The following is a 143324-nucleotide window of genomic DNA, read 5'->3' on the forward strand; positions in this document are numbered from 1 at the left end:
ATGTTTTTATTGATTTTTAGAGGGAGAGGGAGAGAGAGAAACATGGGTGAGAGAGAAACATACATCAGCTGCCTCCTGCATGTCCCCTACTGGGAATGGAGTGTGCCATCCAGGCATGTGCCCTGATCAGAATCCAACTGGTGGCCTCTTGGTGCACATGTTCATGCTCAACCACTAAGCCACAATAGAGATTTTTAAAAATTCTAAATATATGAGTCTACAAGCTCAAGGCTTTATAGGGGTTAGTGCGACCTATTTGTATTAAATCAGTATTTATTAATGTGATTCTAATTTCTTTCTGGGAAATTTTTGTTGGCTTTTAGAACATTCATTTAAAACAATAAAGAATTAATTTACTCAGATGATTAAATATTAAGACGTGTGATATCAGGCAATAATAAATATTTTAAAAGGCAGGAATGAACTGAAGGTAGATTCTTAGAACAAGAGATGCTGATTTATTTCATATTTATGGACTGTTACTGGATGTAGCACAGACCAAACCTCTGTGCCTCACCATCTTGTCCTCATCTAACTAGAGAATCCCACAACTATAAGCCTGGAAAAGACCTTCCAGAGACCATCTGATTTCCTTTTCTGTCTTCATGAAGGACAAAACCAAAACTCTCCAGACAATTCACTCATGTTCCTCTTGAACACCTTCAAGGATAGACAACCTTTCTTGATCAAAGGAAACCTACAGTATCAAACTACAGTAATGGTTACATGAGTTACCTATGATTTCCTACTAAGGCAATATGCTTTACACATGCAGCATTCCCTCTAATTCTCACAAAAGCCTTATAAATCAGTTATTTATTAATTCTACTTTATAAGAGAAGCCCAGTCCAGAGAAAATTTAGCCAATGTTATATTTTTGGTAAGTGGCTGATCCTGGATTTATACCCAAGTTATTTCTTTCATGAACTCAGCTGCTCATCAAAGGCAGTGTATGTATTTACCTACATAAGGGGAAGTAATAAAATCAGTGAACATAACCCTAAATTTATGTTTCAGGGATTTTCCTTGGACAATGAAAATTAATGATGAAATAATCACAAAAGATACCTGTTATTAAAAGAATATCCCGCCCTGGCCAGTTTGGCTCAGCGGTTAGAGCATCCACCTGCGGTCCGGAGAGACCCGGGTTCGGTTCCCGCTAAGGGCATGTACCTCGGTTGCAGTTTGTCCCCGGCCCTGGTTGGTCGTGCGGGTGGCAGCCACTTGATGTGTCCCTTTCACATCGATGTTTCCCTCTCTCTCCCTCCCACTCTGTACAAAAAATGGAAAAAATGTCCTCGGGTGAGGATTAAAAAAAAAAAAAAAAGAATGTCCCATATCGAGTGATTCAGAACTTCCTATCTGGCCTCTTTTAAAAAATCAAATGTCTCTGTGTGAATAAATTGACTACAAATCCCCCAGACTTCTTTGTCATCAGTATTTCAATCCGTAATTTAGCAAATACACACACACACACACACACACACGCAATTCTTGTAGGGATAAAGTTACAGATCTTTCTTTGGGCTTCAGTTTTACGACTTTCAGATTCTCAGATGTGTGTTTGAGAGACTAAGGAAAAAAATAGCTGAATCACATCTGAAATTAAAAATCTATAATAAAAATGAAGACAATTGGACATTCCATCAGCCTTATAACCTCACCAGCTCTTCTCAAAAGAACCCAACCTACTTCCTTCCACCCCCAACCCCTAAACTGGGTATAAACCCGAAGGCTGGAGGGAGAAGATTCGACAGCTTGGCCCAGGCTTGGCTTTATTCTGAAGCCTCTGGGGGGCCCCCCGGAATCCAAGGATGCCAACCGGTCCCACTGTTGGCTGGGGGAAGTGGGGAGAGCGTCGTTCCCCGGCAAGATCCGGGCCAGGAGGTGAACAGAGCCGGAGTTTGTGAGGGGCCAGAACAGTCAGACGAGGGTCTAGGCTAAGGAAAGAGAACCCACAGACCATTTCCAAGGTTACAGAGGCGTGCAGGGCGCGAGAAGAAGCGCCTCATGCGCAAACTCGCTCACCGGCTCCTGGGTACCGCCAAACCGCACGGACCCGCCGCCAGCCTGCTAAGCGGAAGGCAACGCGGCTCCGAGCCGGGCCCAGGCCAGCGCATGCGCAGCAGCCCCTCCTCCGCTCCCGGCCCCCTCCCCTCCCTCTTCCCGGCGGGTCTGGGGCGGCGGCGGCGGCGGCGCGGTGACGTCAGGGCGTTGGGGCAGCTCCTGTGACAGACGGACCTGGAGCGGCGGGGCGGCGGCGGAGTCTGGCGGCTGAGATAGCGAGTGAGCGAGCGAACGAGTAGCGACCCCGGGGTCTAGGGAGCGAGAAAGAGAAGAAGGGGAGCGCTCGGGCGCGAGCGAGAGAAACCGCGAGCGCCGGGCTTGGGTTCGAGCCCCGGAACGGCTGAGGAGCCCGTCCGCTCCCCTCCCCTCCCCCTCCCCGGGCCCGGGCCCAGCGCGCCATCCTCCCCCTCCCTCCTTCCCTCCCTCCCTCCTTCCTCCCTTCCCTCTCCCCCTCCCCCTCCCCCGCCGGTGGATGGGAGTGAAGGACGGAAGAGGCCCTGCGGAGGCGGCGGTGCAGCGTTCCGGTAAGGCGATGAGGGTCTACGCCCTTGTCTCTGTCTTCTCCACTGCGCTCGGGCGGCTGCGGGCCGAGCCCGGCGGCCTGACGATGTGGCTGCGCCGGTCCCCTCCCTCCCATTCTCCCCTCCCCCTGCCGCCGCCTCCTTCTTCTTCTCTCCTCGTTCTCAAAATGGCGGCCGAGACGGCCGTTGAGTGAGACATACGAGAGGAGGGGGAACAGGCCGGGGAGGGCGCTGCCCTCGTTCCCCCCCTCCCTGGCCGGGGTTCTGGGGTGCCGGGCCGCCGCTGCTCCACCCGCGGCCCTCCCCGGGAAGGGATCGTCCTCCTCCCTCGGTGACTTAGCAAGAAAAGTATTCTTGGGTAGGAAGGGCGTGGAGAGCAGGTCGCTCTCTGATCTTGGAGAAAGGGTTCGGCCCTCGTTTCCCTGGCCACGGAAAGCGAACTCCGCTTTCCCCACGCTACCTGCGGTTGGTGGTTCGGGGACCGGGCCCGGCCCCGCGTTCCCCTCGGCAGCCACAGGCCTTCCAGGAGTCCCGTCCCCCACCTGTCCTTAGGATGGGGTTGACCTGAGGAGGATGACCAACCCCTTCCCTGGCCTCCCTGTGCGGTGGTCCATTTACATCCACGAAGGAGGAGCGGCCGGACCCACCGAGCCATCTGCAGCATCCACCCACTAAATCAGGCAGGATCCCCCCCCCCCGCCTCTGGCTCCTCAAACGGGAGTTGCCTTTTGACGTTGTAACACTGAGCTCCGAGGCCCTCACTGTCCTCCTTCATCTCTCCTCACTCCTTAAGGAAACGCAGAGCCTTCTTCCGTAGCCTCCCGGGTGAGGAATGCTTTTGAGGTGGTGGGCAAATTTTACCTCTACCTCCCTAAGCATACTAGTGGACAGGAGGAGGAGGTTTTTAGCATCTGAGGTAAGAGAGCAAGGTGCCTTGGTTTTATTTGTTGTTCTGCCTTTCTTCAGTGACTTAGCAAGAAACTCCTTGGGAGGAGGGCAGGAGATTTTTATTTGGGGTTGGGATTTGGGTCCAATTTACATCCGTTGGTTAAGAAATTGTGCTTTTTGAAGGGAAGAACCAGATTTGTTGTCTGGTTCTCAATGGGCGATGTCATGCCAAGGTCCCCCCCTTTCCTCAAGAGGCAAAGGGGAAGAATAAAGATATTGCTGTTATTTCGACCGCTGCTTAAACACAATCCTTGAGATTCATAACTCTTTAAAGGCTAAACGAAAAATTTGTGCCATTTTTGGTAATTGTATTTTTGATGGGAGGTGAATTGTTTTGTGTGATTTTCATTTTGAGGTTAGGGTGGAGGAGACAGTGCTTGGGCCTTTCATACCAGTAATGTCATTCCTCCCATTTTGCCACAGTAGTATTTGCTTAAATTTTTGTATTTATTTATTTACAGCAGGGCTTGATTGCTGCAGGGTCCAGTTTCTTAAGCAGGAAAATTTCCTGTTTGTGTATGTCGGTGGGGATATAATGTTGAATATATAAAAAGCTTTTACTTAAATTCTGATTTGGATCTAAGGCATTAGCTAGATTTTAATCTCTCATGGGGGGATCTTTCAGGACACAGTTTTGCAAAAATAATTGGCAGTTGCAAATTACCGTTTTTATTAAAGCAGAAGAGTAATTTGTATATAGGGTGATTTATTCTTCATGTTCTATTATAAAATGATCATTGTTTGAATTGTTCAGAAGGGGAGGATCTAAAACAAGTTTGAAGCTTTTTTTATTTTATTTTTCAGGAAATATTTCTGTATATATTGCTTTTGATGGAGCTAGCCCACTTTTGACACCCCTCCCCCCCTTTTTTAAATGGGCTAATATTTGTGGATGCTATGAACAGCCATTGAGCCTAGGAGACTGGGTGGAGTAAGAGAGCAGAAGCTGTGAAATGCTAGATTTAGATTGCCCTTTCATAGCATTTTGTCTCTTGCTTATGTTTTGTAGGGTTATTTGGTGCTAATTGATGCTACCACAAAGATATTTCTCTGTAAATCTTAAAATCTCATGTTTTTAGTTTCCACCTTTTTTTTGCAAGGTGGGTATTGAATAATTGAGGTAAAAAGCAATGTTCCTGCTCTAAAGCAGGCAGTTATTATCTATATGTATCTGTATATGTACATATAAGACATACACACACATATATATATGATCTCCTTAGTGTTTTTTATTGTTAGTCAAGCAGGTGTAAATTAGAGAATGCCAGAAATATTTGGCAAGAATTAATGGAAATATTTCAGAAATCAAATAATATCACTGCAGATATTTTCTTATACTTTAGTTTGCATTAAAACAGTAAAGCTGTCATTTTCAAAAAGTGAACATCAAAGATGAGTAAAAAAGAATACGTTAATTTGTGCAAAAGGCTCTTGTGTTGTCCCTTGAATGAGTCCTTTCTGTCAGGTTCTACCATAAGAGAGAGTAGGTTACTTTAATGTTTTGTGTCAAGCATTCATATGAATAGGCATCTTCAAAAGAATGTCAAGTTCACGTGGTAACTGTGATTTCGGTGAGCCTTATAACTTATATTTTTATGTTTTTGTTATTTTTAATATTAAAAAGTAGGAGGATTCATATAGTGAGGAATGGCAAATCACTGTTATATGTCTGACATATCCCCATCCCTACTATTTGTAGCTATAAAAGTGCACTAAGAGCAGTGATTTTTTTTTCAGCAGATCATTAGTTGATCAGGAACTTAAAATAATTTGACTTAAGTAAGAGAGCTTTAGTTCCAAATGCGTTTCTGTATATGTTTCTGATACTTGTGGTAGAATCTTTTGCTTAATTTTTAAAATTCTTCATAATCTTATATTCCTAAAACTTTTAATGAAATTGGGATATATTTCATTTTTAGTAGAATAACTTAGTGTCTTTTCCAGATAAAGTAACTCTAGTATATAAAAGATACAGATATGTTTCTGGAAGGGAAAAATTGATATCATAATTTTTGTTTTTTCTAGCTAGAACATCCATGTTTCTATACTTTATTTTTTCAGTGTAAATGTTTCTCTCCAATATATTAAAAATACATATATAAAAAATATACAAAGTGCCCTGGCCGGTTTGGCTCAGCGGTTAGAGCGTCGGCCTGCGGTCCCGAGAGATCCGGGTTCGGTTCCCGCTAAGGGCACGTACCTCAGTTGCAATTTGTCCCCGGCCCTGGTTGGGTTGTGCGGGTGGCAACTACTCGATGTGTCCCTTTCACGTCGATGTTTCTCTCTCTCTCTCCCTCCCACTATATCTGAACAAAATATCAAAAAATGTCCTCGATTGAGGATTTAAAAAAAAAATGTGTGTGTGTGTATACACACACACACAAAGTATATACTGACTGTATATGATTACCTTTTGTTTACATGTGGGTTATGTTATTCTCAACTTAATAAGCCATGGAAACTATGGAAGTTGTCAACATTGGGAAGGAGATGTATAAAACACAAACCCTAAACAAAATATTAGGGCAATCAGAGTGAATTTTCCAATCCTTCCCATTGAGTTCTAAAGCAGTGAATCATGCACCCTTTTGCCAAAGGGATGTGAGACTTGGTTTTAAACTGATCTGTCCATATCTGCTGTGGTTCTAAAAGAGATTTTTTTACTTGCCTCTAAGTCTCTGTTGTGAAAATATTTCATAATAACAGTAACCTGTTTCATGTACATTGAAAAGAGAAATAGTAAAATTTTAAGTGGAAATTCTTTGCCACTGTTCGGTCCTATACAATATAACTGTAATTTTTTTTAACTTAAAAAGTTGCTCGCAGTGGTTGAGCATTGACCCGTGCACCGGTTCAATTTCCAGTCAGGGCACATGCCCAGGTTGTGGGCCACTCCCCAGTGGGGGATGTGCAGGAGGCAACCAGTTGATGTTCTCTCTTTCTCTCCTTTCCTCTCTCTAAATTCAATAAAGAAAAAAAAAGTTGCTCTATTGCCCTGGCCTGTTTGGCTCAGCGGTTAGAGTATCAGCCCTCAGACTGAAGGGTCTCGGGTTCGATTCTCGGTCAAAGGCATGTATGTACCTGGGTTGCAGGTTGGATTCCCCTGCTCTGGACAGCGTCGTGCAGGAGGCAACCAATCCATGTCTCTCACACATCGATGTTGCTCTCTCTCTCTTTTCTTCTCTCACGCCCTACCCCCTTTCCACTTTATCTAAAAATCAGTGGAAGACATCCCCGAGGTGAGGATTTAAAAAATTAACTAATTAATTAAAAATAAAAAGCTTGCGCCCTGGCTGGTTTGGCTCTGTGGTTAAAGCATTGGCCCGTGGACCAATGAATCGCAGGTTCGATTCTGGTCAAGAGTAGTGCCTCGGTTGTGGTTCATCCCTGGCCCTGGTCAGGGTGATGTGGGAGGCAGCCAGTTGATGTGTCTCTTTCACATCAATGTCTCTCCCCCCCCCCCCCCACCTGAGATAAATGGAAAAATATCCTCAGGTGAGGATTAAAAAATAAGTAAATAAATAAAAAGGTTGCTCTAGTTAAAGTAAAACTAATGGTATATAAGTTCTGAAAAGAAAAAGAAAATCTGTTTTGAGGATGCTTAGTTGTAGAAGGCTAAATGTTTTGAGAATGTTTCTCCATAAAGAAAGATGCTGTATTATGTAAGCCTAATAGTTAACTGCAGTGAAGGCTTTTTGTATGGTTTTAGCTTTGTTACTGATTATGACAGGCTGGTCATTTAAATGGAACCTTAATTTAGCTTCTGCTATGGGTATAATTTTAAAACTTGCCATGGCAGTTATAGTCTTAATTGATATTTGTGAAATGTTAGATATAGACATCATAAGAGCTTATTATTTTGATCTTTTGTTTTTTTCCTCTTTAAAATATAGTGGCTTTTGGTTGAAACTTACCTAGTTAGGATTGATGTGTACATTTGTTAAGGATACTTCTGGAAAGATTTCCTCTGAAGGTAATTGTAATTTAACATTGTCATGAACATTTCCCTAGAGCTTTGTAAATATATTTAATGTGGTACTCATTTTCATTTGTTCTGTCAGCTTCTTGTTGAGGTAGGTTGGTATTTTTATGGATGAGACAACCGAAACTCACAGTTTCTTTTCCTAAGGTCATAGGTTAGTAGCTAGAATGAGGTAAATATCACAGGCACTGAACCACTTGGGTATTGCCTTGTATGGTCAAGGAAACATTATTTTTTGTTTTGACAAAATGGACTCTTTATGATTATTTCTATGTTCATTTCTTTTCTAAAATGGTGAAAATTAATGGCATTTATTACCTGCCGTCATTTAAATTGGCATTTTTCTTAAACATATGATCTTACATGAACTATTTTTCCTGCATAAGGTCATAGATATTTCAGTAGGAACTCCCAGAAAGTGCCTAGTGTTGCTTTACAGTAGTAATAAGTAACTAATGACTTGTTGCATGCATACAGTGGTACATAGGTAGTATGAGTAATTAAATATTAATATATTATTCAATATTAAATTAATATTTAAATAGAGTAGTGTTAATTAGTAGGTACTCATTGCATTTGATTGAGTGCAGGGTTATGTGAAAGGAAATGTGCTATCCTATATTTCTTTGTAATAGCTAACTTCCAGTGATCTCTTGGGAATTAAGGTGAAGGGGAGGGGAAAGTGTTTATACTTCCTTTACAGATACTTTAATTTGTCCCAGGGAACAGCATCACACTTCTGACATAGTTACATACAGGTCACAAAATTCTCAACTGTAAAAATCTCAACTGGACAAAATATAACTTGCATTTTATAATTATTTGCTCTTTGCATTTTGATTGAGCTCATAGATGTTGACTAGAATTATTATTTTATTTATTGATTTTATGTATTTATTTATTTATTTTGTTCCTCGCCTGAGGATACTTTTCTATTTATCATCAGATAGAGTGGGAGGGAGGGAGGGAGAAAGAGAGAGAGACAGAGAGGAACATTGATGTGATAGAGCCACATCCACTTGTTACCTCCCGCATGACCCAATCAAGGCCTGGGACACCACAACCGAGGTACATGCCCTTGGCCGGAATCGAACCCCGACTCATTGGTCTGAGGGCTGATGCTCTAACTGCTGAACCAAACTGGCCAGGGCTTATTTATTGATTTTAGAGAGCGAGAGGAAGAGAGAGAGAGACATCAATTTATTGTTTCGCTTATTTATGCATTAATTGGTTGATTCTTGTGTGTCCCCTGACTTTGGATCAAACCTGCAACCCTGGTGTACTGGGACCCTGGTCTATCAGCTGAGCTACCAGCCAGGCCCTTGACATATTATTATTGTTATTATTAGTGTTTTTGAGCCTTTAAATATTGATTTTAGAGAGGGGATGGGAGAGAGAGAAACATAGATGTGAGAGAAACATCAGTGGGTTGCCTCCTGCACGTTTCCCTGACTGGGGATTGAACCCACAACCCTTTGGTGTATGGAAGATGCTCCAACTGATGAAGCCACCTACCCTGGCCAGGGCTTGACAAGAATTACTGATATTTAAGTAAGGCTGTTAAGAAATTTTATGCGAGTTCAGCTGGTGTGGCTCAGTAGATTGAGCGTTGTCCCGTGGACTGAGAGGTCCAGTTTAACTCCCAGTCAGAGCACATGCCTAGGTTTTCGGCTGGATCCCCAGTAGGGGGTGTACAGGAGGCAACTGATCTATGTTTCTCTCTCTCTCTAAAAAATCAGTTAAAAAAAAAAATTTTTTTTTTTAATGTTTAAAAAGAGCCCGGCCAGATATGGCTCAGTGGTTGAGTGTCAACCCATGCATCAAGAGAGGTCTCTGGTTCGGCCCTGGCTGGTTTGGCTCAGCGGTTAGAGTGTCGACCTGCGGTCCTGAGAGACCCGGGTTCGGTTCCCGCTAGGGGCGCGTACCTCGGTTGCCGTTTGTCCCCAGCCCTGGTCGGTCGTGCGGGTGGCAGCCACTCGATGTGTTCCTTTCACATCGATGTTTCTCTCTCTCTCTCTGCTCCTCTCTCTCCCTCCCACTCTACCTGAACACACAAAAAAAATGGGAAAATGTCCTCGGATGAGGATAAAAAAAAAAAAAAAGAGGTCTCTGGTTCAATTTTGGTTCAGGGCACATGCTGGGGTTGTGGGCCCGGTCCCCAGTGGGGGGCATGCAGGAGGCGGCCACTTGATGTTCTCTCTCATCGATGTTTCTATCTCTCCCTCTCTCTCTAAAAATCAATAAAGAAGCCCTGGCCGGTTTGTCTTAACAGTTAGAGCATCGGCCTGTGGTCCAGAGAGACCCGGGTTCGGTTCCCGCTAAGGGCACGTACCTCAGTTGTGGTTTGTCCCTGGCCCTGGTTGGGTCGTGTAGGAGGCAGCTACTCGGTATGTCCCTTTCACGATGTTTCTCTCTCTCTTTTCCTCTTTCTCCCTCCCACTCTATCTGAACAAAAAATGGAAAAATGTCCTCAGGTGAGGATAAAAAAAATAAAAAAAAGTTTTAAGGAATTTATTTTTTTGAAGGCATTATACAAAGTTTTATGTTTCTTAAGATTTCCCACATTGTTGATTAATCTACTTCTTTTTTTTTTTAATTCTTACCTGAGAATTTTTTCATTGATTTTTTTTTTTTTTCTTTTTTAGATAGAGTGGGAGGTAGGGAGAGAGAGAAACATCGACATCAGAGAGACACATCAACTGGTTGCCTCCCCCACAACCCCGACCAGCGCTGGGGATCCAACCTGCAACCCAGGTACGTGCCCTTGACCAGAATCGAACCTGTGACCCTTCGATCTGCTGGCTGATGTTCTAACCACTGAGCAAAACTGGCCAGGGCTTCCTTAGAATCTTAAATATTAATTAATTTAAATAATTCCCCAACTTTTCTAGTTTTTAATAGTTTGGAAAATAAAGATCAGTCTTTGAAGATAAAGTCTTTGAAGAAGCTTATTTAAGTGAATTATACCTCCCATTAGAAATTACTCTGAGGCCCTGGCCGGTTTGGCTCAGCGGTTAGAGCGCCCGCCTGCGGTCCGGAGAGACCTGGGTTTGGTTCCTGCTAAGGGCATGTACCTCGGTTGCAGTTTGTCCCCGGCCCTGGTTGGTCGTGTGGGTGGCAGCCACTCGATGTGTCCCTTTCACATCGATGTTTCTCACTCTCTCTCTCCCTCCCACTCTGTCTGTACAAAAAATGGAAAAATGTCCTCGGGTGAGGATTAAAAAAAAAAAAAAAAAAAAAATTACTCTGAGCCCTGGCCGGTTTGGGTCAGCGGTTAGAGCATCAGCCTGCAGTCCGGAGGGACCCGGGTTTGGTTCCCGCTAAGGGCACGTACCTCGGTTGCGGTTTGGCCCCGGCCCTGGTTGGTTGTGCGGGTGGCGACCACTCGATGTGTCCCTTTCACATCGATGTTTCTCTCTCTCTCTCTTCCTCTCTCTCCCTCCCGCTCTATCTGAACAAAAAGTGGAAAAATGTCCTCGGGTGAGGATGATAAAAAATAAATAAATAAATAAATAAATAAAAAAGAAAGAGATTACTCTGAGAGTAAAGAGGAGTGTTGGGATTTTAGGAAAAAGCTCCCTATATTGTGGCTTGTTTTTAGAGGGAGACTGCTGTGATATAAGAAGCAAAGTAAATAGGGTATCTTACTTATTGTTTCAGCTCTAGTACTGAACATATTTTTTTCTCCTCTTCAAAAAGTTTTAAATACTACAACAGAAAACAATATTTTGATTGATTAGATTTTTATTTTATTTAATTAATTAATTTTTATCCTCACTGGACATTTTTTGCATTTATCTTCAGATAGAGCAGGAGGGAGAGAGGGGTGAAGAGTGAGGGAGAGAAACATCGATGTGAGAGAGAGACATTGACTGGCTGCCACCCACACAACCCCAAGCGGGGCCGGGAACAAGATGCAACCAAGGTACGTGCCATTAGCGGAAACTGAACCTGGGACTCTCTGGTCCACGAGCCAATGCTCTAACCACTGAGCAAAACTGGCCAGGGCAGATTCTTTATTTTATTTTAATTTTTAATCCTCACCCAAGGATATTTTTCCATTTATCTTTAGACAGGGGTAGGAGGGAGTGGGAGAGAGAAAAACAGCGATATGAGAGAGACACATCGACCAGTTGCATCCCGCGCGACTCCAACCAGGCTAGGACAAACCACAACCGAGGTACTTGCCCTTGGCCGGAATCGAGCCCGTGACTAATTGGTTCGTGGGCCGATGCTCTAGCCGCTGAGCCAAACCGGCCAGGGTTAGATGTTTATTTTAAAAACAGAACTGGTAGGCCCATGTCCTGAAGGATACTTATTTTACATTAAGGAGAATTTATGATTTGAGATTAAGGTGGAGGATTGCAGTTATTACAGTTCTGTTCTTTTTTTTTTTTTTTCTTTTTTATCCTTTTTTTTTTTTTTTTGTTCAGATAGTGTGGAAGGGGAAGAGAGGAGAAGAGAGAGAAACATTGATGTGAAAGGGACACATCGAGTGGCTGCCACCTCTTGACCCAACCAGGGCCAGGGACAAACTGCAACCGAGGTACATGCCCTTACCGGGAACCGAACCTGGGTCTCTCGGGACCGCAGGCTGAAGCTCTAACCACTGAGCAAAACCGGCCAGGGCAGTTACTACAGTTCTTTTTATCTTGCTCTTCCATTGTAACACTTGTATAGAGAATCTCATGAGGTTTCTACTTTTAAAAAAATTACCTAACACCATTACATGTTTTTGTTTTTCTTTTAAATTTTTATCAATTTTTCTGGCCAGCAAACATTTATTTAGGTATATTATATCCCAAGTATTGTGCATTTAAACATGATTGTCAGCTCCTACTCTCAAAGATTTTCAATTATAAACATATTTAATATGCAAAGAGAGCATAATGGTGCTGTAATTAAAAAATATAATTGGTGAGGTGGAGGCCCAAATCAAGGAGGTCTTCACAAAGATGTTTAACTTTATTTTAAGTCCTCACCTGAGGGTACTTTTCCATCTATCTTAAGATAGAGTGGCAGGGAGGGAGAGAGGGAAGGAGAAAGAGAGAGAGAAAGAAACATCGACGTGAGAGACGCATCAGTTGGTTGCCTCCTGAACGACCCTGACCAGGGCTGGGGACGAACCGCAACCCAGATACGTGCCCTTGACTGGAATTGAACCCTCGACTCTGGTCCTCGGGCTGACACTCTAACCATGGAGCCAAACTGACAAGGGCTGTTGAACATTTTTAAAGAAATCTTGTTACATAGGGGTTCTAGTATATTTATTTTTAGCCATTCTCAGAAGTACATGTTGGTTGGTGAGAGAAGTACCATGTAATTCAGTGTGACTGAGTGATGGGTGAGTATAGAGGAGTGAGTACATTACCCTCATCTGGCCTATAAAACAGGTGGTATACATGGACCATCTTTATCAGATGTGGATTTTTACCTTTTCAAAAAATGTAAATTTTTAGGCTCTGTTTTAGACATAATGCAGTAGAAATTCCATTGTGGGGACATGTGGGATATCTGCATTTTTTTCTGTTTTTTGAAATGAGGGCACAAGGGATCACTGAGTTGCCATAGAAATGATCCTCTACCAGATATTTACCATGTGCCAATACACATTCATAAGAAAAAAAACTTTACACAAAGATTGTTAGTGACTAAACAGCACCAGTTGTTACTGGCAGAATTAGACTGGAACTTCATTCAGCAACCTTGGTACTTGAGTTCCTCAAAGAAAGAATTCAGAGCCATGGAACTCAAATCAAAGGAGAAAGTTCAGTTAGGAAGTCACAGAGGTAAAAAGAAGTGAGCCAGCTGGGCTGCATGGGCTCAAGAAGCAAGTTACAGAAGCAAAATAAAAAGGGCCCTTGGAGCTTAGGAGAAAGAAAAGGTAAGATAACATGCCTGGGGTAAGAAGAAGGGGGAAAGGTGCTGTGTGCTCCAGAGAGAGAGATCACTGATACCTGCATTTATAATAAGCTCCTGAGTTAATTGTTTTTGAGAACCACTGCTTTTGCCCTTTGAGGTACCAGTGGAGGATTTTAAATTACGTTAAGTGATATCATTAGAATTCTCTTTCAGAAAAGCATTACTAGCATTGTGGAAGATGCAACTGTGGGGTGAATGAAGGCAGATAGACCTGTGAGGAGACTATTTAAATAGCAGTACAGGTTGAAAGAATGGATTTGAGAGAGCTTCGGCTGTTGTGGCTCGGTTGGTTGAGCATTGTCCCTTGCACCAGGAGATTACTGGGTTCTCTTCCTGGTCAGGGCATGTACCCTGATTGCCTGGGTTCACTCCCCGGTAGGGGGCAGCAGGAGGCAGCCTTTTTTTTTTTTTTTTAATCCTCCCGCGAGGACACTTTTTGATATTTTGTTCAGATTGGGGGGGGGGAGAGAAACATCGAGTGGCTGCCACCCACATGACCCAACCAGGGCCGGGGACAAACTGCAACTGAGGTACATGCCCTTAGCGGGAACTGAACCTGGGTCTCTCTGGACCGCAGGCCAACGCTCTAACCGCTGAGCCAAACCGGCCAGGGCAAGAGGCAGCCTATTGATGTTTCTCTCACTCTCTTCCTCCCTCACTCCTCTTCCTACCTTCTCTCTAGAGTCAGTAAAAACACTTTAAAAAATGCATTTGAGAGAGATGCAGTATGTATAAAATTAGTAACTGGTTGGATAAGGGAAGTAAGGGAGACAAGGAATGTGGAAAGCGAGGAACTGAGGTGTGTTCTTTTGCTTTTTGGGGGGGCTGTCAAGTAGATGTGGGTGTTGTGAAAGAACAAGAAAGTTCAGAGAGGACCAAATTAGATGAAAAAAATTTTTTTTGTTTTTGTTTGTGTGTTTTAACAGGATAACCATTAGGTGTATTGGAAACTTGAGTTCTAAAACATTTGGTGTTTTTGTGTTTTATATGTCTACCAGTGTAATAAATAATAGAACATTTTTGCTTATTATTGCTCACTAATTTTGTGAAGCATTTTATAATTCTTTCATCAGAATGTATTCAGTGCACTCTGTTGTAGGAGCTGTATTGAGATACTAGAAGATGCTACAGATGGGACAGACAGCAGTAGAATCAAAGGTCACAAAGTGGGGAGAGGAAGGGCATACATTACAAGATTCTCAGTGTTACTGAAGTGTGAGCAAAGGGGCCTGAATAGAAATGAGTCTTGAAATGTGGGCAAGGACCAGATACTAATAAACAATTTTATAAATTGTGTTAAAGCATGTGGGCTTTGGGAAATCCAGAGAAGGCAGCATTGTGTAGTGATTAAGAGCCCCGCCAATGAAGCCCAGATGCCTGTGTTCAGCTTCCAGCTCTGCTGGTTACATAGCTGTGTTATATAATTTTATATTTACAGTTGACCCTTGAACAATAGGGGTTTGAACTGCTTGAGTCCACTCACATGTGGGCTTTTTTCAATAAATAGATAATTGGCCCTCCATATCCTGGTTTTGCATCTGCGATTGGGAATCCTCAGATGCTGAGGGCCAACTGTGCATTGTTCTATGTCATTTTATGTAAGGGACTTAAAGGGTGCTGGAATCAGTCCCCTGCAGAAACCAAGGGACAACTAAAGTTAACTTTTGGGGTAGTCAAGAATTACACATGGATTTTTGACTGTGGAGGGTCAGCAGCCCTAAACCCTCCTCTTTTTCAAGGGTCAACTTTATATAAGGGCTAGTTGTTTCAATTCTTATAGGTAGCTATGAGGAGTAAATGAACACTTGTGAAACACTTAAAGCAGTGATTAGCATATAGTAAATGCAATATTAATATTTGTTAAATGAAAAAAATAATAGGGAGTCAATGAAGGGTTGTTTAAAGTGGAGAAGTGATATGTTCAGATTGTATTTTAAATAGACTCTGGGTGAGGTTTAGAGAATAGATGTTAACAGACCAAGGCTAGATTTATGGAGACTTGTTGAAATTAGTCCAGCTAAGAGATGATGATGTAAACTATGGTAGGTAGTGGTAAGAATAGAAAGAATAATTAAACAAATATTGAGGAGGTAAACTTGGCAGATCAAGATAATTGATTGGATATAGAGGAAGGAAGGAAGGAAGGAAGGAAGGAAGGAAGGAAGGAAGGAAGGAAGGAAGGAAGGAAGGAAGGGAGTCAAGGTTGATTCCCACATAAAGTATTATTTCTAACATTTTTAAAGTGATATTTTAAAATACTTTGGATCTTAGATGTCCTCTCTATGCCAGTGATATTTGAGGTTTTGGGGGCATATTGTGATGGTTCCATAAAAATGAGAACAGCCTGAAATTTCTCTAAATTTATAGCCCTTTGCTATTTTTTTCTTAGTAGGTGGAGATATATATTTTTTAAGGATATACCATTGTGCAGAAAAGTCTCATTTAGCCCAAGTTCGAAGAGCCAGAAAGCTTGAATAATGATTCTGTGTTGCTTTTATGTTATATCTTTATGTTGAGATTATAATTATGAAGATAGTTACACCATGGTAACACTGTAAAAATTGGAAGTGATTGCTGAATTACTTAATAACATTAAAATTTAATTTTATTATATCCATTTTTTTTTAAGGTATGTTTTTACTGGTTTTTTAGAGAGAGGATGGGAGAGATAGAAACATCCATGTGAGAAACATTGATTGGCTGCCTCCTGCACACCCCCTGCAGAGGATTGAGTCTGCAACCCAGGCATGTGCCCTGACCAGGAATCAAACGGGGACCTTTCTGTCTATGGGATGATGTTCCATCCCCTGAGCCACACTGGCCAGGCTATAACCAGTTTTTTTGTTTTGTTTTTTTAAATACTCACCTGAGGATATCCTTCCATTTCTTTTAGACCGAGTGGGAGGGGGAGAGAAACATTAATGTGAGAGAGATACGTTGATTGGTTGCTTCCCTCACGAGCCCAATCAGGGCCAGGGACCAAACCACAACCAAAGCACATGCCCTTGACCAGTATCGAACCCATGACTCTCTGGTTCTTAGGCTGATGTTCTAACCACTGAGAAAACCGGCCAGGGCTATGTCCAGTTTTTGGTGTTTTTTTAAATCCTCACCCGAGGACATTTTTCTGTTTTTTGTTCAGATAGAGTGGGAAGGAGAGAGAGAGAAAGAGAAACAGAGAGAAACATCGACATGAAAAGGGACACATCGAGTGGTTGCCACCTGCATGACCCAACCAGGGCCGGGGACAAACTGCAACTGAGGTTTGTGCCCCAGCGGGAACTGAACCCAGGTCTCTCTGGACCGCAGGCCAATGCTCTCACCACTGAGCCAAACCGGCCACGGCCCAGTTTTTAATTGTTTGTTCATATATGATAAACTTTGATATCCAGAATATTTCATCACCCGTTTATTCCTTGGATAAAGTTTAGCTCCCCTCCCTATTTCTAGATTTGTCAAATTTTAAGATTTTTTTTGTCATTGAGTTCTATAAAAGGGGAAAAAACTTGATTGAATTTAGAACTTTCTTGAATTTGAATTTTTCTTAGATTCTTAATGAACTAGTTAAATGGGTAGGAAGTTCAGTGTAGTTTTAAAATCTGGATCCTGGATTATAATGGTGTACATTCAGATCTCCCCACTAAAGATGATATTAAATTGAACATTTAATGAATTGGAGTGGACATGGGAGAATGTCATTTCAGATAGAACAGCAGCGTACAAAACTTAAAAAACTTATTTATATGTATGCTCAAAAGTAGTTTGGCAGAGGGATTGTAGGGTACATATGGATATGAGTCTGGCTGATTTGGAAGTAAATTTCGAGAAAAGGCAAGTATTATGATCAGATGTGTATTTTAGATAGTTTATGTGGGTGCCAATGAGTAACATGAATTGGAGTTGAAGGTCATTTAGGAGGGTTTTTAAGGAAGGAATGATTAGTGTTTGAAATACAATAGTGACACGGTTGTTGACTGAAGAAAGATTTGGGAAGTAAAGTTGTGAATGAGTAGTGTGGTGGGGAGAGGGAAGTAGTAGAAGATATTTCAGATTTGTACCTTGAGTGAGTAGGTAGAACTGAGCAACTGGGTGTTACTAGCCATAGCAGAGAATAAGAGGAGGAATTATGTGGGATATTAAATAAAGCAGTCAATTAGTTTTCCTTGAACCACAGTTCTCAAGTCACTTTCTTGTCAAAAACCCATCGCCAGCTTTTTTACTATCTTTAGTGAGCTATGTATATAGAAATGCAAAGGGCATGTTGTTAGAAACGTGGTATTTAACACATTAGTTTGATCTTAAGTGGGCACTTGGATTTAATGTATCCTGGCTTACATTTTCATCCTTTTTCTTTTGTTCTTTTTTTTTTTTTTTTAATCCTCACCTGAGGACAGTTTTCCATTTTTTATTCAGATAGAGTGGGAAGGTGAGAGAGGAAGAGAGAGAGAGAGAGAGAAACATCGATGTGAAAGGGACACATCGAGTGGCCGCCATCCACACAACCCAACCAGGGCCGGGGACAAACTGCAGCCAAGGTACGTGCCCTTAGCGGGCACTGAACCCAGGTCTCTGTGGACCGCAGACTGATGCTCTAACTGCTGAGCCAAACCAGCCAGGGCTCTTTCGTTCTTTTTTTCTTTTTTATCCTCACCCGAGGACATTTTTTTTCCCATTTTTTGTACAGATAGAGTGGGAGGGAGAGAGAGAGAAAGAGAGAGAAACATCGACGTGAAAGGGACACATCGAGTGGCTGGCCACCCGCACAACCAACCAGGGCCCGGGACTAACTGCAACCAAGGTACGCGCCCTCAGCGGGAACCGAACCTGGGTCTCTCTGGACCGCAGGCCGATGCTCTAACCGCTGAGCCAAACCGGCCAGGGCTCTTTCATTCTTTTTTTAAAAATATATTTATTATTATTATTATTATTATTATTTGTTTTAGAGAAAGGAAAGGAGAGAGAAATAGAAACATTGATCGATTGCCTCCTGCATGCCCCCTACTGGAGATTGAGCCTGCAACCCTGGCACATGCCTTGATCGGGAATCGAATTTGGACCTCTCAGTCCATGGGACCATGCTCATTTCATCCTTTTCTTATTGCCTGTCATTTTTACTATGATTCAGCTTTATGAATATATTTTCTGTTCCTTTTCTATCAACCTTTACCACTCCCTCCCTTCTCCTCTCCTCTATGTATCCTCTAGCCTATCTATCCTTTGAATCTGCATACCAGATTCTCTTCTTTTTTTTTTTGCAAACTTCCTTAATTTTTTTCACTTGAAAGAAATTTTTTTCCTCTGAATTTGTAATCTACACAAAAATTTCCCTTGTGTATAGCTTGTATAAAATTGTTCTGATGTATCAAATGAGTTAAAGAGTTAGAACAGTACCTAGGACACAGTAAATAGTCAATACATTTTGGTCATTATTATAGTGACGATGATTAAAATGAGTTGATGATAATAGTAATTGGGCAGTCCACCTTTACTTTGTGTCCTTGTGATGGCAAAACTGATTTGTTCTCTGTCTTTGGACACTAGGAAAGCAGTCTTTTACTTTGCTTATTATGTATGTACAAAGTGCAAAAGGGACCTGCTATGTCATCACCTTCAAGGTGCAATTACTCTTTTATACATCTTCACTATTCCTGAGCTCTATTGAGGAAAGTAAAATGGTAGACAAGCCCTGAACACTGATGATCTCATTAAACTTCACCACCATTTGTGGTAGGTGATAGTATTAGTTTCTTTATAGGCTTATAGGCTTAGAAAGTTTGAAAATTTGCCCAAGGTCACATAGTTTGTAAGTGACCAAGTTGATATTTGAACCTTCACTATTCTAAAATTCTATATAGTAGGACCTCAGAAATGCAGGATTTATTCCTTCAGTGCTTACATACCATGTACATGTTCAGCTTGCTGTCAGAGGACCTATAATGGGATCTATCTAGATTCAGAGAAGTCCTTTTTGTTTTTTCTTTAAAAATTTTTTTTGCATATTTACAGTTTATTTTTATTATGAATATGTCAAAAATGCAGGAAAATGTTCCAGAGTAATCAATGTAACAAAATAATCCACATAGCTACCATCAGAATTGACAGATGTTAATATTTTGTAATAATTTGTGTGTTTGTTTGTTTGTTTGTTTGTTTTAAGAAGACATTTTTCCTGGCCTTGCATAGTTAAATTTTTTTTTTTTTTATCCTCACCCGAGGAAATTTTTCCATTTTTTGTTCAGATAGAGTGGGAGGGAGAGAGAGAGAGAGAAACATCGACGTGAAAGGGACACAGTGAGTGGCTGCCACCCGTACAACCCAACCAGGGCCGGGGACAAACTGCAACCAAAGTACATGCCCTTAGTGGGAACCGAACCTGGGTCTCCCTGGACCGCAGGCTAATGCTCTAACTGCTGAGCCAAACTGGCCAGGGCAGTTAAAAATTTTTTTGAGTCAACATTTAAAAATTAGCTATTTAAGTCTCTATTTTTGAATTATCTTGAAAAATTTGGAGCTCTGGCAACAGTGTGTCCCACCTTTTGCCATAGCTGAGTTACAGCTACCCTCCTTTAGATGGGCATAAGCTCTCTTGGGAAACAAAGCCCTATCACTCTGTTATTTTTATTGATTGCCCTTCCACTGTTGTTTATAATGAAAAAATATTTCTCTGACCTGGCCGGTTTTGCTCAGTGGTTAGAGCGTCGTCTCAAGGACCAGGGAGGCCCGGGTTTGGTTCCCGCTAGGGGGGTGCATGCCTTGGTTGCGGTTTGTCCCTGGCCCTGGTTGGGGTCATGTGGGTGGTGACCACTTGGTGTGTGTCTCTCTCACATTGATGTTTCTCTCTCCATCTTCCTCCCTCTCTTCCTTCCGCTCTATCTCAAGATAGATGCAAGGGTGTCCTCGGGTGAGGATAAAAAAATACATATATTTCTCTATGGATGTTTCTATAAAAATGGAAAAAAGTGCCCTGGCCAGTTTTGCTCAGCGGTTAGAGCGTTTGCCTACGGGCCAGAGAGGCCCGTGTTCCGTTCCTGCTAAGAGCAGATACCTCAGTTGCAGTTTGTCCCCGGCCCTGGTTGGGTCATGCAAGAGACAGCCACTCGATGTGTCCCTTTCACATCGATGTTTCTCTCTCTCTCTCTCTCTCTCCCTCCCACTCTGTCTGAACAAAAAATGTCCTCGGGTGAGGATGAAAAAAAAAAAAAAGGAAAAAAGTATAGCTGAGCAATTGCAATACTCAAGAAAATGTAGAACAGCATGTTTATTTAGAGGTAAAGAATATTGTAATATTAGTATGTGAACAGAATGAGTTCTGTATGGAAAGATTACATCCTTGCCTGCTTTGCTCATTTATATTGCCTGCATTGTTTTCTGCAGTTTGTAATCTCTGCATTTTTGTGCAAGTAGGTATATGTATGAGGGCTGCCATACAGTATAGCTGAATATCAAGAAGATAGGGAGAGAGTTTGTAAGTCATGAAGTTCTGTACAAATGCAAGATATTTTCCTGTTCTTTTAGCTGTTATAAACATCTGTGCTCCAGAAAGGTTTTAAGCAGACAGGTTGAAAACTGTTGTTTTTCCCCCTCACCCAAGGATATTTTCCATTTTATCACCAGATAGAGTGGGAGAGAGGGAGAGAGAGACAGAGAGAAACATCAATGTGATAGAACCACATTGACAGGTTGCCTCCTGGGACAAACCACAGTCAAGATACATGCCCTTGACTGGAATTGAACCCATGACTCATTGGTCCGCAGGCCAACACTCTAACCAGTGATCCAAACCAGCTAGGGTGAAAACTGTTTTAATCTCCTTGGCCATCCTACCTTTCAGCATTGTACCTAAAAACATTTTTTTTAAATTGATTTTTGAGAGAAACATTCAGCATTGTATTTTTTTGTTTGTTTTGTTTTTTGTTAATCCTCACCCGAGGATATTTTTCCATTGATATTTAGATAGAGTAGAAGGGGAAGGAGGGATGAGAGAGAGAGAAAGAGAAACAAACATAGATGTGAGACAGACACATTGATTGGTTGCCTCCTGCATGACCCCAACTGGGGCCAGGTATTGAACCTGCAACCCAGGCATGTGCTCTTGACCGGGAATCAAACCTGAGACCCTTCGTTCCTCGGGCTGACACTCTAACCGCTGAGCAAAACCCGTCGGAGCAGCACTGTATTTTTTTCTTCTTCTTTTTTTTTCAATTGATTTTTGACAGAGAGAGAAATGTTGATTTGTTGTTTCACCTACTTATGCATTCATTGGTTGTTTCTTGTATGTGCCCTGACTGGAGATCAAACTTGGCATATTGGGCAATGCTCTAACCAACTGAACTACCTGGCCAGGGCTCAGCACTGGTTTTAACTACCTTATATACCTTATATAGAGGCTAAAAATGGATGGTCTAGGATACAGATCACAAACATGTTTTGTCTGCTTAGTGATTTTATTTTTAATTGAATTTACTTAAAAAAAAAACCAGTTCTACCACTGTTTTTTTATTGCCAGCTGATTCACACTTTTACTTGCCAACTTATTCTCTGTATTTGATTTGTTACCCTTTAAGGCAGAGGTTCTCAACCTGTGAGTCGCGACCCCTTTGGGGGTCGAACGACCCTTTCACAGGAGTCGCCTAAGACCATCGGAAAACACATATTTCCAATGCCAATTCATAACAGTAGCAAAATTACAGTGATGAAGTAGCAACAAAAATAATTTTGTGGTTGGGAGTCACCACAACACGAGGAACTGTATTAAAGGGTCGCAGCATTAGGAAGGTTGAGAACCACTGCTTTAAGGATATTTATAAAGTTGTATAAACTACAAAATACCACAGATTAAAAGTGAAGAGAGCCCTGGCTGGATTGGCTCAGCGGTTAGAGTGTCAGCCTGTGGTCCGGAAGGACCCAGGTTCGGTTCCCACTAAGGGGCATGTACCTCGGTTGCAGTTTGTCCCTGGCCCTGGTTGGGTCGTGTGGGTAGCGACCACTTGATGTGTCCCTTTTACGTCGATGGTTCTCTCTCTCTCTTCCTCTCTCTCCCTCCTGCTCTATCTGAACAAAGAATTGGAAAAATGTCCTCTGGTGGGGATAAAAAAAAAAAGTGAAGAGAAAGAAGAAACAAAAAGGGTAAGGCTAAAGTGGAATTAGGATGTAGGCCGAATATCACAATATTCTTGCTACAGGTACAGCATAGAATTGACTCAGCTTTCTGTGAGCTAGCAGGAGGAAAAAAACCTGTTAGGTTATTTTTCAGTGTTCCTAAGGTAAAAAGAAACCAGTTCAGAAAGATAGCTGACCACTTGACACTGTCAGACAAGAATTTCTCATAGGGATCCTCATAAAGAGGGATTTATGTAATTATCATTACTCTCATCAGTATCTCTAAGGTGGGTGGATGTCTAGTATTTAACAACATTCAAGACGGGAAGACCAACTACATCACATGAGGGTGAGTTTCAAAGAGTAGGTAGATTGTCCTTCGATGTCTGACTAGTGGATATTAGTTTCCCTCAATCTAGTTCTTGATATGGATTGAAATTAAGCTCTTTGGCAAGTACTTCAAGTGTGGATGGTCTGTACATCAAATACAGACTATTTATATATTTTTTGTGAAAACCTAGTTTTATCCAAATAGAATTTGTAGGTTAAGATTATTACAAAATGATTTTGAATCTGCTACATCCCTGTCTTCTTGTTTGAAGGTGGATAGAGAAAGTATTCTTCCAAAATGATAAAGTCATTGAGAAATAGATTTCAAGAAAAAAGGGGCCACTACGCAATCCAGTTTTACGCTCCTGGAAATCAGTTGCTTCAGTAGAAGACCATTTCTATGCAACAGGACTCACGGTGGTTTTCAGCATAGATTAAATGTAAAGAGGTATTGTTTTTGTCTGTCTGTAGTAGATATAGTCTCTGCCCTCAAGAAACATACTAATATATGACTCTGCCTCTTCTTTCTTCACATTGTGCTCAAGACTCCCCTTTATTTAAAAATGAGTTAAGATTTTTTTCTTCAATTCTGCCAGACTGCAGTTTTTGTTTTTTTTTTATTCCTCACTCAGGGATATTTTTCTATTTATCATCAGATAGAGTTGGGGGGGGGGGAGAAACATCCATGTGATAGAGCCACCTCCATTGGTTGCCTCCCATACGACCCGTCCAGGGTCAGGAATGAACTGCAACTGAGGTACGTGCCCTTGATCGGAATCAAACCCGTGACTCATTGGTCTGAGGGCTGATGCTCTAACCACTTAGCCATACCGGCCAGGGCGAGACTGCAGTTCTTTATCTTATTAACTTTGTTCCTGAATCTCTTGAGTTTACAGTCAAAACCACACTTTAATTTCTTACTGATGTTGGCTTTTTTTTCTTTATTGATATTAAAGAGAGAGGAAGGGAGAAGGAGAGAGAGAGAGAAACATTAATGAGAGAGACATTTGATTGACTGCCTCCTGCATGTCCCCCACGGGGGATTCAGCCTGCAACCTGGGCATGTGCCTTGACTGGGAATTGAACCAGCGCCCTCTTGGTGCATGGGTCGATGCTCAACCACTGAGCCACACCAGCTGGGCGATGATGTTGGCTTTTTGTATTTCTTAGTTTTCCATCCTTAGCCACAACTTCTTAGCAATACAGTAAAATCTTGATATAACGGACTTATTCACATGATGGTAGCTGTCAAAGTCGAAAGTCTGTTGTATAATAAAGTAGGTTTTAAAAGATTGACAAATTAGTTTACCTGTTCTTACTCATATAGACAACATTGTGTACTTAAAATTAAGTATGTATGAAAAGTTGAATTTTACAGAAAAGTATCCTGTATGTATTATTGTAATTTTAAATATATACTAAATAGATCTATTAAATGCATGCATTTACCAGTCATTGGGAGTAAACAAATGTACACAGCTGGAGCGTGGTTTAGCATTCATCAGAACATTGGCCAGCACTGGTTAAAACTGCTGCAGAAAGTCACACCATGCAACAATGGAACCAATTTCCGCTCCACGTGGTGTGATCATGTGCTAATCATTCATCGAACATTGTTTATGAGTGGACGACTCTTGGATTTAAAATGTAGACTATAGTTGTAGATAATGTAATTTTTATGTCAGCGAAATTACTACAGTGTTTTTTCCAACATATGGCCTATTCACTACAATTTGTTAAAAATAACAGTGAAGTAATAACAAAAAAAACCCGTTAATTTAATTACAAGCAAATCCTGGTTGAAAACATTTAAAAATTAACAGGGTGTTAATTTTCACATGACAAAGGGACTGGAAATTTTGTCCATTAAATCTGAAGTCTGTGCCCTAGCCAATTTGGCCCAGTGGTTAGAGCGTCGGCCTGCGGTCCAGAGAGACCCGGATTTGGTTTCTGCTAAGGGCACGTACCTCAGTTGCGGTTTGTCCCCAGGCCTGGATGGGTTGTGCAGGTGGCAACCCTCGATGTGTCCCTTTCACAGCGATGTTTCTCTCTCTCTCTCTCTCTCTCTCTCTCTCTCTCTCCCTCCCTCCCTCCCTCCCTCTCCCTCCCTCCCTCCCTCCCTCCCTCCCTCGCTCCCTCCCTCCCTCCCTCCTACTCTATCTGGACAAGAAATGGAAAAAGGTCCTCAGGTGAGAATTAAAAAAAAAAAATCTGAAGTCTGTTAAATTGAGGTCTGCAAAATTGAGAGTTTACTGTATTGTATTTTCCAACTACTTAAAATATTTTTGTGCCCTGGCTGGTGTGGCTTAGGTGGTTGAGCGTTGTCCCATGCACCAAAAGGTCGCGGGTTTGTTCTATTCCCAGTCAGAGCACATATCCAAGGTTTTGGGTTCTATCCCTGGTTGGGGTGCATATGGGAGGCAATCGATTGGTTTTTCTCAAATCAGTGTTTCTCTCCATCTCCCTTCTTCTCTCTCTAAAATATCAATAAAAACATTTTAAAAAATAGTTTTTTATTTGACTATTTTGTTGTCATGTTCTTTTTTTTTAATTTTTAAACTTTTAAAAAATCCTCACCCGAGGATAGTTTTCCATTTATCTTCAGACAAAGTGGGAGTGAGGAGGAAGAGATCGAGAGAGAGGGAGAGAGAGAGAAACATTGATGTGATAGAAACACATCAACTGGTTGCCTCCCATACCAGGGCTGGGGAACTACCACAACTGAGGTACGTGCTCCTGACCGGAATCAAACCTGAGACTCTCTGGTCCATGGGCTGATGCTCTAACCACTGAGCAACACCGTCCAGGGCTGTTGTCATGTTTTATATTTAACATATTATTTTCTCTTTCTCTGAAACCTGCCTCAAAAAATTGCCAATCGTTTTCATCTTCTTTAGTCTTTCAGTTTAAAAAGCTGACTTGGTTAGTCCTCAGCTCATATTATATTCTGTCACCTTCTTTTCAGTCCCTACCCTCCCACCTCACTCTTAACTAGATTGTACATTCCCTTAGGGGTGGATTACATATCATTTTTATTTTTTTGAAACCTCATAGGCAGAATCTAGCATAATAGTCAATGAATGAATGAAAGGATATATATAGCTTACATATTTTTTTTTCCTGTTTATCCTCATCCAAGGACATTTTTCCATTTTTTGTTCAGATAGAGTGAGAGGGAGAGAGAGGAAGAGATAGAGAGGGAGAAATATCGATATGAAGGGAACACATCGAGTGGCTATCTCCCACACGACCCAACCACAGCCGGGGACAAACTGCAACTGAGGTACGTGCCCTTAGCGGGAACTGAACCCGGTTCTCTCTGGGCTGTAGGCCGACGCTCTAACCACTGAGCAAAACCAGCCAGGGCTATATATAGCTTACATCTTTAACTACATTGTAAGTTTCTTATGAACAAGAACTAAACATTGCTTTTATGTCGCATGTAGCTTTCCATAGGTGAGGCACATAGGTTAACTGTGTTGAGTTATATGGCACACAGCTATGTGTTATTTGGTTTTAATATTGAGTACTTGGTACATCCTCAGTAAATAAATTGGATAATTGACACCGAAAATATAGTTGTTTCACTGGAGGCAAACATTGGTGTGGATTATAGTATAAACTAGAAGTTAGTTCAGTTGAGATACTGCAGGTTTTCCTTGGGTTGCTATAACACCTGGGCAGTTCCTTGGATGTAAACAAGAGATCTGCCTTTAGGACCAAGATCATATTCTAGGGAAAGCCATCTTTCAAGAGTGTCTAGTGAACTGTGTCAAAAAAAAAATTTCAGCCCTGGCCAGGTGGATGAGTTGGTTTAGAGTGTCATTTCTATATGCCAAGGTTTCGGGTTTGATCTTTGGTCAGGGCACACACATACAAGAAGCAACTAATGAACGCATAAATAAGTGGAACAGCAAATCAGCGTTTCTCTCCCCCTTCCTCTCTCTCTCTCAAATAACATTTAAAAGTTTCACTTTTGCATAATTGATATTTGACCATAAAGCTCCCCCCCCCCCAATTAATCTAGATTCTTCCATCCTAGGTTAATCCTCTGTCATCTACTTCCAGCCTCCTCCTGCTTTAATATCTCATGTTATCTCCAAACAATCACCATGAAATAAGCAGTTTTAGAACATTGTCCTAAAGAATTACAGTGATTTCTACCCTGCCGGTTTGGCTCAGCGGTTAGAGCGTTGGCCTGTGGACCAGAGAGTCCCGGGTTCGATTCCCGCTAAGGGCACGTACCTTGGTTGCAGTTTGTCCCCGGCTCTGGTTGGGTCGTGTGGGTGGCAGCCACTCGATGTGTCTCTCTCACATTGATGTTTCTCTCTCTTCCTCCCTCTCTCCCTCCAGCTCTATTTGAAGATAAATGCAAAAATGTCCTCGGGTGAGGATAAAAAAAAAAAGAAAGAAAGAAATACAGTGATTTCTGCCTTGTTATAATTCCTCTGGGCTAACTGTGTTAGTAGTCACCATACCGTATGCTTAAAAAATGCACATAGTGCCTGGCTGGTGTGGCTCAGTGGATTGAGCGTCTTCCCATGGACTGAGAGGTCCCAGTTCTATTCCTAGTCAGGGCATATACCTGGGTTGCAGGCTCGATCCCTGGGGGAGGAAGGGGCATACAAGAGGCAGCCGATCGACGTGTGTCTGTCTCATCAATGTTTCTATCTCTCCCTTCCTCTCTAAAAAAATCAATAAAAAATTATTTTTAAAACTGCACATAGAACAGTTTGTTTTCTATTATTGTCTGTATGCTTGGAAGTATTAGCAAACTCTTCTTGTGTTAAGGCGATGGATTTTTTGTGTGACCTGGTTTGACTTTTAGTATATTAGCTCTACAGAGCTGTTGTTGCATTTGTCTAATTGTCGCTTGAAAATGTAGCATTGGTAGGCAGAAATCAGAATAATGATATGAATGTTGGAGGGTCAAAAGGCCTTTAATTTTTAAAGTTTCAGTGTAAAGTTAAGACAGCCAAATGATTTTTCTACAGGATTTTTAAATTGTTTTACTGTCTCTGATATGTTAATTAGTGTTCGGTTTAAAAAAAAAAAAAAATTACGTATACCCTGGCCAGTTTGGCTCAGCAGACCAAAGAGTTGCAGGTTTGATTCAGGTCAGGCACGTACCTCGGTTGTAATTTGTCCTGGCCCTGGTTGGGGTTATGTGGGTGGCAACAGGTCGATGTGTCTTTTTCACATCGATGTTTCTCTCTCTTCCTCCCTCCCTCCCTCCCACTTTATCTGAAGATAAATGCAAATATGTCCTCAGGTGAGGGTTTTTAAAAAAAGAAAAATTATGTCAAAACCAGCCCCAAGCCCTGGCCGGTTTGGCTCAGCGGTTAGAGCATCAGCCTGCGGTCCACAGAGACCCAGTTTCGGTTCCCGCTGAGGGCATGTACCTTGACTGCAGTTTGTCCCTGGCCCTGGTTGGGTTGTGCGGGTGGTGGCCACTCTATGTGTCCCTTTCACGTCGATGTTTCTCTCTCTCTCTTCCTCTCTCTCCCTCCTGCTCTATCTGAATAAAAAAATGGAAAAATATCCTCGGGTGAGGATAAAAAAAAAAAAAAAAAGAAAAACCCAGCCCCAAACAGCGGGACTTTTATGTTTGCCCATATTTCAGATTTTGATTTTTAGCATTTTTTTGTTTTTTGTTAATCCTTACCTGAGGATATTTTTTTAATTGACTTTTAGATAGATTGGAAGGTTGTGGGGAGAGACAGACATCAATTTGAGATAGACACGTTGACTGGTTGCCTTCTGCACGACACCAACCTGGGTTGGGGATCAAACCTGCAACTCAGGTACGAGCCCTTGACTGGAAATCGAACCCGCCAACACTCGAACCTCTGTGCCAGACTCGCCAGGGCTTTTTTGAATTTTTTATAAAAGAAGATGAGAATAAAGTGATACTGTGCATCTTTAGTTCTAAGAGCACAGTACATTTTTAGTTTTACTATGACGCCTATCCTACTCATTTAAAAACACTAGATGCTATGCTTGCTTCGGCAGCACGTACACTAAAATTGGAACGATATAGAGAAGGTTACCATGCCCTCTGCGCAAAGATGACACGAAAATTCGTGACACATTCCATATTTAAAAAGTAAATAAATAAAATTAAAACACTAGATACTTACTCTGTGTTAATTATCATGATATTTTGTAGAGATATAACAAGGAGTGAATATGTTGCAGCTTTGGAGGACAGTTGTTGAGGAGACACCATCAAGGCAGATAATTACAGTGTAGTGTGAGAATCATTAAATATGTGTATGTACAAAGAACTATGAAATCAGAGGAGGGAGTTACTCTGCTTAATTTTCTTTTTTTTTTTTAATTTTTTTTCTTTATTGATTTTAGAGAGGAAAAGAGAGGGAAGGATAGAAACACCAATGAGAGAGAACATCGATTGGCCGCCTCCTGCATGCCTCCCACTGGGGATTTGGCCCACAACCTGGGTATGTGCCCTGATCAGGAATTGAACCGGTGACCTCTTGGTGCATGGGTCGACGCTCAACCTCTGAGCCACGCTGGCCGGGCTGTTTGCTTATTTTTTTTTATGAAAACTCTATATAAATATCAGTTCTGCTATTTATGCTAGCTGCTGAGAACTTACCTAATGCTGTTTAAATACCATTGATAAGTATTAGGTTGAACCTGTGTAGTTGCTATTATTGGCAGTTTTATATGGCTTACTCCTAATATATTTTGATATGGCAATTAAACAAGAAAATAAAACATTGTTAATATATTTTGCCAATAATGTATGTCAGTTGTTGGGTAATATTTTATTAAAATAAAGCTTTGAATATTGAGTAAATGTGCCATTCGGGGGAAACAATTTGAAAAGTTCAGCTTGGTTTCTCTTTTTAAGAAGCTATATATGAAATAATTTATTAACTATAAATTGCTATGCCTGTATAAGTTATTTATAATTGCCGATTGCTGTGCAAATATAATTATTTGGAAAGTCTTGCTTTCAAAGTTTGATTCCTTACAAACATTTTTTGAGTGCCAAACACTGTTACCTGATACTAGAGCGACAAAGAAATTCAGTTCAGTGTTTGCTCTTAAGGAGGTTAGTCTGGTATTAAAGATAGCGTGTATGTAGTTACAAAGAATGTGGGAGTCAGCACAGGGTAGTCAGTGATTTTTCAAATTTATCTTAGCACTGGAAACTTTTACCCAAAAAAATCTTGCACAGAAACCCAATACCTAAACAGATAAAAAGGGAATCCTGTCTATTTGGCCTCCTCTCTGTCCTCATTCCTGCTCTTTGAAACCACTGAAATGGGAATACAAACAAACCTGGTTTGAATCTGGGTCCTGCCACTGTCTAGCTATTTGACCTTGGATACATGACCTAACCTTAGTGAACTTGTTTCCTCCTCTCTTAAATGAGGATATTAATTTTTTTTTGCTGGGTTTTGGAAGAATTGAACATTGTAGGAGAGGGACCTAGGATGAAATGGCATTTAATAAACACAACTATCAGGATTATATGTACATGACACAGTAAGACTGAAGAAGAGGGTACCTACCTCTGCCAGCGGGGATGTGCTGGCCAGGTAGGACTTCACGCAGGTGGTGATTGGTTGCCTTCAGGCTGCATATTGAAGGGGAATGGAAAATTACAAGACATAAGGGTGAGGGGCATGTAACCCCAAATAAAACATTTTAATAGTGAAGACTTGGGCATGTGGAATGCTACTTCATGATACCTTTCTGGAGATAAATGGCCTCCCCTGCATTCTACGTAGCTTTTCCTTAATGTTCTTTGACTCACACTTTAGTATTAGGCCAGGCCAAGGTGGGAGTCACTACTTACTTTGACTAATTATAAAGGTGTTTTTATCGATTTCTTTTTGGAGAGAGATAGAAACATTCATGTGAGAGAGACATTGATTGGCTGCCTCCTACACCTCCACTACTGGGGATTGAGCTTGCAACCTGGGCATGTGCCCTGACCTCTCTCTCAGTCCCTGGGTTGACACTAAATCCACTGAGCCACACTGGCTGGGCTTACTTTGACTAATTAAATTGACTCGTTACCTAAAGGAAAAAGTACTCTAAACCTGAATTTATAAGCTGTCTTGCTTATAATATAATGAAGCATTTATAGACAAGTCTTTTCTAAGTGCATTTGCATTAGTGTCTTGAAAATTAGGTATCTTTATGCCCTCCTCTAAGGTCTTAGTAGGTGAGTTTTTATTTTTTAAATGCCTAAGATTCAAGATAATGAGACTATTGCTATGGTAAATTGCTAGTGGATATATATATATATATATATATATATTTTTTTTTTAATCCTCACCCGAGGATATTTTTCCATTTTTTGTACAGATAGAATGGGAGGGAGAGAGAGAAAGGGAGAGAGAGTGAGAAACATCGACGTGAAGGGACACATCGAGTGGCTGCCACCCGCACGACCAACCAGGGCCGGGGACAAACTGCAACCGAAGTACGTGCCCTTAGCGGGAACCGAACCCGGGTCTCTCCGGACCGCAGGCCGACGCTCTAACCGCTGAGCCAAACTGGCCAGGGCGCTAGTGGATATATTTACTTTGAACTTTTTTCTTTTTCTTTTTTCTAATCCCCACCCAAGGATATGTTTTTATTGATTTTTAAAGAGAGGGGGAGAGAGAGAAACATTGGTGAGATAGAGAAACATCAGTTGGTTGCCTCCCTTATGAACCCCTACCAAGAATTGAATGCATTAGTTTTGTTGTATCGGATAACTCTCCAGCCAGCTGATCCACCCAGCTAGGACTACTTTGATTTTTTGAGAGAGCTAGAAAGTTTCTACGAAAAGCTAATGAATCATAATTGGCTACTTTTTCTACCTCAACAATGAAAGATCTTTTCTCTTTAAAACAATCACATTTTAGGCGAAACATTTCACTGTGATAGGCTAACACAATGAAGGAGTATTAAGTAAAATGGAAGAGATATAGAAACTATGATTGATATATGTGCTATAATCATATAGCACTTACTATGTACCAGGCACTCTTGTAAGCAGATGTATCAACTCATTTAATTTGACAAACTCTGTGAGGTAGATACTGTTATTAAAGGTAGCCTGTTTAAGATAACTGTCCATTTTAGGGGGATTGCAAACTATAGCTGGCAAGCCAAATCCTGCTTGCTACTTTTTGTACAACCTGTGAGCTAAGAATGAGTTTTACAATTTTAGTGGTTGGAAAAAAGCAAAAGAATAATATTTTGTAAAGTTTTATTTTGTACAGATTTTAATAAAATTTATTTTGTAAAGTAGTTTATAAAATTAAAATGATAAATTATTAATGATTTTTTAAAAATTATATGAAATTCTGCTCTGGCTGTTTTGGCTCAGTGGTTGGAGCATTGGCCTACAGACCAGAGTTGCAGGTTTGATTCTGGTCAAGGGCACATACCTTGGTTGCGGTTTGGTCCCTGACCCTGGTTTGGGTCATGTGGGAGAGGCAACCAGTCAATGTTTCTTTCCCTCTCTCTCCCTCCCTTCCTCCCACTCTATCTGAAGATATATGGGAAAATATCCTCTGTTGGGAATTAAAAATGAAAAAAATTATATGAAATTTGGTCCTGGCCGGTATAACTCGGGTTAGAGCATTGTCCCGTGCACCAAAGGGTTGAGGGTTCTATTCCCTGGTCAGGGCACATACCCAAGTTGCAGGTTCCACCTTGGGTCAGAGAGTGGACAGGAGGCAGCCAATTGATGTTTCTCTCTCACATCAATGTTTCTCTCTTTCTCTTCCTCTCTCTCTAGAATCAATGGAAAAACATATCTTTAGGTGAGGATTAAAAAACAAAATTACATGAAATTCAAATTTCAGTGTCCATAAAGTTTTATTGGAAAAGAGACACACTTGTTACTTTATATATTGTTTTTATTGTTTTCTTGCTACTGAAACTGTAAGTTTGGCAAAACCTGGAATATTTGCTGTCTGGCTTTTTTTTCCCTTAATCCTCACCTGAGGATATTTTTCCACTGACGTTTTTAGATAAATGGGAGGGAGAGAGTGAAAAACATCAATGTGAGAGAAACACATCGATTGGTTGCCTCCCACATGACCCTGACTGGGGCCTGGGATTAAACCCAAGGCTCTGGTCCACAGGCCGATGCTCTGACCACTGGGCAAAACTGGCAGGGTTGCTGTTTGGCTTTTTACAGAAAGCTTGTTCACCCCCTGGTCTAGATACAAAGGAGAAAAGATACAATCAAGATAAAAAGCAACAAAATCAATATACATGTAAAAGGAAGTCTTTATTAGAACATACCAGGAAGGTTAGATAATTATATAATGAACAAGCCAACTATTTTTTTAATTTTTAATTTTTTAATCCTCACCCAAGGATATTTTTTCATTTTTATCATCATCATGATAGAGTGGGAGGGAGGGGGCGAGAGAGGGAAACATCAATGTGAGAGAGACACATTGACTGGCTGCCTCCCGCATGACCTGATCAGGGCCAGGGAGAAATCGCAACCGAGGTACGTGCCCTTGACTGGAATTGAACCCACGACTCATTGGTCTGTGGGCCAGTGCTCTAACCACGGAGCCAAACCGGCCAGGGCCCACATTGATGTTTCTGTCTCTCCTTTCCTCTCTTTCTTTCATTTTTAAATCCTTAACCGAGGACATTTTTGCATTTATCTTCAGATAGAGCAGGAGGGAGAGAGGGAGGAAGAGAGAGAGAGAAACATCAATGTGAGAGAGACACATCGAGTGGCTGCCACCCACACGACCCCAACCAGGGCTGGGGACAAACTGTAACCAAGGTACATGCCCTTAGCGGGAACCAAACCCGGGACTCTCTGGTCCACAGGCCAGTGCTCTAACTGCTGAGCCAATCCGGCCAGGGCCCTTCCTCTCTTTCTTTTAAAAAAAAAAAAAAAATCGATAAAAATATTTAAAAAAATTAAAACTGTTAATAAAAGCTTAGCTACAATGATAAATGCTTACTTATTTCAGAATATTGAATTGATCTCTTTTTCCTGTTAATATATCTCTTTAAGATATACCTGAGGGCCCTGGCCGGTTTGGCTCAGGGGTTATAGTGTCGGCCCATGGACCAGACAGACCCAGGTTCAGTTCCTGCTAAGGGCATGTACCTTGGTTGCAGTTTGTCTCTGGCCCCGGTTGGGGTCATGTGGGTGGCACTCACTCGATGTCTCTCTCTCACGTGGATGCTTCTCTCTTTCTTCTTCCTTCCTTCCCTCTGGCTCTATCTGAAGATAAATGCAAAAATGTCCTTGGGCGAGGATTAAAAATATATATATGTATACCTAAGGAGTTTTGTTAATATTTCTTTGAATTTGAGTGACAGTTTTTGCAATGACCTTTGAAATCTTAAGTATCTTGACCTCACAATTTTACATTTGCCCATGGATCCCAGTTAATATTTTCTGACACTGATCATTTCTTGATTTTTCCTTTGTAATTTTGCTTTTGACCCTTTAGGACTAGCTATAATTTGAGGATGTACATCAGAATCACCTGGAGAAATTTAAAAAATTGAGATACCTCCTCAGAATCTCTGAGGATAAGGTCCTACCTACCATGATTATTTTCAAAAAGTTACTCAGGTGGTTTTCTTTTTCTTTTTTTTTTTTAAATCCTCACCTGAGGATTTTTTTTTTTTTGGATTTATCTCCAGAAGGACAGAGAAACATCCATGTGAGAGAGACACATCGACTGGTCGCCACCTACACAACCCACCAGGGCTGGGGACAAACTACAACCCAGGTATGTGCCTTTAGCGTGAACCGAACCCGGGACTCTCCGGTCCGTGGGCCGATGCTCCAACTGCTGAGCCAAACTGGCCAGGGCTACTCAGGTGGTTTTAATGTATATGTCTAGTTAAGATCCATAGTTACTTCTGTCTTCAACTATTTTAGTAAATCCAGTTTGAAAAATACACATGTTCTCAGAGGTGTTTTTCTTTTCTTTATTTTTTAAAAAATCCTTACCCAAGGATATTTTCCCAGTAATTTGTAGGTAGTGCGGAAGGGAGGGAGGGAGGGAGAGAAACATTGATATTAGAGAGACACTTTGATTGGCTGCTCTCCGCATGACCCCAACTAGGGCCAGTGATCGAACACGCAACCCAGGTACATGCCCTTGACTAGAATCGAACCTAAGACCCTTCGGTCTGTGGGCTGACTCTCTAATCAATGAGCCAAAGTGGCCAGGGCTCAGAGATGTTTTTCAACTTAAAGAAGCATTGCCTGAATGTTTGTAAACTTGTAAAGGTCAGCAGCATCTATTTTGTAAATTTGTTTTTTCCTTTGATGTCACTCAATATAATCTAAGTTGGAAGTTACTTTAGAAAACAAGTAGCCCGGGCCGGTTTTCCTCAGCGGTTAGAGTGTCGGCCTGCGATCCTGAGAGACCGAGGTTCGGTTCCCACTAAGGGCATGAACCTCGGTTGCAGTTTGTCCCCAGCCCTGGCTGGGTCGTGCGGGTGGCAGCTGCTCGATGTGTCCCTTTCACACCAATGTTTCTCTCTCTTCTCTCTCCCTCCCACTCTATCTGAAAAAAAAAAAAAAGGAAAACTGTCCTCAGGTGAGGATAAGAAAAAAACAAGTAGTATAATTTAGCATTCTTCATTTTTATGAGATACTTATTTCACATTATAGGATCCCAGTGAATCTGGAAATAATGGATTTGATAACGTAGAATACAATTTATAGGAAACCCAACATTTTTCGAAGAAACAGTTTACATTCAAGACCATTTTGTTTGTCAGTGTTTTTATTAGGCTGTATGTCTCTGAATCGTTGCTCCTCCCCTGTTACTTTTATTTAAGTGTATTTTGACACTGAGATTTTTTTTCTAAATTTTTTTTATTGATTTTAGAGAGAGAGGAAGGGAGAGGAGAGGAACAGAGAGATAGAAACATCAATGAGAGAGAACATCGATTGGCTACGTCCTGCATGACCCCCACTGGGGATTTGGCCCACAACCTGGGCATGTGTTCTGATCGGGAATCGAACTGATGAGCTCTTGGTGCCATGAATTGATGCTCAACCACTGAGCCACACTGGCTGGGCTACACTGAGATTAAAAGAAAAAACTGACCTATAATTTCTAAAATCACTTTAAAACAACAAATGTTTTTTTTTTTTTCACATTCCCTTGTACTTTTTACAGGCATACAGTTGTGTCACATAAAACACCTGACTTGAGATGGAAAAAAACAAACAAAAAACACTAGAAAGCAATATACAACAATATCTAAGCAACTCAGAATTCAGTCTTTTTTTCCTCCTCACCCGAGGACATTTTTCCATTTTTTGTTCAGGAAGAGTAGGAGGGAGAGAGAGAGAGAGAGAAACATCGACGTGAAAGGGACACATTGAGTGGCTGCCACCTGCATGACCAACCAGGGCCGGGGACAAACTGCAACCAAGGTATGCGCCCTTATTGAGAACCAAACCCGGGTCTCTTGGGACCGCAGGCCGATGCTCTAACCACTGAACCAAACCGGCCAGGGCAGAATTCAGTCTTTGTTACCTTCAGGTGCTCAAAATGGCTTCATGCCCTGGCTGGTTTTCTCAGTGGTTAGAGCGTCGGTCCATGGACCAGAGAGACCCGGGTTCAATTTTGGCCAAGGGAACGTACCTCAGTTGTGGTTCGTTCCCGGCCCTGGTTGGGGTCGCGTGGAAGGCAACTAGTTGATGTGTCTCTCTCACATGATGTTTCTCTCTCCCTCCTAATCTTTCTAAAGATAAATGGAAAAATTTCCTCGGGTGAGGATTAAGAAAGAAAAAGATGGCTTCATGCCCTAAGTCAAAGAAGAGGTGGAAACTTAAAATAAATTAAGAAACAGTCTTTGAGTACCCATCAATGAGCAACTCTACTGGGTTGAAGATTATATCTAGCATGTGTTTGCTGGGTGTGCCATGAGAATGAGGATTCATCCTAATTAATGTCCATAAAGGGAAATCCAAGAAGTGACAGGCCAAGAAAGAAGAAACAAGGACAGAAAATGGAAGAGAGGAAAGATCACCAGTAATGAAATGGTGCTTATAAGTTGTAATGGCAGCCCAGCTGGTGTAGTTCACTGGTTGAGCATAGACCCATGCACTAAAAGGTCGCCGGTTCGATTCCTGGTCAGGGCACATGCCCGGGTCGTGTGCCTGATCCCTGGTGGGGGTCATGCAGGAGGCGGCCAGTCAATGTTTTCTCTCATTGATGTTTTTCTCTCTCCCACTCTATCTGAAGATACATAGAAAAATATCCTCTGGTGAGGATTAAAAAAAAAAGTTGTAATGATAGTGAATGTCAAAAAACTCTTAGTAGAGAGTGATGAAGAAGCAGAGGATAGGATGAGTTCTTAGTTGCCTGTTTTATGCCCTACGGCCTTTGTTCAGGACATCTCTCTTGCAGACTTGTTGATGGGAAGCAGTTTTTTATATTTGATAACCCTCGAAGGTATTAATTTGCCTGCAAGGTATCTAGGGAGTAGAGTTTAAGCAGTATGAGGAATGAAGAGTATTCATTCCAGTAGAGTTTAGTAACAGCCTATTAATAATAAAGGTTGTGCCCTCGTTCGTGTTGTTCAGTGGTTAGAGCTATGGTTGCTCACTGAAGAGTTGCAGGTTTGATCCCCGGCCCTGGTTGGGGAGCATGGGGGAGGCAACAAATCGATGTCTCTCTCTCACATTGATGTTCCTCCTTCCCTTTTCTTTCTTCCCTCCCTCCCTCCCTTCCACTCTCTCTAAATATCAATTAAGAACAAAACATCCTCTAGTGAGGATTAAAAAAAAAAAAGAGCCCTGGCCAGGTCCCTCAGTTGGTTAGAGCACTGTACTGGGTTAGAGCACTGTTCTGATATACAAAGGTTGCAATCCCCATTTAGAGCACATACGTACAAGAATCAACCAATGAATGCATGGATGGGTGGAATAACATGTTTCTCTAGCTCTCTCCCCCGTCCTTTCCTCTCTCTCTCAAATCAGTAAATTAGAGAGAGAGAAGCAAGTGAGTAATCTCCAGTTTTGATTACATTTTGTTCCTTACAACTTGAAACTTCAGGTGAGGTTTACCAAGAATTTGCTGTGTTGATTGTCTAGTAATCCTAAAGATAGTGTTATACCTGCTTACATTCAGAACATTCTTGGAACTGTAATATTCACCGTAGAATAGAAATGTATAGGTTGTAAATTTTTAAAAATCTGTCTAATTCTCTTTTTTGTGACTTTACTATATTCTGCCTCAGTATTCTCTTATGTAATATTTCTGTTCGATTCTTTTATGATTTTCTAAAAAACAGATTATTAGATAGGACCCATTAAGGCATGTGACATGAATAAGTTTTATGTCTCTTTTTTGTTGTATGCTGGTTATCTATACTTTTGTTGTTGTTGTTGCTGTTAATCCTCACCTGAGGACATTTTTTCCATTGATTCTTTTTCAGAGAGATTGGGCGAGAGGGAGTGGGGGAGAAAGAGAGAGAGATTGGTTGCCTCCCTTATGTACCTTCACCAGCACTGGGGATCAAACCTGCAACCCAGGTACATGCTCTTGACTGGGAAATTAACCCAAGATCCTATGGTGTGTGGGCCAGTGCTCCAACCACTGAACCATGCCGGCCAGGGCACCTGTGCTCTTTAAACCTTGGTGTGATTCTTGTAAAACATTATGTAGAGCCAACATAACTGAGAAAGTAGCTTTTATTTACCTTACTTAAATTGAGATCTTAATTCATTAAATTATAGACAAAAATTTTACCATCTTTTAAAAAAGATTAGCTTTTGTTTTCTTCGTTAGATTATTGTATACAAAATCTATATGTAAAGATAATTGGATGAGATGGTAAAAATAGTTGGAAACATCAAGAGGGGTATATTTATAATATGAATAATCATACAGATTAATAAAATATTTTATGTGTCATTAGTGAATTTGAGAAAAATTCTGTTTTTTTGGGATGATTTGCAGAGTATCATGAAGCATACAGTTTATTGGGAAACAACAGATTTTAACTTTTGAAACTTGGCTAGTCTCAGAAGGTACTCAGTATAGACAGTAGCGTCTGCCTTGCCTCATTACTGTATCTGGAGAAATATTTAAATTAGGATTCTGAGCTATAATATGTGCTGTTCAAACAAGATGGATAATCTGACCCTCTTTATTTATTTATTTTTGTTTGTTTTGTTTTATTCCTCACCCGAGGACATTTTTCCATTTTTTGTTCAGATAGAGTGGGGAGGGAGGGAGAGAGAGAGTGAGAAACATCGACGTGAAAGGGACACATCGAGTGGTTGCCACCCGCACGACCCAACCAGGGCTGGGGACAAACTGCAACCGAGGTACATGCCCTTAGCGGGAGCCGAACCCAGGTCTCTCAGGACCTTAGGCTGACGCTCTACCGCTGAGCCAAACTGGCCAGGGCTGACCCTCTTTAAATAAAGCATTGGCTATATGGACCATACTCACTTCGTATTTTTCCTCCTCCGTGCATTGTAACAGACCTCCCCCATACCCTTCTCTCTTTTGTCTTAATTGTAGATGGTATAATTCTAAGCCACCTAGGAGAACTCATTTTCCCACAGGTATCTCCAGTGTATATATAGACAAAAAAGAGGGGAGTGGGGTTCTATGGAAAGTAACCTCACAGGGTGATCTGATCATAAATTCCCAACTGGGCAGTTTTAGTGGGGCAATCACGCCCCAGGCCTATTACTAACTACCTTAGTAAAAGGTTTCTCTTTACCTTAAGAAAGTCCTATTTATTGTTCTTGTGCATCTAGGTTAACACACCTTTGGAATAAGCGTAACCACCCTTAAGAAAGCACATAATTTTGTTAACCGGTAGTCCCATCCTCATCTTGCTTTCTCCCACCCTCATGCAATCTTCCTTACATTCCTTCCTTAGTTCAGTTTTGGTTCAAATAAACTCTTTTGTTTTTTTGTTCTCACCCGAGGACATTTTCTCCATTTTTTGTTCAGATAGAGTGGGAGGGAGGGAGAGAGAGAGAGAGAGAGAAACATCGATGTGAAAAGGACACATCGAATGGTTGCCGCCCGCACGACCCAACCAGGGCCGGGACAAACTGCAACCAAGGCACATGCCCCTAGCGGAAACTGACTCCGAGTCTCTCTGGACTGCAGGCTGTTGCTCTAAACGCTGAGCCAAACCGGCCAGGGCTCAAATAAACTCTTAAAAAAATTCCTTACAGCGTTGGACGTTTTTTACATGTTAATAAACTTCGGTTTTGTTAAAGAAGAAATAAAATATTCTCTCTTCCATTTTTTTCTTGTGGGAGGCAACCAAATTTTTGGTGGTCTTGCTTCAGCAAGGCAGATTAAAAAAAAAAAAGCAAAAACCCAGAATGCTTTCACTTTTGCTAAATGTCCATGATACCAATCTAGATTTAATACCTGATGTAACTGGAGTTTTAATCTAAAAATAAATAAAGCATTGTCAAGAGTCAATTTCATAAGAGCAGGAGCCATTGATAATTTATCCAATTACTGTATAAGTCTTTTTTTTTTTTTTTTTTTTATCCTCACCGAGGACATTTTTCCATTTTTTTGTTAAGATAGAGTGGGAGGGAGAAAGAGGAAGAGAGAGAGAGAGAGAAACATCTATGTGAAAGGGACACATCGAGTGGTTGCCACCCACACAACCAGCCAGGGCCAGGGCCAAACTGCAACCAAGGTACACGCCCTTAGCGGGAACCGAACCCGGGTCTCTCTGGACCGCAGGCTGACACTCTAACCACTGAGCCAAACCGCCAGGGCCAATTACTGTATAAGTCTTTAAGTGGCTCTCTTAAATGCCTACTTCTGCATCTAATAAGTAAATCTGATTATTTCCATTTTTTACATTAATACTTCTCTACTGTTTATGTTTTCCCTCACACACATCCTTTACTTTCTGTATTATTTTTCCCTATTTCATAAATTCCTAGTTGGCAAAGACCAATGTATGAAATAGATTATTAATGAAATATTTTATAAAGGTTGTTTTGATAAGTGTGAAACCTATGTTGACACAGTGAAACCTAAAATGAGAAGAATTTAAATTCATAGGTCACTCACCATCCTGTTGTATAAGATTATTTTTTAATATGATGTTATTTCCTTTATCTTTTCTTTTTCCCATTCTCTTTCTGTGGTAAGGTACATACCCAAGTAGTAAAACATAGTTGTCTAAGAGAGCTGCACTGGTGTAGCAGATAAAGTGGATATCATATTAGAATATAGAATGCTAAAGAATTCTGCATTCCAAAAAACATACTGAACCCTCTGTTTCTAGTGCTTAGGCAACACAGATCTGATCTCTAAAATTAATGTCTGAATATTAACATGCAAATGAATAAATGAGACTCTTCTTGGAAATATGTTTGTAATATATACAGTAGCTTAAAGGGATTATTGAAGGGCTGCCAAAATATATTTTTAAAATGTTAAGTCTTTTCATTCATTATGTTGACTTTGGGAGGATTTATAAACCTTCTTAAAAGGCATGTAATTTTTTGTCTTTATAAGAGCTTCTTTGAGGGAAAATATCTAGGTTTTCATCACATTCTCAAAGGAATTCAGTGGACCCTTCCTCATCCCCCTAAAAAAGGTTAAGAACTCCTCCACCAGGTGGTAAGACAATATTGCTTGGTTCATTTGTACTGTTGGTTATAGATTGTTAATTGCAAAATACTTCAACCTATCTCCTTTGCCCCATTTGGGAATCATTTATTTCTGTTGTCACGTGATATTTTGCAATTACATGTTAAAATATCAAGCTGAAGGTTAACTGGAAAGGGACATTATATTCTTTTCTATTTATTTTTATTTTATTTTTTATCCTCACCCAAGGACATTTTTGCATTTATCTTCAGATACAGAGGGAGGAGAGAGAGAGAGAAACATTGATGTGAGACAGACACCGATTGGTTGCCAACCACACAACCCCAGCCGGGGCTGGGGACAAACTGCAACCAAGGTACATGCCCTTAGCAGGCACCAAACCCCGGTCTCTGGTCCACTAACTGACGCTCTAACCGCTGGGCCAAACCGGCCAGGGCTACATTATATTCTTTTATTTATTTTTTAATCCTCACCCGAGGACATTTTTCCTTTTTTTTGTTCAGATAGAGTGAGATAGAGGGAGAGAGAGAGAGAGAAACATCAATGTGAAAGGGACACATCGAGTGGCTGCCACCTGCACCACCCAACCAGGGCCGGGGACAAACTGCAACGAAGGCACATGCCCTTAGCGGGAACCGAACCCGGCACTCTCTGGTCTGCAGGACGACACTCTAACCACTGAGCCAAACCGACCACGGCTGGTTTGTTTATTTTGCAAATAATTACTTTACAAGTAATTTCTTGAATCCAGATCTAATTAAAGTCTATAAACTACAATAGTTTGAAATGTCACTTTTCTTATAATATGTAGGCTTCCCTTCCAGCTCTTTTTCTTTATTTTCTTGGAATTTATTTTAAGAAATTGGGTAATTTATTTTATAGAGCTTTCATAGTCTGGATATTGCTGGTTATAACCCATGGTGTCCATAACATATTTTTCTGCCCTGTATACTTCGTGCAAATTGATAGTTGGAGCCAGATACTTGAACAGATTCAGATTTGACTTTGTGGCAAGAATATAGGTTGTGTAGAGTTATTCTATCAAAGGGTAGCTATGTCATGTTTAATTGTCTGCCTTTGGTTGATTAGGGGGTGAAAATATTAATATTCTTAACCCCTTTCTTCATTTTCCCTGTGTCCTTTTCCCCTCTACCATTGCCTGGCTCTGCTTATCTTGCTCTGTACATTCTCAATGGGTCAGACTTCGATAATTTCATCTTTAAGCTGATAAGTACTAGCCTTTGTTTCTGTAGGTTAGTTCTCTTCAGAGCTGGCTTGTTTGTACAACTTCCTACTAAAAATCTCACAGGTACCTTGGAGTTAACATATCATATCACCCATTTTCTGTTCATCTTAGTTCTAAGCCAGAAATCTCTGGAAGTTATCCTGAACTCATTGGCTGACCTTTGTCTTTCACTTTCTTGCTGCCCACATCTAGTCACTAACCCTGTAAAATTTTCCTGGTAAATAAATTAATCTAATTCTCTTTATTTACTGCTGTTATGCTACTGTGAATCCCCATCATCTGTCACCTTCATTACTGCAAGCCTCCTATTTGGTCTCTTCCTTTCTAGTCTTTCTCGTCCATTATTATAAAAGACAATTATTAAAAAAAAAAACAACTTATCTAAAGGCTCCCCATAAAGACACATTATAAAGACCTAAACTTGTTTTGTGATCAAGCCCCTGCTAACCTATTCAGCTTCATCCTGAGTCGTCACCCCCTGTGTGGTAATACATGTCATACTTTTCACACTGTTTCAGTTGAGCATTTCTTGGATGACTCTTACAGTAGACTATAAATTCTTGATTGTAGAAGACCAAGTTTTTCCCCTCATTTAATCTGTTGCCTGTCACATACATAGTAAGTGTTTTGAAATGTTTGTTGAATGAATACATTAACTCACGGAGTACACCAGTATACATTCAATGATTTGTTTATATCTTGTTTTTATTGTTATTAGATCATCCCCATATTCCAGTACTGTTATTCATTTATACTGATTTGCTCTTTTTGGCAAGAAGCAGTCTCTCTATAATTAAATTAGACCCTGTAATGTACATAACACTGTGAGTTTTTTTCCTGATTAAAACAAATTTTTGCCATGTTCCTTTTTCACTTTAATTTATATTATTATTAATTCTCTGTCAGTGGATTACCACTATCCCGGTTAATAGAAACCTGTAGACAGGTCAGGTAATCACCACCATAAAATAAGTCTTACCCTACTGTGACCTTGTCAGAGTGTATGAGACCCTAGATTCTTTAACTTGGTGACATTTAAGTCTTAGAAAAGTGCGGCTTAGCCCTGGCCGGTTTGGCTCAGTTGTTAAAACTTCAGCCAGTGGACAAAAGAGTCCCGGGTTTGATTCTGGCCAAGGGCATATACCTCAGTTGTGTTTCATCTCCGGCCCTGGTTGATATAATGCAGGAGATGACCATTCGACATGTCTCTCTCTCACATCGATGTTTCTCTCTCACTCACTCTCTCCCGCCCCTCCACTCTATTTTTATTTTATTTTTTTATCCTCACCCAAGGATATTTTTACATTTATCTCCAGATAGAGCGGGAGGGAGAGAGAGAGGAGGACGGAGAGAGAGAGAGAGAGAGAAACATCGATGTGAGAGAGACACATTGAGTGGTTGCCACCCACACAACCCCAACCGGGGCTGGGGATGAACCACAACCAACGTACATGCTCTTGGCCAGAATCAAACCCAAGACTCTTTGGTACACGGGTCGACACTCTGTTGAGCCATACCAGCCAGGGTCCCTCCACTCTATCTAAAGATAAATGGAAAAAATATTTTTGGGTGAGGATTAAAAAAAAGAAAAAGAAAAGTGAGGCTTAAATAGTTAGGAGTTGTTAAATACCAAAGAGGGATGGTTTTCTGGGTTGTCCATTGTATTTGGTTCTCAGTTCCATATTCATTACTGACAGTCATATTTCTGTGATGTAGACATGGTGGTAGTGGCAGTTTTCAGCTATCATTTTGAGCTAGCTGGCCTCCAGGTTGGAAGAATCATAAAATAAATCCTTGATTATATTTACTAGAATTGCTCAATGGAGAAGGCTCTCCATTAAAATGGCAGCTACCATTGGGAACACCTGAGCACTCACTCTTTTATGCAGGGCTTGTACTTAAATTTTTTTTTTCTTTATTGATTTTTTAGAGGGAGAAGGGAGAGAGAGAGAGAGAGAAAGAAACGTTGATGAGAGAGAACATCGATTGGCCACCTCCTGCATGCCCCCCACTGGGGATCGGGCCCACATCCTGGGCATGTGCCCTGACCGGGAATTGAACTAGTGACCTCTTGGTGCATGGGTTGGCACTCAACCACTGAGACACACTGGCTGGGCCAGGGCTTGTATTTAAAACCAGGGTTTGTTCTTTCATTTTTCCTGGACTAGCTTATTCACTACTGTATCCTCAGTGCCTAGAATAGTGCTCTGCTGGGGCACGAGATAGATACTGAAAAAGTGTTCTTTGTCTCCTCTGTCCACGTTGTGTCTCTTTATTTATTGGTGGTCCTTCATTAAATGTCAATTTAATTTCATTTGGAGGAGGATTTCCTAAAGTGTTCCTTCTAATTGAATTTTGTATATACCAGTAATCATCATTTCAAGTAAGATTATCTCAGATATATTTTCTAAATACAGTAGAAATTCTGTCTAGCTATTTTTGTACAGTGTGGTAAGACAAATTTTTTGTAAAATGGGAGAATTGAAGAATAATTCTTTAAGAAAGCCTGATTTTTTTTTTTTTCTTTTACCTACGTTTACTCTCATTGAGCTGATTGCAATACTTTGATTTTATGGTATTATAAATATAAAGAAAAGGCTCTGAAATAAGTAATATCTAAAAGCTAGGTTAGAGAATTGGATTACAATATGAATACATAAAATATAGGGTAGTTCATTCAGTTTTTTATTTTTAACACATGCTTCTAAAGGACACAAATAAAAATATTATTTCTTGATTAAATACATTAGTTAAGAGGGCATTAGATTACTAAGTAGTTTATTTACTTCATAAATATCAGCTATTCTAAGATTATTGGTGACTAATGTTTAATCTTGTAGGTCACGTCAGATATGATTGGCACCTTTTGATTTGTAGACCATGTATGAAATCATTTATCATATACTTTTTGCAGATTACAGCTTTTCTGAACATTGGAATTTTTATTTTATGTTTTAGAGAAGTTATATATTAATATTTGACATTTAATAAAATTAATATCAATATTTGGTGGGTGACTGGTAGGGAATGGGTAGATTTCAAAATAGTGCTGAAAACTATTAAATATAATTTAAAATATTGTATATTTTTTGCATTGATTTTCACAGTAGGTTGAAAATATCACCCAATATTCTTTGTTTTTGTTGTTGTTGTTTTTTTTTTTAATTTTTTTCTTTATTGATTTTAGAGAGAGAGGAAAGGAAAAGGAGAGAGAGATGGAAACATTGACTGGCTGCCTCCTGCATTCCCCCCACTGAGGATCAGGTCCACAACCTGGTTATGTGCCCTGACTGGGAATCGAACTGGTGGCCTCTTGGTTCATGGGTCGACACTGAACCACTGAGCCACACCAGCCACGCCCAATATCCATATTAGCAAGTAATAATTTAGAAGTAATTTAAATTCTAAGTGGAAAAAATAATCTTTTTCTCTTTTCCCTAGGTGGAATGAATCTTACTTGTTGAATATCTCCTGGTTACTGGTTGAAGTCACTTGTGAAAGAATCATCTTCTCCTGTGTGGAAGTCACTTAGTGGAATATTTAATTATAAATCCAGGGATCGCAAAGCCTTTTGATTTCCCAAAGGAAGGGGACATACCACTATATCAAATAAGCTTGACATTACAGCCAAAATGGTGCTGTCCCAGAGACAACGAGATGAACTGTAAGTTTCTCTGTTTTGTGTGTGTGTGTGTGTGTGTGTGTGTGTGTTTTACAATAATCTCTTATAAAGGACAAAGTACATTAAAATATAGCTTTGGGAGATCTCAGATTAAAACTATTGTTAGGAGTGTTCAAATATTTATGTGGACATTTTGGTCTGATTTTAAAACTGGGTCTTACTTTGACATAGCACAGTTACTCTTGTGACCTTACTGTGTATAAGTTGAAAGCAAAACAAACAAGTTATTTGGGATAAATTTTATCTCAGGTTTGTCTTAAATATATCATTATGGCCCTGGCCAATTTTGCTCAGTGGTTAGAGTGCCCGCCTGTGGACCAGAGTCCCAGGTTCTGTTCCTGCTAAAGGCACGTACCTCAGTTGCAGTTTGTCCCCGGCCCCGGTTGGGGTTGTGGGGTGGCAGCCACTCAATGTTTCTCTCTCTAAGAGAAACTGCTAAGGCTTTGCCTTATTGATTTTTATCATCCTTTGGCTGTTATAGGATTTGAACTTTATGAGGTGGCTAACATAATAGTTAATAATGCAAATGCATTAACTAAATAGGCATGAAAATGATTTGACCACTGCTACTATTATATATAGGATTTTATAGCATTCTATTTTTGTAGGTGAAGAATATAGTGGAAAATATTTAGCTTTGTGTTCTAGGTTTTTTTAATTTCCTGTGACTTTTTAAAAAACTATATAATGGGGAATACTTTAAAATTTGCAAGATTAGTATAAAGAATACTTTTGTACATTTTATCCAAATTCACCAATTGGTAGCATTTTGTACCATTTGCTTTATCCTTTGCACTCTGTAGCTGTGTGTGTGTGTGTGTGTGTGTGTGTGTGTGTACAAACAATATATTTTCCCTAAGCCATTTGAGAATAAGTTGCATACATCAGGACCTTTCTCCCAGGTACTTTAGGGTACAGTTCCTAAGAATAAAGATATTCTTTTATAAAGCCACAGTGCAGTTTGCAATTTCAGTAAATTTAACATTGAAACAATACTTTTTTTTTTTTTTTTTTAATCCTCACCGGAGGACATTTTTCCATTTTTTTGTTCAGATAGAGTGGGAGGGAGAGAGAGGAAGAGAGAGAAAGAGAAACATTGACGTGAAAGGGACACATCGAGTGGCTGCCACCTGCACCACCCAACCAGGGCCGGGGACAAACTGCAACCGAGGTACACGCCCTTAGCAGGAACCGAAACCAGGTCTCTCTGGACCACAGGCCAACTCTCTAACCGCTGAGTCACACTGGCCAGGGCGAAACAATACTTTTATTTAACCTATCTTCCGTATTCCAATTTTGTCAGTTGACCCAATAATATTCTTTATGGCAATATATTAATCCTCTCTAGTACACTATCCAATTCAGGATTAGGTATTGTGTTCACTTGTCATAAGTATCTTTTAATCGGGAACACTTTCTCAACCTTTTTTTTGTCTTTTGTGACATTGATGTTTTTGCAGCCCCTACCCCCCCCCCCCCCAATAGAATGTTTTTCATTTTGCATTTGTCTAATGTTTCCTCGTGATTGGATTCAGATTATGCATTCTTTTCTTTTTTTTCTTTATTGATTTTTAGAGAGAGAGGAAGGGAGAGGGGGAGAGAGAAACATCAATTAGCCGCTTCCCGCATGCCCCCCACTGGGGATTTGGCCCACAACCTGGACATGTGCCCCAACTGGGAATCAAACTTGTGACCTCTTGTTGCATGGGTCGGTGCTGAACCACTGAGCTACACCGGCTGAGCATCAGGTTATGCATTCTTGGCTAGAATAGTGAATACGTAATTTTGAGTTCTCAGGAGACCTATAATGTTCATCTGCTCCTCAGTGATCTTAATTTTGATTCCTTAGTCAAGATGCCAGATTTCTCCACTTATAGTTACTATTACTTCCTTTTCAACAAGTGGGGGTGACACTTTTGAGACTTCAAACATTCTTATTTCTCATCAGTATTTCCAAGTAATGGTTGCAAATTAACGGTTGCTCAACACTTTTATTCTTTCTACATTTGCTAGTTAGCACTAAGCATTTTAATGTAATCAAGGTATCTTTTTTTTCTCCTTTTTATTTACTTGTCATTATTGGTATGAACTATGGGTTCTTATATTTTCAATAGTTTCATCATTCACTACCATTCTTACTATTTTGGTGTGTGAATTGTTCTATATTGTCCCATAGGAGGACTCCAGTTGGCGCTTACATATATCCCTATCATTTTTCATGTGCACTTTATTACTTTCTGGCATTACAAGATGTTTTAGGCTTATTGTGTACCAGTCCTACCTTAACTCAGCCATTGCTCCAACAAGCCCTAGTTCCTCTTAGCGGGGAATGGTGTAAGAACTCAAGATATGGACACTAAGTATACTTATTGTTACTAGGTTGTTTTTGCTTCTGGGCCCTTTAAGTAGACAGAACTAGGAAATACATGTATATATAAACATATACACAGACACTAGGTATACATATGTGCTAAGGTTTTTCAATCTTGGCACTATTAACATTTTAGGGTAAATAATTCTTTGCTATGAGGACTGTCTTGTACACTGATGGTTGTTTAGCAACATCCCTGGCCTCTCCCCACTAGATGCCACAATCAACAGTGTCTCCAGATGTTGCCACTGTCCTCGGGGGCGGGAGGCAAAATCTCCTCTAGTTGAGAACCACTGATATATACATAAACATGTACACATGCTTATTTTAGAAATCATTAGGCTACACGGATACTTCCAGTTCCAATCTATTTCCACAAATTTCTTATCTTTCTCTCTGTGGTTTTTATCTCTCTCTCTTTTTTTTATAGTGAGACCTTGACTCTCAACTCATTTGCTCAATTCTATAATACTTCTAAAATAGTTTCAGAATTATTATGCTCATAGCACTTTAAAAAAAAAACTCCTGGAAAGGGTTCAGAATTTATATGAAGTTTTCCCCCCATCCACCCAGCCCAAGTAGAATTTATAATTAAATACAAGCAGATCCTGCCCTGGCTGGTTTGGCTCAGCGGTTAGAGCGATGGCCTGCGATCCGGAGAGACTCGGGTTCGGTTCCCGTGTACCTCGGTTGCAGTTTGTCCCCGGCCCTGGTTGGTCGTACAGGTGGCAGCCACTCGATGTATCCCTTTCACATCGATGTTTCTCTCTCTCTCTCTGTTCCTTTCTCTTCCTCCCACTCTATCTGAACAAAAAATGGGAAAATGTCCTCGGGTGAGGATAAAAAAAAAAAAAAAATACAGGCAGATCCTTAAATAACATCATTTTGTTCAGTGGCATCTCGTTTCAGTACAGTGTTGGTGCGATACCATAGGAACTTTTATAGCAGTTAGCCTATGGTAAAATTGGTTTCATTATTTGTCATTTCATCGCATTTCCAAAGAACCTATTGATCATGTGAAGTAAGGGCTTATTGTACTGGACAAATTACTTGGATTAGTTTTGTTTTGTATTTTTCCCTCTTCATGTGGTTATAATATTCATTTAAAATGTATTTAAAACTGGCCAGTTTTGCTTAGCAGTTAGAGTCGCAGGTTTGATTCTGATAAAGGACATATTACCTTGGTTGCAGTTCGTCCCAGGCCCTGGTTGCGTCATGCGGGAGGCAACCAGTTGATGTGGCTCTGTCACATTGATGTTTCTCTCTGTCTCTCTTTCTCCCTCCCTCCCACTCTATCTGATCATAAATAGAAAAATATCCTCGGGTGAGGAATAAACAAATAAAAATAAATAAAATGCAGTTGGGTTTGTCTGTCCAGTATTTCAGTTTTCTGTATCTTTCCCTTCTTATCCTTGTTAACTTAATATAATATTTTGAATATGTAGGTTATACAAAAATGTATACTCAGAAGTATTACTCTCTCCTGAATCCCTTCTAAGTTACCCATCCTTACTCCTTATAGGAACCAACCTTATTCTTTTATAAAGATAAAAGAGATATATATGTATGTTTTCTTGTTTCTTCTTTCTTAAATAAAAGGTAGCATACTATTTGTGTTGTTTTGTACTTAGCTCTTTTTCACTTAGCAATATCTGCTGGAACTCACTCCATATCATAGAGATCCTCCTGTTTTTTCTTTTAACAGCTGGATAGAAGGATTGTGTGTATATCATAGTTTCTTTTTATTTTTTTAAAGAGTAGTTTATTGAATTTTTTTTTTTTCTTAGAGGAAGGGGGAGAGAGAGAGACATAATATGAGAGCACAACATCGATTGGCTGCCTCCTGCACACCTCACACTGTGATTGAGCCCAAAACCCAGTCAGTGCCCTCTACCTGGAATTGAACCAGCAACCTCCTGGTGCATGGGACAACACCCAACCAACTGAGCCACACTGACCAAGGCTATTTCATAGTTTCTTCAATTATTCCATATTTGAGCATTTAGGTGGTTTCTACTATTTGTAATTATAAATAATATTGTAATTAAAAACTCTGCATATGTACTATTGTGTTATTGGAGGTATATCTAGTCAGATATTTTTCCAAATGCCTTGTGTGAGCTGACTACAAGTCATGGTTTTTACTCCCATACTCAGGATGAATATTTAAACATTATGTCCAAAAATAGAGCTTTTAATTTGGACAAAAATCGATTGAGAAGGATAAAACCTAATGTCACTGGCTAAATTTGTAGAGACTTTTATTTATTTATTTTTATCCTCACCCGAGGACGTTTTTCCATTTTTTGTTCAGATAGAGTGGGAGGGAGAGAGAAGGAGAGAGAGATAAGGAGAGAGAGACAGAGAGAGAGAGAAACATCAACGTGAAAGGGACATATCGAGTGGCTGCCACCCGCACGACCAACCAGGGCCGGGGACACACTGCAACCGAGGTACGCGCCCTTAGCGGGAACCAAACCCTGGTCTCTCTGGACCGCAGGCCAATGCTGTAACCGCTGAGCCAAACCGGCCAGGGCTCTTTCAGTTTTTAGTAAGGAAATAAAATGAAGATTTTTGCTTTTTCTCTTGTTTTTTAAAATAATATGAATATGTATTTATTATGATGGAAACAAATGTTTATGTGCCTCTTACAAGTAAAATAAATTTTGGCACCTCAATTTGCCTTTATAACATTTTAGCATTTCCAATAGGTTGGCTAGCAATTAACTTGTAAAATTCTTTGAGGTTTTGTGTGTTTTTTTTGGTAGAAATGAAATGAGATTTTATATGCTTGAAACATAATTTGAGCAGTACTACTAAATGTGATTCAACTCAACAAATGTGTATTGCCTGCCTTCTTTGTCCTTTCTACTCTGAGGTGTATGAACATGAATGATATAAAAAACCATTTATGTGGATATGACCAATATATTTTATAGATAAACTGAAGATTGTAGAAATTAAAATTGTTTAGTTTCATGAGTAGTACTGGAGGCAAAATCAGTTTTCTGATTTCAAATTCATTATTTATTGAATAGAATTCTATTACAAAATTAATTTAAGTCAGTGTAAGTATTCCCCCCGCCCCATTTCTCAGTCTCACTTTTCAGAGGTGGCCACCATTATTCTGTATATTATACTATTTTCAGATATTTTTCATGTAGTTATTAAACATTTTATGAAGTATATTTTTTCATAATTTATAAAATAGAATTGTACTTTACAACCTGTTTTTAATATTTTTGTCACCCTTTCTGTGAATTTGGAAGTGGTGTTATCTATTGTTAGTTACTTTTAACAAAATAAATTTAGACCTTTGTTTCTCTATCAAATTTTATTCATCTTCTCCCATGTAAGATGAGGAAAGTTTTATTTTTATGTTGTCCTGGTTGATAATATTTGCACTCTGCTTGATTTGTTGCTCATCCATAAGTTTTTGGTGCCACAACTTTTCCATTCTTTCATTTTTTTTAAAAACAGCTTTATTGAGCCCTGGCCAGTTTGGCTCAGCGGTTCAGCATCCGCCTGTGGACCAGAGAGTCCCAGGTTCGGTTCCCGCTAGGGGCACGTACCACAAAAATAAATAAATTAATTAGTTAATAAAACAGCTTTATTGAAGTATAATTGACATACAAAGAACTGTGCATATTTAATGTGTATAATTTGATTAGTTTGGATCATTTTTGTATTCTTTTTTTTTTTTTTTATTCTTGCCTGAGGACATTTTTGCGTTTATCTTCAGATAGAGCGGGAGGGACAGAGGGAGGAAGAGAGAGAAACATCGATGTGAGAGAGACACATTGACAGGCTGCCACCCACAGTACCCCAATAGGGGCTGAGGACAAACTGCAACTGAGGTACGTGCCCTTAGCGGGAACCGAACCCGGTCTCTCTGATCTGCAGGCCGATGCTTTAACTGCTGAGCCAAACCAGCCAGGGCCATTTTTGTATTCTTATTTTGATTACTCTGTTGGTTGGGTAGATTTTGTCAATTATGTACCTTTCTCAAGATGGGTTTATAAATGGACCTTCCTGAGTCTTTGCATGCTATGGAATACTTTTTTTCTTGCTGAAAAATATCCTTGGGTAAGGATTTAACAAGAAAACAAAACAAAAAACTAACTTCTGCAGTTAGCTGAGGTATTTGGGTTTTTTCTGTGCATATATTTGAACATTATATATACTTAGTACTGCCTGGCTAGTGTGGTTCGGAGGATTGAGCATCGTCCCACGGACTGAGAGGTCCCAGTTTGATTCCGGGTCAGGTTGCGGGCTCAATCCCCATTGGGGGGGCGCCATACAAGAGGCAGCTGATCGATGTTTCTCTCTCTCCCCCTTCCTCTCTCTCTGAAAAGTCATTTAAAAAGAAACTATACACATACACACTCAGTATTGATTAGAAAGTGGTTCTGCCCTGGTGTTTAAAATGTAAAGATTTGCTCTTACCTACTACACACTTAAAACTGTACATGAGAATACACTACAGCAACACATGTTTATGGAGTTGAATTAGATATAAGACAAGGCTCTACCACATATGCACATTGTCATCATATTGTGAATAATTGTAAAGACAAGCGTGGGCACAATACCATGCATCATGGCAGTATCTTATTACAAATAGTTTTAGTGCTTAAAGTTTTGGACACGTCTGGCTTTAGGACCTATAATAGGAATAGGAACAATGTTTTGATCTTGTTAGTGATTCAGCTTTCAAACAGGTATTGCCCACTCCTTTTTAAATCTCTTTTATTTTTAATTTCTCACCCAAGGATATTTTTCTATTTATCATTATATAGAGTGGGAGGGAGGGAGGGACAGAGAGAAACATCCATGTGATAGAGACACATCGACTGGTTGCTTCCCGCACGACCCGACCAGGTCTGGGATGAACCACAACCAAAGTACATGCCCTTGGTTGGAATTAAACCCCGGACTCTGTGGTCTGCAGGCCGGTGCTCTAACTGCTGAGCCAAATGGCCAGGGCTCCTTAAATCTTTTTTTTTATCCTCACCTGAGGACATCTTTGCATTTATCTTCAGGTAGAGCGGGAGGGGGAGAGGGAGGAAGAGAGAGAAAGAAACTGGTTGCCACCCACACAACCCCAACTGGGGCCAGAGACAAACTGCAACCAAGGTACGTGCCCATAGTGGGAACCGAACTTGGGACTCTATGGTCCGCGGGTCGATGCTCTAACCGCTGAGCCAAACCGGCCATGGCTCCTTTTTAAATCTTTTAACTCAGTTTAATTGAATCCTCTGAGATTGCGATTGAATTGTTTAAATCCAGTTACTGTTTGTACTACTTACCTGCATGAATTAGGATTTTCTTCATACTGGGCAGTAAAAGCAAAATACATGAATGAATTGGATCTAAGGCCTGAAATGAGACTGGAACTAATTCATATTATTGCAATTTCAGGTTTTTATATTTATAAAAACAACTGTATGTTTTTATTGGCTATAAAAAGTAAATCTGTTTAAACATAAACTTCTTAATATACTGCTTTTATCCAACTGGCTTTTGAGATTCTGCTGTTTTTTTAAACTTAAAAAAATTAATAATAATGGAGCCTTATAACCATATTGCCTCATATTATCACTTCACATATAATGATTATTAAAGTTCCCGGTGATTACCTTCCAGCAAAAGATTATAAAAGGTCATCTGATTTTTCAGAGGGAGATTAAAGTATTCTTAGGTTGTGTTATATTTAATCTTTTTATTCTTAAAGGTTTTTTAGTAGAAATATTTCATTTAGTAGAATGCATTATATTCTGATCATTCCAGGAAACAAGTAATGACATCCTATAGTGTAGGAGTACTGGTATTTTTTCCTGTTGTTGATGTTCAACTTTTCAAAACAGTAAGCCAAAAACAAATGCTTTATTTGTGAATATGAACCAAAATCATGAAATTGCTGATTGTCTCAAAAATACATTTCAGTATTTATTGACAAGAGTGGAATGTAGGCAATCCCTAAAGATGATCAAGATGTTGTCATCAAAGTCAAAATTGTTGACTTTCTGTAGAACTCATACAAAGCGCTTTTATTATGCCACATCATATTTCATTTTACTGAAAGATTGAACTCTATTCTAGAAGATTGTATTAGACAGAAGAAAAGACACATTGTAGAAGAAGGAAGGCAATGCCACACATATCAGTCAGGAAGTTGGGAAATATATATATATGCTAAGTAGCTCCTATTTCCTATATGAGCTTGGAGGTCAGCTGAAGGCTGAAATGCAGTTAGGTATTTGAGTGATGAAATGGGATGAGGGACAAGTAAATGATTCATCAGACAGCAGTGGATTGACAGCCATATATTATGACTTGACCCATACTAATTCTGAAGATAAAATCCATTATTAACTATATTGTAGATTATTGACTATTCTGTTCAATAAAGGCTGAATACTGCTCCATCAACAAATAGAACCTATATATATCCAGGTGATTCTGGACATGCTTACTTATGATATGACCTGTTTTTTCTGTTTGTATGTTGTTGTTTTTTTATGTATTTTGTTTATTTTCATGAAGCTGGTACAGACGGCGTCCGTTTAAAACCCGGCTTAGTGGTTAGAGCATTGGCTCTTGGACTGAAGGGTTGCAGTCCCATTCAATTTCCTGTCAGGGGCACGTACCTGGGTTACAAGTTTGATCCCCGGCTCTGGTCTGGGTCGTGCTGAAGGCAACCAGTTGATGTCTCTCTCACATTGAAGTTTCTCTCTCTCTCTCTCCCCTCCCTCCTCTCTCTCTTTCCCTCCCTACCTCCTCTCTCTCCCACCCTTCCTTCCACTCTACCTAAAAAATCAATGGAAAAATATCCTGGAGTGAGGATTAATCAAATATACATATAAAATAAATAAATAAAACCTCTATCCCAAGTCAAAAGTACAAATAAAATGAAAAAGCGTAGTGTTCTGTTATACACACTTCTGCAGGAATAACTTTATTAACTGCTAATGAAAATGAAACTTTCCGCCCTGGCCGGTTTGGCTCAGCGGTTAGAGCGTCGGCCTGCAATCCGGAGAGACCCGGGTTCGGTTCCCGCTAAGGGCGCGTGCCTCGGTTGCAGTTTGTCCCCGGCCCTGGTTGGTCGTGCGGGTGGCAGCCACTCGATGTGTCCCTTCACGTCGATGTTTCTCTCTCTGTTCCTCTCTCCCCCTCCCACTCTACCTGAACAAAAATGGAAAAATGTCCTCGGGTGAGGGAAAAAAAAAAATGAAACTTTCCTGGGCTCTTCTGACAAGATTTTTTTTTTTAACTCTTAAAATGGTGTCTCTTCAGTGAAGCCATCTTTGGAGTTAGTCTTTACTCTCAACTTACCTGTCATCTTGACTCCAGCCTGGTACTCCTCTTCTTTTGGTCCAGACCTTCAGATTTTCAAAGTAGCTTCAAGTTGAGGAAAGGTCATTTTTCCACAGTTCAGTTCTCTGAAAATCTTCCGTCTCCCACTGAAAGTCATAGTCCAGGAGTGAAGCAATTTCATGCTAGAATTTCAGGACCAATTAGAAAGGCATTGTACACACTTGCATTGGTTGACCTTATTTATCACAAGCCTGAAAATGCACAGTCCTGAGAAAGGTGGCCTCCCTGTGCGAACATGTAATACTTAAAAAGGAGAGGGCAATATGAAGGGGGTTAAGGGTTGATCACCAAAAGTCAGCACAATGAAAACAATAATGAATAATGGGAACTAGAATTCAGATTACCAGATGTTTTAAAGAGATGGTGGGGTTGTGTCAGTTTTCAATTTCATTTTGAACACCACATTACATTAATACTATATTTCTTAATGTTTTTTAATTATTGGTTTTTTAGAGAGAGAAAAACATCTATGTGAGAGAGAAACAACCATCGGCTGCCTCCTGCACACCCCCGTACTGGGGATGGAGCCCAAAACCTGGGCATGTGCCCTGACCAGAAATCAAACAGGGACCTCTCAGTCCCTGGAACAATGCTCAGTCCACTGAGCCACACTGGCTGGGCACAATATTTTTTTAAATTAAAAATAAAAGGAATTTAGGAAAAATAAACTTAAAAGAATATCTGAATCATTGAATGATCCCATTTGTTCCTGATAAACATTAATCACATCTTCCTCCATTCCCAGTTCCCTTGGAATGTGATTATCAGCTATTCTCTGACCTTCAAAGGGAAACCTGAGTAAATTCAGGAACTCCCTGTCTTTAACAGTATGATTCTTTGAGTTTCTTGAGATGTGTTGTCATTTTCACCTTGATTGATGTGAGAGAGACACATCGACTGGTTGCCTTCTACATGACTTTGACCAGGGCTGGGGACCGAACTACAACCAAGGTCCGTGACCTTGACTGGAATCAAACTCATTGGTTGGGGCTGACACTAACCGCTGAGCCAAACCGGCCAGGGCCCTTGTCTTATTCTTGACAGTGCAAATATTTCTAGTGTTTTAACACTAATTGTTATATTTGGTTGAAGGTTTAAGATGTTGAAGAATTTGATCAAATATACATTGAGATCTCCATCATGTACCATTCTCTTTCCCTTAGTCCCCACCTTTTAAAATTTTTTTTTTATCCTCACCTGAGGACATTTTTGCATGTATCTTCAGATAGAGCGGGAAAGAGAGGGAGGAAGAGAGAGAAACATCGATGTGAGAGAGACACAGCGAGTGGTTGCCACCCACATAACCCCAACCGGGGCCAGGAACAAACTGCAACTGAGGTACATGCCCTTAGCGGGAACCAAACCTGGGACTTCTCTGGTCCGTGGGCCGAGGCTCTAACCGCTGAGCCAAACCGGCCAGAGCTGCTTATTGATTTTTAGAGAGGGAGGAAGGGAGAGAGAGAGAGAGAAACGTTGATGTGGGAGGACATCAGTTGGTTGCCTTCTGTACGTGCCCCAACTGGGGATCAAGCTCACGACCTAGGTATGTGCCCTGACCAAGAATTGAATCCGCAACCTTTAGTTATATGGGATGACACTTCAGCCACCTAAACCACACGGAGCAAGGCTTATTATTCATGTTTTTTATTTTTCATTTTCTTCCTCTTCTTGAAGACCCTTTAACATTTCTTGTAAGATTGGTTTGGTGGTGATGAATCACCAAACTTTAGCTTATTTTTGTCTTGGAAACTCTTTTATCTGTCCTTTGATTCTAAATGATAGCTTTGCTGGGTAGAGTAATCTTTATGGTAGGTCTTTGCTTTTCATCACTTTGACTATGTCATTGCCAGTCTCTTCTGACCTGCAAAGTTTCTGTTGAGAAATCTTATGGGCGCTCCTTAGTAGGTAACTAAATGCTCTTCAGGTTTTCTCTGTGTCTTTAACCTTTGGCATTTTAATTATGATGTGTTTTGGTGTGGGCCTCTTGGGTTCATCTTGTTTGGGACTCGCTGTGCTTCCTGGACTTGTATGTCTATTTCCTTCACCAGGTTAGAGAAGTTTTTCATCATTATTTTTTCAAATAGGTTTTCAATTTCTTGCTCTTTCTCTTCCAGGATTCTGATAATGTGAATGTTGGTACATTTGAAGTTGGCCCAGAGACTCCTTACGCTATTCTCTCTCTCTCTCTCTTTTTTTTTCTTTTAATTTATTTTCATTTTTTCTGTTCTGGTAGGGTGTTTTCTGCTTATATTACAAATTGCTGATTTCTTTCTTTCATCTATTCTACTGTTGATTTCCTGTAGTTTAGTCTTTACTTCAGTTTGTGTATCCTTTATTTCTGACTGATTCTTTTTTATGGTTTCCACATCCCTTTTTTTTTTAAATCCTCACCCGAGGATATGTTTTTATTGATTTTAGAGAGGCAGTGGAGGGGTGGGGGAGGGGGAAATTGGTTGTCTCCCATATATACCCCAACCGGGAATCAAACCCCCAGCCATTTGGTGTTACAGGACGATACTCCAACCAATTGAGCCACACCAGCCAGGGCTCCATGTCTTTTTTTTATAATATGCTTTCATTGATTTTTTTTTTAGAGAGGAAGGGAGAGAGAGAGAAACATCTGTGTGAGAGAGAGAAATGTCGATTGGCTGCCTCCTATATGCCTCCCACCAAGATCAAGCCTGCAACTCAGACATGTGCCCTGACCTGGAATCGAACCGGGGCCTCTCAACCATAGGATGATGCTCAATCCACTGAGCCACAACGGCTGGGCATCCATGTCTTTTTTTTTATTACTGATTTTTAGAGAGAGAGGAAGGAAGAAGGAGAAAGATAGAAACATTGGTGAGAGAGAACATCAATTGGCTGCCTACTGCATGCTCCCCACTAGGGATTGGGCCCACAACCTGGGCATGTGCCCTGAACAGGAATCGAACCAGCTGGGCTCCATGTCTTTTTTAATGCTGTTGAAATTCTCACTGAGTTCCTTAAGCATCCTTACAACCATTGTTTTGAATTCTGTATCTGGTCATTTGCTTTCCTCCATTTCCTTTAGTTCTTTTTCTAGAGATTTTTCTTGTTCTTTAGTTTGTAACCTGTTTCTTTGCCTCTTCAATTTTGCTTCCCTGTGTTTGTTTATATATATTAGGTAGAGTTGGTACGTCTCCTGGATTTGGTAGGGTGACCTTACGTAGTAGGTGTCCTGTAGGGCCCAGTGGCACAGCCTCCTCGGCCACCGGAGCTGGGTGCTCCAGGTGCACCCCCTTTGTGGGCTGTATGCACTGTCCTGTTGTAGTTGAGCCTTGATTTTTGTTGTCACATCACTGGGAGAGATTGAAACCCAGTCTGATTGGCTATAAGAACCAGCTGCTACTACAATGCAGGAGCTGCTGTACAGGGGCTGACCCCATGGAGCAGGGCTCACTTCAGTGGAGCTTTGGTACCCTGAGTCTACCCCTTGAATATGTCACTCATGGAGGTGGTTGGGTTGTAATTTGGTGTGGTCTGAAGCTGTTCATCAGGTGCACTGGCTGTGGGGCCTCCTGGGAGGTGCAAGGTCAGCCACCTCTGTGCCCTGCCCAGGACCACCGGGCAGTCTGCAAATGGCTGCTACTTGTGCTGGGCCTGGAAGTGCCCAGGAGAGGCCAAGCTACGAACCGAGGCTGGCTGCCACTAGTGCCAGGCTTGGAGCCACTTAGCAAGAGGTATAGGGCATGCCAAGGCCAGATGCTGCTTGTTTGAGAGATTTGGGGCAAGTCAGAAGGATGAGCCAAGAGAGGCTGTTTGTATGGAAAAGCCTCTGGAAACGGCTTGGGTGGGCCCACAAGTTGGATCTCAGGGAATCGTGAGGGTTGATGTTCTGTTGTGGGGGAGGGCTCAGCAAAGGAACAATAGCTTCTGCCAGCACTTCTGTCTGAGAGAAAGCTTCCCCTCCAGCCCTTGTCCCGAAGCCAGACAACTCAGCTCTTCCCCATATGTCGCTGGCTACTTTCCAGCTGCTGCCCCAGTGCTGGAGCTCAGAGTGAGTACTAGTGAATCAATACGCAGGCAGTTTTATTTCTTGATTTTGAGAAAGGGGAGGGGGGTGGCTGTGAGAGAATGAGGGAGAAAGAGAGAGGTCAATTTGTTGTTCTATTTAGTTATTCATTCATTGATTTCTTTTTGTATGTGTCGTGACCAGAGATTGAACCCACAACCTTGGTGTATCTGGAGGATGGTCTAACCAACTGAGCTACTGGACCAGGGCTCTCTTCCTTTTGAAGCACCACACACAGGTGTGGGACCAGCTCTTTCTGAGTCTCCACCCCTCCTACTAGTCTCTGCCAGTCTCTAAATGGCTTCTTCTTTATATCCTTAGTTATAGGACTTTTTTGTTCAATTAGATTTCAGGCCTTCTGAATGATGGAGGCTCTGTAATGTAGTTTGAACTTTGATGTGGTTGTGGGAGGTGCTGAGTAGCATGTTTACCTACACCGCCACCTTTTTTTTTTTTTTTCCAGATAGAGTGGGAGGGAGAGAGAGGTAGAGAGAGAGAGAAACATCGATGTGAAAGGGACACATTGAGTGGCTGCCACTCGCACGACCAACCAGGGCCGGGGACAAACTGCAACCAAGGTACGTGCCCTTAGCGGGAACCGAACCCGGGTCTCTCTGTACCTCAGGCCGACGTTCTAACTGCTGAGCCAAAGCGGCCAGGGTGCCACCTTTTTTTTTAATCCTCACCCGGGGGTATTTTCTCCACTGATTTTTAGAGAATGGGAGGAAAATAAATAAAAATGGAACAATTCTACTTAAAGGAGGGAGTGCAGAACTCTACCTGCTTAGCCAGTTTCTTCCCCACCCACTCAATAAATGTCAGTGGGAATTATTTTCCTAAATTATTTCACTACTTGCTAATTTTGTGACCTTAGATATAAATCAGTCTGCCAATATATAATATAGGGATAATATACTTTTCTACATATTTTAACAGGATGGTTTTTAGATCTAAAAAAATAGTGACCCCCAGGTTATTGTGGCACAATTGGTAGCAGTGTCATCCCATACACCAAAAGGTTGAGGTTCTATCCCCAGCCCTGGTCGGGGTTAATGTGGAAGGCAACAGATCGATGTTTCTCTCTCACATCCCTCTCTCTTTCTCTCTCTTCCCCTTTCTCTAAAACTCAATTAAAATGCCCTCTGTTGATGATTTAAAAAAAAAAACACAAAAAAACGAAATAGTAAATATTGTTTTAAATTGAATTTATTTTATAAAATGTATAAATGTAGCATACAACTTTTTGGCTGTGATGCTTTATGCACATTAGAATTACTTGTATCTTTCTAGTTAATTGTATTTGCCATGCAACATCTTTTAAAAATATATATGTGTTAGATTAAGCCACAGACATGGAAATATAATTAAGTTCTCAGTTAAGATTATTGATAGGTTCTGGAACTGAAGTAACCAATTTTATCATTGGCTAATTAATAAACAGAGTTAAGTTCCTGTGGCATCTCAGCAGTGTTATAACGAAATGATGTTATTTGAGGACCTCTGCGTATTGCAACAGTTTAAAAAAAAATTTTTTTTATTCGGTTAATCCTCACCCGAGGATATTTTTTCCATTGAATTTTAGAGAGTGGAAAGGAGAGAGGAAGGGGGAGAGAGAGAGAGAGAGAGAGAGAAATTTCAGTGTGAGAGAGACACATCGATTCATTGCCTCCCACACATGCCTTTAACTGAGAATTGAACCGAAGACCTTTCTGTTCATGGGCTGGTGCTCTAACCACTGTGCAACATGGGCCAGGGCAGGGATTTTTTTTTTTTTTTTTTTTTTTAATCCTCACCGGAGGACATTTTTCCATTTTTTGTTAGATAGAGTGGGAGGGAGAGAGAGGAACAGAGGGAGAGAGAGAAACATCGATGCGAAAGGAACACATCGAGTGGCTGCCACCCGCACGACCGACCAGGGCCGGGGACAAAACCGCAACCGAGGTATGCGCCCTTAGCGGGAACCGAACCCGGGTCTCTCAGGACCGCAGGCCGACGCTCTAACTGCTGAGCCAAACCGGCCAGGGCAGGGATTTTTTTTTTTTTTAATCCTCACCTGAGGACACTTTTCCATTTTTTGCACAGACAGAGTGGGAGGGAGAGAGAGGAAGGGAGAGAGAGTGAGAAACATCGATGTGAAAGGGACACATCGAGTGGCTGCCACCCGAACGACCAACCAGGGCCGGGGACAAACTGCAACCGAAGCACGTGCCCTTAGCGGGAACCGAACCTGGGTCTCTCCGGACCGCAGGCCAACGCTCTAACCGCTGAGCCAAACTGGCCAGGGCAGGGATTTTTTTTTTTAATGAGGAAAACAGAATGGTGATTTTGCAATTTTTTCCTTTTAATATTTTTACCAGGAAAAGTATCACCAATTATCTTTTTTTTTTTTAAGTCTATTAAGATTATAATCATTATAATTTGTGCATATGTAACATTTACATATTATCTGTTATGTGAGTTTCAGAGTTGTGAACTGTGTGCATTGTGTTCAAAGTTTCAGGCATTGGGGCTTGATTGACCCTGAAGTAGGAGTGGAGCTAGGAAGGAACATTAAATATTTACAAGTGCTATATAAGATTTGTTTACCCTTGACAGTTTACCCTTTATTTGGTTGCTCTTGGTTTTTTAGATGAAAAGAAGAATAAAGTTAAGAAGTAGATAGTGCTTGTTTCCCTTATTATTTGGAAATTTCTTTTTTTTTTTTTTTTTTGCATTCATCTTCAGATAGAGTGAGAGGGAGAGAGGGAGGAAAGGAAGAGAGAGAGAGAAACATCTATATCAGAGAGACACATCGACTGGTTGTCTCCCATCCGGGGCCAGGAACAAATTGCAACCAAGGTACTTGTCCTTAGCGGGAACCAAACACAGGTCTCTCTGGACTGCGGGCCGGCACTCTAACCACTGAGCCAAACTGGCCAGGGCTTATTTGGGAATTTCTAACCAAAGGGAAATTTATTTTTGTTGAAGGTTTGTAATACAGGTTTTGACAGTATAATATTTGATAGAATATTTTGAGAAAGCCATTGCTTTCCTATTGTATTGTTTTGGAAGGCCCAAGTAGAACTGCTTGGTAGAAATTAAGAAGTAGATTTCAGCTATGTATAAAGAAGATACTTTTTAATGAATCAAGTTAATCATTAGTAGAGTAGGCCAGAAGGGTACAGGCTGTGGTGTGAACAGCACATAGACACAGACTCACAATAATAGTAAGAATTTACATTTCCTCAACTCCCTTGTCCAGGAATGTGATGTGCTGACCTTGTCTTCCACTAGTGATTGTGCTTTAATTTCTGTTATGCTAATAATTACCTGGAACATAAAGATAATTCCTGTTATCTTACTCCACAGTTTTTATTTTTGGTTTTGTTTTTTTAATATGCTATTGAATTAAAACTTAATCTTAGCAATTGTATACTACTACTAGAGTGTTTTTACCTTAAAGCATTTTTACCTTAAAGCAGTAGGTGGGTAGTGGCATTTACATTTATACAAAGGGTTGTCCTAGAAGCATTGTTTGTAGTAGAAAAGCATGTTTTCATAGCGGAGTACATTATAGAAGAAGGCAGATTCACATCTCATAAAAAATGATTGCTGCCCTGGCCAGTGTGGCTCAGTTGGTTAGAGTATTGTCCCTTACAGAAGAGTCACAGGTCCAGCTCCCCATCAGAGCATATACCCAGGTTGCAGTTTTGATCCTCTCCCCGGTTGGGGTGGGTGCGAGAAGCAACTGATCTGTGTTGTTTGTGGCTCTCTTTCTCTCTCTAAAATCAGTAAAAACATATTCTCAGGTGAGGATTAAAAAAAGAATGATTGCTAAGATTAAGTGAGTTACATGACATTGTAAGACATAATATACTGCAGTTTGTTTTGAAATCAAGTATTAATTATCTCTAGAAGCCTGTGCAGGGACGAATGTTAATAGGTAGACTATCTTTGAAAGAAAACACAGAACACTGGTAAAGTGATTGCCTCAGGGGTGGAATATTGGGGGTCAGTGGTGGAAAGGACTACTTTATTGTGTACTTATATATGTAAAATTTGTTTAACCTTTTATCTGTTAACTTTTAACTTAATTTAGGTTGCTTTAAAGGAAATCTTAAGCAAACAGCTCTTTGTATCACAGTGGACTTAATACTAAAAAAAGAGAAAAATAGAGGAATAGGTTGTCTTAGGAGGGAGATAGTTGATTTTCTCTTTGAAAGAATATAAAAACATGAAAAGGCATCTGCTAATTCAGCTTTAGTTCTAATTATAAATGAATGTCTTAGTCTGTGATGGTATACTAAATTTATAGCTTGTGTTCTTTTTTTTACCCACTCTTAATGTCTCTAATATTAAAATACTAATTATAATTTTAGCAGAACAAGTCTTTCTACAAAACTAAATTTCCGTTGCTAGTCCTTGAGTGTCTATTAGCATAACAAGTAGTAAGGGAAGGCTGAATGAAAACATGAATAAAATTGATGATTACTGTTACAAATTGATACCTAATTATATAAGCTGTATCTTGACCTATTAGAAACTTAAATCTAAAAGCACAAGAATGATATAGTATGTGGATGCACTATGACAGGGCTAAATGATCTAGAGGCTTGGGGTAGTCCCTTTTTTGTTAAATACTTGTTGTATATTTTGGAAGGGGATACTGTCGTGAGATTTTAAATAAAACATTTCTTCAAAGTAGAAATGAAATTTTGTTAGGAGTCATTTGAATTTGTTTTCTTTCAGAAATCGAGCTATAGCAGATTATCTTCGTTCAAATGGCTATGAAGAGGCATATTCAGTTTTTAAAAAGGAAGCTGAATTAGATATGGTACGTTTGACTTTACAGTGGATTTTACTCAAGTATCAGCAGTAAACAGTCATCTCAGTTATTCACAGATCTTATCATTTGTTATTTACTTGGCACTAAACTTGGTTTTCACCCTTTTTGTGGTATAATAAGATTTTTAATATTTAGTTTGATTCAAAGATAAATGGTCTGTATGACTTGAACTGTTGTAGTTGAGCCATATTTTTAAAAGTTCTCATTTTTTTTCTCTAGAATGAAGAATTAGATAAGAAATATGCTGGTCTTTTGGAAAAAAAATGGACATCTGTTATTAGATTACAAAAGAAGGTAACTAAATTTTTCCTTTAAAGTTAGTTGTATTTAGAATGTTCTTAAATAAATTTTCTGAAAACATTTACATAACAAGTTATTCTTCTGCATTAATTAGTAATTATATTTAATCTTGAAAAAGCAAGTAAGAATACATTTCTATGCATTAAAAAATACTTTGACCCAGACAGACCATTGCTGATGCATGGTAACTCGTGCAATCTGGAAACTGGCTGGGTTGAATCTACTTAAATTTGACTTCAGGGAATTGATACTAAAGAACTTATTTGTTCACTTGTTTAGATGGGAAGAACAGCATAAAGCCAATGTGATGCTGGGAAAAGAGCACTAAAATGTGCACTTACACAAGTTATTTTTATCTCTGAGCTTTTATCTTTATGTGAAAAGTGAAGACAATAAAAAATATTCTGGTCCTAAAATGTATACTGTTGGTAGGCAAAGCTAGAATAAATAAATAACGTTGTTATAACATAAATTAATATATAAAATGCTCTTAGAAAGAAAAGTACCTAACACATAGATGTTAAATAAATGTTGGCTTTTATTATAAATATTATTATTAGCATGTGTAATGTAAATTTGGTTTAGGAAGAATTTATTAAGAGTAGAAGACTTAGAAGGACCAACACAGGTGCACTACTCTTCCTCTAAATAGATATAAATTGAAGGTTTTTTTTAAGTAGTTACAACAAAATTGTACTTAATTTTTAATAAATAATGAATACTCTGTAAATTAATGAAAAATTTTTTCAAGTGTTCTGCATATATTGATACAAAATGAATGCAGTTTTAAAAAATATCAAATAAAATTGGAGTCTGTTTGTGTACCATAATCATGTGTTTATTTTCAAGGTTATGGAATTAGAATCAAAACTAAATGAAGCAAAAGAAGAATTTACGTCGGGTGGACCTCTTGGTCAGAAACGAGACCCAAAAGAATGGATTCCCCGTCCACCAGAAAAATATGCATTGAGTGGTCATAGGAGTCCAGTCACTCGAGTTATTTTCCATCCTGTATTCAGTGTTATGGTCTCTGCTTCAGAGGATGCTACAATTAAGGTAGTTTTTTCAAAATGATGGATGTGCAATAGGGTAATTGTTAAAAACAGATTTAAATTTAATTGGGTGAAAGAAATAAAAAGGTCCTGAAAATGAAGACCTAAAAAGAGGGAAAGGAGAATCTTTGAAACTGTGAGTGGTTCTAAATCTTGAAAGATAGAATTAAAATAAAATTTGTAGAATACGATTATAGCTCCTGGGAGGCAAGTTCACTGATGAATTTGAGAGAATTGGGTGTTGCTAATTTAGTGTTGCACAGTAGGTCACCTAGTGCTTGAATAATTTTTGTTCTTGGAGAATGAAGATATAAGTGTGTGCCTTACTTTTAAGCAGAGGTGAAAGATAAAAACACAGGATGACAACATTAATAATTCAGCAGATGAATATATTCTGCAAAAGAATTATTTTTAGAGAGAGATAAAAAACATGGGTGAGAAACATCAGTTGGCTGCCTCCTGCACACCCATACTAGGAAATGAGTCCAAAACCTGGGCATGTGCCCTGACCGGGCATCAAACAGAGGCCTCTCAGGCCATGGGATGACGCTCAGTCCACTGAGCCACACTGGCCATACTATTCTGCAAAATAATTTAATGGAAAATTTATTTAAATTGGACTCTCCTTAATGTATTTAATATTGGCTTTGATTCCAAATTAAGTGGTAGTTCTTTTCTCCAGGGATATAGGAATGTAGGGTCTTATCACTATATAAAGTTACATATTTCTTTCTCTTTTTTTCATAATAATCATATGCATTTTAATGTTTTATCTTTTAATCACAAAAAAAGTTGTTTTTGTCATTCCTTTTGATCCAGACAACAGTTGTATAAACCCTACATAAAGACAAGTAAAATATAGTTAAAAGGTTTAGGTAGGTTTCTCTGTTTTAAGGCTTATTTCAGTTTAAGTTTCATTTGTAGAGTTTTAGGAAAATATGAGTACATTGTTAAGATTGTATATATCACACAGCAGCAGTCTAATATAAAATGCAGGAAACACTTAACTGTGACTTATACTTAACCCATTGTTCATATTAAACGTTGTTCTATGTTTTCCTATTGTGGTTTCTTTAGTTTCTAAATCAGTGGCTTCCTTCTGTCCTGTAGGCTGGTGATCCATGGGGCGGGCTGCAGAATCATTGGAAGAGAGTCTTAAAATTCCCATGTACATCATGTACTTCTGTAGGCTAAGATGATTACATACTTAATACCTTACTATATTGCTGTTTTTCAGATGTATGTAGACATGTATTTAAATTATTGATTTCATGATAGTCTTGTGTACTAAAAAGCTGCACTGCTATCATGAGGCATAGGAGTGAAGGTAAACCTTTTTGAATAGGTTGAAAACCCAGTCTTAACTATTGATTTTGCAGTGGTGGTTGAAAAGCATAAACAAAACTGTAAATGTGCCATCTTAAAATACATATGTGGAGTCAACTTTAAAATATTACAAATGGTACTGCTTATCATTTCCCTCCATTTAGCAGATACTTTTGTATAAGCCCTATTATTTTTAGATTGCCAAGGTTCATATTATTTACATCTCTTTTATAATTGTGAATAAGTTTTCTCTGCTCTGATTAAAGAAATGGAGAACCAAGAAACATTTACCCCATGGGAAAAATACTACAAATAGAAGTTTTAAATTTTTTATCTATAGTCATACTACATATCTCAGCAATTATTTGATTTCCCTCCCATTTAATCTTTATTTAATGTGCACACATGGTTGTTTTATTAATAAAAAAGCATTGTTTTTAGTTTTGTTTCCTCTTTTGATTACACTTATTTTAGAAACACCTTTCTTTGTTTCTAATGAATCATGATTTTTAATGATTTAAAACTGATTGTTTTATTTGTATGTGGAGACTGTAGGGTAATTAATAGTCAAGAGCACAGGTTCTGGGTTCAGATACTGACCCAGCCATTTAATAATTAATGTGATCATGAGCAAATTAACTTTTTGTGCTTTCCTTTCCTCATCTGTGAAATGGAGATAATACCTACCTCAGGCATTTGGGAGGATTAAATGAGTTAATACAGGGAAACTACTTACCACAGTGCTGGTCAGATACTAAAGAAGTACTTAGTGTCAGCAGTGTTTCAGCACCATTAACAAATCTTCCTTTGGATTTTAAATTCTTTTTAGTCATCTATCATAAATAATTTTCTGTTTATTTTTATACATAAAGCTTTTTTTCTTATAAATTACTTATTTTGATAATTTGTGGAATGAAAAAAAAGACTGTTTTACTTCCCTTTATGTTTTTTTTCTTCAGTTGTATGTGTTAGGTGATTTCTAAGTGATAGTTGGGATAGAACTCCTTTCCAAAAATTCAAAGGAAAACACACAGAGTTTTTTGTAATTTTGTGACTATGTTGGGCAAAGTGATTATGTTTAAAGCTCTATTCTCTCCTTTGTTGGGAAGGGGGATTAAAAATATGTCATAAGCCCTGGCCAAGTTTGGTTTAATGGTTAGAGCATCAGCTGGCGGACCAGTGAGTCGCAGGTTCGATTCCGGTCAAGAGCAGTACCTCTGTTGTGGTTTGATTCCTGGTCCTGGTTAGGGTCATGTGGGAGGCAACCAGTCGATGTCTCTCTCTCTCTCTCTCTCTCTCTCTCTCTCTCTCTCTCTCTCTCTCCCTCCCTCTCCCTCCCTCTCTCTCTCCCTCTCTTCCTCCCTCCCTCCCTCCCTGAAGATTAATGGGAAAATGTCTTCGGGTGAGGATTTTTAAAAAAAATTTTTTTTTTTATAAGAGCCCTAGCCAGTGTGGCCCAGTTGGTTAGGTGTTGTCCGGTGCACATGCCCAGGTTGCTGGCTCAATCCTCAGTAGGGGGCATGCAGAAGGCAGTCAATGGATGTTTCTCTGTCATTAATGTTTCTATCCCTTCCTCTCTCAAAATCAGTTCTAAAAAATCTTTTTATATATATATATATCTCATCAGATTCTTTTCCTTCAAATGAAGTAATATAGCCCTGGCCAGCATGGTTTAGTGGTTAAAGCATCATTCGATACACTGAAGAGTCTTGGGTTTGATTCCCGGTCAATGAGGGCATGTACTTGGGTTGCAGGTTTGATCCCTGGCCTAGTCAGAGCAGTGTGGGAGGCAACCAATTGATGTGTCTTTCTCACATTGATATTTCTCTCTCTCTCTCTCTCTTTCCCTCCCCCCTCTCTTCCTCCATCTTCTACTCTCTAAGATCAATGGAAAAATATCCTTGAGTGAGGATTAACAACAATAGTAAGACTCAAAAAACTGTTGCTAATGTTACAGTTATCAGTAACAAAATTAAATTTCTCTTGTGTATCTGGTAAATACAGCAGATTTGTGTTATTTTTAATGTCAGGAATTTCCTTTTAGAACCATTCATTTACATCATCAATATTTGAACTATAATAATTTAGAAAAACTGATAGAGAGTAGATAATTTGGAATAGTTCATGACAGTATTTTTGTTTAAAATTATTTTAATTCTCACCTGAGGATATGTTTATTGATTTTAGAGAGAGGGAGGGAGGAACAGATAGAGAAACATCATTGTGAGAGAGAAACATGGATCAGTTGCCTCCTGTACATGCCCCGACCTTAGATTGAACCTGCAATCTAGGTATGTGCCCTACAACCCTTTTTGGTGCACAGGATGACACTTCAACCAACTCAGCCAGCCAGCCAGCCAGGGCTTCATGACAGTAATTTTTTTTTGTGTGTGTGTGGTAACTGTGCCCCTAGCGGGAACCAAACGGGGGACTCTCTGGTCCACAAGGCTGGTGCTCAGCCGCTGAGCCAGACTGGCCAGGGCCATGACAGTATTATTAATTGCATCATTTAAAGTTTTGAAATATCTCTAGATTTTTTTTTTTAATCCTCACTCGATATTTTTTCATTGATTTTTTTTTTTTTAGATAGAGTGGGGGGGGGAGAGAGAAACATCGATTGGTTGCCTCCCACATGAACCCAGTAAGGGCCGGAGATTGAACCTGCAACCAAGGTACGTGCCCTTGACCAGGAATTGAACCCTAGACTCTGGTCCATCGGTTGATGTTCTAACTGCTGAACCAAACCGTCCAGGGCTAGAACTAATTCTGAAATACTAAAAAAATATGAACAGCATACAAACCTGAAACATACATTAAACTAATAAAGTAGATTAATGATTGCTAACTTGAGCCCTGGCCGGTTTGGCTCAGCGGTTAGAGCGTCGGCCTGCGGTCCGGAGAGACCCGGGTTCGGTTCCCGCTAAGGGCACGTACCTTGGTTGCAGTTTGTCCCCAGCCCTGGTTGGGTCGTTGTGTGGCAACCACTCAATGTGTCGCTTTCATGTCGATGTTTCTCTCTCTCTCTCCCTCCCTCTCACTCTATCTGAACAAAATATCGAAAAATGTCCTCGGGTGAGGATAAAAAAAAAAAAAGATTGCTAACTTGAATATATAAAGAGTTCAAACAAACATGAAAAACAAACATCTCAATAAAAAAATGAACTGTAGGAAAGGAACAGATAATTCATAGAAGAAAAGTGGCTGGCCAACAATAACAAGTTTGGTCTTAGTACTAATAGAAGAAATGCAGATTAAAAAGATAATATATATATTGTCCTGACGCAGCTGGTGTGGCTCACTGGTTGAGTTTCAACCCATGCACCAAGAGGTTGCCAGTTCAATTCCCAGTCAGGGCACATGCCCAGGTTGTGGGCCAAATCATAGTGGGGGGGATGCAGGAGGCAGCCAATCGATGTTCTCTGTCATTGATGTTTTCTCTCTCCCTCTCCCTTGCTCTCTCTCTAAAATCAATAAAGAAAAAATATTGATAATAATATATATTGCCCTGGCTGGTTTGGCTCAGCAGTTAGAACATCGGCCTGCAGACCAAAGAGTTGAGGGTTCAGTTTCATTCAAGAGCATGCGCCTTGGTTGCAGTTTGGTCCCCAACCCTGGCCGGGGTTGTGTGGCAGGCAACCAATCGATGTATCTTTCTCACATTGATATTTCTTCCTCCTCTTCCCTCCCACTCTATCTGAAGATAAATGGAGAAATATCCTTCGGTGAGGATTTTTTTAAAAATTATAATACATATATACAATCTTTCAAGATATTTTATTTTTTAAATGAGAATTCTCAGTGGTGATAAGAATTTGATGAAGCAGGCATTCTCATTACTTTGATAAATTCTAACGGGAGAACAATTTAGCAGAATATATGAAGAGCTTAAAATGTTACACTTTCTGACCCAGATTATCTTTTTCCATAGTGTGACTGACCTAAGTATTGCAAAATGAGGACAGGTGTTTTTCAATATTCAAAATTTTTCACTTATGTAATGTTTTCTATAATAATGAAAAATTTTAGCCCACAATAGGAATTCTTTTTTAAAAGAATGCTAAGGTTTTTTTGTTTGGTTGGTTCCGTTTTTCAAGAATGCTGATTTTTGCCCTGGCCGGTTTTGCTCAGTGGTTAGAGCGTTGGCCTGTGTTCCAGAGAGACCCGGGTTCAGTTCCCGCTAAGGGCATGTACCTTGGTTGTAGTTTGTCCCTGTCCCCAGTGTGGGTTGTGTGGGTGGCAGTCAGTCGATGTGTCTCTCTCACATCGATGTTTCTCTCTCTCTCTTCCTCCCTCCCTCCCTCCCTCCTGCTCTATCTGAAATGGAAAAATGTCCTCAGGTGAGGATAAAAAAAAAATTAAGAATGCTGATTTTTAGTTTAATTTTTTTAGAGAGAGAGATAAACAACAATTTTGTTGTTGTTGTTCCACTTATTTATGTATTCATTGGTTGCTTCTTATACATGCCCTGATCAGAGATCAAACCCACAACCTTGCCATATTGGGATGACACTCTAACCAACTGAGCAGCCAGGGCAAGAATGCTAAATTTAACAGCTTGGAAAAATTCTTATCGTAAGAAGCAAAGGGAAAACAAGATAATGAAGTATACACAGTCACTATACTTAAAGGACATAGAAAATGCCATTGTTGGGATAAGGGATATTTTTCATTTCCTTTATATCAATACATTATAGATTTAAAAAAATACATTTTTATTATTTTTAATTGTTATTTTTTCTTTATTATTTAGAGATAGAGGAAGGGAGAGGTGGAGAGAGATGGAAACATCGATGAGAGAGAACATCGATGGTCACATCCTACATGCTTCCCATTGGGGATTTGGCCCCCAACCTGGGCATGTGCCCTGTCCAGGAATCAAACTTGCGACCTCTTGATGCATGGGTTGACACTCAACCACTGAGCCATACCAGCCATGCAATATTTTTCTTTATTGATTTTAGAGAGAGAGCAAGAGAGAAGGAGAGAGAGAAACATCAATGAGAGAGAACATCGTTTGTCTGCCTCCTGCACACCCCCCACTGGGGATCGGCTCACAACCTAGGCATGTGCCCTGACGGGGAAACGAACCAGCAACCTATTAATACATAGGTAGATGCTCAACCGCTGGGCCATTATAGATTTTATGTCATGAGCATTTATTACTTTTATAATTATTCAAAATGTAAATATAAACAAAAGAAAACTTAATTCTTGCTAATTATTATTTATAAACTAACTGAAATGTCCTGTTTGCTCATCATTTGTGAAGAAATACACAGTTTATTTTCTGATTATATTTATTTTAGAGAAGATGTTTAGTGTTATTTAATGAATACTTGGAAAGAAAATTAACAAACAACTGAGCTTCAGGATTATTTTCAGTATGTGAAGTATTCATCTGAACTCTTGGTGTCAAAATTAAACACTTAGATAACAAAATAAGACAAAGATATTACCAAAAACCTAGTATAGACAAATACAGTACCATTTATGAACACAGATGCAAAAATCTCTAACATATTATTATAATAAAATTGAATTAACAGGATAATTAATATAACCAAGTAGGATTTAACCCAGAATGCAAGCTTGGTCCACGTTTGAAAATCAATCAGTGTGATACATCAGCAAAAAATCAAAATAGATTCAGAAAAAGCATTTGACAAAATTCTAATTGAGCAAGCTAGGCAGGGAGCTTCCTTAACCTGATAAATGGTAAAGGTATCTGAAAAACTCACAGTGGACATAATACTTAATGCTGGAAAACTGAATGTTTTCCCCTGGAATCAGAAACCAAGGCCAGGCAGAATTTTCAGTTTCAACCATTTATATTTACCTTCGTACTATAGTGCCTAGCCAGTGCAGTAAGGATGAAGAAGAAATAAAAGGCATACAGATTTGAAATGAAGCAGTCTTAATTTGCAGACAACATGATCTATGTAGAAGATCCCAAACAAACTACAAAAAGAAAAAGAATTATAGGTTACAAGGTCCATATATAAAGTGTAATTGGTCTGGCCAGTGTGGCTCAGTGGTTGAGTGTTGACCCATGCACCAAGAGGTTGCCGGTTCGGTTCCCAGTCAGGGCACATGCCCAGGTTGTGGACTCAGTTTCCAGTGGGGGGCATGCAGGAGGCAGCCATCGATGTTTTTATCTCTCACTCCCTCTCCCTTCCTTTCTCTCTAAAACTCAATGAAGAAAAAAGAAATTTTTTTAAGTGTAATTGTATTTCTATAAACTAGCAATGGATAATTGAAAATTTAAATTTAAAAATGCCACTTACAGTTGCATCAAGAAACCACAGAATATTCAAGGACAAGTCTAACATGGTTACACAAATTAAACACAATAATCACTTACATGTACAAGTACTTAAACATTTAAGTGGAAAAAAATTGTATTGGGAAGGGTACAGAAGTTTGCTGTTTTAGTATTTTAGAAGATAGTTTATTTTCTTAGTTTCTTTTTTTATGTAGTTAGGATCATGTGTAATTTTTTTTAAATATGTTTTCATTGATTTTTTATTTTTTTAGAGAGGAAGGGAGAGGGAGAGAGATGGATACCTCTATGTAAAAGAGAAACTTCCATTGGTTGCCTTCTGCATGCAATTGGGGATCCAGCCTGCCACCCGGGCATGTGCTCTGACCAGGAATCAAACTGAGACCTCTCAGTACATGGGACAATGCTCAACCCAATGAGCCACACCAGCCGGGCTTTGTTTTCTTTTTTTACATAACATTGTATGCATCATACATTCATTAACAGTTTCAAATTTTATATCTGAGCTATTCCCCAATGTTGGATATTTATTTTTGTTAATCTTCACCAGGGGATATTTTTCCATTAATTTTTAGATAGAGTGGGAGGGAAGGGGAGAGAGGGAGAAACATTGATGTGAGAGAGACATAGATTTGTTGCCTCCTGCAGGCACCCAAACCAGGCCAGGGATGGAGCCTGCAACTCAGGTACGTATGTGCCCTTGACCAGGAATCAAACCTGAAACCATTCAAGGGGTCAATGCTCCAACCCCTGAGCCAAACCAATATTTAGATTGTTTCCAAGTTTTCAAAATGCAGTTTCTAAGTTTCTCTAAATTGGTTAATATACACCCTACCACAGATACATTTGAACTTATTATAGGAAGAATGGAATTAATCATTTGATTTTAGAGCAATGTAATTTGTGTTGGTTAAAGATTAAACTTCAGACTTGCATTTGGCCAGCAGAATAAAAGTTTATTATGTTCTTGAGATCTGTTTCTAATATTATTTAATCTTTATATATATATAATTTTTTATCCTCATCCGAGGACACTTTTGCATTTATCTTCAGAGAGAGCAGGAGGGAGAGAGGGAGGAAGAGAGAGAAACATCGATGTGAGAGAGACACATCAACTGGTTGCTACCCACACGACCCCAACCAGGGTTGGGGACAAACTGCAACCGAGGTACGTGCCCGTAGCGGGAACCGAACCTGGGACTCTGGTCCACGGGCCAGTGCTCTAACCGCTGAGCCAAACTGGCCAGGGCTATATATATATATATTTTTTTTTTTTTCTTCATTGATTTTAGAGAAAGAGGAAGGGAGAGGGGGAGAGAGAGAGAGAGATAGAAACATCGATGAGAGAACATTAATTGGCCACCTTCTGCATGCCCCCTACTGGGGATTTGGCCCACAACCTGGGCATGTGCCCCGACCGGGAATCAAACTGACAACCTCTTGGTGCATGGGTCAAAAGTCAACCACTGAGCCACATCGGCTGGGCTATTATTTAATCTTGATTGCTTATTTATTATCTTTGAAAAGTTATCTTTAAAATATGTGACTGACAGTTTTCAGAATTAAATTTTTTTGTTAATCTGCTATTCACGGACAGTTACATCGTGTGAAGTCTTTCTTTGGCTTCTGAGATATCTGAGCTCTGCTTGTCTAATGCAATTGAGTACTGCTTTATTCCATTCATTCTACATATAAATGTCTGTCATAGTCCCCTGAAACTCATTTTTGTACTAAAATTTACTTATTTACATGTCTGTTACTGCTGTCAGTTTGGGAAGGGACTTTGTCTCATGGCTTAATATTCTTAATCATGTCCTGTCCGATTTGGCTCAGCGGTTAGAGTGTCAACCCACGGACCAATGAGTCTTGGGTTCAGTTCCAATCAAGGGCATGTACCTCGGTCATGGTTCATCCCTGGCCCTGGTCGGGTTCGTGCAGGAGGCAACCAGGTCGATGTGTTTCTCTCACGTTAATGGTCCTCTGTCTCCCTCTTTAACCCTCCCACTCTATCTGAAGATAAATGGAAAAATATCCTCGGGTAAGGATAAAAAATAATTATATATACTTAATCACTCACATAATTAGGTATATGGCAGATAATGTGGATACTGGAGGTCCATATTAATAATTGTATCATCAGTTTTCTCCATCAGAGGAGAGACCAATTTATACTTGAAGATGTGCTAATTGCTAGGACAGTTACCCTTTCTTTGTCACTTTCTCAGTTAATTAGTAAGGTGACAGACTGGCCTGCTAAGTGCAAATGTGAAACAAGAAAGTGATGGGCTGATATTAACCAATTTTCTGTTCACGTGACAGGTGTGGGATTATGAGACTGGAGATTTTGAACGAACTCTTAAGGGGCATACAGACTCTGTACAGGATATTTCATTTGACCACAGTGGCAAGCTTCTGGCTTCCTGTTCTGCAGATATGACCATTAAACTATGGGATTTTCAGGGCTTTGAATGCATCAGAACCATGCACGGTAAGGGGTAGAGGATAGTATTTTGATAATGATTTCTAACATGGCATTCCAGAGAAAAGAATATGGTTTTCTAACAGTGTGCAGGTTCCCTTCATTCAATTCTTAGTGTCTGTGTTGATGGAGGACCATATGATGTAGATAGATAATGGATAAGCCACAGTAGTTGAGAGTTGTTTTTGTTATGAAGCTTTAGGTATCTCTTTAGTGGTTTATATAAAGTATGAAATTTGTTTTCACAAATATATTTGGATAAGAAAAACTGCTAGGACATCGTTTCTTTTTGAGGAAATGAAGTTACTGGGTTTCACTTCTCTCAGTTGGGAAACTGAAGTTCAGAGAGAGTGGGTATAGTAAAAGGTAGAATCCAGATCCCTTGCTCGCTTTTAATATTCCACATATACTATAGTCTCATTGTTAGGTTGTTGTCCTGGGTTTTGTCATGGAGACTATTCTGAGGTAGTTTGGCTTTATGGAAAAAGCTTTGGTGTCAGATATCTGGGTTCAGATTCCTACTTGTTTACTTATGGCATCAGGAAATTTTAACCTCTTTCATCTGCAAGATAGAGGTAATAATACCTAAGTCATAGGCTTGTTGTGAGGACAAAATGAGATCACATACAGGCATGCCTTGGAGTTATTACAGGTTCATTTCCAGACCACTACAATAAAGCAAATATGACAATAAAGCGAGTATGAATATTTTGGTTTCCCAGGGCATATAAAAGTTGTGTTTATACTACACTGTGGTGTTTTGAGTGTACAATAGCTTTATATATTTAAAAAACAGTGTAATACCTTAATTTTTAAAAACTTTATTGCTAAAAAATGCTGATCATCATTTGAGCTTTCAATGACTTGTAATCTTTTTGCTGATGGAGAATCTAGCCTTGATGTTGATGAAAACATAGTATCTGTGAAGTACAATATAGCAAAGTGCAATAAAGCGTGGGTTGCTTGTACTTGTTTATCTTGGTTTACTACCTGGCACATAGAAGGTGCTCAGTAAATAAGGGTTTTTTATTTCTTTAAACATGATGAAATTTGAATGTTTGGATTTCATATCAGGGACACATACTGTGTTAGTAATAAATTTTTTTTCTAAACAGATTGTTCAGTGATTTTAGCACATGAGTAAGCTATGTGATTACATAGAGGGTGTAATTTGAAGAGTGTTTTCTTTCCAGATTAAATACATTTGAGCTTACCAAGTAGAGAAATCCTGTTGAATTCTTTTGTAAAATCTGAGGACTCTCTGGTTTTTCCTTCAAGGATAACTGATTAGGATTGTGAATAGTGTATATGGAATAATGCATTTTTTACGGCCATGAACATTAACAAAAAAGATAATTTTCAACCATTATTTTAAATATAGAACCATATCCCCATTTTTCTTATCTAGCCTTTTTAGCTTTATAGATTTAATTTCTGTTTTATGTCTTAGAATATGAACAATGGAAATAATTTGTGTTTTTCTAGTGTTCATAGATAAACATTCAGTGTCTTAATACAGGAGTGGGCAAAAGTAATTTAAATTACCGGTCATCATTACCTAAAAGATAAGTCATAAGTAAGGATATGAAGTAATAATAAGACATAATACAAATAGTACAATAATTAATAATACAAGAATAAACAGCTATGTTTTGCGTACTCACAGCTATAAACCTACTTTTGCCCCACCCCTGTATATTCAGATACCTTGTGGTTTTAAAACAGTTGTTGAGGTTGAAATTTAATCATAAATTGAGTTGGCTGCTTATTTCATTGTTACTAGTTCCTTAACTATTTTGTGCAAACCCAAGTTTTTAATCAAATTTATATAAAGCCTAGTGTATTTAAAGTTGCTGTGTCATTTAAAATCCCATGGTCCACTGAGGTTTAATTGCTTTTGTTATATCAATTAACCAATTGATGTTAACAATTAATATGTTGCTATGTTATATCAATTAATATGCTGTGTTATGTGTTTTAGGCCATGACCACAATGTTTCTTCGGTAGCCATCATGCCCAATGGAGATCATATAGTGTCTGCTTCAAGAGATAAAACTATAAAAATGTGGGAAGTGCAAACTGGGTAAATATGGATTTAGTTGAATATCTGCTAAGTTGTGTTCTGAATGTTTCTATAATTTTGGCTTTCACCCATAATGATCACCATGACAGTTGTATTATATACTTTAAAACTAAGTTTTGATATCTAAATGTACCCCCCCAAAAAAAACACCCAGAAATTATAAAAGAAAATCTGTGTCCTTGGGAGCCATTGTCTATGTAATGGCTTATTTTCCTCTGTGGTCTTCTTTTAGGTTATCTATCTCTCTGTGGGTTGAAATAAAATGTAAATAACATTTGTGCAGGTATGCCCCTATTAGGTTTAATTTGGTTGTGCTTAGAATTACATGATTGTTAAAATAGAATCTTAACCTACCAATTTTACCAAGATTAGTAGAGCATGCCTTTTTCCCATCATGGCTAGAAATGTTTTTGTTAGGTTTATTGTGTGTGTTTAGTTTTGAAAAGATTTTCTCTATATATTTTACTTTCTAGATTTTGTTGATTTGGTTAGCTCCTTAATGATACTCCCATCAGCTTATTTTAACTGATGTTTGACTTTCCAGCCTGTGCCCATCTTTTATTAACCAGGAATGTACATTTATTCTCTTGACTTGCATACGATTTCACTAACTTGGTGCCATTCTCTTCATTCCAGTACCCATAGCAAGTTTTGTATTGCTTCTGGGGAGTGTTCCAGTGGATTGCCATTCACAACATAAACTGTTGCTTATTTTGACAGCTACTGTGTGAAGACATTCACAGGACACAGAGAATGGGTACGTATGGTTCGGCCAAATCAGGACGGCACTCTGATAGCCAGCTGTTCCAATGACCAGACTGTGCGCGTATGGGTTGTAGCAACAAAGGAATGCAAGGCTGAGCTTCGAGAACATGAGCATGTGGTAGAATGCATTTCCTGGGCTCCAGAAAGCTCATATTCTTCCATCTCTGAAGCAACAGGATCTGAGGTACTGTGATTTATGTGTCATTTCATGATTTTCTTGCTGATATCTTAGAACCTTAGATAACTTTTCTGATGCTCAATTTCAGAGCCATTAATGCATTTAAAAAATGTATATTCCAGAATTCAGAAATTCTTTACTCTTTTTAACTTGTAGATGTGTTTATATTTTTTAACTAGTGATTATTGTTGCTGTCAACCGACCCATGTTGTGTTGGGGGATGGGGGTTCTCCTAAAGAGTTAAAGTAGTCATTCAGATTTATCAGAAATGCCATTTTTTTTAAAGAGTATATCAGTGCAAGATAAAACTTAAGATATTTTTCTTTTCAGAGAGAGGGTCGGGGGAGGGAGACGGAGGGAAACAGAAAAAGATAGAGATAGAAGACATATGGATCAGTTTGCCTTCCATATGCACTCCAACCAGGGGTAACCTGCAATCTTTTCAGTGAACAGGACGATGCTCAACCAACTGAGCCATACTTGCCAGGGTACTATTATGGATTTTTAAAAATTACATTTTAACAAGTGAAGGAGGAAAATCTTCTCCCCACCCCATTATTTTTCTAAATGAAGCTTCTATTGTAATCTCTCTTTTGGCTGGCTGGTTGCATTTTCTAATACTTTTTACTGCCCTCTGGTGGTGATTACATACTATATGTCACAAATTTGATTTTAGCTGGATTTTAGATATAAATGCTGAATTAATATAGTTTTTAAATCCTTCTTGATTACAGAAGTCTTGAGCAGTAAGTTTATTATCTTGGTATTGTAGAAACTGAACCTTAACCCAAAGTGAGGATTTTCTATTTTTATATTTATATTATCTGGGTTTTTCTGTATAGCCTATGTAGGTAGGTTAAAAGATGTGTGTGTGTATGTATGTGTGTTTTTAATCCTCATCCAAGGATATGTTATACTGATTTCAGAGAGAGGGGAAGGGGCGGGGGGGGGGCGGAATAGAAAGAGGAGGAGAAATATCGTATGAGAGAAACATTGATTGGTTTCATGAGAGAAACATTGATCAGTTGCCTCCTGTATGCACCCCCACTGGGGATCGAACTGGCAGCCTTTCAGGGCATAGGATGATGCTCCAACCAACTGAGTCACACCAACCAGGGCAAGACTTGTGCGTTTCTATACAGTAAAAGATGAATAAGTCCTGGAGATGTAATGTATAGTATACTGCAAATTTGCTAAGGGAGTACTTCTCAGATGTTCTTGCCATCAAAAAGGGGGGAGGTTATTTGAGGTGTTGGATATGTTGTGATCATTTTACAGTGTATATATTTCAAAACTTCAAGTTGTATGCCTTAAATATCAGAATTTTTATTTGTTAAAAATGCATTTTTATAAAATTGGAAATAAAAATCATTAATAGAAGTCATTGTAAATATATATTTTTATTGGTTTTTTTTTTTTAGAGAGAGAGGAAGGGAGAGAAAGAGAAACATCGATGTGAGAGTGAAACATCAATCAGCCGCCTCCTGCACACCCCACACTGGGGATCGAGTCCAAAACCCTGGCATGTTTCCTGACTGGGAATTGAACAGGGACCTCTCAGTCCATGGGACGTTGCTCAGTTCACTGAGCCATATCCGCCAGGCTAGATAGAAGTCATTTTAAGTTCTTACATAACTTCTTGCATGGGAAACTTAATTTTTATATGTTTTCTATAGACTAAAAAAAGTGGCAAGCCTGGGCCATTCTTGCTATCTGGATCCAGAGACAAGACTATTAAGATGTGGGACGTCAGTACTGGCATGTGCCTTATGACCCTTGTAAGTTTGAATAATTTCATTACTTTGTTTTTCTTGTTTTTAAAAGTTCTTTAAAAAAATTTTTTTTTAGAGAGCAAGAGAGAGAAGCATTGATTTGTTGTTCTATGTATTTATTTATTCATTCATTGTTTGATTCTTGTATATGCCCTGATTGGAAATTGAACATGAAACCTTGGAAACATTGGTATATGGAGACAACTTTAACCAACTGGGCTACTTGGCCAGGGCTCTCACTGCTTCTTTTGTATCTTTATTATGTTTATACCTTCTTGGATTCGATGCCTTGTGATATCTATTTAATCTGAATTTTTCCCAGCTTTAAAATTACTTTTTTAATTTAATTTTTTTTTTTTTTTGGTGGTACGTGCCCCTAGGGGGAACCGAACCCGGGACTCTCTAGTCCACAGGTCGACACTCAACCACTGAGCCAAACTGGCCAGGGCTAAAATTACTTTTTTATAAAGTTTTCTTAAACATTGTTATTCCATTGTTTTAGTGACATGAAAGACATGAAAGTTATTCCTAATCAATGTCATGTTATATAAAAGATTTATGAAGCCAGTCATTGTTCAGAAGGTGATCCCAGTTTACTGTATCTTTAAAAATGATACACAGTATCTTCTGTGGAGGGAAAGTTTATATAGACTCATTTATTTTTGAAGCTGCTTGCTTCTTTATTTCACTATATTTTATTTTAATATGAATCCTTTATTACCTTTTTTTGTAATCTTCACCAGAAGATTTTTTTTCTATTGATTTTTTTTTTTTTTTTTTTTTAACTGGAAGGTGGGGGAGAGAGAAACATCAATGAGAGAGAGAGAGAGAGGGAGAGGGAGAGAGAGGCCAATTGGTTGCTTCCTGCACGTGCCCTGACTGGGGGTTGGGAATCGAACCTGCAACCCAGGTACGTGCCCTTGACCAGGAATCAAACTTGTGACGCTTAAGTTAATAGGGAGACGCTCTAACTACTGAGCCACACTGGCCAGGGCTATTACCTACTTTATTAAAATATGTTTCAGTTTATTTTACTATTCTGAAATTAATGGCACTAGCTTTATTACTTGGAAATGCTTATTTCATTTTTGAATCACCTAGATATCAGTATGAAGATATATAAATTATAGTACAGGATTGTGGACGTTATTGTTTGCCTAAGATCTGTGGACATTAATTCAGTAGCAGTTTTGTAATTTGGCATCTGTGTTAGTTTTAGAGATTCCTTAAGTGGTAACTATACTTTGAAGTGATTTTCTCTCTGTAGAATATGATAGGCCCATGGAAGTATCATCAAGAATTGACTAAAAAAACTAAACTCTCTACTAGTAGTATTCTTAACCAAGTTCAGATATATACTATATTGCTGTTAGAAAAGATGGCCCACATTTAAAATTAGAAAGCATGTGCTCTCCTCTTCTGTAACAACACACAGGTCACCATTACTTTTTCTATAATTTTCTGGCTCCTGTTTTTTGGTTGAAGGTGGTGGTGGTGGTGGGTTGTATTTTTTTTCTGCTTTATTTTGGTATGGTCACACAAAATGTGATTTGACTTTTGTTGAGACTTCTAATTCTAGTGATTGGTGGCTTTTATAGGTCTCTGTAGCAGAATAAAGTTTTATAAATAAGGGCAAAGGCAGAGTAAACCAAGGCAGAGGATATGTTACCTTGGTTGTCTGTCTTTTTTTAGTCTGCAGTGTCCAATATTATAGCTACCAGCCACATGCAGCTAATGAGCTCTTGAAATGTGGCTGGTGAGACTGAAGAACTGAATTGTTGATTGTATGTAATTTTGGTTAGGTTATATTTATTTATTTATCTGTATTTTTATTTTTAGATAGAATGCAAGTGGGGGAGGGAGAGAGAAAAACATCGATGTGAGAGACATATATATTGATCGGCTGCCTCCTGCATGACCCTGACTGGGGCTGGGGATCAAACCTGCAACCCAGGTACATGCCCTTGATTGAGAATTGAACCCAAGATCGTTTGGTCCGCGGACTGACACTAACCACTAAGCCAAACTGGCCAGCGCTAGTTAGTTTTTATTTATTTATTTATTTAAAATGTGTTTTGATTTTTTTTTTTTTAAAGAAAGATAGAGGAAGGGAGAGAGAGAGACATCGATCAGCTGCCTCCTGCACGCCCTTTACTGGGGATTTAGCCTGAAACCTGGTCCATGTGCCCTGACTAAGAATCAAACCAGGCCTCTCAGTCCTTGGGACGACTACATTCAGTCCACTGAGCCACACGATCTGGGCTAGTTTGTATTTAAATAGCCACATGTGATGGCTTCCCTTGTTGTACTGTGCAATTCTACACCTTTTTCTTACATTACTATGTAGATGAATGTGGTGGGTTTAAAAAAAAAATGTTATACTGTACATACTGCTTTGTAGCAAACTTTTAATTTAGAAAGTATATGACACTTGCTCATGCCATTAAATATACTCTACATTGATTATATGCAGTACTTTGATGAACATCTTAACTAAATCTCTGAGCATGTTCTAAATTATTTCTTAATTAAGAATTGCAAGAAATGGAAATGATGGGAGAGAGGATTAGATGGATGGATGGATGGATGAATAGATATGCGGTAAATACAAGTATATCCTTCACCTAAGTCACCAGTTATTAACATTTTTTTCTGTGTGTGTGTTTACGTACATTTTTTTAAATCCTCACTGGAGGATATTTGTCCATTTTTCTTTCAATAGAGTGGGAGGGAGACAGACAGAGGGGGAGAGAGAGAAACATCGATGCAAGAGAGACACATCGACAGGTTGCCACCCACACAACCCCAACCAGGGCTGGGGATGAACTGCAACCGAGGTACGTGCCCTTGACCAGAATAGAACTGGCAACTCATTGGTCTGCAGGCCTACCGATGCTCCAACTGCTGAGCCAAACTGGCCAGGGCATGTTTACATATATTTTATTGAACAATTTATGAGTTACTTATAGACATCATGACAACATGTATTTCCTAAGAACAGGAGTATTCTACCATTAACCGCAATAAAATTATCACAGTTAATATATTTAACATTAATATACTACATAATTTCTTCAATTATCCTAGTAGTGTTCTTTATACCTTTATTTTGCCTTTTTTCAGGAGTCAGTCAAGCATCACTTAATGCATTTACTTGTTAGTTTCCAGTTTTTTTTTAATCTAGAAGAAGTCCCTAGACTTCCATTTTTCATTTGTGTTTTTTGACATTGATGTTTTGGGTGCATATAGTTTCATTGTGCTTTGAGTTATGACTTAGTATTTTCGTAGATGCTATTTAAATAATTTATCCCTTCACTAAGTCAAATACCTTTTTGTTTTTAAGGTGGGTCATGATAACTGGGTACGTGGAGTTCTGTTCCATTCTGGGGGGAAGTTTATTTTGAGTTGTGCTGATGACAAGACCCTGCGTGTATGGGATTATAAGAACAAGCGATGCATGAAGACCCTCAATGCGCATGAACACTTTGTTACCTCCTTGGGTATGTATGAGTTATGAGGTTTTTGAGAAGTTAGATTTTGGAATGCCAGATGTAACAAGTTTTATGTAACCATGTGGACTTCTTCAGGTAAGAAATGACGATGGCTTTTAGGGCAGAATAGAGAAGACAGATTAAAAACTCTGTGAATTCCTGTCATTTGTTTTATTTTTTATTTTTTTAATGTTTTCATTGATTTTTTTTTTAGAGAGGAAGGGAGAGATAGAAACATCAATTGGCTGCCTCCTGCACGCCCCCTACTGGGGATCGGGCCCACAACCTGGGCATGTGCCCTGACCGGGAATGGAACTGGGACCTGTCAGTCCATGGGACAATGCTCAATTCACTGAGTCACACTGTCCAGTCCCTATCATTTGTTTTATTTATTTATTTATTTTTTCTTTATTGATTTTAGAGAGAGAGAGAAAAACATCAATGAGAAACATCGATTGGCCACCTCCTGCATGCCCCACACTGGGGATCGGGTCCACAACCCAGGCATGTGTCCTGACCAGGAATCAAACTGGCGACCTCTTGGTGCATGGGTTGACGTTCAACCACTGAACCACACTGGCCAGACCTATCATTTGTTTAAATTCTCCTTTCCTTAATTCTCTCTCTTCGTTATCAGCCCCATAATAAAAAAATTTCTTTCTCCATTGCACAACTTTGGTTTTAGGAAACTAGAATTATGAAGAGGATGCTTACTGATGACTATAATGGTAATTTCTCTCCCTGCTAGTTGTTAAAAAAATTTTTTTTCTTTATAGGTTTTAGAGAGAGAGGAAGGGAAAGGGAGAGAAGAGAGAGGGAAACATCAATGAGAGAGAACATCGATTGGCCGCCTCCTGCATGCCTCCCACTGGGGATCTGGCCCACATCCTGGGCATGTGCCCTGACCAGGAATTGAACCGGCGACCTCTTGGTGCATGGGTCAATGCTCAACCAATGAGCCACACTGTCCAGGCTCTCCCTGCTAGTTTTAAGTTTCTCAAAGGAAATCTTACTCAACCTTTTTCCTCTGGCAGATACATGCTATCATATACTAGAAACTCAGGGAATTCTATTTAAGTTTAATAAGAAAGACTCTTTACTATCATCTGGACCTGAATCTAGAATTGAAGATACTGAATATTGGTAACATACACTACACTCGGGTATGATGGATCTAATGATGAAGGTGAAAAGTCTCAGCAGAATAGGGTTAATGTCCACCTCCCAGGATGGTTACAAGGATTTAACATGAATTGAACGTAAAGCATTAGTGTTTAGCTTGGAACATAGTGTTCAGTAAATGGATACATTAAGGTTATCCTTGTTAGATTTGAGTAATTACTCAGCTTCATCTGGGATGGTGATAGTGGATGCAGATTGTTTTTTTTGAGGTGTTAATATGGTATTTAATCATTAAGTTTCAGTTTCCTAACCTAGTTGGTTAGCTTGATACCTTCTAGGGGTGGATGTGTTGGGTGTATATAGGGAAATAAAAAACAAAGGTATTCCTCACCCTTGGACTTGATTGTTTTGTGGCTTGTTAAAAAATTATATCTGGCTCAACCTGATTTTTTTAAAAAGCCTTTTCTTTTCCTTTCAGATTTCCATAAGACGGCACCATATGTGGTTACTGGCAGTGTAGATCAAACAGTAAAGGTGTGGGAGTGCCGTTGATTGAGTCTCATTTGGCCCCTTCTCCCGTTTTTCCTCTGGATGCACTCTGATGATACCATGGTTACCCTATTGAGCTCTGTTTAAATAAATATTGTCCTTTCATGTAAATTATTCTGGATGTAGATTGAGCTTATTAAATGTTACACACAAAGTATTCATGCATGGTGAATCCAAATTGTATACTGTAAATTTACATACGTTGTCTAGAAGTACCATAGGGTTTAAAAACCTGGGCTGGCATTGGTCACACCAGGCCTAAGAAGGCAAAAATTGAATAAATTGAACTAGGGCACTAAACTGATAATTGACAGTGTCATTTTATGTTGGATTATTAATTCCTGTTTTTCCTTCTGCTATCTGTTGGTGCCTGACTTAATGGCCTCATTTGGGGGAAAGTGGTGGTTATTAGGGCTTTTTTCTGAAATGTGTATCTATGTAACATCACTTAAGTGTGCTTAAATAAATCCTCTTTAAGGATGTTAGAGAATAAGGCTACAATTCAAAATCTTCTGAACCATCTATGTAATTTTGAGGATTACACATTGGCATTTTTGTCATGACTCATTTGCCAAATCAATAGGACACATTTGTTTTGGCAGCCTATCAGGCAAAGGCTAGTGGTGTATTTATGTAAGAAAATGACTGTAAATCTCAAATAAGAAAAATCTCAGCAGCTAATAGTAAATCATCCATTTCATTTGGGTCTTAATGCTTTGTAAGCAGGTTAAAAAACATGTAATACTATAAGCTTCTATTCTCCACACTAGACACACTTCTAGTTGTATTCTCCATACTACTAGACTGTATAGTGATGTGACTTCCAAGTAGAATTTAATCTCCCCTTGAGTGTGTCATGATACAAATCACTATTTGTTTTTTATGTTTTTAGAGATGAGCAATGTGCATTACATAATGACAAAAATATTGAAAAACTTATGTATGCTCATTTTAAGGGAGTGGGAGAAATACAGCAGTTTGTTTTTTAACATGAATCTGACCAATTTGAACTGTGTTTAACTTACCAGTTAAAAAAAGACAGGGTTTAATGGAGTGTGCATTAAATGTACTTTTTCCTTTTGTTTATATATAAATGTTTATAAGTATATGGACCTGTCTGTTAAGTGGATAAGTCTGTATATGTATATCACACACATGCAACCTCCATGTCCTCGGGTCCTGGATTTTTGAAGAAGTGCTAAAACATGCAAATAGAATAAATCTTGCTGTGGAATACCATGCTTTAGATAAACCCTTTTTGATCTTAACGCTTCTGAAAACTAGGTCTGAGTCTGTGGGAATTTTTCCCACTTAAAGGAAAATCACTTCTATTTTCCGCCTCTACCCCCAATTTGGCTGTTCAGCATTTTATACATCCCTGATGTATTGTATTGTATATTGTGGTCCAAAGTTACTACAGGTAAATTTAAGAGAATTTTTGTCCATGACTTTGGAAACAATATTCCATTACAAATTATTTACAAATAATCCCATTGCTTAGCTAACCAACAGTTTTTTTTTAAGGAAGGTTATTTGAAAAGTTAACAGAACAATGAAATAACAGTTTAACAAAGAAATTTATTCTGAATTTCATTTTGTTCATTTGTGTAATGTGTGATTTTTAAAATGTTCATTTTAGTATTTAATGGAAATTTGGTTTCTGAAAAAGACAAAGGGTTAGAGTTAATGTCCTGTAGATAACACAGAAAATAGGCCGTATATTTACTAGAAGTAGCTTTATGTCTAGCTTATGTCTTTTTGTTTGTTTTTAATTCCTGAGAGACGTCTCTGGAAGGAAAAGTGTTTTGAGAATTAATGGTTATTTTTGAGGACAAAAATTACAACTTAAGCTAATTTTTAAAATACAGTAGAATAACTTTCAGGACAATACTGCCTCACAACCCTGCTCACACTGAGAAGTCTTGTTTTGTTTCCCCTTAGCTGTTCTGACTGGATTTTTCTACAAAAGCTATGGAAAATATCTTTGTTCTTGTTTGCTGCTATTTCCTGTCCTGTTTTAAGAGATATACCTGGAAATGGTGCATCTTAACATTTGTTTGTACATGTATAAATGTCTTGTATTTTAATTCATTTTTAGCATGTAGCAACACAAATTGTTTAAGGGTAAGCCACAACATCTAGAAATCACTCATAGATATAAACAATAAAGGAAAAAATGGTACCAATTTAGGAGGAAACAAAACTGCTGTCCACTGGGTTTTCCCCCCCGCAGCATACAGTGACTTTTGTTGACAAAGAAGGAAAGACGTTATTACTCTATAAAGTTATCCTTACTTGGGAGATTGCCACAGCCTGCTGCTTAATTGAGTTACCAGACATCCTCCATTTAAGCAGCAGCAAACATTGAATCTCAGGGATGGTTCTCAACTGGATCCAAATGTAAGGAGCCCTGTTTGAATAATGAAGGGGGGTGGGGGAGAGAGATTCATTCACAATCCAGAATCAGATTTTCAGAGGTTTCCTGCACTGTTGTTTGAAACTGCCCTGTTGATGCCCTTTCTTCCTGTTTCCTCCGTTTTCTCTGCTGTCTAACCCTGTGCCTTTCCTGGGATAAGTACAATGATGAGGTTACTGGTTTGGATTGTAAGTAGAGGAATTTATTAATTGGTTTAGAGGTTCACTGCTGCTTTGTCACTTTCTCAATCAAATTGGCCATTTAAGAAATAAAAAGCTGGTAGAATTACATCCTCAGATGATTATTGACTGTGTGTGTGTGTGTGTGTGTGTGAAAAGACATTCCAGTGCCACCCTAATATAACGTGCCCAAGAAGTCCTCGCTGCACTCTTGAAAGTGCAAGCCACGGAAACTGGTTTAGACATTGCTTGGAGAATAGTCGCTTTTTGACATGGCATCTTGCACTTTAGGAGACTAAGACCGTCCAGTTTCATCCATGTGTGGTGTGACCAATGGTGTGCCCAGAGCACTGCTCTAAAATCACTAGTGTTAGCAAGTCGCCCAGGCCATGGGGTGCTCGCTGTAGTCTTTGGAAGCTTTGGCTCTAGATCACCAAGCCCAGTCTCCTTACTGTCAGTGCCCAGCTCTCCTGTTTGCCTCTTTCTGTTTCTGTGTGAACTTCCAGGTACTATCACTCATTAAATAGTTTTTTGTAAATTTATTTAAAGAAAAACTATTTAAAAGTAAAGGATATTTTGTTTTGTTGACAGTGGTGGCTTGATAATCCTTAAGCAACTGATGTTAAAAGTGTTGGATTGAAGGACAAGGCACTTAAAATGGTTACTCTTTCTGTCCAGCTGTATATAAGTCCAATGTGTTAATCTAGATGATGCAAAGAAGAATCTCCTGGTAGAGAAGCGACATGTACAAAATTGGTGGGAAAGGTTTTTTGGTTTTTTCCCAGTGGGGTGGGGGGAGGGCAAGCTGGATTTACAAGTCACGATTGGACTGAACTGGCCTTTTTATCTTTCCACAATATCATGTAAGTAGCTGCTTTCTTGTCCTGCCTATCCTCAGGCACCCCTAAAGCTCACTCTGAAGATGACAGAAACAAACAAAATCTTCGGGTTAGGCGTTGATTCTGACACTGACATGAAGGCAAGCATTGATTTCAAATGAACGTTGCAGAGGTGGTGATTGGAGAGGACAGTTCCCCAGATTGTAAGAGTTAACTGAAGATATTGACACAATTTTAAAAAAATCAGTAAAGGAATGTATATAATATTGCTCTTGTGTTTTACAGTAAGATTTGTTGCTCTCAGACTGTGTAAAACAAAATTTATTCATGTTTTCTGCATATTAAAAAATCTTATTGTACCAATTGGTAAACAAACTATTAAATGCCTATAAAACTAGATGTGATTTTTTTTTGGGGGGGGGGTCTCCTTGTGCACAGCTTTAAAACCTGAGTCTTAGTAGGAAGTGGGACAATGTTAAGCATCTGTCATAGAGTAAGATGTGAATTGGTGGCAGGTCCTTGATGAGAGGCTTTTTTTTTTTCCTTTAGGGCAGTGTCAGCACTGCCTTTGCTGTCTGAGTCCTTCTCCCTACTAGCGGCATCCACCAGCTGCCAGCCCTTTCCACGCTGAGGCCAGAGAGCTGAAGCCAGGAATGACCTTTTATAGCCCTCTTTATTTTTATTTATTTATTTTTGGTGCATGCCCCTAGCGGGAGCTGAATCCAAAACTCTGGTCTGCAGGCCGACGCTTCAACTGCTGAGCCAAACTGGCCAGGGCTATAGCCCCTCTTTAAAAGACTTGGCCCTCCTGTGATGGTCAGGGCCCAGAGACAGAGGTTTTCTTTTAAATTGTGGTTGAAATGTGCCAAGTATTCACCCTTGCCCTGGAAACCCCATGGCTTTCTCTCTTATTTTAAAAAAAATGTAATTTACTTATTTTAGAGAAAAATCTATTTTTGTTCCACTTATTTATGCATTTATTGGGGGTTTTTTTTGTTTGTTTTTTTTAGTTTATAGGGATGACACTGGTTAACAGTTAACACAGGTTTCAGGTGCACAGTTCTATATCATCTGTACACTATTATGTGTGTGCAACCCGAAGTCATTGGTTGTCTGATTCTAGTATATTCCCTGACCAGGGATCAAACCTGCAACCTTGGTGTATTAGGATGACGCTGACCAACTGAGCTACCTGGCCAGGTCTCTGGCTTTTGTTTGTTTGTTTGTTTGTTTGTTAATCCATCCCGAGGATAGTTTTCCTTTTTTTTTTTTTTTTAAGATAGAGTGGAAGGGAGGGAGTAGGGAGAAACACTGATGTGAGAGAGAGAACAGTTGGTTGCCTCTCACACAACCCGACAGGGCAGGAGTGAACCTGCAACCGAGGTACGAGCCCTTGCCTGGGATTGAACCCAGACCCTTTGGTCCGAGGGCTGACAGTAACCACCTAGCCAAATCAGCCAGGGCCAGGTCTCTGAAAAACATGTTGGATGTCTTGCCTTTCATCCCCAGACCACTGTTGGTAGACTGCAAAGTGTTTTTAGGCACCCAAGAAGTCTCCAGCCATATTCATGTATAAGGGCTTGTTGAGTGATATGTGATGGCTCTTAACAGCCCAGTTGTTTTCTGCCTCTTACTGGGAGTACCTCTCCCCCCAAATGGGAAGCTGGGCCAAGAGCACCAGAGTAATTTGCTTGAGTTTAGTGTCCTGCGTTTTGCAGCTTTTACACTTCCCTGCAGGGCTTCTCTTCCCCGAGGCCAAGATCTACATGATGAGCCTGACCACTTGTCCTAAGAGTGGAGTTCTAGTTTTATGATCATTATACTGAAATGCATTTAGCTGTTCAAAATCTAGAGTGAGTGACTCACTGGTATGTCCTACACAAGCTTGCTTCCAAGATTCATGGTTATGCCTGTCCCTGATGAAGGATGAAGGGTAAAAAGGGGAAGACGATGGAGAAATGGTGTTACATCCATGGATGTACACCATGTGACGGCTCTGTCCTTGCTTAGTCTTTGGAGAAACTTGACTTTCATATGGACAATTCTCAACTGCTGACATACCAGAATCCTCCAGCAAAGTGACTCAAATAAATATTCCCCAGGCCAGCAGCATCAGCTTCACCTGGGAACTTGTTAGAAAAGCAAGTCTTTTCACAAGCCATCCAGGCAACTCTGATACAGGCTCAAGTTTGAAAACCCCTAGTTTAGATGATTCAGCCAACTTCTCATTGAAGGAAAGGTTTTGAAAAGTCACTGGTCCCTGGGCCCCACAGCTGGGGTTTGAACTCAGACCTCCTCTTTTTCACCATCACTTTGACACGTGGAGTTTGTTCCCTTGTGAATATTGAGTATGGTCATCGTTCCCACTTAACCAGCCCTCTTTAAGTAAAAAATGGAGGTGGAGGGACTAGGGAATGGAAATTACTTGGCATTTGAATGCCTGTTAGGTGCCAACACTTAAACCTTATTCTCACATACTCCTCCTGCTGGCAGATAATTACCACATTTTTATGGACTAGAAAGTGGGCTCACTTGTGAAGTCATATGCCAAGGGTATTAGGCTCATTTAAAGAGTTGGGACAAACCCAAATACACGTGCTCTTTCCCTTAATGTAGGTCTGCCTTTATAAAGCACCATTATCCTAAGTTTAAGAAGCACCTTCTGACATCTTTTAAGCAATTTTAAAATTTAGTGATGCAAAAAAGGCCCTTATTCTAGCCCTTAGCACCTATCACATTACACTCTGCTGCTAGCTGCTAACTCCATGGTGGGATGGATGGCCATTAAGAATGAGGTGGAGCCCTGGCCGGTTTGGCTCAGCGGTTACAGCGTCAGCCTGTGGTCCGGAGAGACCCGGGTTCGGTTCCCGCTAAGGGCACGTACTTCGGTTGCAGTTTGTCCCCGGCCCTGGTTGGTCGTGCGGGTGGCAGCCACTCGATGTGTCCCTTCACGTCGATGTTTCTCACTCTCTCTCCCTCCCACTCTATCTGTACAAAAAATGGAAAAATATCCTCGGGTGAGGATAAAAAATAAATTTAAAAAAAAAAAGAAGAATGAGGTGGAGCCCTGGCCGGTTTGGCTCAGCAGTTAGAGCGTCGGCCTGCGGTCCTGAGAGACCTGGGTTCGGTTCCCGCTAAGGGCACGTACCTCGGTTGCAGTTTGTCCCCGGCCCTGGTCGGTTGTGTGGGTGGCAGCCACTCGATGTGTTCCTTTCACATCGATGTTTCTCTCTCTCTCTCTCTCTCTCTCTCTCTCTCTCTCTCTCTCTGTTCCTCTCTCCCTCCCACTCTACCTGAACAAAAAATGGAAAAATATCCTCCGGTGAGGATAAAAAAAAAAAGAATGAGGTGGAGGCCCTAGTCGGTTTGGCTCAGCGGTCAGAGCATCAGCCCGCGGACCAGAGAGTCCTGGGTTTGGTTCCCGCTAAGGGCACGTACCTCGATTGCAGTTTGTCCCCGGCCCCAGTTGGGGTCATGTGGGTGGCAGCCAGTCGATGTCTCTCTCACATTGATGTTTCTCTCCCTCTCTCGCTGTATCTGAAGATGAATGCAAAAATGTCCTTGGATGAAGATAAAAAAAAAAAAAAGGTGGAGACTGGGAATGCACAAGCAAGAATTAGGTTGCCCACACTTGCAATTTGGGAATGCTCCTTGATCATTCTACATGAAATGATTTTATTCTCAGGGTAATTGTGTCTTGAATGGTCTGCAAATCTTTTTTCTTTTAATAGGTTTGCCTGAGGAGGGTCACCTGCGCTCTGTAGGTGTTCTGATTATGCATACCTTATTTGATCTGGTAGTTTACTCTGTTAGGGATGGGGATACTTGGGCCACATCCAGATACCTTATTCTCAGCTTCAGGATATATAAGAATTCCTCAATGAGGTCTGTTTTTTTCAATACTCATATTTATAACAATGACAGTTGGAGGGTAGGAGCGCAGACAGATGATGCCTTAGAAGTTTAATTTGGTTATAATCTTTTAAAAATATTTTAAGTTATAAAAGTAATGTATGTTTAAAAAGAAAACTGAAGAAAAGTTCACTTAGAGGGGAAAGTGAAAGACCAGCGTGGGGGACATAAAGAGACGTGGTGGGCGTGGCTCACACCGCGTGCCTAGTGAGACTCATTTCCATCTTCCACAGCTGCCCATCCACACAGACTGTAACCTAACACATGCCAGTTCTCATACCACTTTCCTGTGGAGACCACTGCTCACCCTCTTGAAGTCTGAAATCTGGCCCGGCCGCTGTGGCTCAGTGGTTGAGCATCAACCCATGCACCAAGAGGTCAACAGTTTGATTCCTGGTCAGGGCACATGCCCAGGTTGTGGACCCGAACCCCAGTGGGGGGCATGCGGGAGGCGGCCAATGTTCTCTCTCATCGATGTTTCTATTTCTCCCTCTCACTTCCTTTAAAATCAATTTTTAAAAGTTTTGTTTTTCATGAAACCTGTTGACTAAGAAGGGAAGGAGAAAGTGTTAATTTCACACCTAGAAACAGCAGCTCCTCCCGCCCTGGCCGGTTTGGCTCAGCGGTTGGAGCGTAGGCCTGCGGTACAGAGAGACCCGGGTTCGGTTCCCGCTAAGGGCACGTACCTCAGTTGCGGTTTGTCCCCGGCCCTGGTGGGTCGTGAGGGTGGCAACCACTCGATGTGTCCCTTTCACATCGATGTTTCTCTCTCTCTCTCTTCCTCCCACTCTATCTGAACAAAAAATGGAAAAATGTCCTCAGGTGAGGATAAAAAAAACCCAAAAACAGCTCCTTGTCATTTGGGTTGTCAAAAGGTATCTGACACTATTAATACGCTTCCAGGACCAACCATGAAAAATGGGCCTTCTCAGGTGACCAGTAGGTAGAGCAGTAATTAAATCTGATCCATTCTCAGCTTCCATCCTCAGCTTTACAAAATGATGTCCCATTTCTGGAAGTGCTGTGCAGCACGTGCCCAGTGTTCACAGGATAAAGGCCACAGGAAGGCATGTTCAGAATACAACCACGAGACGGTAGAGGAACCTGGGGAGGTGGGGAACATGCGTCAAGGTACCCAGGGTGATCCTTGACATCACTTGAAAGAAAACCTCAAGGTCAGGGGCATCTTTTTTCCAGTTGGCTCAGGAAAACGAAGACATTAGGGTTGCAATTTTTTTCTTTTTAGAATGTGCAACACAATGAACTCTCCAAGTATTTAAAATGGCATTCACATGTGCATGAGTCTAAGGCTTGGCTGCTCGGGGGAGGGCGCTCTACCATGCCCCTTTCCACTTCACGGGCCCTGCCCCTCAAGCCGGCCAGGGTGGGCTCTCCTCCCCCATCTCCCTAGGTCTCCAGTCTTGCTAGCCCTACAACCTACCTTAGTATGGCACTTTAGACGGCCCTCCATTCTCGCTTTCCTGGCCGCCTGGTGGTGCTACCCAATCCTCCCTACTCAAGCAAAAGGATGAGGACAGATGCCCCGAGTCTCGTGTTCAGTGACCCATCAGGGCCAGCAGGCCACCGTGTAGCCCTTCAGTCCAACTGGCCTCTGCTCCAGCCTGTCAAACACAGCTCCATGGAGGTGCGACCCTCAGCCTGTCTTCTGTGGCCAACTGGTGATACTCATCCGTGTGCCACTCATGAGGCTAGTGATTGGCAGCCAGGTAAACCCTAGCCAGGTGCCTGTGACTCCACCCTCTTTCCTCCCACTTAAATGACATTATAATAACCTTGAATTGGAGCTAACATACACCTTCAAGTGCTTTAAACTCTTTCACTACTATTTCTACCAACAGCCCTCGCAATCCAGTAAGGCTGGAACAGAACACGCAGGAGGGGCTGGACGGTAGGTTTCAAAAACTCACTTTATTCCAATGTGAAATGAAGACGTGATGGTTTAAAAACAAGAGAAAGTTCTCGATCAGCTGTGGGGATGCTTTGATTGCTAGCTCACGCCCACTCCCTTTGAAACAAGGTGTTTGGACAGACCATACCCATAAGCAGCTCCCCCCAGGCAGAGTCCCACCCCTGGAACAGCTCCCTCAAGCTTAGGGGGTGGGTGTCCCCCCGTCAGGGCTCCGACAGCAGGCACAGAAGCAGCACAGGCAGGCGGGAGAGGGAGCCACTGGGGCCTGTGGGGCCACCGCCGTCCAGGCCGCCCATCTCCAGACCCAGAGGTACTCTCCATTGAAGGTGCTTGTGTATGAGGACCAGGCAGGGAGCTGGGCTCCATAAACAAATGACAAGCACTCCTGTACCCGGTAACTTACCCCAGAATCCATGATTCAGCCCTACTTCCCCCAGGCCCGCGCCCTACCCACTCCCACTGTGCGTTAGGCAGCTCAGGTTAAATGGTGAGAAGGATACATTCAGACTGCAGCCCCCAAGGTATCCTCAGCTGAGGAGCAGGGAGCAGGGAGGCAGACAGGTGGGGCTGGGCTCGGGGGAACCTGGGAACCACCACTGCCCACCGCCTCTCCCCAACCCAAGCACAGCCAGGCCAGGCCCAACCATGAGCATGAAGCCCCTGCAGCGCTCATCTTGCCACAGAGCTAAAGTGCACCCCAGCTCTCCAGCCCCGACACAGAGCTGACTCCCCATCCCAGGACACAGGAAAGCTCCCCCTTTGGGCTTCAAACCTGGGCTTTTAGCCAGGCTGGGCCCAGGAGTAGTGGCAGCAGAAGCAGCAGCTGTAATGTCAAACATACAAATGACCTGAGAAATCGCATCTGCACGTCACCCACTCAGAACTGACGGGCTATGTACAGGTGAGGAAGGACGGATCACGACGCTCACGGGCATGGACACACTCGCACACACCTGCTTGAGGATAGGGTGCCCAAGGGGCACCTGTCCCCCAGATGGAAACTGATGCCCACACACTCCATTCACGTGTCTTCAATTAGGCCTCTGCATCGGTATTTTCATTGAACCAGTGCAAAAACATCTCTCGGGGGGGGCAGACAGGCCAGGCCAGGGTCCCAGGAGGATGCTGGGGGTAGGGTTGGGGTTGGAAATGTGGAAGAATAGGGACTTGCTTCCTCTCCCGATCTGCAGGGCGCCCCTGTCTCCTGGAGTCTGGGTCACTGGGTAACGGGGCAGCGAACTGTCCATCGGTCCCTCCCTTTCTAGCCCTGCAAGCCTGGGGAAGGAGGGTCCTTGGCAGCCTGGGGCTGGGAGGCCGCATCCTCTGGGGCCCCCGCTGGCTCGGGCTCGGTGGCCATGGGCTCTTCAGCCTTGTCCCTGCTTTTGCTGGCCTCCTGGAGCTGGTGCCGCCGCGCCACCTCCGCCTTCAGATTCTCCAGGTCTTTTTGGCTGAGTAGAGGACCGGGGGAGGGGGGTCAGAGCAGGCCGGGCTCTCCATCACCTCACTGGCTTTGCTTTAACTTAAACGTGGGACCGGACCAGGCTGCGCTTCGTTCAGGGAGAGCCGAGCATGGAACAAGTGCTCCCCGCCCCTGCTCCAGCACACAGGCCCCGAAGTGCTGAGGAAGGAAGGCCTCCGTGCACGCGGCAGAGCCCTCGGCGGGCCTGGCCGCCGCCCACCTTCCACCCAGCTCACCCCGCGGCCCTGTGGCCCCCCACAGCTTACACAGAAGACAAGAGGGGGAGGGCTGCACCAGAGTCCACTGGGAACTCCCTAACCCCTGCCGACCAGACCGTGTCCCAGCCGTGGGAGGGGCGGGCCCGAGGGCTCCCCAAGCAGCAGAGCTTGGAGGGGCTGGTTACAAGGCCTACACTGGGATGGCAGGAAGCCAGAGAAAGAATGAAGCCACTCTTTACTGATTTGGAAAGAGTGCCAAGTTATATTACGTGGAAAAAAACCCCAAAACCTGTGTTCATGGCTTGCTACAATTTTGTGTAAAAAAAGAGGGTAAAAAAAAGATTACAGTTGTTTGTTTGCTCAATTTCACAGAGTATTTCCAGAAGCATTCACAAGGAACTTCTCACTCCTGGTTGGATTCCCCAAGTTCGAGCCATGTCAATATACTATGTTTCTAAAAAACAAAAACCTAAAGGGCAACTTCCAGCTGGGAGTGGGGAACAGGTGGGGGCTCACCTGAGCGGAATGAAGAGGATACCGTTGATGACATTGAGCTGTTCCAAGACACTGGCCATGCTGGGGGCTGTGAACTGAGGGGCGCCAAGGAAGATGAGCCACTGTGCAGGCGCCGGGAGGCCGGGGTGGGGACCCCCAGCTCCATCCCGGACATACCTTGAGGGGCGGGATGTTGGCGCTGGAGCCATTGCGGTAGATCTCGTTCATGGTGCGCTGCAGGGCCACAGCCTGCTGGGTCAGGCACTTGAGGTACTCGGAGCTCTCCTTGGTCTTCTCGTGGTCCTCGCCCAACTGCGGGGTGAGGGCGCACAGGCGGGGAGGGGTCAGGGCTCAGGGGTGAGGGCGCACAGGCGGGGAGGGGTCAGGGCTCAGGGGTGAGGGCGCACAGGGGGGGCGGGGTCAGGACTCAGGGTTGAGGGCGCACAGGCGGGGAGGGGTCAGGGCTCAGGGCTCAGGGGTGAGGGCGCACAGGCGGGAAGGGGTCAGGGCTCAGGGCTCAGGGGTGAGGGCGCACAGGCGGGAGGGGTCAGGGCTCAGGGCTCAGGGCTCAGGGGTGAGGGCGCACAGGCGGGAAGGGGTCAGGGCTCAGGGGTGAGGGCGCACAGGCGGGGAGGGGTCAGGGCTCAGGGCTCAGGGGTGAGGGCGCACAGGCGGGAGGGGTCAGGGCTCAGGGCTCAGGGCTCAGGGGTGAGGGCGCACAGGCGGGAAGGGGTCAGGGCTCAGGGGTGAGGGCGCACAGGCGGGGAGGGGTCAGGGCTCAGGGCTCAGGGGTGAGGGCGCACAGGCGGGAAGGGGTCAGGGCTCAGGGCTCAGGGGTGAGGGCGCACAGGCGGGAGGGGTCAGGGCTCAGGGCTCAGGGGTGAGGGCAGGACAGGGGGGAAGGGGTGAGGGCTGCCCGCGCTGCCAGGCCCAGGCGCACCCCAGCCCCACCGCCCACCTGGGTCTTGTAGATGGTGTAGCCTTCTTTCTCATGCTGCAGGGCTGACCGGAACTCAGCTTTGCTCTCATAGACCCGGGCAACGAGGTGGTGGCTACAGGAGGTGTGGTGCGGGGGAAGGAAGGACGTGAGTGGGCCGGGCACGGGGTCTGCTGAGGGGTGTGCGGACTAATCTACATCCTGCTGTGGAATCACCCGAGGCGAACACACGAGCCCAGAACTCAGAGAAAGAAATGGAAGGCAAGGACAATTTCCTCAGGAGTCAGACTGAAGACAGAGCGCCGTGTCCCTTGCCCATGTTCAATCCAAGTGCTTCCTGGAACCCTGTCCCTATGGCCTTGGTCCCCTAGCCCCTGACCCAACGCAGCCTCACCTGAGGGCCACTTTGAGGGACTTGGGCCCGTGGTACTTGGTGCTGACAGCCAGCGCATTCTCCAGGAAGCGCAGCGAGAGGTCGTACTCCATCACCCCATGCAGCACCAGCCCGATGTTGTTCTGGGGGCAGTCGGGAGGGCCCTGGTCAGTTCCCACTCCCCTGGGACCGAGGCTCGTCCCGCCACCCCTCCTCAGCACTCACGTCCAACAGTGCCATCTCAGGGTGGTCCTCCCCAAACACGAGCAGTGTGAGGTAGCGCGCGCGGTACAGCAGGCTCAGGGCCGTGGACAGCTGGCTGCTGGCAAAGCAGTACAGGGCCAGGTGCATCTGCGGGGCAGGCACGTCAGGGTCAGGCCTGCGGCCGGGCCCCACCCCGCTGCGCAGCCCCCGCCCCAGGGGCCACTCACATATTCCTGGATGGTGTTGGGGTGCTCGATGCCCATCACTCGCTCGCTCATCAGCACAGCCTTCTGTTGGTTACTCAGGGCCTGGAGAGGTGGGGAACTGTTATCCCGGGGGGTTGCCACTCTGCACCCATCTGCCTAACCCTGGACTCTCGAGTCCTCACGATAGCTTGGCCTCAGTCCCCTCTGGCTGAACTTTCTATTTTTACTTTCTGCAAAGGCAGTGGAGAAGGGGTCAAAATTCAGCTGCTGTGCCGGTGTGGCTCAATGGTTAGAGCGTCGGCCCACACACCATGAAGAGTCGAGGGTTCAACTCCCAGTCAAGGGCATGTACCTGGGTTAAGTTTTGATTCCCAGTGCCAGTCGGGATGCACTCAGAGGGCAACCAATCGATGTGTCTCTCTCACATTGATGTTTCTTCTCTCTCTCCTCCCCTCCCTCCCTTCAAGTCCCTCTAAAATTCAATGGAAAAACAAATATGCTTGGGTGAGGACTAAAAATAAAAATTCAGCTCAGATGTTGTGGCTCCATGGATTGAGTATCGCCCCATGAACTGAGAGGTCCGGGTTCAATTCCCAGTCAGGGCACATGCCCAGGTAGTGGGCTTGATTCCCCCATAGGGGTCATGGAGACAGCTGGTTGATGTTTCTTTTCTTTTTTAATCCTCACCCTGAGGGTATTTTTCTGTTTATCATCAGATAGTGGGAGGGAGGGAGAGAGACACAGAAACACTGATGTGATAAGAGCCACATGGACTGGTTGCCTCCCGCACCACCCAACCAGGGCCGGGGATGAACCACAACCCTTGACCAGAATCGAACCCGCAACTCATTGGTCGCAGGCCGATGCTCTAACCGCTGAGCCAAACAGGCCAGGGCTGATTGATGTTTCTCTCTCTCTCCTTCCTCTCTCAAAAAAATAAATAAATAAATAAATAAATAAATCAATAAAAACATACTAAAAAAAATTCAGCTACTATGACTATGGAAGTCTATGCCCACTCTGAGACTATTTCACCTTTTATTTATTTATTTAATTTTTTATCCTCACCCGAGGACATTTTATCATTTTTTTGTTCAGACAGAGTGGGAGGGGGGGAGAGAGAGAGAGAAACATCGATGTGAAAGGGACACATCGAGTGGCTGCCACCCGCACGACCAACCCAGGCCGGGGACAAACTGCAACTGAGGCACGTGCCCTTAGCGGGAACCGAACCCGGGTCTCTCAGGACCACAGGCCGACGCTCTAACCGCTGAGCCAAACCGGCCAGGGCTATTTCACCTTTTATAAAATACAAATCTAAAATTGTGCTAAAAGTATTAGTAATAATTAAAAAAAAAAATGCACATAGCCCTGACTAGTTTGGCCCAGCAGTTAGAGCATCTCTGCCCGTGGACCAAAGGGTCACAGGTTCGGTTTTGGTCAAGGGCAGGCACCTGGGTTGCGGATTTGATCCCCCGCACGGTCAGTGTTGTATGGGAGACAAACAATGTGTCTCACTCACAGCGATGTCTCATTCTCTCCCCTCCCCCCACGCTATCTGAAAATCAATGGAAAAATATCCTCGGGTGAGAATTAAAACAAACAAAACAACATACAGAGACAAAAGTCTCTGACTGCAGGCCAGTGGGGCCTACAGTGTGCCCGCCACATGGAGCAGCCTCTTCCAGCCCAGGGCTGACGGGAGTGAAGCGCCAGGCGCACACTGGTCAGACAGCAGGGACGCTGCAGCTCCACAGAGCACTCTCTAGGTATGCCGAGTCTGCCCTCCCCTCGTGCCTATGAAGGGAGGCCTGGCCACCACTCCACACTCACAGCAGCTCCCCAAGGACGTAATGATGAGTGGCGGAAAGAAGCCCAGCAGGGCAAGTGACTCCCAGGCTCCCCCAGGTCTCTGCCTACTGCTCCTGTCCCCACTGCCCCCGCGCCGGTGAGCAGGTCCTCCAGGTCCGCGGGGTGCCAGGTCCTGCTGCTGTGGAGGTGCCCCAGCTCCCTCCCGTGCCGGCCCAAGGCCTCTGCCGACAGCCAGCAGGTGCTCCAGGCTCACCTCGGCATAGTCGCCCATGATGTAGTGCAGGCGGGCGAGGAGGCGCAAGCAGGCACAGATCTCCACGTGCATGGCTCCGTACACGTTGTTGAACAGGTTCAGGGCCTCATTGATGAGCTCACAGCCCTCCTTCAGGAAGCCTGCAGGGTACCCCAAAGGGTGGCAAGGTCAGGGCCAGGCCAGGGGGTCCCCCTCCCCCAGCCACACCTGGCCACGCACCCTGCTGTACTTTGGCCTGTCCGCTCTGGAAGAAGTGGAAGGCGTCCGAGGCCTTGGGGTTGACGTGCTTGACCACAGGGAAGATGTTGAGTACGTCCTCCTCGGTGAAGGCGGGTTTGTGGCGGCTGTCGAAGCTGTACTCCTTTAGCAGGATCTGGGGGACACAGCGGACACCCACATGCCCACAGGCAACCTCAGCCCCAGCTCAAACAGCCAGCACCTCCCAACCCCCCAGCACGTGTGGAGAGAGCCCCACCACCTGGCCCTGTGCACCTCGTGGGGGCCGGGGCGGGAGGGACGCAGCCTGCGCCTACCTGGATCCCAGTCTTGAGGGAGATCTCCCGCAGCAGCGTGATCTTCTGCAGGCCGTAGGACTCCACCGCCTGGTCCACCGTCTCACTAGGGGACAAGTGGCAGATGGGCCCGAGTGGCCCAGCTCCCACCTCTACCCCCTAACAGCTGCCGTTTCACCCTCCAGCCAGGACTAACAGTCTCGCCCCCACTTCCCCACCGCTCCCTCTTCTCCTCTCCCGCCTGCCCCCTGGGCTGTCAGAGGTCCCCGCTGCCGGCCATGCCCCCCACACACCACTCGAGGCTGAAGTCAAAGTAGTTCTTGGCTTCCTGGCAGATGTTCTTCCAGAGCTCCTGGGGGGTCATGACAGCCCAGGCAGTGTTATCTGCGGCCCCTGGAGGCCGGTTTCTCCTCCTCCTGTTCCTCTTCTTGGAGATCAGCTCATCAGCAGGCAGGTGGGCCACAGGGTTAGGGTAGGAGCTCAGGAAGCAGTTCAGGAAGTGACTAATGGCAGCCGAGAGGCCCGAGAGCTCGACTCCCTGCAGAGGAGGTGTGGACCAAGGTCAGGCGGGCTCTCCCTCAGCACCCCAAATACCCGGGCTGGGGAGGGAACGGTGGTACCTGTAAGTACGTCTTGAAAATGTGCTTGGCAGAGCGGGTGATGAGCTCTCCAATGCCAATTTTCTACAAAGGTTCAAAGAGGAAGGTCTTGGTTGGCACCGGACTGCAGCCGGGCCCCCACCCCGTCTCACAGCCCACCCTGAGCGCCACTCACGTAGACGTGGTCCAGCTGATCTCGGGCTGGGCTTCGGAGCACCAGGTCCAGCACCTTGCCCAGGTAGCGCATGTTGATGCCACGCTGGCGCATCACCTCAGACAGCGTGGCCCCGTCCATGGGCAGCACCACGTGGTCTGTGCAGTCCTTCACCTGCAGGCTGCAGCAGGTCAGGCTCCCCCAGCCTGGGCCCGCTGCCTCCTCCCGCCCTGGCTCTTCCTTGGGGAGCTCACACTATCATGAGGCCCATCCGAACAGGAAGCAGGGGACAAAAACCCCAGCTCCCCGTCGGGAAGAGGGAAAGAGACAGCAGCAAGCAAGGACGTGAGCATCCCCCCCACCCCGCCTTTCACAAGAGCCAAGGAAAACAGGCCCACTGGTGGGGCAGCAGAGACGAGGGAGCCCCACAGGTGATGAATCAGAGCTCCATGGGCAGCACAAGCCCTCCTCTGACCAGGAAGGAGCAGAGGTGACCACTTGGGGGCCACAGCTTCTCCCCACCCCCTGTAGGAGTAGGGCAGGGGCCAGGGCAGCTGGCAGAGCCGCCTCAGCTCAGAGATCTGAGATAACCACACCACCTGATCACGGAGCTGTCTTAGTAGAAAGCAAGCACCCTTGCATAAAAAGCTTGTGAGGGTGAAGAGGACAGGACCCTTCACCTTTTCTCCCAGATGCCCCCCTGCCCGTCAGCCACCCATCACACAGGGGCTCAGAGGATCCACACAGAGGGCATGGCGGAGCAGAGCCTATGCCTGAGGCCCCCTGGTCTCTCTGGGTCGGCGGCCCCTCTGTACAAGGGGTACAAGCAATCTGCCCTGCCCGCCTCTCAAATCAGCAGGTCTAGGGAAGTCACTCCTGTGAAGGTCCTACAAGCCTCCCAAGTTGGAGATACATGAGGTACCAGGGCCTGTACCGGCCCCTCCACGCAGCCCCACCCGCAGCCCCTCCCTCACCAAGCCGGGGATCTGGCAGGAGAGCAGGAAGGCAGCGGCATCTTTCAGCAGCTGCTTCTGGTCCCGCACTTCTGCCTGGCAGGACTCCGGGAAGCGAACTCCTGCAGGAGAGAGAGCACAGGCCTGAGCCAGGTGAAGAGAGACGGGGACAGCAAGACAGACTTTATCGCTGGGGGGGGGGGGATGGCCACCAGCATCGAGGCCCAAGGTGACCACGTGGTGTTCTGACCACCATGCTGATGCACCACCTGCCTGGTGAGAAGATGTCAGGGTTGAAGCGAACGTCGAAGGCCGTGCTGCTGATGGAGCCGACCGCCTTGCACGCATTGCGGATCACCTCCCGGCTCCGTGGGTCTGCTGTGGAGACAAGGCCCGCTGGAAGGCAGCCCACTCCACCATCCCACCATCCCACCATCAGCGGGCCGGTGTCCTAAGCCTCCCCCTGCTTCTCGCAGAGACGTCTGCCTGCCCTCTCGGGACTGGGTCTTGAGCAGCCCGTGGCAGGCACCAGCTGCAGGACCGGTCGGGCTCCTTCCAGCATCCACAGCAGCCCCACCTGTCCCATCGTCTGAGGCGATGGTCTCCGCCAGCTCCTTCACCTTGGCCAGGCCACTAGCACTGCTGCCCTCCTCCTCACTTCCTGCCTCGGGTCCCAAAGGGTCTTCAGACTCGGACTCCAAGGAGGGTGGGCCGCCGTTTCCCACCGTGGTGGAGCTCTCCATCTTGCTGGCTTTCTGCTGCATCAGCTGCAGGGCAGCCAACTTCATGAAGAGGAGGTACCTACAGGGCAGCCGACGGCAGAGACGGGGATGGGAAAGGGTTGGTGGCCGCTTCGCTGGCCTTCAAGCTGGCTGCAGGGTCCAGAGCCAGGTCCAGGCTCCCGGCTTGCTGGGCTTAACAAATGCTGGGGCTGGACTCCTGACGGCATGGGGACAATCCTGCCTGTGCCGAGGACCAACGCATACATGCACATGCCAGCCCAGCCACGCTCCCAGGTGGCAGCAGGTCACAGCAGAACCTGAGATCTTCCCAGACAGGAAGAGGACAGCTGGGGTAGGGTGCAGGCTGCGGAATGGCTCACCAAGCAGGCCAGGGCTCTCAAGATTGACAGGAACCCGCTGGCATGGCGAGAGGAAGAGTTATTCGTGGTGTGGGACATCTGATGAGGCTGACTCTTAAGCATTAGATGCCCGCAGCCTCAACACCCCCTGCCCCTCCTCCCGGCCTCTGCCACTGGGACTTTCAGAAACACCCTAGCACATCTCCACATGCTCCTAAGGGAACTGAGAGCCACTGGTCTAGCTGCACACTGGTTTCTAAGCCTCCCGTCAGCGTGGGTAAGGCTGGAGTGGAGTCTGTACGGACCGTGGCCAGGACCAACTCTTCTCCTTTCCAAAGCCACTCTCGTCAGAAGCACCTACTGCTGGGTGCAGCGGGCCAGCCGCCTCCCAGGCCTCCTCACCTGTGCTCCACGAAGGCATCCACCAGCTCCTGGCGCAGGCAGCACAGCTTATGCCGGTGGGTGCGGGGGAAGCCAGCTCGGGTGCACTCCTCAGGCAGCCGCTCCCCGGGCACGGGGAGGAAGTTGAGGTCAGGGGGGAAGGTGCGCAGCAGGTCGAGGATGTAGTGGCGCCCATCGTTGCCAATGATGCCCTTGCATTCCACAGAGGAGCAGAGCTCCACCTCCTCGCCGCGGTCATTGAGCACCCGGTGCCTCAGGATCTTGAGGGGCCGGCTCGTGCGTTCCAGAAGCTCCAGGTACCTCGGGTGTGACACCACTGTCTTGCCAAAGTCGATGGAGCCATAGATGACACTCTGCTCCTGGTCTCGCTCCAGGATGCCGGGGATGATGGACTGGGCCGTGACGCGGTAGCCTCGGTAATCGACCACCACGGTCCCCAGCGTGTACAGCCCCTCCACGTCCACCGCGTTGTACGTGCGCACACCGTTCAGGTCATTGGCAGGTGCCACATAGGCTGCCACATCCCCGCCAAAGTCCTTGTAGTGGTCACGGACATCGAAGCCCAGACTGAAGAAGATGTTGTTCCAGATGAACATCTGCATCTTGGTCTCCTCGCTGGGGTTGATGGCCATCACGTTGCCGTCGATGACCGCCATGGCACCCCGCGTGGCCGCCGCCGTGAAGTCGCTGTGCACCTGTCGGGGAGGAAGAGGAAGGTCAGAGGCCCCATCCATGGGAGCCCCAGGTTTTGTCCACCTGGCCAGGCTCACCCACATGGAGAGGCAAGCAGGCTACCTTGGAAAAGGTAGCAAGAAACCCCCTTTTAAAAAACACTTATCACTTATACTCAAGAGACTAGAAAGCTTAGTGATCAACAAGAAGTGGAAGGACTTGGTACGGGGATAGGATCCACGGATTATGCACCAGGTGAACTCGGACAGGTCACCTCTTTGACCCGTTGTCTTGTCTAAAAAACAGTGATGATAAAAGCATCAACCTTGACAAGGTGTCTGAGATGGAAGGAAACAATGCCTATGATGCACCTGGCACAGCCCCTGAGGTTAGTGCCCACAACACTTACATCTTATTTTTACCACTGTCATCTATGTCTAGGCTTTAAGATTATGGCAGATTTAAAATTTTAAAGTCAAATTTAACTGTTCTCTGAAAGCACTATTTTTTCCTCAGGTCTCATCTCAGTAAAAGTACGATTAACGTCCCAGTAGGGCATTTGTACCCGGGCAAGGACCCAATCGATGGCAGTCAGTGGAGGGCAGAAAGCTGAAACAGACCTTGTCACCCAGCCCACACTGGAGGCAGGTCCCGCTCCTGCCCTGGACCCCAAGTCTCAGAGAGGCCAGGAGGAGGAGTTGGGGGGGTCTGTCAGGAGGCGGCGGCCGCGCACGTACTACAGGCCACCCTGCCAGCCTGCCCAGGTTCCCTTCTGTCCACAAGAAGACCAGCTGACGGTGGCAGGCGAGTCAGGCTGCCAGTCGGGCATGGGGATGTGGGCACCTTGAATATGGCTCTTTCTCGAAGCAGCCGCTCTGGCAGGTTTTTGCGGGGCAGCTCCCTCGTGGTCTGCAGCTCCTCGTTCCAGTCCCGGGTCTGCGGAGGGACCGGGGAGGGACACACTGGTTCAGCCCATGCCCCACAACCTGCTCTGGGAAGTCCCTTCCTCCACCTCCCCACGGACAGCCTCATAAGCTCCCAAGTGAACAAGACAGACACGCAGATGGAGTTTCCAGGGAGGCACACAGAATCCCGCCTGGCACCCCCCAGGGAGGGCGAGGGAGGTGCCCAGGGCAGGCGGGGCCAGGTGCAGGCACCTGTCCAGGAATGTGCTCCTCGTAGCCCAGCCTCGAGGTGTAGGCGTCCTCTGCGCGCACGCAGTCCATGGCATGCTCTGCCTGGGGGGCCGTCCAGCTGTACACCTGGAACGGGGTGGCAATCCTCTCGAACGGGTGGCGCTGGACCCTGTGGCAGACAGAAGAGGGGAGATGTGCTGGCCCGCCAAGCTTAGAGCCCTGCCCTGGGCCCTGCTCTGAGCCCCCTGTCAGCTCCGGTGTCTCCCTGCCCGGGGTCCCGCTCCTGAAGGCGTCTGGCAGAAGCAAATGGGCACCTGTCCTAGAACTGCTCTCAGGCCTGGCTGACAGCTCCCTCAGGGAGACTCTGGGGCAGCTTCTTAGGACAGAAGTTCAGGCTGGCCGGTTCACCCCATCCCCTGGTGGGACATGAGCAAGGGGCAGAGATGAGGCAAAGGCACTACCTTTTCTTCTGCAGCACAGCAAAGTTTTTTTTGAAGGTCGGGCTGATCTGGTTGAGCAACTCCACCAGGGAATGGCTGAGGAAGCGGGGGCTGGCGGGCTTAGGGTTGAAGTGATACGCCGTGGACCTGCAGAGAGGGTGGTCATTGGGCAGGGCACTCCAGGGGTGCCCACGGACCCAGAGCGGGCTCACACAGGACTCACTGGTTCAGGTAAAAGCCCCGAGTGGATGCCGTGATGCTGACTTGCCGGTCCTCGGCTGTGATCACAAACAGGTACATGAGGTCCCCATGCATCTTGCGGTTCCCAGGGGGCGGGTTCCAGCCACTCATGGTGAGCACTTTCAGGCACTGCAGGGGCTGCAGAGAAGGCCAAGCGTGAGCGGCCAGGCCTCCTGGTTGGAAGTTCCCCACCCTGCCAGACCTGTTTCCAGCTCTACTCTGGGAATCCCACCTTCCAGTCACGGTTCTGGGGCTGCAGGGGACACAATGGCCGCTCCCGGCTCCCTGGAAGGATGTACTCAGGCGGCGTGCAGTCAATGGGGTCCATCTCCAAGCCCTTCTTCCGCTTCCCGCTGTCTGAGGGACCCGAGGCTGGTGGTCAACACAGGGCCACCCAGGGACCAACCATTTCCCCACCTAAACTGGCCCCAGTCTTCATGCCTCTGGCTCCACGCCCCCAGGTGAGATGGTCTAGCCCTCAGGCTTTCACCAGCCGCTCGCTAACTTGCTCCTGGCCCCTCTGCCCAACCCTGGCCCCAGTGCCTCCTTCACCTCCCAGGTCGCCATCGGTAAAGACACTCAGGAAGGACAAAGAGTTGCAGTCAACCCCATTGAAGGCATCAGACGGGTCCAGGCTCTTGAGCAGGTCTCGGACGTGGCGCACATGGATCCGGGCCTCGCGCACTGTGTACGGCTCTGTTGGGAGGGAAGTGGCAGAGTGTTACCAGGGCTCTGCTCCCTGCAATGACCTGCCCAGCACAGAGAAGTCTGGCATGGTACTACCATGGGTAGTCTTAAAGTTTCAATTTTAGGCTTTCATTTACAAATTGCATTATACATGCAAAAGCTAGAGTTCTGGTTTCAACACACACCACCTGCCTGCTGGTTGGCAGAGATCCTTGTTTGCAAAGAACCTTCTGCCAGAAGGCACAAGAAATGCCCCAGGAAGTGGCACAGGCCTCTGGGAGCCCACAAAGCCCCCTGCTCTGTTCACGAGCTTCACAGGTGAGCAGGACTGCAGAACGGCTGGGCCCCCCCGCAGCCCTCACCCAGGGACGCCCTGGGGCCAACAGGACCTGAATCACAACACTGACCCCCTCCGCCCCAAAGTGTTTCATGAAATGTTAATAGGGGCTCTTTTGGGGAAGAAGAGGTTCCATGATCAAGCAAGTTTGGGCACAGCTGGGTTACATTTTTTCCACATTTCCTATTAATTAGCTGACAAGCCTGGAATCTCTGAGCCACTTCTCCCCAGGAGACCAAGTTCATAGGAGCTTTTGTTTTACAACCAAACCAGCCTCACCACACCAGCTGTTCACGCCACACTGGGCCAGACCTCCCTACTCAAGAGTTGTGAAACTTTAGTTTCCTTAAGAGATTTAACTTTTATCACTACAGAATGTGTTTGGGCCGATTTCAAGCCCTTGCTTGGTATCGTCTGTTTTTTAAATCACGACTCTGATATTTAAGCCACGAAGCTGAAAGGTGCACGGGTGAGAGCCTGAGGAGCAGACCCATGCCCGACACTGCTCCGGAAGTCTCATCGGTGCCCAGCCAGGGTGTGTGGAGTGCTGCCTGGCCCTGCCTTTGTGTGCCCTCCCCTGGCAGGTTGCCCAACTTCCAGACAAACCTTCCACCACACGTAGCACGGAGCCCTCCTGCAGCCCCTCAACGCTGCGCAGCTCTGAAAAGTGGTCCAGCATGTTGCCATCCAGGTGCAGCGAGAAGCAGGTGCGATGACATGTGTCTTCACGGTCCATGAGCACCTGGTGGATCTCCTGTACCATCTCCTGGGGGGACACCTGCCAGAGAAGGCCCCGATTTCCCTGGTGAGGACGTACCACTGTCCCCAGCCCAAAGTACCTGGGTCCCTAGAATCAATGCTCCAAATATTGTTTCCCACTTTTTGGCTTTTATTTTTATTATTATTTTTGTTAATCCTCACCCGAGGATATTTTTTCCATTGCTTTTAGAGAAAGTGGAAGGGAGAGAGGGAACGGGGAGAGAGAGAGAGAGAAACATCGAAACACCAATGCGAGAGACACATCAATTGTTTGCCTTCCACACGACCCTGACTGGGGCTAGGGATGGAACCTGAAACCCAAGTACATGCCCTTGACCAGAATCAAACCTATGACCCTTTGGTTCACAGGCTGACAGTCTAACTGATGAGCCAAACCGGCCAGGACCACTTTTTGGCTTTTAAGTGCCAGGCCCTGTCCAGACATACATGCCCAGCTACACCTATGTGTGCGTGCAGGGTATACATAATGTGTGCAGGGCAGAGTCCGGCCCTATTACCCTCAGGCCTAAACTATTCCTTCAGACTCAGAGCCAGCCCTGAGCGGAGCAGCGGAGTAACATCGGGGAAAGAAGAGGCGAGCGGAGTAACAACGGGGAAGAAGAGGTGATCTTGCCTTCTCCCTTGCCCGATGCCAAGGTCCCCAGGGCAAATGGCTTCCCCCTTCAGGAAGGGGTGCTCTGGGTACAGAAGACATAGAAAGCATTGCCTGGGTCCCCAGTGAGTTACCAGTCAGCAAGACCTCTGGGTTGGCTCTGATCTCGGAGACCACCCAATATCACTCTTCTCTCAGGCAAATGGTGAAACAGCCAGAGAGAGGGGACTTCCCTAAGTACAGAGCAAAGGCTGGGAGCCCTGGGACCCCAACACCACCCAACCACTACCATACCTCTCCCCAACAGGGCTGGCAGTCCCAGATGGAAGCTGTCCCCTAGCAATGGGACAATGACCAGAACCTAGCCTCCCACATCCACCCAGCTAGCTGAGTGACCCTGGGCAAGGCACAGGTCGGTCTCCTGCCTACAGCACAGGGCCAGGACGAGCACCGGCACGGCTTGGCGTTCCACCCTGTCCTCCCAAGCAGGCTGGGCCCTTGGGCCCCAGCACGGCTCCCCCGTCTCACCTGTAGGGAGAAGGGCTCAATCCCTGGGGCCAGGATCTTCACAGAAAAGCCTGTGTCCTGAATGACAATGACTTCCTGTCCAGTGGTCTCCTCTCCCGGCTCAGCCTCGTCCAACCCATTTTCCCGGGGCGGTTCAGTGGGCCCCTCTTCCTTTTTCAGGCTCTCTGGGCAGTCCCCATTCAGTAGCATGACTGACAGCAGCTCTGTGGGCAACAGGAAAGGAACTGAGTGAGGTGTGCCTCGTTGGTCAGTGGGGCATCCACCTCACCCACCAGGGTGAGCACATGCCTAGAGGGTAGCATCTGCCTGTTCTCCTGAGACTTAGCTCTGCTCTAGACTCCACAGTCCCACCTCGCCCTGTGCACACAACTTCAACACACAGACACTGCCAGAACCCTTCCACATCCCGGCCCTCCTCCCCATTCACCCTCCCTGCCAGCCCGGCTTTCATCTGAGCATGAGATCCCAGACTCTCCCCAGGGCCACTCTGAGGGCCCAACCACGGGTATCCTCTGGCCTTACATGCCCAGCTTCTCAGGAGCATCCCCTCCCGGCTCTCCCTCCTCCTCTTCCTGAGGGACAGGGATCCTCCGGCTCCCCCCTCTTCCAGCAGTGGAGCTGGAGTGTCCCTGGGGCCCAGCCTCTCCTCATTCTCATCTCACTCTCTCCCATGGCCTCAAATGCCCTTACACCTCACAGCTCACACAGCGATCGGTCTCATCGAGCTTTTCTTTTTTACATATTTTTTTCCTTTACTGATATATTAGAGAGACAGAGAAAGGGAGGGGTGAGAGAGAGAAACATTGATGAGAGAGAACATCAATTGGCCGCCTCCTGCATGCCCCCCACTGGGGATTCGGCCCACAACCTGGGCACGTGCCCTGATGGGGAATCAAACCGGTGACCTCTTAGTGCATGGGTCAACGCTCAACCACTGAGCCACACAGGCCAGGCACCACTGAGCTTTTCAATGTGGCAACCTCTCAGGCATGACCGAAGACTCATCTTGTCAGCACAGACTTCATCTTCCTCCACAAACCAGCCCCTGCTCAGTGGGTACACCCCCACCCCGATCTAGCCACCCAACCTCATCTCCATCGGCCACAGGACTGGGGCTCAGGCACGGCTCTGGCGCAGGCCATTCACCCCATTTCAAGAGCTCTACTCGGAACCTTCTAATACTCCTCACCGCTCACAAGATCCAAGCTTCTCAGGCCAACACTCTCAGGCACCAGCGTAAGGCCATCTCACCCACCCACTCTCCCCGTCAAGGCGTAGCGACAAACTACTCGAAGCCTGAGAACAGGACACACGTCTTCCCTCCCTCATGCGCTTTGTTTATTCTGCCTGATATCACATTCCATCAGGCAAACTCCTACTCATTCGGCAAGACCTAAGTGAGATAAACTTTCTTCTCTAAAGAACTGCTGCCTCCCATTGTCCCCAGAGACCGGCCACCGCCTCCCAGAGCGCCTGTTCAGCTGCACTCTGGGCGGCTGTCACGCCAGCCTCTACCTTCCTCCTCCTGTCTTGCCCGGGCACAACAGAAGGCACTGAGTTAATGAATTAATTACTGTAAGCACGTAGTTAAGCCCAGTATTTGTGAAAAGCATCCAACTCATGCTGTGGGGAAAAAAGGAGAGCCTCCTCCCTCCTGGGGAGGAGAGGACCTCCTCACAGAAAACCTCCAGCAAAATCCAGGCCTGCCTAGCTGCTCCTTTGACCCACAGCTTCCCACCTAGGCTCTGCCTGGCAGCCACACTGGCCCCTTGCTTGCGTGGAGCCCCACACAGGTCAGCTCACAGCTCTGCTGTGGACTCAGCACATCCACTCAGATCCCACATCCTCTTCCCTACCCGGCTGTTAGGAATGGGACTGGGGTGCATTTCCCCAGAGCATATGGGCCCTACCTAGATCCACAGAAACGTGGAGCAGGGCCCTTGGGAAAGGAGATAAGCCCAGCACAGAAGGGCAGGCCACTCCCTCTTCCCTGGGTCCCCTCAACTTAGTGATAAACAGGACCTCTAGGAGCTCAGATATAGTCCCCTCCTCCTTCCCCCAAATTAGGATGTGTGAGGCCCAGAAAGTTCAGAGCCTTGTCCAAGGTCAAGAGACAAGAATGAACTCTAGATTCCTGCACCACCATGCCACCCTCCACCCTGGCCACCGCGGACCTTCAGTGACCATCATCACCCCAGTCCCCATCCCCAGCACACCTCTCCAAACTAGAAATGAAACTCCCCGGAACCACAAGGACCTCTCTTTCCAAAGAGCACACAGAGCATCAAGACCCCAAGTCCCTAGGAAGTGAGCAGCCAGACCAAAGGGAGAACGTGGCTGACTCTATGACAAAGCAGACAGGGACAGGAGGGCAGGGAGAAAGGCAGTGGTTGGTCAGCTTTCAAAAGGCAGAAGGAGACATGGCAGAAGATATGAGGAGGCACTTCCCCAAACTGGGTCTCTGAAAAAAGCTTTGCAGGCTGGTGAGCCCCCAGGATGAGAAGAGATACAGGAAGGTGTCCCCACACAATACAGAGCGGCAGCTTTGAGGTCTGAGACCCCACAAGTGGGAAATCGGGACCTGACCCAGACAGGCAGCCTGCACTCTGAGTCTGGGCCAAGCAGGACAGAGAGCAGGGCAGGGAAGACAGGCAAGGGTGGCTACAGCTCCCACTCCCCCTTCTGCAGCCCAGGAAGCCTGCTCAGAAGGCACCTGGCACTGGGTCCCCACTCCATGGTACCTAATCCCCTGTCAGATTTTAAAGGAATGTGGTTGGTTCCCAGGGGCCTGCACTCCCCAGGACAGGGAGGCCTACTCTGCTTCCTTCCTCTAAGGGACCCTGAAGGTTTCCCTACCTCTAGATTAAGGCCAAGTGATCTCCCCACAAGAGGCTGGCCACCGGGCTCACTGCCTCACAGCCCACCTGGCACAGTCGGCGGCTGACCTCTCCTCGGCACTGGAGTCTCTTGACCGCCATCACAGCAAGGCAGCCTGCTCTCCAGCCCAGGCCCAGCACTGTCTGTGTCCCTCATTCCGGCCTCTGCCACTACCCTTGCCCCCATGCAGCTGGTCAGCCCAGGGCTGGAGCTCTGGCTGGCTTCGGGTTTCAGTGGGGCCAGGCCTGCCGGGGCGGCCCCGGGAAGGGCACACTCCCCCTGCCTCGAATCCTGCTCAAGGTCGGCCAGAAGGACAGCTGTGGGACAGGAGGCCCTGGTGGCTCCAGGACCCCAGGTAGAACTGCTACCAGCGCTCAGATCCACCTCCCTGCAACCCCCAGAAAGGGGGTCACTGCTGACAAAGCTGTTAGGGGGGCAGAACCCAGCATTTGGGGTACCTGGGCCCCTCAGGATCGAGGGCCCTGGGGACTGGCTGGCAGGGGTAGGGCCCAGCAAGGGGGTCCTCTCTTCAGCCCCAGTCCCAGTGGGGGTAGGCAGGACCACTTCAGTCAGCTGCCGGCAACAGCTGGTGCAGACCCAGACCCAGGCCATGAGGTGGCCACCCCCTGTCTACCAGTCGCAGACGCTGAACACCCTGCTTGCCTCCTGGGTCAAGGGGCTGGCTGGGGGCTCTTCATGCTGCCCCCTGCAGGTGACCCGTCCTGAGAGTCACTGGTTCTGGTGGGAGGAGGGACGGGTCCCCAGTCTCCCAGAGAACAACTGCACCCGTGCCCCAGGCCTCCAGCTCCACCAAGAAGCTGGCAGGCCCTGCCTTCCCTTCCCAGCAGCCCCTGCTCTGCCAGGAGAAAACCAAGTCTCTCCTGCGGGGAGGGAAACGAGCTGGCAGCAAGAGGCCAAAGGCTGTTCAGCTGTGAAGAAGGAACATGTGGAGAAAGAACATGCCCAGCCTCGCCATGGCGCCTTCCCAGGGCCTCTGACTTGTTGCCACGGCCCAGCCAGAGCTGCTGCGGCATCCATACTAACCAGGGTGGGGGTGGGGAGATAGACTCACTCCAGGCCCCCTCCCCTCCAGTCCAGTTCTATCCCTTTCCATCCCATCCTAGGTGGTCCTGATGGCCCAGCAAGGGCCAGGCCGTAAGGCTCTCCACAGCCACCACCAAGGGTTCAGCCTACAAACACCAGATGGTACTATGGGCCAGTCCCTGGCAGGTTCCCTTTTCTCTTACCCCCCTCCCCAAACACACCCTAACTCTCTGGCAAAGGCAGTGGGGCAGGCGACAACAACCACCTCCATTCTGGTCACCATACGCTAACGCTCACTCTAGGCCCAGCCCACAGCAGTTCCCTCAATCAGCTTGACCAGCCCATCTTACTTGATGAAACTGAGGTTCCAGCTAGTAAGCCAGCTGCCCAAGGTCACAGAGACAACAAGCAGCCAAACCAGGTCAACAAAACAAAACAAAACAAAAAACCCAGGTCCGTCAGATGCCCAAGCTACCTCTGAGCACAGCTCCCCCGGGCTGCCCACAGGTACTCCACTCCCTTCCTCCTCCAGGCCTCAGCACTCAGCACTCAGCCAAGGAGGTAAGTCTATTTCCAGCCATAGGATCTCCCCACGAATCTGTACACCCCTGGGCTGGCACCTCCTCTTCTCATCACAGGGGCATCCCTGAATATCTGGGCTTTAGGGAAAGGGAAAAGTGTCCTCTGCAGAAGGGGAAGGAGTTGCCCAAACAGCATGGCATACACACACCTGCAGTCTTCACTGGCCAGATCAGAATGAAGAGATAAAGTGTAGCCCTGCCCTGGTCTGGGAGCACAGGGACCCCATGGGCAGCAGAAAGGAAGAATTAGAAAAGAAACTAGGCCATCTCGGGTGGCCTCTGTGTGCCTTCCCCAGCCTGGCATGGCCTCACTCAGTAGACTATGCCAGGGCCAGGCCCCGCCCCAGCCAAGGCCTTACTAGGTGAGGCTCCAGCAGGAAGTAAGGCCTCAAAAGACACATTACCCCATCCCAGGAGCCCAGGGCTTCAACGGAAAGGGTTGGGGTAGGTAAGCCACCTAGGGAAGACCCCAAGGACACGCCACTTCAGTTTCCTCCTTCCTGTCCCCCAGGCCAGAAGCAGGTCTACAGGGTCTGGGGATAGTCTACTGCTCCTCAAGCTACTCTACTCTGACCTACCCCAGAGCAGAACTTTGGGATCCTGTCAGGGAGCTCTTCTGAGCCCCCAAGCTCCTCCCCAGTCTGCCAGCCCCTTCTCAGCTCCAGGCTCCAACTCCAAGGAGCCTCCTCTAAGTAGAAGGAACTAGACACACCACTGTGAACTTGAAAAACCTGCCTGTTCTCTTAACCCCTAAAAGCAGCTTTATTCCCAAGAAGGTAACTGACCTTTGCTCCCCTTCACACACAAAAGGCCTTAATCACCTCCTCCAGGAGCCTGGGGAGGCATCCAGAGCTGGATCCTGAGGTCAGGAGCCTGGGTAAGAGGCTGCTGGAGGGGGTCTCCATTAATGCCCCCTCAATTTCAAACAGTCAGGTGGGCTGTAATTCAAGTCCTACCTATCTATACTAGCTTTCTAGAGATATAAGGAGCCAATGTTCCACCTGCTAGTATGCTCCCAGCTTCCCCAAAATGAACAGCTGTGCTCTTCCCCTAACTCAGGTTGCCCCAGACAGACCCTCTCAGCATACAGCTGAGGAGGGGCTTCACTCAGACCTTCAGAGAAATCCTCCAATAGACTCCCCCTCCTTAGCCTCACATTCTCAGCACATGAGCCCAACCAACATGCTTCTTCTGGGACAGGCAGGGCAGCCTTGGCATGCTGGCCTTGAGCTGGAAATCCAAATGCTCTCAACAGCTAAACTGCTGTGTGACCTTGGGCAAGTAGCTTCATCTCTTCAGGTTTCTTTGCTAGAGGGGAAATCCACCAGCCCCTCCTAGCTAACTCCTCTTATCTTGCCCCTCTATTCAGAGCCACCTCAGGGCAAAGCCCTGAGGCATCAGCATCTGTACTTGTCTAGGCAATCAGCAAAGCTGCCACAAGGTAAACCGGCTGTGACAGGGTCGGAGAGCCTACCTAACGTTGTTCCCATCCTGACTCACCAGAAGCTGGGAAGGGAAACAAAAATGACAAGTCCTGTTGAGGAGTTGGGGGCAAATGGGAAACAAGAGGAGTTGGGGGGAAAGAGGGAAACAAGGGTAGTTCTGTCCTCCCACCACCGCCCAGGGCAGAAAAGGACCAGAGTCCAGCCCTGAGGCTCTGAGGAAGATTTGGACATGACCACTGACAGGCTGGGAATGGGCTTCAGCCTCAGGGGAACAGAGGAGGCCCAGGAGAAATGGAGAATGCTGCAGCCACTCCCAAAGCCACAGCCACACAGTGCCCATGGGGGAGAGCTGGGAGATCCACTCCATACTGATGACCTTTGCCTTAAAAACTGCAACTCTGGGCCGACCCACTTTTCGCAATAAGACGGGTTAATGATCAAGTTCTGGCACAAACACCTCTCCTTGCCAAGGAGTTTGGCTTTGGCCCAATACACAGGCAGACCCCCTGGTCTGCCGACGAGGCCAACCCCTAACCCAGCAGAGATCAGTGCTTGAAGATCTGGTGTTAAAGCTTTACCTCTGAGAATGAACCAGAGAAACCTCTTCACAATACTCATCTTAACTAGCTCTCTTCCCACAGACCAAGCCTGGGAAGTCCCAAGTGGAGCTCTACTTGCAGGACTGCAGTACCTGCACAGGGAACGCTTGGGATCCTGACGTAGAGGGGTGCCTGAAGGAGCAAGTGTCAGTGACCCCAATTCGGGGAGCTCCCCGGTGCCGGGGCACATAGGGGGTGGGGCTGACGATCCCATCCATCTTCCGCGGCGGCGCACCCCGAAACCGCGTGTGCGCGCACGTGTCCTCGCGATCCGGCGCGCGTGTACCCGCCGCCGCTGTCCTCCCCGAGACCCCACGTGCGAAGCCCGGGCCGCAGCCGGGGGCGACAGTGAAGGTGACCTTCAGGGCAGGGGCGGCCCGGTGGAGGGCCCGGCGACATGCAACTCAGCCCAGCGCGGAGAGAAGGCGACGGCCCCCGCGGAACCCCGAACCAGCCCGCCCGCTCGGCCCAGTCCAGCCTGCCCCGCCTGGTTCCCCGCTGGCCCCAGCCCCGCTCACCAGCCGCGCCCGGCCGCCCCTTGCCACCAGCCTGCGAGCTGGGCTCCCGGGCGCTGTCGGCCGGGGCGGCCGCCGGCAGCTCGTCCGTTTTGATGACCATGGCGGCGGGATCCGGCGTCCGGCTCAGCTGTCCGCGCCGCCCGCCGCGCCACTAACCCAAGTGCCCTGCTCGCCGCGGCCGCTGCGGGAAGGACAGAGTCACCGGCCCACGTGGTGCGCGCTATAACCTTTGACCCCACCGCCGCTCCCTTGCCCCGCCTCTTCGCCCGACCCGGCCCACGGCGGCCCGCGAGGAACAAAACGCGTCGTGCCTGGTTGGCCGGCCACCAACGCGGTGACTTTCCCGAACGCCTTAAAGGGAACGTACCCTGATTCAGAGGAGAGAGAAGCTTTGGGCCCCTTGGAGGGGCGTGGCTTCGAGGAGAAGTCCTTGCGGTTTGCTGCCTGTTGGGCGGGCACCTTGACCTTGAGTGGAGCCTCTTCTAAGACTGCCATTGCCAACCGTTCCCTCCCCCAATGGCCCTCTGCTTCCAATTGCAAATCTGCCAAATGACCACGCGGTCTCTAATCTGCGATATTAAAGTGACCCTCAGCACCCTCCTCCCCAAGTTTGTCCTTTGAGGCCGAAGGGGTGGGGCACCGGCTTCTTGAGGAAGGGGTGGAGGGCAGCCGAGGTCTTGGTCACCAGAGGCAGGGCTAGAGAATGACAAATGGTGGTGAATTGTTAGAAATGGACCCAACAAACTTTGTCCTGAGCCACAAAAGGCTCCTTCCTGCCAGCTGTCCTGACACCCCCACCAGATGAGTCCTCATTTCTTGGCTGGTACATTTTCCCCATTTTACAGTGGAGAAAGCCGAGACCAAAGTTGCACAAAGAAAAAGAAGTAGAGCTGGGTCAGGCTACATCTACAGCCTGGACACTTAACAGTAGTTCATATTTTTTCAGGTGTTGTGGGCTTGGTGAGGACTAAGACATGAGGTCAGAGAATGCTGCCTAAGTGACATTTTACTAGGTCTTGCCAGTGAACTGACATGTTCCAGCAGCAGAGAATGGGGTCTTCCGTGCACAGTCCCAGGAAGCCATTGGGAAGCACTCAAGGCATATTCCTGACATTTTCTAGGATCTAATGGGAAGTGGGAAGATGAAGCTGCAGAGGTGGGCTGGGGCAGGCCCTAGAGCCTTATAAATTGCAAAAGAGAGTGGACTTTGTGCTGGAGTACAGGTGGTGGGAAGAGGAGCCAGTGAAATGCTTTGAGCATTTAAGCAGGAGGAAGAGAAGTGAGAAATGCTGTGGCTGCTGCAGTGTGTGAGGTGGGGTGGGAGGGCGCTAAGGGGGACTGAGCTAGACTAGTGTGAGATGAGTTAGGACTATTGCACCAGAAGACTGGAAATAAAAGCAAGACTACAGGGTATACCTCGAAGGCAGGAAGCCAGGGTAGTGAATTAATCTATCACTGGATTTGATTGGAAGTCTGCATCCTGCAACCACTACCTTTTCTCTTTTTGTAACCTTAAGCAAGTCTCTTGACTTTCATGCCACTGAATCTCAGTTGATTCCTCTGTCAAACAAAAATACCTGTCTGTCCAGCCATGCTTAGCTGTTGGAAAGAGATGGTGGTAGCACTTGCAAGAGCTCAGTGCTACAGGAAGATCAGAGATGAACTGGACCCAGTCCCTGCCAGGAAAAGTTTCAGTCTGGTAGATAAAGTGAGATGTGCACAGCAACTTCATGTACAAAGCTGCAGAATAAAGACCGTTAGAGAGCCCTGGCCGGTTTGGCTCAGTGGTTAGAGCGTTGGCCTGTGGTCCAGAGAGACCCGGGTTCGGTTCCCGCTAAGGGCGTATACCTCGGTTGTGGTTTGTCCTTTGTCCCTGGTCCTGGTTGGTCGTGGGGGTGGCAGCCACTCTATGTGTCCTTTTCACACCGATGTTTCTCTCCCTCCCACTCTATCTGAACAAAAAATGAAAAATGTCCTCAGGTAAGGTGAGGATTTAAAAAAAGACTTTGAGAGAAAGCTACTTTATTCAGAGGAAGCAGTCAGGGTGGACTTCTTGGAAAAGGCTTCTCTGAAATTAGTTTTGAAGAGTAAAAAGGATTCTAATAAGCAAATCAGTGGAATCATATGGGCAGACACAGAAGGAGGAACTCTAGGAACTTGTTCACTTATTTAGTTTTCTTTTTTAAACATTTTAATTTTGCTTATAATTTTGAATAGGTAATAAATTCACATGGTTCAAACTTCATTAAATATAAATGATTATACAGTGCAATTTCCCACCTGCCCCTAGACACCTAGTTTTTCTTTCCAGACCACCAAGGTTATCCTCTTTTTAATATTCTTCTAGAGATATTATTTGCATATCAAAGTGTATGTGTGTGTGTGTGTGTGTGTATCCCTTGAGTTACACAGTGGTAACATACCTGTTATTCTTCACCCTGATTTGTTTGTTTGTTTTGTTTGTTTGTTAATTCTCACACAAGGATATTTCTTCGTTGATTTTTTTAGATAGAATGGAAGGGAGGGAGGGAGGGAGAGAGAGAGAGAGAAACATCAATGTGAGAGAGACACATCAATCGGCTGACTCCCGCATGACCCCAACAGGGGCCGGGGATCGAACTTGCAACCCAAACAGGTGCCCTTGACCAGGAATTGAACCCTCCATACTTAGGTCAGTGGGCCGACACTCTAACCACTGAGCCAGACTGGTCAGGGCATGCCATAATTCTTTTAACCAGTTTCTTCTTTTTTAAAAATGTTTTTATTGATTTTAGAGAGAGGAAGGGAGAGGGAGAGAAATAACCTAAATTGGTTACCTCTTGTATGCCCCCTACTGAGGATTGGGCCCACAACCTGATCAGATATCCAAACAGCAACCTCTTGGTGCATGAAACAGACATTCAACCAACTGAGCCACAATGGCCAGGGCTTAACCAGTTTCTTGACTGATGGCTACTTAGTTTTTATTCATGAAACTAAAGAACTTTGGAGAATTATACCAAATTCAGTGTAGCTGAAGTTGGAAGCCTCTTCCATGTTGGTAACATTTCTCATAACCAGAAGCATAGCTCAGTTTTAACACTGTGGGCAGCCAGCTTGGGGAAGAGGAGACAGATACACATAAAAAGAGCCATTGTCTGCCCTGGCTGGGTCACTCAGTTGGTTGACTGAGCCAAGGTTGCAAGGTTCAGCTCCGTTCAGGATACATGCAGGAATCAACCACTGAATGTATGAATGTATGAATGAGGGGAACAACAACTTGATGTTTCTCTCTCTCGCTCTCAAATCAATAAATAGCCCCTGGCTGGGTATCTCAGTTGGTTAGAGCATTGTCCGTATACACCAAGGTTGTAAGTTGAGAGTTTGGTCTCTGGTCAGGGCACATACAAGAATCAACCAGTGGCCCTGGCCGGTTTGGCTCAGCGGTTAGAGTGTCGGCCTGCGGTCCAGAGAGACCCAAGTTCGGTTCCCGCTAAGGGCACGTACCTCGGTTGCAGTTTGTCCCCTGCCCTGGTTGGTTGTGCGGGTGGCAGCCACTCGATGTGTACCTTTCACATCGATGTTTCTCTCTCTCTCTTCCTCTCTCTCCTTCTCACTCTATCTGAACAAAAAATGGAAAAATGTCCTCGGGTGAGGATTAAAAAAAATTTAAAAAAAGAACCAATGAATGCATAAATAAGTGGAACAACAAATGGCTGTTTCTTTCCCTTTCTCTCTCTCTAAAAATTCTAAAAATAAATAAATTAAAATAAATATGAGTAAAACCAGTCAGTAAAATTTTTTTTGAAAACTTTTTTTTTAAATATGTTTTTATTGACTTTTTTAGAGAGAGAGATAAAAACATAGATGTGAGAGAGAAACACTGATTGGCTGTCTCCTGCATGTCCCAACAACCTGGGCACATGCCGTGACTGGGAACCGAACCGGGACCTTTCAGTCCATGGGACAATGCTCAATCCACTGAGCCACACTGCCCAGGCAATATAAAACATTTTTTTAAGTCGTCCTCTGACCACTTTCTCTATGGTCAGGTGGTCTGACCTCTGATCACATGTTAAACAGATTGTTTCTTGCTTTCAGGCTTTCTCCATCAATGTCTTTTTATCATAGTCTTAACAACAACTCCTCCCACCACTTTCCCTGACTATTTCTACCATTGCCTATCTATCGTGCTATGGGTAAGGTGATCATATAGTTTATCGTTCAAACCAGGACACTTCTGAGAGTGAGAGTGGCCACCATTAATAATGACAAAGAATCAGTGGGCAAAAGCCAAGACTGCTAAACTGGTCTGTCTGGTTCTCAAGTGAGGAGTCCAGCTGATAGACCAGGGGGCTTCTTGAAGAAAAGGACCATACCTTACTTATCTGGGTATCCCCGCATCTTCCCAGGGCATAATGTATAGTAGGTATTTAATGCTCATTTGTTGGTTCAACGGATGACCCAGGTGTAGGGAGTGCCAAGCAGTCCCTGGAGGGCTCCACAGAATGTTGAGGGGGAAGCGTTTCTAGCAACCCAGACTTTAACCTTTGATCCCCATCATTATTTATATCTGGGCTTTCCTTGTAGATATCCCCTTTGTGTACTGTATGATTTGACCTTTGTATCCTAAGCTTCAGATTATTTTCACAGCGCCTGGCTGAGACACACCAGGCTGAACCCTGGAAAGGCACTGGCCTCTCCTGGCCTCCTTATGGTCAGGGGCTGTGAGTGCCTACTGGTCAGCATGCTGCTGGTGACTAAGCAGTCCCAGAAGCCTTAGAGCCTGTAACTTGACTTCCATGGGTCCTCTTCCCCTTCCCTACCAGGCTCTTGTTGCAGAGTCCCCATCCACAGGGCTGTCTGGTGGTAGTCCTGAGCACCTCAGTTTCCCCATCGTTAGGGCCCCTGGGGAAAGATGCTGAGTGAGTACAGGGGAAGGTTTGTTGAGGCTGAGACCTAGCCTACGTAATTACCTGCTTAAATCCTCCCACCTTCCTAATTACTGTTATGATGGCTATACCCACTCAGCCGGGCATTCCTATTTCCCCTCTCCTCAGAATTCCCAACCCCTGGATAGCAGGAGGGAGCCCCCTGCCTCACTGGCCTTACTCTAGGGACCCATAAGAGAGGAGATGGTCCCCCTCCCTCAACCCCGAGCCTGTGTGGGCAGAACTGCCAGGAGGGACGGGAGGACAATCAGCAAGATGCCCTAGGCCTCAGTGCCCCGATCTGCAAAATGAGGGGATTGTATAGATGATCTCCGAGTTATCTAATGCTGGCATTGTGCATCTTCACCCCGCACTGTGATTCTGTCTGGGTTCAACAGAGCACCCCCAGGGGCCCATGGGGGGACCCTAAAACCAATCCCTTTACTCCCTTCCCTGTCTTCTCTCTTCTTTCTTTCTTTCTTTCTTTCTTTCTTTCTTTCTTTCTTTCTTTCTTTCTTTCTTTCCATTTATGTTCAGATAGAGTGAGAGGAAGAGAGGGAGAGAGAGAGAAACATTGATGTGAGAGAGACACATCGACTGGCTGCCTCCCGCAAGACAGCAACTAGGCCCGGGGACTGAACCCCAACCAAGGTGCGTACCCTTGACCGTAGTTGAACTCACGACTCTTTGGTCCACGGGCCAACACTCTGACCGCTGAGCCAAACCAGCCAGGGCTCTTTCCTTTTTCTTGAATTTTACATGGAACCTCAGAGTTCTGGGCAGGTGTTTATCCAGGGCTGGGCCTTCCCTATCCTAGCTGCCCCAGGAGATAAAAGGCCAGGGACAAGTAGCGACCTGGGCCATACTTCCTGGGCTTGCTGCAGGTCTGATCCTGGCCCATCCTGGGTTCAAACTTGATCCTCAGAGGCTGGAGCAAGGAACTGAGATGGGGCAGACTGGGCCTGCCCGCCAGCTCCACCCAGATACACTGAGTATGTGACTTCAAGTCTAGCCCCATCCCTGACTTCTTCACTCTGTGACCTTGAGCAAGTCACTTACCTTTTCTCTACGCCAGCTTCCCTGGGAGAAGTGTCATGGGGACAGATGTGGAAGCCATCCCATGTCTACGAAGTCAAATGCAGATACTATTGTGCCTGTTAAACTCCTTCTTAGTCCTGGTGACTGAAAGTGGTCACTCGCTCCCCAGAGCTCTGTGAATATTTTATTCAGATTTTACTTGTTGGTGTCCATTTATTTTTCCTCCAGTGATTATTCTTGGATATCACCGGGATTCTTGAAGTTCGCAAAGCACTAAAATTCAACTTAAAATGGCTTTAAAAAGTGTGTCATAGCCCTGGCCAGTTTGGCTCATCAGTTATAGCAATGGCCTATGAATCAGAGTCTCAGCTTCAATTCCCGGTCAAGGGCACGTACCTGGATTGCAGGTTCGATCCCCAGCTTGGGTCGGCAGGAGGCCACTAATCTAATCGATGTGTCTCTCTCACACTGATGTTTCTCTCTCTCTCCTTCCCTTCCACTGTGTCTAAAAATCAATGGAAAAATATCCTCTGGTGAGGATTAACCGGCATGCCAGTGTGCCTACTATGGCACATGGGTTGAAAAATCACTGTCCTAGAGCCATCCACAACACAGACCTACACTGAAACGTATAGGCATGAATTCTTGTGGGTGCTGGGTGTGCTGAGCTGTCAAACTGCTGTCCCAGGATAACCGGCAAGTGGTGGAGGATCAGAAAACGGCTCTTACCAGGGATGCTGGGCTTCTTGCAGCTGGATCAGATGGGGTGGGTGTCAGATGGGGTTGGTGACCAGGAAGGGGACCAACATGGCCAAAGATGCCAGAATACCAGAATTTCTTCCAGGCTAAGACAATGGTCAATTCCAGGCATGGAGCACTTCCAATCTAGCCTTCCCGACCCTAGCTGGGAGTCTCTGATCCAAGGTCTCATTTGTTCATTTGAATCGGAGTGACATGGAGAGAGGGACAGGGCTAGCCCAAGCATCGAGACATCTCAGATGAGTGCCTTCTGCTTTATGTGAGAAATATCTACCAAGGGGGACTCCAGAGTCTCCGCTTCCAGCCTCATCCAACCCACTGGCTGACTCCCAAACCACTCTCTATCTCTTCCACATCCTCCCCCACACCTGCGGGAACAGGGGTGGGGTGGGGTGGAGTGCCCACAGAGAAGAGGTCTGGCTTGTGTTTTTCAGATATTTTATTAAGAATAAGGCATATGACAGTCACCCTTAAAGCACAGGGCTCTATTTCTGTGGGTGAGTAAATACACTCTGAAAAGCATTGGAGTAAAAAGCACAGCCAACAGAGAATGTGGAGCAGGATGCCTCTGCCCTGCCCTGCCCGACCCCATTCAAGGCTGGCATCTCAGTGAGCAAGTGCTTCGCGGTCCCCAGCTCTTGGCACTGAGATGCTACTTTGCACCCCAGGCCGCCTTCCTCTCCACAAAGGAGGACTCCATTCTGCTGCTGATTTGGGGAAGGGCTACCCCATTTCAGCCCTGAACTGGTTCCCCAAACTGAAGTCTGCTGTGGATAGGATATGGGGAGGTGGGGGTATAGATCTGCACACTGCATTGCCCACTGGTCCCTGCGAGTGGGCAGCTTTCCTTCCTGGGTCCGCCCACACATGGGGTACGCTGGAGCTACAACTAGGGCCCCTGACTGTCCATTCAACATGGCCCTGCCCCAGTGGGGATCTGTGCAGCAGAGAAGAGGAGAGAAGGGGGAGGAGAAACAACCCTTTCCCTTCTAGTCACCTAAACATTGCAGGGGTTTGTGGAAGGGGGTCTTCCTTTGGCAGGATGTGTCCCCCAGGCTAGGAAGGGGGGAGTGCCAGAAGCTGTGGGCAGGGCAACCCCCAGGTCCTGAGGCCAAGGGCAGGCCACTGACTCTCGTTCCATTCTGCCGCCCTTAGGGTTTGTTCCAAACCTGGGGCAGGGCAGAGGGGTGGAGAGGAGTCTCTAGTCCAGGAGAGGGATGGGGAAAGGGAAAGTCTGTTAAAATTGGAAACCTGTGTCTGCCTCAGCCCCTCCTCCGGCTTGCTCAATGGAGTGGGAAGGGTTGTCTTATTTCCTTTCCCAGGCTGAGAGTTGAGTCAGCCGCCCCAGCACTCAGAACCTTTCATCTGGGGGATCTCCAACCACCCCACGAACAATTAAGTGTCATTATCTCTGGTTGTTGGAAGGACAGAAGCTGGGAGGTGCTGATGGGGGTCACTTGGGGAGAGGAAGGCAGGTCACTTGAGGATCCCTGGGCTGGGGGTTTGGTAGGGGTCCCCAGATGGATGCTTTGAGTTCAGGAGGGAAGGGGGAAGAGGGCTATTGCTATAGAGCTGTGGGGAGGTCAGGTGGCGTAGCTATGGCTTTTAGTGGGCGGGTGGATAAAGTACATCACCATTTCTGTAGAAGAATCTGCGCAACAAAGTCACCCTGTTCAACCCAAGTGTGGTTGTGGAAGATGAGGGTTTGGATGGGCATCTCCAGGGAGGCACCCTTTCCCTCCTTTCCACCGTCCTCTGGCCCCTTCAGGTGAGTGCAGCCGAGAGGAGCAAGGTCTCCTTACCCTGTCACACAGTGAAAGGGAGGTGACAGGACAAGGGAACACTGAGCTACACACGCTTGAGAGGAGATACTGAGGGCAGAGGCACAACCACAGAAGCTGGGGACGGGAGGGACAGGGGCAGGCACAGCAAGGGCCCCAGGCCACCACTGTGGCCCAAGTTAGACTGGAGAGCACTGTCTATCCCAAGGGTGCCCACACCTTGGCCTCTGCATCCCAGTGGCTGGACACCTAGACCAGCTGGTTATTGCTCGGTGGTCTCAGCAGTCCTGAGTGTGGCAGGCTGGGGAGGGCACTGCGTTTGTGTGGGCTGGGAGTGTGCTCCTCGGTTTTGCTTCTTGCTGATTCCCATCCTACTAACATATGTAATGAGAGAGGGTATGCCTGGGGATTCCTCTCTCTTCTTCATGGGAGCTGTGATGGCAGAAGGGTTCATCTCCCCTAGAGATCGCCTCCGCTCACCTCGAAGATCTTTGGGTGACATGCAGAATGCCCGGCCTCAGCCAGGGTCAGGACCTGCCAGGATGGGGTGTTTGTGAGTAAGGTAAAGGCCTCTCCCTGCCCCGTGTCCTCCCTCTGCAGTCCCTGGAAGACCTCACAGGCACTTAGGACTCAATGCAGGACCAAGGATGGAGGAAGGATGGCTTGGGGGTGGGAGGCTCTAGCGTTCTGTCTTCTTTCTAGGCTGGGCTTGTGGTGAGGGCATTGAGCTGAACCGGAAACTGCCTTTGGCCATGAGAGCGGAGCAGGGGGGAAAGGCAGCCAGCAGGTGGGCGTTACCCTTTCCATTTCACCTCTCCCCAAACTAGACAGGACCCTGAGCACCCCACCACTGTCAGGTCTGATAGCACTGGGGGCCTCCCTCCCCAGCCAACTCAAACCTCTATCAACGGCCACTTCCAAGAAGCCGTGTCCTTCTTCCAGCCTCTGGGTGCACCCAGCTAATTAGGAAGCTGGACAAAATTAGCACCAATGAACAGGACTAGGAAAACTCCCAGGGCGCACTCAGGTTCCCAGCTACCTTCTGAAGGCAGGTTCTGCCCCTGCATAGGCCGGAGTGTCCCTCACTTCCCCAGCACAGCTCCCAGTCTGCATCCCTGTCGGCACCCCTGGAGGAACTGCGCTGCAGACAGCTCGAGACTGGCCTCTGCCACCAACCCCGTCCGTGATCCTAAGGGTCTGTGAGGCTACCTTCCAGAAGTTCAAACTTCCATCAGGCCATACATCCCACCAGAGGCTCTGGGAGGAGGTTCTTCTAAAGTGTTAGGTGCTCACCTGTAAGGACCTATCAGCAGGGCAGGGGGAGGAGAAGCGGCTCCGAGGAAAAGGTCCAGCCTCTAGCCCATGAACCCGAGCCTCTCCCCTCGGAGGAAGGCTTGGAGGGAAGGGCAGCCGTGCGGGGCTGGGGGAGGCCGCGGGGGGAGGGGAGGGGTAGAGCTGGAAGGCCTAGGGGTGCTAAGTGCCACTCCGGTTCCTGGTTCCTTTCCGTAGGCCGGCCCAACCTTCCCCCTCGCACCAAACGATTGTCAGCTTTCCCAGGACAGGGCGCGACCCTCGCCCCCTTCCCTCCCAGGAGCAGGGTGGGGACCAGATAAGGATCTGCATTGCGAGTCCTCCACAAAAAAGGTGCGCTGGCGGAGCCCCGCGGAGCAGCTCCTTCGCGGGGCAGGGCAGCTCGAAGCTTCGGAGACGTTGGGAAATACAAAAGGCGGGGGCGGTTAGAAGGGATGGAGGAGCCAGGGCCACCTCGACCGGATCCCTGGAGGAGGGACCGGCTCCCTCGGCCCCGGGACCTGTCCGCAAGGCCCGGGCTCCGTTCCTAGCCGGGTGCTGGCCTCCCCCACTCCCCGCCGCCCCGCCAGCCCCGCGCCTATTCCGGGGCCCCGGGCGCACTGGGCAGGTTGGGCGCAGCCGGTGGGTCGGTTTGGTCCGGGGGCTCCAGGGTAGGCGGCTGGCGCGGGCTGCGGCCGCTGGACCGCGGGGGCCTCCGGGCATAGAGGAAGAGCGCGGGATCGGGCATTGGGTCGGCGTCGTCCAGGGCGCAGGCTGCGCGGTCCCAGGCGACCCAGTCCCGGCCCGGACCCTTGGCGGCGGCTTCCGTAGCGGGCGGGCGGCGGGATCGTTGTGCGCGCCGGCGGGGCCGGGGCTCGGCGGCGGCGCCGGGGCCCAGGCGCGGTGTCTGCAGTCTCTGGCGTGCCGCGTGCAGCTGGCAGGAGAGGTAGGCGGCCGCCTCGGTGTGCTTCTGCAGCTCGGTGCCTAGCACGGTGGCGCGGTGGCTGCGGCGACGCAGCTCCTCCAGGAAGCGCCGCTCCTCGGCGCGCAGGCTGCAGCGCAGTGCGGACACCAGCGCCTCGCGCTGAGCCACCTCCCGCCGCAGCTCCGAGTTGGCCGCCGCCCGCGCCTCCAGCTGCGACTCCAGCGCACGGCACTTGCTTTCCAGCTCCCGGGACGCCGCCTCTGGAAAGGGGAGATGGGGAGGAGAGGAGGTGATGGTGCAGACAGCTCACCCATCCTCCTAACTAAGCCCGGCGACTCCCTAGCTACACGTCCTGCCCCGCTCTCTCTCGCTCCCCATGGGCACATGGGCCTTCCCATTTCTCCCTCAGGGCCTTTGCACCTATCCTACCCTCGGCTTGCCCGCTCCTCCAATTCTTGAGGTTTCAGCTTAAGCGCAAAACTCTGACCATTTATTTACCCCACACATATTTGTTGAGCCCTTACTATGTGCACTGTGTCAGACACTGGCTATGGTGGCTAAGAAAACATTCCACAAGAAGCTTACAGCAAGCATAGTGGGAGAGGCATAGGGCAAAATTACAAATAGAGGTGAGATTCATATGTGACATGTGCCAATGCCACGACTAACAGGACACTGTGACCTGATCCAGGAAGGCTTCTCAGCAGAAGCGCGACATGGGCTAGGATCTGAAAGGTGAATAGGAGTTAAGTAGTGAGGAGAGGAAAGGCGTGTGCTTAGGGCAGAGGGGAGGACTGGTGCAAAAGCCCTGTGGCAGAGACATGCATGAACAAGGGACTGTTTGTTAGAACCGGCAGTGTGAGCAGGAGAGGGGAGTTTGTTCTGTAGAGAGACAGTTTATTACATTTTAAAACTTTTGGTTTACTTTATTGTTCGCCTTTGCCCATTGCATTGGGTTTCAATCCAGGATATACATTGGAACCTTTCAGAGAGCTTTAAAAAAGTTTCCTGAGCCCTGGCCAGTTTGACTCAGCGGTAGAGCATCAGTCTGTGGACCAATGAACTCTGGGTTGGATTCCAGCCAAGGGCATGTACCTCGTTATGGTTCATCCCCAGCCCTGGTTGGGGTTGTGCAGGAGGCAACCAGTCGATGTGTCCCTCTCACGTCGACATTTCTCTCTCTCTTTTTCTCCCTCTCTCTCTACCTGAAGATAAATATAAAAATATCCTCAGGTGAGGGTAAAAAAAATAATAATAATAAATTTCCCAGGCCCTACCAAAGACCAGTTGAATCGGAATCTCTGGGATTGAACCTGGGAAGTGGCACTTCTTAAATCTTCCCAGGTGATTCTAATTGACCCTCTGAGTTGCGGACCCTTGCTTCCTGGATTGTTAGCTTCGTTTCAGCAAGAACAGTATCCTGGATTGGCACATATGAGTGAGTGTAGGGGCATATGTTGCTGAAAGGTGACAAGTAGGTAAAAGGTGACTCTGGAGTGGACATGAAAAGCACTTGGTGATTTTCATAGAAAAAGAGGACAAAAAACCTCTCAAGCCCACTGAGAGAAAAGATAAAAACCAGGACACTGAGGCAGGGCCTTGAGCCCAGATGACCCCCAAAGCCTGTCCAGAGCAAGGATAATAGGTGGAATGAAAGCTGCTGTTGTCACAGAACTGTCTTTTCTGGTGTCTGGGACGTGTACCTCCTGCTTCCAAGTACCTAGGCACCAAGACATTGTCCATAGTTGCCACTTCAAGAAGTTGGCAGAATTCCTTCAAATCTCGAAGTGTTTATATCTTTTTTTTTTTTTTTTATCCTCACCCGAGGACATTTTTTTTCATTTCTTTTTTGTACAGATAGAGTGGGAGGGAGAGAGAGGAAGGGAGAGAGAGTGAGAAACATCGACGTGAAGGGACACATCGAGTGGCTGTCACCCGCACGACCAACCAGGGCCGGGGACAAACTGCAACCGAAGTACGTGCCCTTAGCGGGAACCGAACCCGGGTCTCTCCGGACCGCAGGTCGACGCTCTAACCGCTGAGCCAAACTGGCCAGGGCTCGAAGTGTTTATATCTTTATGCACACATACCCAAAGCAATTTGTAGGGCTCCCAACATCTTACCTTAAACTTCCAGCTTTCCCACCCCTCACCCTTCGTCATATAGCTCCCGATCTATAAGCAGCACATCAATACGGCAGGGGCTCCAGTCTTAAATCTCTCCTGGCTAAGAAATACTATTTCTGGGATTCATTTTTAGTTAAGCATTTACGGAATCCCTCTCCGTGGCAGGTAATATGTCTTGTACTTGGAGGCAATGGGTACTACCCAGTCCTAATTCTCAGAGATCATACAATCTGGTGCTTATGATCAGCAAAGCAAACCCTTCCATTAAAAAAATTTATTTCTGGTCAAAATAACAACATAAAATTTACCGCCCCATCAATTTTTTAAAAAATATTTATTTATTTTTTTGGTAAGTGCCCCTAGTGGGAACCGAACCCGGGTCTCTCTGGTCCGCAGGCCAACCGCTGAGCCAAACCAGCCAGGGCCCTATCAATTTTTAAGGGTACAGTTCAGTAATGTGAAGTATGCTCATAATGTTGTGCAACAGATCTCTAGAACTTTTTTATCTTGCAAAACTGAAACTCTACACCTATGAATACCAATCTTCCCGTCTCACCTGCCATTTTATGGATGAAGTAATAATCTTCAAAAGTAATCTTTTAGTGGAATTGTTACATTGGCAAGAAGTCATGCTTCTGTAAAATGAAAGATTTGCTAATGTGCATGTCTCTCTTCCCTTCTAGGCTAAGGGACTCCATATTGTCATTGTGTTGCATTTTGACACTGTATCTGGAAGGACATGGACACTGACTGTGAGAATCACTTGTGCAAGGATGGGAAGGATTGGGGAGGTAGGTCACAGAGAGGAATGAATTTGGCCAGGAGGACCTCCTGGACACTGTCTCCTACCTGCTTTCATTTTCCTGCTTTCGCCAGGAATATGGATACAGGGCACCATGTATGGTGGTGCAGGCTGTTCATTGCACAGGGTTATACAGCTGAATGGGCAAGAGGGGCTGACATCCCACACTGTGTTCCACAAGCTGAGGAGTGGCTGTCCCCAAGTCTGGACTGGGGACAGAGAAGGCTTGGGTCCTTCTAAGTGGTGGGAAAAGATGACCTATTGGGCCCTCATGGCACTTCCCCACCAGTCATACTTCTCTTACCTTGCTGGTGAGATTGGGCCTCTCTCATCTCCAGGTCATGAGTCAGTTCTGGGGGAAGAGAAAAGAAAAGGTAGCGTGTGTGTGTGTGTGTGTGTGTGTGTGTTCGCGTGTGTGCGCGATCAGGGAATGCTGGCTCAATGAAAGTGGCAATAAGGATCCTTAGGAACCATCCACATCACCCCATCCCCATTTTACTACAGCCCAGCAAGGGGAACAGATGGACAGAGGTGCCAACGCACAGCCTGAGCCTCATTTGTCTGATTCTAAACCCAGAGATCTTCCCAGTGCAAGCTTTGTGGCTGAGATTTGGGAGTTAGTTCAACTCTGGTGGGATTGAGGAGCCTGACTTGCTTTTGGGGCAGGAAAGTATTTGCTCCTTCCCAGGATGATGAACAAATACTTAACATGCCAACCAGTCAGAGTTGGTCTGAAGGACCCCCTACTGTGCAGGGCACAGACCCTTTCTGGTTAAATTGGTGGATCCAGGAAGGCTGGAGTGGCCTGGATCGGCTGCTTGGGGACACTGGAGGGGGACTCAGGGTAGTGGCTATTTACCAATAGGACACACACGTTTCACTATTTTCACAGCCAGTATTGTCACGCCAATGTTATTTTTTGAACACCAGCCCTGCCCCTCTCGCAGCCCAGTTCCGACTCGCTCCACCTGGTGGGGAGAAGGGCGTCTAGGAGGACAGCGCCACCTGGTGATGAAAGCCTGCAGGGCTCTTGGTACCAAGTGTGTGGCTTCGTGCTGAGGGGGCGGGCAGCCAAGGAGCCTGCCAAGGGCGCTAGTGCAGGGGCAGTTTCCTCCTGGGAACTGGCTGGCAGCCCAGTCACACCTCTCTGCCGCCTGTCTTCCCTGCCCCATGCCTTACAGCCCAGAAAGCCCTATCCCTCAGCCAGCTGAGTTGATCATTTTGTTAGCCCCCCAACCCCCCCCCCCCCAATTCCACCAGTAGCTGGGAAAGGGGCACGAGGGAGCCACCGCTGCCTGTATGAGGGCACGGACTCAGAAGCACCTTTGTGTACTGCAGGGGTGCAGTCGGCGCTCAGAGGGAGAAGGTGTGAACCTGGGGGTGGGAGAAGGTAACATGTCTCTGGGACCACCATGTGGCAGTACCTACAGAGACAGCCTTGTGGGTCTTCTGTTTGCCCCCACCCAGGGGCTTTGCTGGAGGTACCATCCCTGGGGAGGCCAGCTGCTGCTAGGAGACAGAAAGCTGGGGTGCCGAGGCTTTTTTGCTGTGACCGCAGCCTGAACCTTATCCCTGGGGCCCCTGGGAGCACTCTGATGCCTCCACCCCCAGGGCTTCCTGGGGCCAACTTGGCCCCTTCTCCAAGGCCCTGCATTGTAGCTCAAGGGAACCTGGAGTAGGTTCAGGAACATAGCTCAGGGACTTGGGCTAATTCCCTGTGGACTGGTTTCTCCTCAGCCCTTAACCACAAGAGTTGGGGGAGGGGAGATGAACATCAGCTGGGCCCCTCAGCCCCATCTATCAAATCTCCCTGCTCAGCCCTGGCCAGTGTGGCTCCCTTGCACCGAAAGGTTGCCAGTCTGATCCTGGTCAGGGCACATGCCCCCTTTGCAGGCTGGATTCCCAGGCAATCCTTGGTAAGGGGTGTGAGGAGGCAGCCAATTGATGTCATGCTCTCACATCGATGTTTCTCCTTCTCTCCCTCTCCCTTCCTCTCTCTAAACATCAATAAACTATTTTTAAAAATCTCCCTGCTTATCTTCTGGTCAGAGTTCCCTCAGTTTTGATGAGTATGTTGTGAGGTCAGATACACTATGACCTTGGGCCAGTGACAGCACCTCTCTGAGCCTCAGTTTTCTCATCTGCATAATGGGGATAAGATTGCTCCTGCCTCACAGGGAGCTGTTGCTGGGATTAAACGGGAGAAAGAAACAGAAGGTTCAGCCCAGGGCTGAGTCAGTACTGAACACACGGGGCAGTTCTTGTTATCAGCCGGCCACGCCACCACCCAGAACACATTCATGCACCTCTCGAGCCCTTTATTCTGAGTCTTCATCTCTTTTTGGTAGGCTCTCCCAGCACCCTGCCCCCTTGGCTCCTACAGTGGGCCTCCCATTCCCATGAGCCCTCTTGAATGTTCTTTTTAAATCTCTTCTGTTCTGCTCTCTTCTCCTCACTCCCCCACCCTTGGAGGGAGGGCCTTATCCAGTCATTTTAGCCCCAAGGGCAGCTGCCCCGGCCAGCCCAGAGTTATTTTTATCTCCTTAATCAATAACCTAGAGGCTGCAGGCCCAGACCCATCTGAGAAGGGTGATGGGGGCCGAGGGCCCTCTGTTCCTGCCTATCATACTTCTTGGGATCCTGGCCTGTGTCCTGAGTGGAAGGACTCAGGTCTTTAGAATGAGGGCAAAACAAAAAGAAATTAAAGGAGCAACTGTAGGGTCTTGGGGTTTGCTCATCTCAATTTTCCTTGAATGTTACTGCAATGAAAAACTGGCATCATGCTCTGGCCAGTTTTCTCAGTGGTTAGAGCATCAGCCTGTGGACCAGAGAGTCCTGGGTTTGGTTCCCGCTAAGGGCATGTACCTTGGTTGCAGTTTTTCCCTGCCCCGGTTGGGGTCATGTGGGTGGCAACCAGTCGATGTGTCTCTCTCGCATTGATATTTCTCTCTCTCTCTTCTTCCCTCTCTCCCTCCAGCTCTATCTGAGGATAAATGCAAAAATGTCCTCGGGTGCAGATAAAAAAAAGAAAAACTGGCATTGAACTGCCCTGACTGGTGTGGGTCAGTGGTTAGAGCATCTGTCCATGCACTGGAGGGTCATGGGTCAAGGGCATGTACCTGGGTTGCAGGTTTGAATCCCAGCACTGGGCAGGCATGTGCGGGAGGCAACCAATCGATGTGTCTCTCTCACATCGATGTTTCTCTCTCCCCCCCCCCCGCCTTCCACCCTCTCTAAAAATCAATGGAAAAAAAAAATATCCTCGGGTGAGGATTAACAACAACAAAAAGTGGCATCAGGCAGGGGTGAGTCAGTGTGGGGCTGGCTCTGCTGCCATGCAGGCTTTGGGGGAGAGTCCGGGGAGCCTGGCAGTTGAACCTGCATATGGAGTGGGAGGAGGCTGTGGGGGCTGAGTCAGGACTACCAGTTTTTTATGCCAAAGTGAGAAACCAGGCAGGTTGCTCAGACGCTCTGGACCTCAGTTTCCTCTGGGGAATGGAGAGCTTCCCATGAGCAGGGGTGGAAGGGAGACAGAAGTCTGACCATCCTGGGCAGAGAATGTGCAGAAAGCCACAGAGGCACAAGGGAGGGGGAATCTAGAGGTCTGGGTTCTAATCCTAGTTCTGCCAGTAACATATCCTATGATTCTCTCTGGGCCTCAATTTACCAACCTGTCCAATGAGGAGGTGGCGCTGTTCCAGTGAGACGGTCTGTGAGTCACTGGCTCTGAAGCCTGCACTTAGAGACTCGGCCTGGGTGAACACTTGGGCCAGAGCCAGGCCTCTGAGAGGGCCAGGCAGCTGAGGCCTGAGGTCCAAGAGTGAGGTCAGGCCTGGGATTTAGCTTTGTCCTCAGGGCCTTCCTCTGTTCTGCTCACATATCCAATCGGTTGCCAAGTCCTTTCCTTTCATCTGCTTCCCACTGGTCCTCCTCTTTCTATCCCTGTCTCTCCTCTGGACCATGCCATCGGCCCTGCCACCAGTCTCCCTACGCCCCTCTCCCACCAAGTCACCTTCCATAAACTGCCAGGGGGAGTTCCGTAATGCGGCACGATGCCGCTCGAAACCTCCAGCGACTCCCGCTCCCCCGGACAGGTCGGACTTCTTAGCTGTCCCGGTATTTGTCAAGCTCTTCCATGGTCTGGCTCCAGCCGTGTTTCTCACCAGTCTCTTCTGAGCTCAGCTTTACCCATCAAATAGGACTTTCCCTACACTTCTGGTTTCCTGCCTGCGGACTTGCCCTGCTGTTTCCCTCATCTGGAATGCCTTCTCTACCTCCATCCCCCGTAATACCTCAGCATATCTAAATCTTACTCAGCCTCCTCTGGGGGGCCCGGGCTACCTGGTCTCCTCCGTGTCACGCCCACCGCAAGCTGGACATGGTCCTGCCCATGAACTCCTGTCAGCCCTCCTCCTTGTCCGTTATCTTAAGAGTCTCCCTGTGTGTGTGTGTCTGCAGCTAGACTGCGGGCTTCTCAGCGCTGCGAGGTGCTGGGTGAATATTTGTTAGAAAGGGACAGGAAATGGCCAGGAATGGTTCCCGGGTTTCCCTCTGCTACCAAACTAGAACGCTTTGCCCTGAAAACTCAGTTTCGTCATTCAAAAAAACGGGTGATGAACAGCCACCCGGCAGGACTGCTGTGAATCCTGAGAGGCTCGCGGCGGACAGCCCATCAGTGATGATGACTGTGAAGACGATGGTCACCTCTGCCGCCCCCGCCCCCACCCCCCGGCCGTCTCTCCTGGCCTCACCTGAGCAGCGTTTCTGCAGCCTCAGGATCTCCAGGTGCAGGTCCCGCAGCAGGGTCATCTGCTCTTTTTTCAGAAAGCTGATGTGGCGTTGCACGCTCTGGATCTGATGCTCTAGGGACACGGTATCCATGGCAACCCAGGCCTGGGCTCCACCTGGGGAGGATGACAAGGTGAACCCACATCTTCTGGGCCCAACTGCCCTGCCCACCCTCAGATCCCTCACAGTCACCTCCAATCTGGGGTCCTATTGCCACCGGGCGGACCATTCTGCCACTGTGATCATTCCTCCTGTATTTACTCACGAAAGAAAGCTTCATGAACAAGTCGAGTGTTGGCAGGGAAGTAGAGTTATTCTCATTTAACAGATGAAGAGCCAGAGGCCCAGAGGGCAATGGCCTCACTCCCCTGCCCCATGGCCTCTTCTACTTTTCCACGAGGAAAACCAATGGGACAGCAAAGTTATAAAGAGAAACAGAGATGGGATCTAGCCTGCTTCTTAACCAGTGGTGTGACTGGGCAAGCCTCTTCCTCTCCGGGCTCTTGGTTTGCTCATGGCCAACGGAGTCGGGGAGTAGAACCCTGAGGTCTCTTCCAGCTCTGCCACCCTGCAAGCATTCCGGCTCAGGGGTGACCGTCACCTGGCAGGGCAGCAGGATGGCTCTGAGCACACCCTCTCCCAGTTCAATGCCACGTCTCTGACTTAACCTCAGGCCAGGGCTCTGGGCTCTTCCAAGTCCTGGGGGAGGAAGATCTGATGAATGTTTTACCAACACGGACTTTGTGGGCTGAAGGCAGGAGGTAGAGTCCCTTTCTAAGAGAGGAATGGGAAAGGGTGCTAAGGAGACCCATGTGGTGAATCCATGGTGGAACTTAAGACACTGATGGGAAGGGGAGACTTGCATCCCCAAATCCTAAGGATGGCCCGGCCTTTCAGCTCTCCCTCTTTCGGCCCCGCCCTTCCCCAGTGAGTCTCTCCTATGGTGATGAGTGTCCTAGGGAGACAGAGGCAAGGGCAGTGGAGGCCCAGACCTCTGGAGCCCAGGACTCAGAGCTCATGCCTTCTCTCCAGGGAATCCCTAAGCTTTGGAAGGACCTGCCCCACCGGTTCCAGGAATTCCCTGTGCAGTGGAGACGGAAGCCAGCCGATGGATGCTCTGTTCAGCAAATGGTCCCTTCCAGGTTGGTTTCCATGTAAGTTTCTGTAAGTCCAGACTTTTACTTGTAGGGTCACACCAAGCAGCTCCACCTGAGACCCTCACATTCATAGGCTTCTCTTTCTGGGCTCCTTATACCCTCTTGACCCTCCTGGTCCAACCAAATATGCCTTTCATTTCAGCAGAGTGGCCTTTTGACCTGTGAGAATCACTGCTGCATTTACTGACCGTCTGCTAAGTTTAAACAACTTGATACCCATTATCTTACTTCTGCCAGCCACTCTTCAGTAGGTATGACCACCCCCATTTCACAAACAAACTTAGAGTCAGAGCCAAAGCAACTCGTGCCAGTTCACATGGTCAGTAAGTGGTGGCAGACCCAATTCTCCAACCAAGTCTTTTGAATCCAATGAAGATTCGCAATAGTTACACTGAGGACAATCTGGGTTTGAGTCCTGAGTTTTTCAGTTACCTGCTGTGTGACTTTGGGTGAGAAAGTTAACCTCTCTGAACCTTTCTCCCCTCTCTATGTCAGATAGGGCTACTAATAGTAACAGGATTAAATGAGATTTAAAAGGGTAGAGCACTTGTCCCAGGACCTACATCAATCAGTGCCACACCCCTTCTGGTCTCTGTTAAATGTGTGAGGAGGTGAAGCCATGTCTTGATTTGCACATTTCTTTATCAGTCATTCATTCAGTGAGTTCCTTTTTTTTAAATCCTCACCCAAGGATATTTTTTCTCTTTATCATCAGATAGAGTGGGAGGGAGGTAGAGAGAGAGAGAGAAACAATGTGATAAAGCCACATCGACTGGTTGCCTCCTGCACGACCCGACCAGGGTCGGGGACAAACCACAACCAAGGTACGTGCTCTTGACCAGAATCGAACCTGGGGACTCATTGGTCCGAGGGCTGCTGATGCTGTAACCACTGAGCAAAACCAGCCAGGGCGTGAGTTCCTTTTTTTTAGTTAATCCTCACTCGAGGATGTTTTTCCATTGATTTTTAGATAGAGTGGAAGGGAGGGAGGGAAGAGAGAGAGAAACATTGATTGGTTGCCTTCTGCATGACCCCAACCAGGGCCGGGAGTCAAACCTGCAACCCAGGTATGTGCCCTTGACTGGGAATTGAACCCACGGCTCTTTGGTCCATGGACCAATGCTACTAACCTCTGAGCCAAACTGGCCAGTGCTCAATGAGTTACTATTGCCGACTGCTGTGCTGGGCACAGAGAACACTGATGAACAAAACAAAATCCTACCGTCACCATGGCAGGGTGGCTCAGTGGGTTGGAGTGTCATCCAGTATACCAAAAGGTCATGTGGGTTCAATCCCCAGCTAGGGCGTGTATTGGAGGTAACCGATCCATGTTTCTCCCTCACACTGATGTTTCTCTCTCTCTCTCAAAAAGTAACAATAAAAAATATAAACATATCTTCGGGTGAGGATTACAAAAAAAAAAAACTTCTTGCTCTCATGGAGATCACAGGGCTTAGGGAAGAGAAACAAACAAACAAAAAATGCATCACACAAATAATAATACAAATAAGTTTACAATTACAGTTTGTGACAGGTGCCATGAGAGATACCTACAGTGTACTGTGAAAGAATATAGAGTGGGACCTATTTTAGATTTAGGTTCAAAGGCGGTCTCTTCAAGGAAGTGATTTTAGGCCAAGACCTCATGGCAGACAGAATTCTAAGAGGGTCCGCAGGATTCCCAGCCCCTGCTGGTCATGCTCTCCTACATTATCCCCTCCCCTGGGCGAGGGAGGGACTGTAAATATGACAGATTTCACTCCTGTGATCAGGTTTATGACAGAGACGCAGGTGTAATTAGAGCCTCTAATCAGTTGCTTTGAGTTCATCAAAAGGGAGATTATTCTGGGCAGGCCAGTTCAAAGGGCCCTTATTGAATGAAGGAAGAGATCTGAAGCCTGAGCGAAATTCTGCTGCTGGCCTTGAAGGGGTAAACTGCCATGCTGTGAGACCGCCTATGGAGGAAGCTCCGTGCAAGGACCCGAGAAAGGCTCCTAGTAGCTGGGGATGGTCCCTGGCCGACAGCTACAAGACCCTGGGCTTCAGTCCTACAACCACAAGGACCTAAATTCTGCTAACAACCTAAGGGATCCTGGAAGTGGATCCCTCCCTAGTTGAGCCTTCAGATGAGGATGCAGTTGGTCTTGATTTCAGCCTTGTGAGATCCGGAGAAGAGGACCCAGGTAAACAGTGCCAGACTCCTGATCCTTGGAGACTGAGAAAATAAATTTGTGTTGTTTTAAGTCACTTAGTTTGTGGTAATTTGTTATGCAGCAACAGAAAAGTAATAAAGACTTGAAGGAGAGGTAGGAGGTAGTCAGCAGAGCCCCGGGAAGAGCATCCCAAACAGGAAGAGCATTTGTGAGAGCCCAGAGGTGTGATGATGACAGGTGACATTTATTGAGTGTGGACTATGCACCAAGCCCTCTGTGCTAAGTGCTTCACATGGTTGTCTTGAGAAACAGGGATGTTGCCAAATGCTGATGAAGGCTGCCGTGTAAATTATTGGGGGAGAGTTGCAAGAAGTGAGGTTAGCAAGGGAAGCATCACACAGGGTCTGTAAACTATGCTAAGAATTTTGGATTAATACTAAGTGAATTGGGAAATTATTAAAGGATTTTAGGCAGTGAGGGACATTATTTGCATTTTTAAAAAAAATCCTCACCCGAGGATATTTTTTCTTTTTTCTCTTTTTTATTCCTCACCCGAGGGTATTTTTCTATTTATCATTAGAGAGAGTGGGAGGGAGGGAGAGAGAGAAAGACAGAGAGAAACGTCGATGTGATAGAGACTCATCGGTGGCTGCTTCCTCACCACCCGACCAGGGCCGGGGACGAACCACAACGGAGGTATATGCCCTTGACAGGAACTGAACCTGGGACTCTTTGGTTCGTGGGCCGACATTCTAACTGCTGAACCAAACCGGCCAAACAGGGCCCAAGGATATTTTTCCCTTTATTTTCAGACAAAGTGGGAGGGGAAGAGAGAGAAAGACAGACAGACAGACATCGATGTGAGAGAGACACATGGATTGGTTGCCTCCTGGATGATCCAGACCAGGGCCAGGGATCGAACGGCAACCAAGGTGCGTGCCCTTAACCGGAATCAAATTTGTGACTCTGGTCTGTGGGTTGATGCTGTAACCACTAAGTCAAACCTGCCAGGGCCATTGGTAGATTCTTATATGTGCCTGACTGGGGATCAAACCTGCAGCGTTGGCGTATTGGGACAATGCTCTAACCAACTGAGCTACCCGGCCAGGGTGGCTGTTGTCACTTTTTAATTTGTCAGTCTAAATAGTCAGGTATTGCATGTTTTAAAAATTCTTGTGGCACACTGGTTGGAAATCGCTGGGTTAAGTCACGATGGGGAGGAGGATGTCCAGGATGTTTAACCACTTTCTGGTTTGGGCCTTTCACACTGGACCTCTTTTACACTGGAACTCTTCTCTACCTACTCCTAAGGCGATCTCGTCCAATCCCATGGCTGTAAAGTCTATTTCTATGTTGACTGGTACACTAGCTCTCCCCTGAACACTAGACTGACTACCTAATATGTCATTTGGATTTCTCACAGGTCCCTCAAACTTGTCAGTCCCAGTACTGAACTCTTGTGATCGCTCCTGCAAACCTCTTGCCTACTGTTCGCCACCTGGATAATCAGCATTGCTATTTGCCTCTTCATTCAGTTGCTCAGGACCAATGATTAGGGGTCATCTTGTCTTCCTTTCTTCGTATTCCACAACCGCAACCCAGGTACACGCCCTTGACTGGGAATCAGTGCGTGGGCCGATGCTCTAACCACTGAACACACCAGCCAGGGCACAAGATAGATTGGTTTATTCCCTAGTGCCTAGGACAGAATCTGGTAAGTAGATACTCTGTAAATATCTGTAGAGTGCACGAATGAGTGAATTTGTGGAGCCGGATGAACTGATGTGGAGGGGCAGATTTACAGAGAAGGTAAGATCCAGCCTGAGACATGTTAGATTTGGTATGCTCAAGAGACCTCAGGCAGGGAGAAACAGATGTCAAGAGGGCAGTGGAATATACTGGTGCGTTACTCGGGAGGAACAGGTGAGCTGTGTCTGTGTTGGGATATGTGTGCCTGCGTGTCTGTACGTGCACCTGGGCCCATGTGCGTGCCTCAAGGAAATGCATGTATGTGTGCTTGCACATGTGTGTGTGGGATTGCATCTCTTGAATCTATGCGTCTGCTGTGTGTGAACTGGAAGATGAAGGCATGTGAGCCTGTGCTTAGATGGAGAGAAAACGTCTGTTCCCAGCTGCTGAAATGCAAATGTTTCAAAAGAGTCAAAATCCTTTCCACACAGCCCTGGAGACGGACCCTGGCCACAGTGACAGACTGAGCCAACCAGCTGTTTCCATGCCTTCCCAGAAAGACTTGAGTATTTGCTTCCAACTAAGCAGGCTGCTCTTCTCAGGACAGAAATTTGGGTCACAAACGATCTTGGCAAATATTCTTTCTTAGATGTTATTGTTTAGTTTGTTTAGGGGGAGGGCGGGAAGTGGAGTGGGCAAGGGGGAGCCAGGGACAACACAGATCTCTGTGTGTGTGACTGGGGAGTCACATGTACTTGGAAGACCCAACTCAGAAAAATGTCAGGTTTTCATATAGAAATGAAGTCCTCGAACCTCCCGGCGTCAGGACCTTGTATGTGAGGACAAGGTCTGGGCCAGTAGCAGCAGCTAAGGGGTAAGAGCTATCAGCTCCATCTTCTCCCCACACCCAGACTGAGATGCTCAACCTCACGGGTTAAAGTGAGAAGGGTCCCTCATCTCTGTCCACTGTCCTGACTACCTCAGGAACTGTGCAGTTTCTGCAGTCCACCTTCTCCCAGTGCTCCTACTGTTTTGTTTTCCAGCTTGATGAAAAATGTTCATTTTAAAGAATTGTCACCAAGAATAAAAAAGGACCTGTAACACAGGCTTCACAATTTAAAGACTTAATTCTAAGTACTCTTGACATGCTTCTCATCAGTCTGAAAGAAAGTTACAGGAGCATTTGAGATCTTGCTTCTCTGGCATGTTGTCTGTTTGGCTCAAATAAACTCAAATCAACTCATGAAAGGAAGAAAAACAGAAAGAGAGAGAGAAGAAAGAAAGAAAGAAAGAAAGAAAGAAAGAGGAAGGAAATGAGAGAAAGAAAAAAGAGAAGGAAGGAAGGAAGAAAGAAAGAGAGAAAGAAAGAAAAAGAGAGAGAAAGAAAGAAAGAAAGAAAGAGGAAGGAAATGAAAGAAAGAAAAAAGAGAAGGAAGGAAGAAAGAGATAGAGAGAGAAAGAAAGAAAGGAAGAAAGAAAGGAAGACAGAAAGGAAGAAAGAAAGAAAGAAAGATTTTTTTCCCTTGGGGAAGTTGGTGGGATGAACCTTGTGTGTTCAGGTCTCCAGCCACAGTGTCAGGTGCAGGAACCTTCTGACCCTGGCACAATTGTGACTCTAAGGCCTGAGCTCCTGATCCTTGAAAAAGACTTCACCTCCTGCTTATCTCTTTGGAGCTTCCTGGTACCCACTTCCCTCCCCAGCTGTCTGCCTACCACTGACTTGTGAAATAGGAACTTGTGGTCCTCTCTCCTCTCCAGTTCCTATAGTTCTTTGGATTGGAAGGACCATAGAAAGTACAGAATCATAGAACTCAGGGTTCTGAAGGGCCTTCAGAATCATCTCAATCAGTGATTTTCAAATTTGCTCCATGGAGCCCCAGAATTCTGCAGAGGGGTCTCAGATGTTTCCAAAAGGGTTGGGAAAAAGGGCAGGGCTCCAGGCTTTGCTGTTTTTATCCTTCTTTTATATGATGGGCTTGTGTATACAAATTCATTGGAGAGAAGGCTTCTGCTAACCAAAAGTTTGAGAACTACTTTTATAGTTTGATCTTCTTTTGGGTGGCTGATTACTCCCCCTCCCTTGTCTG

General features: G+C 44.8%; 3 protein-coding genes and 1 non-coding gene across 16 annotated transcripts in view; 2 read left to right on the forward strand and 2 right to left on the reverse strand.

Moving 5' to 3' along the window:
- The first annotated feature begins 2233 nt into the window (after positions 1-2233).
- PAFAH1B1 (platelet activating factor acetylhydrolase 1b regulatory subunit 1) lies at positions 2234-90240 on the forward strand. 12 transcript variants are annotated; one of them, XM_036269993.1, is made up of 14 exons: positions 7430-7509; positions 23142-23317; positions 41379-41483; positions 46162-46384; positions 64915-64999; positions 65231-65305; positions 66161-66367; positions 76289-76457; positions 78430-78532; positions 79253-79481; positions 81152-81253; positions 84591-84747; positions 86339-86394; positions 89903-90141. In XM_036269993.1, the coding sequence occupies exons 4-14, from the start codon at positions 46353-46355 to the stop codon at positions 90002-90004; spliced, it is 1317 nt and encodes a 438-aa protein (XP_036125886.1). In that variant the 5' UTR covers positions 7430-7509; positions 23142-23317; positions 41379-41483; positions 46162-46352; the 3' UTR covers positions 90005-90141. The 12 variants fall into 12 exon arrangements, with proteins under 12 accessions (XP_036125894.1, XP_036125890.1, XP_036125888.1 ...); XM_036270002.1 differs by lacking the exon at positions 41379-41483 and having other exon boundaries at positions 79253-79289; positions 89903-90142; XM_036269992.1 differs by lacking the exon at positions 41379-41483.
- On the forward strand, positions 28866-28972 carry LOC118635101. Its single transcript, XR_004960445.1, has one exon. It is a non-coding gene; the product is annotated as a U6 spliceosomal RNA (small nuclear RNA).
- Positions 90241-95595: 5355 nt separating the features above from the next.
- Positions 95596-118022, reverse strand: CLUH (clustered mitochondria homolog). Of its 2 annotated transcripts, none has more exons than XM_036268977.1 (26): positions 117820-118022; positions 110756-110958; positions 109462-109633; positions 108384-108527; positions 108064-108188; positions 107815-107969; positions 107613-107738; positions 107173-107320; positions 106859-106951; positions 105344-106038; positions 104438-104661; positions 104134-104235; positions 103882-103982; positions 102929-103081; positions 102775-102837; positions 102448-102692; positions 102176-102260; positions 101862-102015; positions 101643-101782; positions 99599-99679; positions 99393-99518; positions 99189-99310; positions 98816-98909; positions 98035-98169; positions 97879-97952; positions 95596-97133 (listed from the first exon to the last, which is right to left on the reverse strand). In XM_036268977.1, exons 1-26 carry the CDS (start codon positions 117917-117919, stop codon positions 96947-96949), a joined length of 4047 nt encoding a protein of 1348 aa, XP_036124870.1. In that variant the 5' UTR covers positions 117920-118022; the 3' UTR covers positions 95596-96946. The 2 variants fall into 2 exon arrangements, with proteins under 2 accessions (XP_036124870.1, XP_036124869.1); XM_036268976.1 differs by having other exon boundaries at positions 104134-104238.
- Positions 118023-128171: 10149 nt separating this feature from the next.
- CCDC92B (coiled-coil domain containing 92B) overlaps positions 128172-143324 on the reverse strand; it is a 17074-nt gene continuing 1921 nt past the window's right edge. The window contains exons 2-4 of the mRNA XM_036268913.1: positions 136202-136354; positions 131755-131802; positions 128172-128782 (exon numbers count right to left, since the gene is read on the reverse strand). Coding sequence (XP_036124806.1) covers positions 128196-128782; positions 131755-131802; positions 136202-136331 — 765 coding nt within the window. The 5' untranslated portion in view covers positions 136332-136354 and the 3' untranslated portion in view covers positions 128172-128195. The remainder of the gene's footprint in view (positions 128783-131754; positions 131803-136201; positions 136355-143324) is intronic.

This window comes from Molossus molossus, unplaced genomic scaffold, assembly GCF_014108415.1.
Source record: "Molossus molossus isolate mMolMol1 unplaced genomic scaffold, mMolMol1.p scaffold_m16_p_19, whole genome shotgun sequence".
NCBI classification, from domain to species: Eukaryota; Metazoa; Chordata; class Mammalia; order Chiroptera; family Molossidae; genus Molossus; species Molossus molossus.

Coding starts and splice junctions, on each gene's coding strand:
- PAFAH1B1 (XM_036269997.1), top strand. CDS start 46,353: ATGGTGCTGTCCCAGAGACAACGAGATGAACT. Junction 76,458..78,429: donor ATGCATCAGAACCATGCACG/GTAAGGGGTAGA, acceptor TATGTGTTTTAG/GCCATGACCACAATGTTTCT. Junction 81,254..84,590: donor GCATGTGCCTTATGACCCTT/GTAAGTTTGAAT, acceptor TTTGTTTTTAAG/GTGGGTCATGATAACTGGGT.
- CLUH (XM_036268976.1), bottom strand. CDS start 117,919: ATGGTCATCAAAACGGACGAGCTGCCGGCGGCCGCCCCGGCCGACAGC. Junction 104,662..105,343: donor GATGCCTTCGTGGAGCACAG/GTGAGGAGGCCT, acceptor GCTGCCCTGTAG/GTACCTCCTCTTCATGAAGT. Junction 97,953..98,034: donor CCAACATCCCGCCCCTCAAG/GTATGTCCGGGA, acceptor GGCGCCCCTCAG/TTCACAGCCCCCAGCATGGC.